The sequence below is a fragment of the Xyrauchen texanus genome, chromosome 3, assembly GCF_025860055.1.
Source record: "Xyrauchen texanus isolate HMW12.3.18 chromosome 3, RBS_HiC_50CHRs, whole genome shotgun sequence".
Lineage (NCBI taxonomy): Eukaryota > Metazoa > Chordata > Actinopteri > Cypriniformes > Catostomidae > Xyrauchen > Xyrauchen texanus.
The window spans coordinates 31726774-31846783 of NC_068278.1; the positions used below are offsets into that span (position 1 = coordinate 31726774).

The 120010-nt window shown below is 39.7% G+C and overlaps 5 protein-coding genes and 1 non-coding gene across 8 annotated transcripts in view; 2 read left to right on the forward strand and 4 right to left on the reverse strand.

The window, feature by feature from the left end:
- The first annotated feature begins 4003 nt into the window (after positions 1-4003).
- Positions 4004-7629, forward strand: zgc:158432 (uncharacterized protein LOC555281 homolog). Its single transcript, XM_052099367.1, has 9 exons — positions 4004-4124; positions 4303-4405; positions 4510-4677; positions 4894-4975; positions 5528-5604; positions 5681-5734; positions 6280-6342; positions 6670-6829; positions 7534-7629. The coding sequence occupies exons 1-9, from the start codon at positions 4097-4099 to the stop codon at positions 7627-7629; spliced, it is 831 nt and encodes a 276-aa protein (XP_051955327.1). The 5' UTR covers positions 4004-4096.
- A 5878-nt stretch (positions 7630-13507) lies between these two features.
- On the reverse strand, positions 13508-25990 carry LOC127631303 (immunoglobulin-binding protein 1-like). 2 transcript variants are annotated; one of them, XM_052109401.1, is made up of 6 exons: positions 25756-25990; positions 18590-18904; positions 16514-16709; positions 16343-16419; positions 16134-16243; positions 13508-14605 (listed from the first exon to the last, which is right to left on the reverse strand). In XM_052109401.1, exons 1-6 carry the CDS (start codon positions 25968-25970, stop codon positions 14460-14462), a joined length of 1059 nt encoding a protein of 352 aa, XP_051965361.1. In that variant the 5' UTR covers positions 25971-25990; the 3' UTR covers positions 13508-14459. The 2 variants fall into 2 exon arrangements, with proteins under 2 accessions (XP_051965361.1, XP_051965352.1); XM_052109392.1 differs by having other exon boundaries at positions 13508-14608.
- A 5745-nt stretch (positions 25991-31735) lies between these two features.
- On the reverse strand, positions 31736-36351 carry wnt11f2 (wnt 11, family member 2). Its single transcript, XM_052109412.1, has 5 exons — positions 36219-36351; positions 35612-35847; positions 35136-35413; positions 33464-33756; positions 31736-33175 (listed from the first exon to the last, which is right to left on the reverse strand). The coding sequence occupies exons 1-5, from the start codon at positions 36296-36298 to the stop codon at positions 33001-33003; spliced, it is 1062 nt and encodes a 353-aa protein (XP_051965372.1). The 5' UTR covers positions 36299-36351; the 3' UTR covers positions 31736-33000.
- Positions 36352-38264: 1913 nt separating this feature from the next.
- Positions 38265-38336, forward strand: trnap-agg (transfer RNA proline (anticodon AGG)). The gene has a single exon. It is a non-coding gene; the product is annotated as a tRNA-Pro (tRNA).
- Positions 38337-41960: 3624 nt separating this feature from the next.
- Positions 41961-98942, reverse strand: eda (ectodysplasin A). Its single transcript, XM_052109381.1, has 8 exons — positions 98541-98942; positions 59010-59073; positions 48671-48706; positions 47847-48023; positions 45563-45597; positions 45276-45327; positions 45002-45132; positions 41961-44862 (listed from the first exon to the last, which is right to left on the reverse strand). The coding sequence occupies exons 1-8, from the start codon at positions 98850-98852 to the stop codon at positions 44602-44604; spliced, it is 1068 nt and encodes a 355-aa protein (XP_051965341.1). The 5' UTR covers positions 98853-98942; the 3' UTR covers positions 41961-44601.
- A 13332-nt stretch (positions 98943-112274) lies between these two features.
- The window catches only part of nalf2 (NALCN channel auxiliary factor 2), an 8109-nt gene continuing 373 nt past the window's right edge, over positions 112275-120010 (reverse strand). Inside the window, exons 1-3 of one of the 2 annotated variants that reach the window (XM_052109359.1) lie at positions 119308-120010; positions 118997-119168; positions 112275-112914 (exon numbers count right to left, since the gene is read on the reverse strand). The exon at positions 119308-120010 is cut by the window's right edge and continues 373 nt beyond it. In XM_052109359.1, the coding sequence (XP_051965319.1) occupies positions 112607-112914; positions 118997-119168; positions 119308-120010 (1183 nt within the window). In that variant the 3' untranslated portion in view covers positions 112275-112606. Of the gene's footprint in view, positions 112915-118976; positions 119169-119307 lie in introns of both variants that reach the window. The other variant, XM_052109369.1, reaches the window with a different exon arrangement.

Here is a 120010-nt window from a genome sequence, read left to right on the forward strand (position 1 = left end):
TGGTCATAAATGTCAAGTTTATTTAAGAATGCGTTTAAATTCAATTTACTTTTTGAAGAAAGAAAGAGAGATAAAATGTCAATACCATTTTCTATAAAGTGTCATCCTATTCAGTGAATAAAATTAGTCCTGCAAATATTGTGAATTTGCACACTGTAGCCAGTGCAGGAGACATAATCTTTTGCAGATAATAACTGGCAGAAAAAGAAAAATCAGAGTTGGTGCTGTTTGTGATTGAGATGCTGACTCACAGCTGTATGAACCAAATATAATCAGGACATTTACAGGGTTCAGTTTCAGGTATTACTGTTTTTACGAGCACTACCGACCCTGATTTGATAAGCCCGTTTGACACCAAGAATAGTGAATAAAAGCAGACTTTTCTGCACATTTACGTTGAACGTTCTGTTTACATAATCAGTTTACAAAATAATATATTTTGTTGCCTAAGATGTGCCTATGTACGGACAAAATTTCTGTAATAACTATGATCTTTTTTTTTTTTTTTTTACATCTGTAGTTTTGACCGCACTCCACACAATTTAAGCATTTTAAATAAAAAAACATTTGATTGAAAAAGACTCGTTCGAATGCTCATGTAAACCGTGCGATCCATGTTTAGCAAAGCAGTGTAATAAAACAATCGCCAGAAAATCATGCATGACGCGCATGATGGCTGAATGCTGCTGCACTTGCCAAAGAACGCTGTTAAATGAAGTCTCTCTAGCAAATCTGTCCACTGTAGACCATCTTTGGGACGCTCCCAGGAGAATATTTCCAGTCATGCCAGTGCAGCTCCTCCTTTCTATTTGATTTTTAACATTACCACCAAAGATCATTTTTCAAATCTGCAGTAAAATCTGACAACGCTGGTATCGTAAATTGTGCTTCTTTACCTCAGGTTACCATAAAAATAAAATGCATGTCCTAGAGTTCATTGACAGGTGATGTCTGTGTCTAAAAGGTGATTGGCTCTTTTACCTGAATGAAGGGACTTCCTTTCAACCTCCGTTGATTTGGGTGCTAGAGCTTCTTGGTGGGGTGTTCCAATTTCTCCCATTCATTTTAATAGAAGTGGCCTGTCTCTGCTAAATACGCTCTGGTTAAACTCACGGTTGATTGCTGAGGCTCAATTTTGTTTTGCACAGAGAGCCCAATGATTTTTCAGATGGCGCTCTGACTGATAAAAAATCAGTCAGAGGGCCAGACATAGATGATTGGCAGGCCGGATTTGGCACACGGCCGCCAGTTGACTAGCCCTGTCCTGTTCAAAGGACAGATCTTTTGATGTGGGCACTCTAGGGAGCCTGAAAGTACTGCATGAATGGACCCTTCACTAATAGTCTTGTAAAGGTTTTCTTAATTTTGTTTGGAATTAACTTTAATGTGGCTGTTCCTTCTCGCAGTGCCCTTCAAACACCAGTTGTTTTTGTCATTGACACATAGGCCTATGGCAGAATTTGTTGTACGAGTATATGGGCTTTATGCCATTTCGAACTCAGCCACACACAAAAGCTGTGTCAGTGATCAAATGATGGGGAAAAGACCCCTTAATGCTATGTGTTGTATAAAACAAGCCCAAATGGGACTTGTGACAGAAATCAAGTCTTTTCAGCCTGTGTAAGGTGCATTTTGATTACCAAAAGGGGTGGGCAACTATTTTGGTAAAGGGGCCACGTCGGGCTTTTAGTAGTGCATAGGGGGCCACATTGTATTCCTTTTGAGACACAATGTTCTGCATTGTATTATTTGGTTTTTGTATCTTTTAAGCCCAGAAATAGTTGTGTGCTCAATTTTCTGAAGTGTATCTGGGACTATTCTGCAATTGCCTAAAATGTTGTATTGCTCTACAAAAGATACGTTTCTATCAGGCATTAAAAAAACTGAATAAAGGCTGAGCTTATAAATGTATTTTACCATCTCTACTTCCCTGTTAATGTATTATTCAATTTAACAATCTCTACATCAGGGGTCTGTTTTAATAAATACAAAAATTTAAATTTATAGAACTTTTAATGTTAACATTACCCGTTTACATGCCAAAAGAGGCATGATGCTGGTCTCCTCGATGGTTTGACTTTCAGCACACAACTGAATAACACAGGATGCATGACTATGATAAACAATTACTGCAAGAGTTAGATTAACATACAGGTCCGAAGGGATAAAAATACAAATACTTATTCGTCTCTGCTTGCTTTTGCTCACATGTCAATGATGCAGAGATCTACTTTTATAATTAATTTAATCACTGAGAAGGTTTACCTGCAAAGTAGCACCAAACATCACAAGCAGCCTCAAGAATGGACACAGAGTAGCCGTATAACACTTTTCCTTGAGCAGAATATTGCACTACAATTTGCTAAGTTTGTTCAAAGTGGAAAGCGAGAGACAGAAAAAGCGCACTCGCTTGGTTGCCAGATCGCACAAAATAAGTATAACACTAGGCGGAATATTTCCAATTTGCGCAAGTATAAATCTCAATCTGGGTGTGTTGCGTCTCTTATCTGGCAACCCTGAGCATATTAAACGCTTGTGGAGACGCGTTAGGTCCCAATTCAAGTTAACTGAAATATCCAGTGGGGAAAAACCTGGGGGCCTGATCCGGCTTGCGGGCCCGTATGTTGCCCATGTCTGCCGTATAATCACATCAAGTCTCATGTGGAGTTCAAAGGACTGCTTGATGCTGGCAATGACGCCCTGACGCGAATCATGAATGCTGTTGCAAAGCTGATAGCCACAATCTGTGGATGATTTGATTTTAAGAGATTTAATGCTCAATGCAACTAATATTCAATTAGTGAACCTCCCACTTACACTTATAATGTTTCTTGAATTGGTGCTCTTTTAGTGCATTTCCATAGCCTATCTTTATACTGTGGAAAGCTTTCTTTGGAGAATGTTAATAAAATACATTTTTTCGTATTATAGATCTCGTATAGGCCTAGGTGTAAATAAAGTGGCTTCGAAAAACTACTTTTGTTTTGTTCCCAATCATGTTGACTGTATCTGAGAACAATTTGTGTTGATATGACAAATCAAAAGTTAAAGCATTACAAAAAGCATTACAAAAATAATTTATAATTATTATTTTCTTTGCGCCATCTCCTGGTGGTCATATGTAACATTGTGTTTCTTGTGGATTATCTAATGATCTATGAACACAATCACCTTGTGTGTGGGCTCATTTGAAAGATAATCATCTCTAAATAATGGTATGTGATATTTAATGTTATGTTTATGTTTTCTTGAATTCGTAAGCGAAAACAGGTCATATAAGCAACACCAAAGTCATTGACGAAGACATATAATTGGCTAATACTCGCTATATTTTTTGTATGTGAGTAAAAAATAGGCTGGATGTTTTCTTTGAGAGCTTTCCAACAACAATGACACATGGCTATTTGATCCGTTTCATGTTTTTACTGATTGCAATAATACGTACAGTGCAATTTGTTTTATAAATTATCAACATGAGCACTTCTGATTTGTCTGCACAAAGCACTTGTTTAGTTTTGGTCATAATGCCTGCATGCATTGGACAGTAGAGCTTCTAAGCTTTCAAATGATACCTACTTTGTGTTGGTCAAGACTGTAGTTATTAATATTTTGATGACTGTTTTAGTCTTTCTCGCTGTCAGGCCCATCCATTATAGGGTTAAAGAACTGTGGCAAGTTCTCCAAGATGCTCGGAACAACTGATCTGCCAACAACATTAAAAAGACTCCCAGAGTGCCTTGGACGGTGCTGTTTTATAGTCAAATGGTGGTTACACCAAATATTGATTTTGTTTATATTTACTGCAGTTTGTAGAAAGTTAATTGATAAAAACTATCAATGGCATTATTTTTGAAAACACCCTTACTTTACAGAAATTTACACAAGTTTGTTTACACAACTTGCACAGTTCTGTTAACGCATGCTCTGGGTCTCACATGTCTTTTCTTCTGGGAGTGTATAAATCATAAAGACTTGTGGGGAGTTCCTATTTTGCAGTTCTCTCTGGTGAAGTTCAGGTGTGCATGTGTATAACCGGCAGTGTGAGTAAAGGATGAAGGTCTTACTGTATGTGTGTTTTATCTTATTTTTACCAAATATGGCGGCGACTGGACAGATGACAGAACGTAAGTGTATATGTGTGTGTTATTTATTATTGAGCACAATTATATTTTTTTTATAAACTAGGCTCAAAGATGTAAGAATGTGTGTTAATATGTATATCTAGTATAATAGTTTTACACTATTGTAAATAGTTTCATGAATTGAGTTAGTTACTGTAGTTTGTGTATGTGTGTTCTTTAGCTGACTGTACTAATGTGCAAGACTTTAAAGAATGTTCGGAAAAATGGACATGTGAGGAGTCAGTCAGCACATGTCATTGTTTCAACAGACAACCATACTGTCGGTAATCTGGCACCTTGTTGCTCACCTATGATATACTACAGCAAAAGAGTAGTTTAAATTCAGGTTTATTTCAATAATTATCCTTTTACTCTGTTCTCTGTGTAGATGCAACAATCGAGCAGGTGAGTTTTACATTGACGAAAAATGTTCTCAGAGATGGACACCAGTGACCTTTGCCCTGGTAGCGTCCCTGCCTGGTCTCACTCTGGCATTGTTGGTGGGGGTGACTGTCTACGCGATAATGCAGTCATCATCAACCAAGAGACATCTAGTGTGAGAATGTGAAACAAACCTTTAGAAATTGTTATAATGTAGTTTTTAAGGGCCATAATGTTTATATGGGAGTGTGGGAGGGACTTTTACATAGTTTAAATTTATGAGGGTGAGTAAAACAAATTACCTATAAGATCATACAATCCACTAAAGTCATAATTATGTGTTATGGCTAGCTTGTAATTCATTGTTTTTGTACATGTGTGACACGCTCAGTGAAGAAGTGAAGAAGCCCAAGGCAGCTGATCCTAAAAAGGAGGATTTATTCCCTGGAATTACATTTTCTTCTGACATGAACGTGGGTGAACATGTAAATGTGCATTTTGCCAGTTAAAATAGCCAATCATTAATTTCAATAAAACAAGAATGTGAAGTAGAGAGAACTGTTGCACTCAAATAGGACTCGTATAGCAAAAAAATATAATATCCAAAACCCACAACAGATGCTGTCCACACACTAAATGAAGGGCAGATCAAGAAGGTCTATCAAACGTCAGTGCAATGAAGAAAGCTATGGGCTGAAACATTTTCTTACTGGTCTGTTTTTAACACTTTTTCAATATGCAATTCTAAATTAAAAAAATATTTTTGATAGACCTTCTTGGTCTGCTCTTCATTTAGTGTGCGGACAGCATCTGTTGTGGATTTTTAATAAAACATGGCTGTTTTAATCATAATAAGAATCATGTATTTACCAAAATAAAAATAGTTTCTTGATAATAGTGTGCTATTATGAGGCAAAGTCTTAATGGTCTGCCAGGTATTAAAAATGCATATGGCATCATGTGATTATTGTTTAACTTTCATTTATACCACTTACTTATATACCTTCTATACCTTGCTTATAAAGGGCCGACCTCCTGCTAACACAAGACCTGTACAACAAGACCACGTTCCCATGACAACCATGCCCAACAACACCTATAGGTGAATTTGATCTGTTCTCCTCTGATTTTTATATTTTTATATATTTGATATGATTTTAATTTGATTGGTTCTGCAGCATGTCTAATGGGATGCATGATCCTCCTATGGGACACCCTGCTCGGCCATACAGGTATTTAATAATGCTGCATTAAAGATGCCAGAATGTTATCTCTATATTTCTATTTTAAAGCCTTTTTGGTTTAAAATTCAAATAGGTGTTTTTTCTTTACCATGAAATACAAATTGTTGTGAACTTTATTCACTTAATTAATAGTGTTGGAAGGTTTTTTGATATGTTTGCTGTTTTGGCATGCATTTTAATGTTTAAGTACTTCAATCACTCTTCAACACATCCAATAGTATGCATCCGTCTACTGAAAGAACTGCTGATGAGCCATACCGGTAAGTGGGCTGTCTGAAATGTAAAGAGGGTGTGAGAACAGTGGTACTGAAACTGACCTGGCAAACTATGACATTTATTTTATTCACAACACTTCTAAGTGACATTAACTAAAATTCTTCATTGGTGTTCACCATTGAATGAATGTCAAACTGTTTGCTAATCTGACAGGTCTATTTAGCAGATAATAAATTAGCATAAAACTAGAAGTGCTGAAAATATTTCTTCTTATGGAAAAAGTTTTTGAAGAATTAATTCTATGGTCATTTTGATAGTCACTGCAGCATGTCTAATGGGATGCGTGATCTTCCAATGGGAGGCCCTGCTCGGCCCTACAGGTAGTTAAATATGCTGCATACAAATAAATAATTAGGTCAAATTTTTAAAATTTGATTGTCCGCTGTGTGAAAACCTTAAGTCTGATCAGAAAAGACAAGGCATACTTTTCCAAAACAGTCGGAAGGTCTTTGCCGATGTAGCTTGAAAGCTCTAAGAGTAAAAGTCAGAAATGTTGGTCTTCGTAAGGAAAAAAAAAAAGTGAAAAGGAGAAATTTGACTTTACACACAGGAGCTAATATAATCATCTATTGTAAATGCTATAGTTGCTACTTGTACTCCTGGTATTTAATTATGTGTGTTTCTGTTATGGATCTGTGTTTAAGTAGCAATGCCGCAGGTCGGGGTCAAATTGTTAATAACCCTTATGCCAGAGATTCACCCAGCCGAAACCCCTATGATGACCACAATCCATCTCCAGACCCCCGCAATGATTACAGGCAACCTGCCCCTTCACACAGATATGATAACATGGTATGGTTCAACAATGTACCAAACATCAATTTCTGGAGTGAATAAGTAAACTTTATTTTAGGGGTGGGTAAAACATATATTTCCAGATGCATCGTGATCTTCATTTTAACAAGCTTGTTATCGATTCTTAAATCCCAAGATCGATCTTTTACTCTATGTGCAACCCTTCTCTACAATGAAAGGAATTCACTCGCATTTGCAACAAAATTTTGCGCTATGCAGCTAAAATTCATATATAATATCATATTTATTGATTAAAGACATTGATTTGTTCATTTATAAAAAGCTAAAATGTGACCAATCTAATGGAAATCTAATAAAAAATAATTAGTAGAAATTATATTTTCATATTGTACCTAGAAGGGAGAGAGTTTATTTCATATGTAAGAAAAATTAACATTATAAAATACACCCATATGAATCTAAATCTAATCGAATTGAGAGTTTGTGAATCTGACTCAAAATCAGGAAATCTGTATCAATGCCCAGCCCTACTTCGTGTATTCTTGAGGTGTTTATCTTGTCAGAGAGCACTGGGGATATTATGGTACAATATACAGCACATGACCAGTGTAGAAGCACATAGCTCTGATAAGGCTCAGTACACAAGCTTATTGTAGGTGATCAAAGGTCTTCTGAAAAAGGATTATGGAATTTATGCATACACAGGTGTGCGTCATAGTAACAGTTCATCATCATGCTCTTTATCTCTCTGACAGAACCAGCCTTATTCTTCAGCTCCACTCTATGAATCCTCTGACCATGGAAAGCCTCGCAGTGGATTTCCACGACCCCAATTAAACTTACAATACTAGAACTGTTCTTGAAGTGTTTTTCTCTCTCTCTCTCTCTCTCTCTCTCTCTCTCTCTCTCTCTTACATGTGCATATTGGGACTCACCGGATTTACATCTTTAATAGAGTATAATGTTTTTATGGCTCTTATTTTTAAAGTATCTGGTTATTGTCTGGTAGTAGGAAAGGCACACATTTTTGTCAGCAACTTGTGTTTATACAAGGTAGTATAAAACTAAATGCATTTACCATTTATATGATGATTTTGTTCAGTGTATCAACATGAGCTTAAAGGAACTAAATTGTTAACTGGATTTTCCTGAAGGCTGGACTCGTTTTGTAACCATAAATTTATTTTGTGTAAAAACCTTGATTTGTCAAAGGTCTGGATATAAGCGCTAAAAATGATTTTGTTGTTGTCCAGTTCACTAAAAGCATTTAAGAAATACCATTATTGTTTTTTTAAAAGATGTTCAGTACAATATTATAGAACAATAATTGGTTGATGATTACTGTGTGCTTTTGCTGAATGGACTGTTTACCTGAATTTTAAAGCTCATATGGACTGGCACTTTATCCGTCATCATTAAACATATAAAACTATAGTCCATTAGTGAAATTTCATACCTGCAGGTGGTAAGATTGTAATTAAAAACATGCATTTAAGATTTAAGGAGTAATTCTCTACCAAAAGTGATAATTCTCTCATCATTTACTCGCCTTTATCAGTATTCATCTTAGTTAACACTTTCATTGCAAGTAACATGTTACTTAAAAAAAACACCTTTCATACTGTGCATTTATTCATTTTAAAATAGTCACAGGCTATACTGTGTATTGAATTTTAATTGTTTAAGGTCTGGCCATAAACTCCTTCATAAGATGTATCTGAAAAATAAACATGATTTATAATCTTAACTTTAACACTTTAGGGCTATTGTTAACAAATTATGAAAACTGTGGAGGAACATTTTGATCTGCTAAAGCCCTCTCACAAAATAAACTCATATATGAAAACAATGGTATATAGATTGTTGTAGAATATGTTTACTTAATGCATTTAAATGGGGGCCTGGGTAACTCAGCAAGTACTGACGCTGACTACCACCAATGGAGTTGCAAGTTTGAATCCAGGGTGTGCTGAGTGACCAAACTGGCCCAGTTGCTAGGAAGGTCACATTGGGTAACCTCCTCGTGGTCATGATTAGTGGTTCTCGCTCTCAATGGGGCGCATGGTAAGTTGTGCGTGGATCGTGGAGTTCAATGGCATGAGCTCTGTGCACTTTGCTAGTTTTTAATACTATTTATGTTATAAACAAGTGAGATTCGATACACCCTGCTACATAACTGTTCTATGAAGTCAACATGTCAAAGAATTCAAAATCTTTAGGCTCTGTAGATATTAAAAGACACGTATGTGCTCAAGCTGATACCCCAGACACAGCCAAAGACCAGGGACTCAATTTGGATGGTACGGCAGGAGAAATTCAACACCAACAGTCCAGCATGTCTGTAATGCTGGCGAAGGTCGTGGCGGACTTGGATTATCTTGCTGTAATCCGTCAATTGATTACTGCGATGGAGGCGAAATTCACTGAGTTGGTTACAAGATTCGGGCATGGTGAGAAACGGATCTATTATCTGGTTCATCGGAGAGGGAATTAGATGCTAACCCGCTAGTGACCAAAGCAGATTTGGGAACAAGTATGGGAAAAGTTGGAAGAACTTGAGAATCATAATCGGTGAAACAATGTCCAAATTGTTGGAATTCCTGAGCATGAGGAGGGCCGAGATATTGTAAAATTCCTATACGAGCTCTTCCCGAGTCTGCTCGACATAACAGACCATAAGCTGGAAATTGGGCAAGCTCACAGGTTCAGAGATCCGCTGACGGAGACAGGCCACGATCAATTCTGGACAATTGTTTTAGGCGAGGAGTAAAGGAAGGGTTTCTTGGAAGAACCACAGCATTTTCTTGTTCCCAGACTTTGCGAATTTGACGAGAGAAACGTGATCGATTCAAGGAACGCAAGAAACTCTTACATCAATGGAAGGTCGCTTTTGCACCGATGTTGCCGGCCAAATTGAGAATCGATACTAAGGATGGCCCCAAAATATTTACATGCCCACGACAAGCAATGTTTTTCATAAAATCAACAGGTGCTGGATCCGCCTAGTGGCTGGAGTTTGTTTTGGGGAATAACACTCCTTCAGGACAGTTGTGGATGAATCTGCTCGTTATTTGTGCTTATGCCTGCTATTGGCTGGAGTTTGTTTAGTGAAGTATTTTTTGCAGGACATTGGAAGGATTAGGTCATCTGCTGCACTCATGAACAGCCAGCTCACTGAACATTTGTTTGACGGTCTGAGGGAACTGAATGACTTTTTATTAATTTTTTCTTCTTTGTGTGCTGTTCCGCTAGCGGCTGGAGTTTGTTTTGTGGAGGAACACGTTTACACATGTCTACATGTTTTTTTTGTGTTTGCTTTGCCTATTGACTGGAGTTTTTTTTTATAGATTATTTTCTGTTATGTAATTCTGTCTCACAAAATTTGTACAGAAGCACTGGACTTCAGCAATCTGATGGCACATTTGTCATGGGGGCTCTCATAGGCTCACATGGACTGTTTGAGTTTAGAGGGACAGACGCACGTTTTTCTTTTTTCTGTTTGTTTGGTTCGGGGGGAAGTTCGGGGTTTGACTGTTGCACCAATGTTAGAATGTGGTCTTTATCATTTTATTGACACACAATAAATGTTTTCTTATATCAATATGTCAACTGTTAATATGAGTGGATTTTCTCTCTCCATGTGGAATGTGAATGTTGGGACACCCCATAAAAAGAATGAAGGCTATTTCTTTTCTTAAACTTAAGTATAGATATAGTGTTTCTTCAAGAAATTCATCTTTCCCCACAGGAAGCTGAAAAACTTGTGAAGATACATTTTCTTTAGTGCTGGCTCAAGTAAGAGCAGGGGAGTCATTACATTGCTAAGTAAACATCAACAATTCAAATGTCTCAAACAGATTAAAAATAAATTAGGTAGTCATTATTGTTTTAGCAGAAATTCAGGGGCAACGGTTGATTTTGGCTAATATTTATGCATCTAATGCTGATGATCAGGGCTTTTGGGATGTTGCATGCCGCTGGCACCCCACATAATATAATATCAGGAGGAGGCTTTAATCTTTTGAGTCCTTGATCATAGTGAAGCAAAAGTGTGTAAGCCTCCCAGAGCAACATTGACGCTTCACAGGATGTGTAATAAATCTTGGTCTTACAGATATTTGAAGACTTTTAAACCCATATAGTAGGGACTATAATTTTTTTTCATCAGTCCATAAGATTTATTTTATTCTCAGATCACGCCCTGGGGAGATCTGAGACTTTTCAGCCAGGCGACTTCCAGTGGCCCAAACAGGGGATTAAGTATTTGGGTATTTTATTCCCAGGAACTTTGGTGATTTGGTTAGTTAATTTTGACCCTTTAATAAAAAGGTTTTTCAAGCAATGTGGGCAGATGGGCTTCATTACATTTATCTATGATTGGGAAGGTAAACGTTATTAAAATGAATTGTATTCCAAAATTCAAATACCTGCTACAGTCACTCCCTGTAGATGTCCCCCCTTTCTATCAAACTTATTTGAGAAGTTAAGTTACACCCCGTTATCTCGCATTTACCCTCGGTATGGACAAAAGTATGTCGAGAGAGTTTAATTTATATACATTATATGTATTTAAATGTTGCCTCGAGCATATGGCTTAAACCCAAATTATGTATTAATAAATCCCCTTTCTGCTGGCCAGAGTGGATTGTGAGGGGGTTTACTACACACGGTGAGTCGGTGACCTATATGAGTTTTGAGATCCTTTGAAAATCTGGTTCAACATTTTTGGGATTCCCAGATCTCAGTTCTTTCGATTTTTACAGCTACTACATCTGCTCTGTACTATTTTTGGGAGTAGCATACACCCACCTAAAGTGGCAGACACTCTGGAAGAGGTGATTACTGCTTTTGGAAAACGTCATGAGGCATCAGTGTATTACTCTGGGGGATGGAGCTTCAACTTCTCTCAAGAGATTATGGGAGAAAGATTTAAACTTGGTATAGGAGGAGGAGTTAGGATTCTAAAAAACATCAAGTCTGCATCTAGAGATGGAAGGGTGCGCTTTATGCAATACAACATTTTACATCGATTTTATTGGACCACCCCTAGATTGTATAGGCTTGGTCTTAAAGACACGCCCACCAGCTGGCAATGCCAATCAGAGGATGGAGACATAACCCATGACTTTTGGGGAGGTGTTAAGATCCAGGAGTTTTGGTTGAAGGTTCAAAGTATTGTATGTGTTGTATTGGGCACTCAGCTTCCATTTTGCCCCAGATTCTTTAGTTTGGTGATTCGGTGGTCATCGACGTTGAGAATAGACACATAAAGAGTTAACTAACCTAACTAGTGCCATGATTGCCAGACAGGTTCTTTTAAGTGTTTGGAGGTAGGCTGGTATGCTCTCATTTCATGGCATGAAACTCTACTCTCAAGTTTTGGAAAATCAAGCACACAACTTGGAAACAAAAGCAAAGAAAAATACAAGTGTACAAAAAAATGAAAATATGAGCAAAATGGTCAGCATTTAACAGTAATATAACCAAGAAAAAAACGATTATGTTTGCAATTCTGATTACTGTGCTTTATTTTTAATTTTTTGCAGCATATTTTAAATGTGTTTATATATTTTTTTTATTCATGCTTGTTATTTTTTTTTATCTGTGCTTATTTAATCTGCGTTTATTTTTTGATTCACGATTATTATGTTTGGATCCGTGACCGCAATACATTAAGCGGGATTTTGATCCCATAATTTACAGGTTCAGTTTCAGGTATTACTGTTTTTACGAGCACTACCGACCCTGATTTGATAAGACACACCAGTTTGACACCAAGAATAGTGAATAAAAACAAACTTTTCTGCATATTTATATTGAACGTTCAGTTTTCATACTCGATTTATATGTTGTAGATGTGCCTGCAAAGTCGCGTTTGTCATCCGATACCATGACCACAATTGGACATTTGAAGCTAAAATAATGAGTGGATTATACATGCTCTTTCAATCAGCAAGAGCGGAACATGGATGTTATGCATGTCCTAGAGTTGATTGACAGGTGATGTCTGTGTCTAAAAGGTGATTGGCTCTTTTACCTGAATGAAGGGACTTCCTTTCAACATCCGTTGATTTGGGTGCTAGAGCTTCTTGGTGGGGTGTTCCAATTTCTCCCATTCATTTTAATAGAAGTGACCTGTCTCTAATAAATACTCTCTGGTTAAACTCACGGTTGATTACTGTAAATGCTGAGTTCTGCATAGAGAGCCCAGATATTTCAGATGGCGAGGCAATCTTATCAAAAATCAGTTGGAGGGCCAGACAAAGATGATTGGCGTCCCAGTTGCCTAGCCCTGCTCTACAGTTCACAGAAAGCGTAAACGAGCATGAATGCACCAAGATTTGTGGATGCCAACATTTATAGTGAAAAATGACAAATTTTTGGTTAGTTTCTTATAGGGATGTGCACAAGTAATCAACTAATCAATTACTCATTCTAACTAGGTGACTATTAAAAACAATACTCAATATAGCATATTGATTTTCCTGTGCACATTTGTCTGCACTTGTACTAATACAAACTGGTCGTCTAATTTTTTCATATTGCATTCAGAAGACATTAAGACTTAAACCGCTCAAGTCCTATGAATTACCTTAATGTGCTTTTTAAAGTTTTGGACCCCATTTACCTACATTGTCAATATATAATTGTTTCGCAGAACAAAGAAAGTCAGACAGACAGCATAAGGGTAAGTAAATGATGAGAAAATGATCATTTTTAGGTGAACGATCTCTTTAAGATCAAATCTTATTCTTCAATTGAGCATTATTAGGTTAAAAAAAATTATAATTACACATTCAAGGAAATGTATATGTCCTGAGGACACATCAGGGACATATGTAGCATCAAGGCACAGTCAAGTGAACTGATGACCATTGGTTACTTTCCTTTAGGTTTACTCAGGAACTGGGGTTGACCTTACAAATATTTTTCACCAAAAAAAAAAAAAAAGAAAAGAAGAGACAAAAAGTAAAGAAGTTCCAGATGATAATATAATAAAAAGAAAATGCAGTCTAGACATTTAGTTTTTTCAGCCATTCTGAACCTCATTAACCAGTTTCAGGGTCCAAGCAAGTGCTGGTTTTGGTTCCAGCTGATCTTGCGGGACCTATCTCTGCTGGACCCTGAAACAGACATTGAGTCTTACAAGTATTTGCTAAGTTAGAAAACATGCAACCTAAACAAGCTGCAAATCAAACAGCACGTGATTGTAATTGTATGGGTGACACTGATCTTCTGAGTGGCTGATTCGGACACTAATAGCTAACAGTACTGACAGTATAAGGAAAACATCTTGTAGATAATCCATAAATACTGAAACTGGAATTCATTTACAGCAGAAATGTGGAACTCAAAACAATATTAATGAAAAGACAAACGTTTACAAATATAGGAAAGAATGAAGTATCGGGATGGAAAGAGATCGACACACCCACCTTTTTAAATTTTCTATCTCTATAGATGCTCCAGGGGGTTACGGACTAATTACAGCTCACCAAAGTTTAGGAATTAAATAGCCTATATAAAAGAATGTAAAATACGCAAACTCGGTTTAGAAAACAAAACGTAACCAAATTAACTAAACACAACATTGCCATTCTTTGTTGTGTCCATTTCACATATTGGCAGCATTCAGAGAGGTTTATTTGTGGTAATAGAAGGGTCGTGTGAGTTTGTGAATTCAGCCCATGTTCTTGCGGTTGCCATATCCTCTACGGTGTGTGTCCTTCCAATCATCCCAGTCACGTGCCTTCTGCAGCGCCTCTTTATCATCATTCTCTTCCTTCCACTCTCTTTCTGCTTTTTCATCCTCCTCTGCATTGCCATCTGCTGTGAGAGAAAGACAGAGCATTCGGACACTGTATTACTAGTTTCCATGAACTGGCTGTGTTGACATATTTCCTATTAAAACAGGAAGATGAGGCAGGACATATCAAAAGGCTTGCCCCTTTTTAAAATAAATAGCCAATACGCTTTAGTTACATCATAGCCATGAATCTGATCTGACTGTTACTAGCCTGTGAATTACAGATGGTATTAAGGGGAGGGACTATCTTATTCTAGAGAGCCTTTGATTTGAGACAAAGCAGTGAGTCATCATTGGATTATTATAAGAGAGAGACTGTACATTTTAAATTGATCTGTTAAAATTGAATTTTGTCAATGTTTAGGAGAACACTAATACATAAAAGGGCCTCAAAGCAAACAGACAGGGACTTGAAGAAATATTTCAGGTTCAATACAAGTAAAGCTCAATCGACAGCATTTGTGGCATATCGATTACAACAAAAATCTATTCTCGCCCCTCCTTTTCTTTAAAAAACAAAAATGGAGTGCACATTGAGGAACATACAATGGAAGTGAATGGGGACAATTTTTGGAGTGTTTAAAATTTTATAAAAGCACTTACATTAATTATTCTGTTAAAACTCATTAGTTTTTTGAGCTGTAAAGTTGTTTAAATCATCATTACATCATCATGGCAGTAAGTAAGGAAAATTGTCTATAACTTTACACAGAAAATTCAAGTATAACAATAAAATCTAGTTAAGAGGCATGTATTGTGGCTATACTTTTGAAACAGTGAGTCTTTTAACATTAACGGATCGACCCCATCCATTTCCATTGTAAGTGCCTCACTGTAAACCAGATTTTTGCCTTTTTTTTCAAAGAAAAGGAGGGATGAGTCAATTTATTTTTGTGGTAATCAATATTATGCTACAAATGCTGTTGATTGAGCTTAGCTTGTATTGAAAAGTTTCTTGTATGGAAACATTTCCTTTAAAGCCACAAATCTCCAAATTTGAATTACTTGGGTCTTCAAAATCAAGTGTTAAGCCCAAAGTCAGATACGAACACTGAGCGTATGCGTACAGGACGCGTGATTTTTCTAACCGAGCATCTTTGAACCTGAACAATGAGCATGTGCCTGAAGTTATGATGCCACTGTTGGGCCCTTGACCCTATCTGCTCCAGGGGTGCTGTATCATGGCTGATCCTGCACTCTGACCCAAGCTTAGCTGGATATTTACTGTATATATGCAAAACAATTTATGTATAATGTGTGACCAAAATAAAGGCTTCTATTCCATTCTAAAAGAGCAAGTCTGGTGTATTATAGCAGTCTTAGCGCACATATGCCAACCAGCTATGTATGTGCGCAGAGTTATATGGAGTGAACTTTGACAGGCTTGTGCTCAACTGTACGCCGACACTGAGCGTCCGTGTCAAATTGGAAGTATAACCAGAATTTTTGGAAGCATTAGGAATTGAAACCAAGTTAAAGTCTGCCAAAGATAAAGATTTATGTTATGCATGATTCATTTAAACTGTGTTTGTGTATGAGTGTAAGCACCTGCACTGCGCGGTACACCCTGATCAGGTAAACAGGCCTTCAGCCGGTGCTGCTCATACCAGTCATCCACAGTCATGGTGGCAAGGCTGGGATAGCCAGCACCAAACACTCTACAGTACACACAGAAGAAAACATGATACACAAAAACTCTACAAAAGCCAATATCAATATCATCTCCACAGACAGACACACTCGAAATGCATACATACTTTGCCTGCACAGCATCCTTAGTTAGGATAAAAGGCTTCATGGGTGGTCTTTTGGGTGGAGAAATCTGGGGCGCGCTCTACAGAATAAAAAAATTATAATTTCACAATGCCCTAACAGAACACGCTCATCTCTTAATGGCATTCAGGCACAGTCAGGTGGCAATCGCATACCTGCTTGAAAGCCTCCATCCGTTTCAGTATCTCTATTTCCTGGTTGATAGAGTTGATCTCCTCCACTGCTAGTGTGATCCATCTGCGCACATTCAGCAGGTAAAATTCTCTCACCACATCTTCATCGGCTGAGCCAGATTCCACCAGCCCTCTGATCTCACTCAACTTGGCCTCTGTCTCCTTACGCTGCTTAAAACTGGACACAACTTAGAGTAAATATGCCACACATAAACATTACACAAACATTAGCGTGACTGAAAGAAATGGAAAGCAACATACGTTCATAAATGAAACGGAAAGAAACATACATTCTGCAGTTATTAAGCACATCATGGGATGTCAAAAGTACCGGCACTTTGATACTAAAATGCCAAAAATGTGACGATACAAGTCTTTCACCAGATGAGTATTTATGAGCATGCTCTGTAAACAGTGTTCGTAGTAATGATGCTGCACGTATGAACCATTAAATGCATTTCTTGCAAGTTTAGCCAAGGTATTCATGTAAACAGTTGGTAATGTCTTAAGAGAATGAAGACAGGAAGAATTTGCTGGACCAAAAAATAAATTAAAAAAAGTGTAAATGAAGCCTAAAGGATAAAGTAAAAGGAATATCCTGATCTGTGTTTTCCATACAATGGCAGTTGATAGTTTGTCATGTTAAAGCTTATAAATGGGCCTAAAAGTTTCATTAAAGTAGTCCATGCTTCTTGTGTGTCATATTCCAAGTCTTCTGAAGGCACACATTTTGGTGAGAAACAATGCAAATTAAAGTAATTTTTTTTAGTCAAAACATTTACGTCTGTTGCACGTTCATGAGAGGCTCATTCACAGTGGCATGCGTGTTCATGCAAGAACTTGGGTTTCGAATGACATAAGGGTAAATAAATTAAGACAGAATTTTCATATTGGGGGGGAACTATTCCTTTAATTTATTTCTTTTTCTTTATTACTGACTGTTTACTGGAATAATTACTTGAAAACATTAGCCATATTTAACTAAGTGAGAAATGTGTGCTGAGTGAGCCAGCCAGGTCTCCTAAGCAACCAAATTTGCCGGTTGCTAGGGAGGTAGAGTCACATCGGGTAACCTCCTTGTGGTCGTGATTAGTGGTTCTCGATATCAATGGGGTGCATGGTAAGTTGTGCATGGATCGTGGAGAGTAGCATGAGCTTCCACATGCTGAGTCTCCACGGTGTCATGCACTACAAGCCACATGATATGATGCACGGATTGACAGTCTCAGAAGTGGAAGCTACGGAGATTTGTCCTCCACCACCCGGATTGAGATGAGTAACCGCGCCACCACGAGGACCTACTAAGTAGAGGGAATTGGGCATTCCAAATTGGAGGAAAATGGGATACAAAAAAAAATAAGTGAGAAATACTTGGGAAATAAAGGCTACATGCCTATTTTTTTTTTTACATTTAGCTCTTAATAACCTTGGGTCTTTAGAGACCCAGGACCTCATTCCATCCCTGTACCCATTTTTTGGAGCTGTGCTTACACCTCTTTAGTATTCCTCAATCTCTCTATTATAAATAGTTAATAACACACAAACAGAAAACAAAAACAGCAAAAAAAATTTTTTATAATGGTTTAAGTACCAGAAGTGTATAGGGTGCAACAATGGTGAATTATGTGTACATATGAATGTACACATACATAATATTCATGCTATTTGTTACTCAAGGTGGCACTGTTGTTTCAGTGATTGACTTACATTTCAAAGAAACAACATGGAAGTAAACTATAGCAAGTACAACACATGTACAGTATGATATGACTATTGTCATTTGGGTGTACTACTGAAATTACAGCTCAATATGAGTTTGACAGCCAGTTGTGTCTCATGAAATTTTAGTGTGAAAGTAATTAATACTGTTCTAGTTTAGTCCTGATTTGCTGCATTCTACTTTTGATATATGAAAAATAAAACATCAAAATATGTTTTATTTCATTATTTTGTTATTGTCTTGAAAATGAGTGTTTGGTGAAATTCCCATGCATTAGTGTTAATTTTATAATATTTATATTAACCAAATATTAAATAATCGATAGCAAACTAACCCACCTCTCAATTTTGGCTTGTCTTTGTGTTGCCATGGTGATAAGGTCTTGCTGTGATGTTGGCATTGGGACAACTGGATTTGTCTGATCCTCAGTGGGAGTATCTGCTATGTTCTCACTGGATCTGGGCAGCTGAAAACTGCACACTTCATATTCCTTGCACCTCTGCAGGAAGTCCATGAAGTAGGCACGGGCTGTATGCACATGTTCCAGTCTCTTGCTGGGATTCACCTGTTTCATAGTGAGAGCACCCAGCAGAGCTGGCAAGAGAAGGTACTTCACATCAGCTGTGGCCATTTCCTCCAGTGCCTCATTATGACTGCAGCAAAAAATGAGAGAAATCAATAAGAATTGCTTAAACTTTTGAAGGGATAGTTCACCCAAAAATGAAAATTCTCTCATAATTTACTCACCATCATGCCACGCCAGATGTGTATGAATTTCTCTGTTCTGCTGAACACAAATTACATTTTTTAGAAAAACAATTCAGCTCTGTTTCTCCATATAATGCAAGTAGCCGAATCTTTGAATGTGCAAAATGCACATAAGCACAGCATAAACGTAATCCATAAATCTCCAGTGGTTAAATCTATATCTTCAGAAGTGATATGATAGGTTTGGGTGAGAAAAAGATCAATATTAAATTATTTTGACCATAAATATCCACTTTCACATTCTTCTTGTAGAGGTTTGAAATATTGAGAAGTGCAATGGCTTACACTAATAACTATCTAACATTATTCCAAGCAATTAGTTCCATTTGCAGTGTCCATTGTAAGCTCAGCTACACAGTTCAATAAATCCACTTCAGAAACGTTGTTGTAATAAAAGCTGAAAATCTCCGGTTTTTATTCCTTGGTTTCCGATTTACAAAAGAAAATGTGAGCTGAATAATACAATTACTTTGATTGCTAATAAAATAAAAGAGTCTTAATAGAAATAGCTATAAGTTAACAGTTAGCAGTTAGCAGGTAAGAAAACCGTTCGCTTCCACAGCTCTCAATATCTGAGTCACATAATAATAAACAAGGTAATGTAGTCGGAGTTGGCCTGTCCTTAAAGAGGCAGTACACTGTTTTTACCAAATCTACAAGCACATGAATTATAGTATGCTTTTAACCTTTTAAGTATTATTTAACATTTTTAACCATTACATGAACTTCTAAATGAAATTATTTACCTGTTTAACATTAATTCTTATTCACATTACTATGAATTATACTTTGACCTCTACATACCCGGCCCCTAATTGCTGGCTATCTTAGAAGCAATTACAACTTTAAATGTCTTTATTTTGAGTAAAACTCAATAACAGTCCTTCTCATACTGCTTCCTGAAGTAAGCAGAGTTTAGTTATTGGCCTCTCAAGTTCATTCGTCTTTGTCTTGACTCGAACCTTACGGACCACTCCATGCTCGTCCTCCATAGCCTTAACGATTCTTCCCATTAGCCATGATCCCCTGGGGGCTGATTCGTCGACAACCAAGACTACATCTCCCGGGATGAAGTTCCGTGATGGATGGTTCCATTTCTGCCTCTTCTGGATTTGAGGCAGATACTCCTTGGTCCAACGTTTCCAGAATAGATCGCTCATATACTGGACTTGCCTCCATCTTTTACATGCATAAGTATCATCTTTATGGAAGAGTCCTGGTGGTAAGTTGGGGTTAGTCTTGAGCAGGAGTAAGTGCTGTGGGGTAAGAGCTTCCAAGTCATTAATATCATTGGAAGGCATGGTAATAGGCCTACTGTTCAGAATGGCTTCACATTCACAGAAGAACGTCTGAAGACCTTCCTCATCCAAGCTTTGTTCTCTCAGCGTAGCACCCATGATTTCCCTGATGGAGCGAATAATTCTCTCCCACACCCCTCCATGATGGGATCCGGATGGTGGATTGAATAACCATCTAATATCATGTTGGAGCAAGCTGTTCTCGATTTGTGAAGTATTCCACTCCTTTATTGCCTTTTTGAGCTCATGATCAGCTCCAACAAAGTTGGTCCCATTATCAGATCTCATCTCCTTCACCTGACCTCTTCTTGCAATGAAGCGACATCAGAGCTTGAATAAAGGAGTCTGTTTCCAATGATGTTGCCATTTCTATGTGGACCGCACGACATGCAAGGCAGGTAAATATAACCCCGTATCTTTTTACAGATGATCTTCCACGTTTAATGTGGAATGGTCCAAATAGATCCACTCCAGTTCTGGTGAAGGGTGGTTCATCTGGTATAACTCTGTTTCTTGGTAAGTTCGCCATCATTTGTGTGCCTGATGTCCCATGTAGCCTTCGACAGATAGTACACCGTGACAGCATTCTTCTGATTGACGAGGAAGAATCAATAATCCAGTACCTTTGACGTACATGAGACAAGATATGATTACATCCACTGTGTCCCAGTCGCTCATGTGAATCCTGGAGAATCAGATCAGCTACACGATGGTTCTTAGGCAGGACAATCGGGTGCTTGGCTTCAGCTGGCATGGATGCTCGACTGAGCCTCCCTCCAACACGAAGGATTCCTTCTTCAAGTTGTGGATTCAGTCTGAAGATTCGACTACTCTTCTTGATGGAGTCCTTTCTCTGAAGAGCAGTTATCTCTTCATGGAACATTCTTTGCTGACAATGGCTGATGATGTCCATCTCAGCTTGTCGCAGATTGTCTACGGTCAGGTAAGTCTGTTTGAGATTCTTTTTGTAGCTCAACATCTCCCTGTTCACACGTTGTTGATCACTGTACAATCCATTCATTTCCTTTCTCTTCCTTGACAGATTTACCAGGGTTCCCTTGAGTCGTGTGAGCCACGCCACAGCCTTCTTGAGGTGTATCCATGAAGAATAGTATTGAATTAGTTGTTGCATTGCATCAGTGCTTTCTTCTGCTGTTATAGCATTGACGAGTATGCCTTTCTTAACCTCAGGATCTTCAGCCGTAAGCTCTTCTAGGTGATCGTGCTTGTCTGGCCATTCCTTTTCAGGTTTACTGAGGAAGACAGGCCCTGCAATCCAAACTTCATTCTTCTTGAAGACACTCACCTTTTGTCCCCTAGAGGCGTAATCAGCAGGATTCAACTGAGTGTTGACGTAGCTCCATTGCTGCACTTTTGATGCTTGCAGGATTATGGCAATCTTGTTAGCCACAAATGTCTTAAATCTGATGTGCTCATTTGCTAAGTATTTAAGTACGGCAGTACTGTCCGTCCAAAACCTGGAATCTGACAGTGGCAACTGCAGTTCTTTCTTCAGCATGACATCCACTTTCACAGCTAAGGCAGCCGCCGTCAGCTCCATCCGCGGGATAGTTGGTGGTTTGAGGGGGGCAACCCTTGCCTTTCCCAAAACAAATGAGCAGAGTATTTGATTGCTACTGTTCTTCTGGACTAAGTAAGTAATAGTACCGTAGCCTGTTTCGCACGCGTCACAAAAGTGATGCAGCTGAGCTTGCACTGTTTTCCCAAACTCAGGTGACTTAAAGCACCGATCCACTCCAAAGTCAGTGAGCTGTTGAAGTTCTTCAGTCCACACTGTCCATTGTTGTGCGAAGTGTTCTGGCACAGTGTCATCCCAGCCTGATCTTAGTCTACACAGTTCTTGCAAGATGTTTCTAGCAGGCAGTATAACTGGTGACAACATTCCCAGTGGGTCATAAACTGAACTCATCAGTAGACAGGATACCTCTCCTGGTGAGAGGCTTCTGCTCTATGTGCACATGGAACTTGAACTGATCTGACCGGATACACCACTGTACTCCTAAAGCTCTCTTGATGGCGAGTGAATCCTGGTCAAGATCGAAATCTTTGACTTCTGTTGCCCGGTCCTCAAGTGGAATGCTTAACAACACATTTCGATTGTTCGTCGTCCATTTTGTCAATCTAAAACCTCCTGTTTGACAGATGGCCTTCAAGTCTTGAAATAGTCTGACTGCTTCTTGTTCAGTAGCAACTGATCTCAAACAATCGTCTACGTAGAAGTTATTTAAGACTGTATCCACTACTACTGCATCAAACATGTTTTTGTTGTCCTCAGCACACCTTCTCAACGCATAACTCGCGCAACTTGGTGAGGAGGTGGCTCCAAACAAGTGTACCTCCATTCTGTACTCTTGCAACTCTTTTGAGGTGTCGCCGTCCGGCCACCACAAAAACCTGAGGAGATCAGCATCTTCTGGTGGGACTTTGACCTGGTGGAACATCGATTCCACATCCGCCATGACTGCGATTACGCTCTTGACGGAATCTAGTCAAGACACCAACCAAACTGCTTGTCATGTCAGGCCCTTGCAGTAATTGTTCATTGAGTGTGGTTCCTTGATATGAAGCGCCACAGTCGAATACCACTCGCATTTTATGCTTCTTAGGGTGGTAGACACCGTGATGCGGAATAAACCACACCTTTCCATCACTCCATTTTAGTTCTTCATCTGGGACCTTTACAGCGTAGCCCTTCTTTATCACCTCATTCATGAAGCTGACATAGTCCTCTTTGAACGTCTGATTTCTCTGAAGCTTCTTTTTCAACCTTGAGCTGTAGTTCTTGCTCCTCTAAAGTCTGTCTTTTTCTCAATGTAGCTGACTTGGCTAACAGAGCAGCTCTCTCCAATTCAACCTTTAAGCGCTCAGCACGAGCAGACGATGTTACAGGAGTAACAGAAACAGACTTAGATTTTCTAGACTTACTGGATGTGACTGACACACTCTTCAGGATGTATCTGATCACTAACCTTGTTAGCCTCTTCTCTGCGTAGTATTGCATTCTGTATCCATGCATTCACTTCTTGCACATATTCTCTGTGCTCATTATTTCTTGGCTCAAACCAATCCGTTTGATCTGTGTTCAAATTCTCTACGCATTCAAGCTGGCAGAATATGTCCTTGACCTCAGCATTTATTTTACTGAATTCCTTTATCAGTGTTTCATACTTGACCAACAATTCCTTTGCTATACTTTCCACATTTGCATCATCGTCCATTAAAGCATACAATTCATTCTTTTTCACAGCAAGTTGTCCTAGTATAGCTCTTCTGGAACTTATTTTTGTCTGCAGACTATATTCCAATGCTTTAAGTGTCGGTTTAACCACTCGCTTTTCTTCAGTTAAGCTTACCATGGCTTCTGTTCCTGTCTCCATCGTGAATGCTTTTATAATCAGTCCGTTTTTTACAGATTTCACTTGCAACAGTCACGCAACAACAAATACGAACTCATTGAGGCCGTTAGTGATCCATTTAGCACCCACCAGCCTGGAGCACAGCGCGTGATCAGTCTAGTTGAGAACGTCAGTCCCTCGTTGAACTTTCATTCATGTTCCACTTTTTACAAACCTCTCCAAAGGCTAGTAGTCCACTGTCAAGCGGGTTTTCTTACTAATGTAGAGGTTTGAAATATTGAGAAGTGCAATGGCTTACACTAATAACTATCTAACATTATTCCAAGCAATTAGTTCCATTTGCAGTGTCCATTGTAAGCTCAGCTACACAGTTCAATAAATCCACTTCAGAAACGTTGTTGTAATAAAAGCTGAAAATCTCCGGTTTTTATTCCTTGGTTTCCGATTTACAAAAGAAAATGTGAGCTGAATAATACAATTACTTTGATTGCTAATAAAATAAAAGAGTCTTAATAGAAATAGCTATAAGTTAACAGTTAGCAGTTAGCAGGTAAGAAAACCGTTCGCTTCCACAGCTCTCAATATCTGAGTCACATAATAATAAACAAGGTAATGTAGTCGGAGTTGGCCTGTCCTTAAAGAGGCAGTACACTGTTTTTACCAAATCTACAAGCACATGAATTATAGTATGCTTTTAACCTTTTAAGTATTATTTAACATTTTTAACCATTACATGAACTTCTAAATGAAATTATTTACCTGTTTAACATTAATTCTTATTCACATTACTATGAATTATACTTTGACCTCTACACTTCTTTTGTTTTGGCGATTCGCATTCTTCATGCATATTGCCACCTAGTGGGTAGGGAGGAGAATTTATAGTAAACAATTATTTGTATATTGATCTGCTTCTCACCCACATCTATCAAAAACTTCGGAAAATATGGATTGAACTACTGGAGCCGCATGGCTTACTTTTATTATGCCTTTACTTGCTTTTTGGACCTTTGAAGTTTTGGCAACCACTTGCATTGTACAGAGCGGTGATATTCTTCTAAAAATGTTTGTTTGTTTGTGTTAGGAATGAGGTTGAGTAAATGATGAGAGATTTTTAATTTTGGGTGAACTAACCCTTTAAACTGGATGTGGTTTCATACTTAGCATGTGGCAAAAACAGTATAAAGTAACTATGTAACCCAAGAAATTAAGTACTTTGGGGATTTCTTTATTTTTATTACATTGCCATGAATTGTTGTAAGAAATGTAAGCGCAGTGTAGTTTTAGCGTGAAGTCTAGCAGTTGTATATCATTATACTAGGTAACCCCTATCCAATCACATGGCTTTATAAGTCTGCTCACAATCTATCACATTGCTTTTTCAGTGCACTAACAAGGCAACCTCCACCACCACCAGTTGAGTCCCATCCTGCACGGTGGTAGGCTCCTCGCCCCTGCTTCCTATCTCCGGCAGGATATGATGGTTCCGAGAACTACAATTTCGGACCGCCAGAAGGGGCTTACGCCAAAGAGAGACATTACATTTCTGTTTTATATTTATCAAATAAATGTCATCTTATTTCACTCAGTCCGCGGGTCTTCCTGGTAGAAGTGTATTTCATCCTCAAATGAAAGCCCAAAAATTCTCCCCAAAGTAAACAAACACACCACCACACAGATAGTGGGCGTGCCGGAGCTGAAACAGCAGACCTGGATTCCTAAAGTTCAGACGAAGATCTAAAAAACCTTTCTATGACACATTTGTATTGTAGATATAGATTACTGCAAGTGATGACAATGTTGAATCTGCAGGTGAACTGCACGTCCTAATGGAGTGACAGAGGAACTATGACTCATCATAACACTCCATAAACACACATGATCTAATGACACACCGTTAGAAGGAAATTACTAAACAGTGAACACCCAATCTACAGTACTGGCGATATAACGCAACAATATATAAAGTTCTCATTATAACCTGCGCGTCTCTCGCTTGCTTTGATGATTACAGTGAGAGAGTTTTAACTGCAGTGTAGGGACGGTGTGTTGTTGTCTAACCTGAACAGGTCCAGCTGACTGACCATCCTCGTCGCCTCCTCCAGCTGCATGATGCCACGTTTCACTTTCACCTGCACCGCGTTTGAGCTGCTCGGTTCATTCGTGCTGTCCACTTCTTCATACAGTTTCCATCCCTGGTCCAGTAAATCCGACAGTTTCGGAGCTTCTGAACCGCTGGGATTCTGTGTATAGTTACTGTCTTCAGCAGCCGCCATTTCTCAAAACGTTTTTTATGATCCAGGCCGGCTTCCGTCTGTTCCTGTTTTCTTGTATCCGTCCGGTCTGGACTTGCAGTTCTGGTGCTCCTCTCTAGGCGGCAGCAGAGATTTGTGGATCACTGCCCCACTGTCCTGCTTGGGATTTAAAGGCGATGTAATGTTTTCTGTGTTCAAATAATTTCACCTTTCCAAGCTTAATATGCATACAGAGACAACTATAAGCCTATTAACTATAGGTTAATTTAATCAAAAACTACACACGGTTTCTGTGGCGCTATGAAAATTGCTATGTTTGTTTTGAGAGACCTGCTTAGACCCGCCCCAACAATGTTACTCAGCCAATGGCATGAGTTAGGTGGCGGGATTATCTCTTTGTTTGACCAATGGCAGACGAGGGCGTATTCAGAAAGTTGTTAGAAAACAATGTTTATTTTTGTAATTCCATTTGGTAGTGCTAGAGGCGCAGGAATTACATACTTCAGCTATCATTTCATCATGGTAGTGTTGAGAGTTTGGGGGGCAAGTCAAAGGCGATTTACCTACAACTTAAACAATGAGCAAATACATATACTGACAGTGCACAGACAGACAGAGAGACAGACAGAGACAGATAGACAGACAGACAGATAGATAGACGGACGGACAGATGTACAAAATGTATTAATTAATTTGTTTTAACTACTACTAATACCCTTGTTATTACCAGTTTGTAACCTAAACAAATTTCCTTGTAAACCACCCAAACCTGCCCACACACACACACACACATACACACACACACACACTTTGTAGCTCGAACTGTGCAGCATGAATCTAGATGATTTTTTCACATTCAACAACACGCCCCAAACTCGGTGACGTCATATATGCCTACCTGTTACATCCTATTACATGACAGAATTATATTAGAATTAAAATTTAGGATCAAAGTCGAAAGAAACAGCTTATATTTTTCATTTTACAATTTTGGAGCACACAATTTACAAAGTTAAATATATTTATTTTGCAAAGTACTGAAAATCTGAACTTTAACTACAACTTTCACACAATTAAACACTAAAATGCATTTCACAATATTTAGTACCTATATTTAAAACCAGTAGTATAGTGACAAATAAAAAGGCATGTACATGTGGTTATTTTAACATTATACTGTTACCACTACCGACAACAATCAGTCTTATGAGACCAACCACAAAAACCGCTGCCACAAATGGATAGTACAAGGACCACAAGTGTAGTAAAAAACATGAATGCAACTTCTTGACTGCACAGAGGACCTCAAGTGTGCCAAATAAACTACAAAGCCATCAGATGTATAATAGAAATATATGAAAAAGAGAATCTATTTCCGATTCCTTTTCCTATATATTCCTTACCAACAGAAAGACGTTGCCTATAATTATTAATAAGAATTAGGAATCCAAACCAATAAACTCTGCATAATATCCTCTGAAGCAGTGTTTCATTAAAATATATCCAGTTTATTGTAAAGGTTGTATTGTATGGCACTTTTAACATAACATGTTAACATTTGGCTTCTAGTAGGTGAGGAGGGCAGACAGATATAGTAGCAGAGGTGGGAGGGGGCAGAGGGGGAGAAGAATTACCCACTGAAATGGCAGTTTCTCATTATTTCTAAAGCATGCACGAAGCACAGCAATAGCAGTTTAAACTTTTGTTTAATCTAAGTCAAAACTATTCAGACACAACTTCGAGACAATCGAGACTGTTCTATCGAGACATCTGGTCTCCTCAATGGCATACATACTATATGTCTAAATGTAAACAGTGTTGCAAGTTTACTAGAACATCATATGCTTGACACCCTGTATACACAACATAGTCTTTTTCATTTATCAAGATTGTCTCTGGGTTACGTTACACAGTACAATACTTACCCAAATCTATACTTCAGAATTTACACATTCTGTCAACATCACCATGCAAAAATATTCTTCACATTTTCAAAGTATGAAATGCAAGGACATTTAAAAAAACAAAAAACTTTCTCCCACATGAGGTCCCAGGCTCTCTCCGTTTACATTTTAGAAAGCTTTTGCACTTAGTATAAACACAGCTCTGTGACAACATTAGCATTCAATAGCCATTTGTCTCAGATTTGTTCTTGGTCACTGTATTTATAACTGTGCTGGATTGTTTGTGTTTGTGAGTGTGTAAGAGCAAGTGAGTGTGTTTGTCTGATAGTAAGAATTTTGCATTTATAAAAGAGTCTGTGTCTGTTTAACATGATCATTCATAATGTGCATAGGACAAAAACATCATGAAAAATAAACATTATAAAGTATCACAGACCAGGCTGGTTAAAAACTGAGCCTAAAATGTTCCCACCGGTCTGCGGAAACTCCTCCCACTAAATGCTAAACCTCTGTCATGATCAGCTGTTGAGAAACAATGACACATTAAAGCTGTTGCAGTGACATATGAGGCTGAAGCAAATGTGTTTATTCAGTCCATTGATCCCAATGCAGCTTTTTCTTAATCTTGTGCTTAACCACACAGATTGTCCTTCTACATTTCTGTCAGCAACTAAAGGCCATTCAGCAGGTGTGAGATCATGTGTGCTCTCTTTTGTGTGTGTTGAAGATACTATGTGTTTTTATTCACTTTAATGGGCGTTGAGGTAATTTCTTTTAAAAGGTCTTTTTGGCCACAAAAAGAAAATTCAACATATAACAACTGTCAGCCTAATTAATAACAGTGAACATAGACACACCACATTCAAATAAACACTAAAAGACCCCATGTGATCAAGAGAGAACTGAAATAATCACATGTGTATGAACATTTCTTACCAGTTGTCTTACATTGTTGCTTAGGCAGGACATGTCCCCACCACTTTTTGAAATAGCTTTCATAAGGTAAGTGTCTAATGCAGAAGAAACATCTCCAGTTCTGTGTGTGATATGATAAGTTGCGATCCTGTGGTGGAGTGTGTTAAGACGAATGCTAGAATCCAGAAGCGCAATCAAGTTATCAATTTATTTATGTGAAATATTTATTGGAGCACTTGAACTGGTCATCAAGAATGACTGTTTATTAAAACAGTAAAATAATATTATACATTACCAAACACCTTTAAAACAAAGTGACACCCATGTGATGTTACATATCACTTTAACTGTTTAGAGGTCTTTAAAGTTCTATTTTTGCCACACCAGGCTGTTTATTCTTCACATATTTGGAATAACTGATCTATTCTCAGTATGTGTGTGCAGCTATGTTGTTAGATTTACAGCCTTTTGTGTCCTTTCCTTTGTTATTGGAGCGACAACAATATGGGGGGCAGAACTGACAGGTGCCACACATGCCCTCAAATACATGGTCTAAGAACTGCTGTTAAGCATGTCCTGTTCAAAAGACTAAAGCATTCAAAAGCATTGCTGGTCACCAGTTTATGTTCTGTTATGGGTCCTGGTCCCCCAGCATGGGATGCTGGTGTCGCCACTAAGCTTTTAAAAAATATCTTAACCAGCTTCATCAGAAAGACCATGCTGGTCAACCAGCTTCATCAGAAAGACCATGCTGGTCAACCAGCTTCATCAGAAAGACCATGCTGGTCGACCAGCTTCACCAGCTGGGTTTTGCTGGTGAAGAGCATGAATATGCTGGTCCACCATCTAGACCAGTACTATCCAGCCAACAGTAGACCAGCATGAGAATTGCATGCTGGTTAAGATAGTGTTTTTAGTAGGGTGTCTGTAAGTAAATTTAATCAAATCACTGAAGTGTGTGTGTGTGTGGGTCACATTTTGCTCTAAGGACCAAATGCCCTTTTCAATGGTATTAGGAAAATACCTTAAGGGACTAAATAATGTTTTAAAATTTAAACCTGAAATAACCTACATTGTGGTGACCAGCCAACTGTCCCTACAAGGAAAACGGCTAAATAAACAAATTAGATGTCTTAATGAACATGTAAAAATGCAAGAGTACGATTTAGGGGTGGGTGATAGAAATCTAGAATCTCAGTATAAAAACAATGGAAAGGCCCTACCATGATAGAGAAACAAGCAAGTTCACACACACGTGTGTGTGTGTGTGCATGTTTAAGAGGTTTGGATGGAGTCTTTCAGCAGATATTTTTGGGATTCTCCTGCATCTGTTTCCACAAACAGTCACTCAGCAAACTGCTAAGCACCAATAAACTCTTCCTTGGACTGTGTGTGTAAATAATCATTGCGTGAGTGTGTGGTGTTATTCTCAGTAAACAATACACTGGACTTGGTTAAATGGAGCGCTGCATTCCACAGCGATTCACACCAGGTGCATAGTCAACAGAGAGGGAGAGAGAATAATCTAATCTTGGAAGAAACGATCAACATTATTAGTCAGAGATAGAAACTTTGTATTACACTGATTAGACACACAGCTGCAGTCTGACTCTGAATTTTTCTCTCCTTCATCCCTGACAGCCCAAGATTTTGCAGGGAAACTGATGATTCCAGGATGGTTTAACAAGCCCAATTGTTAAAAAAAAACCTCACTTGCCCTCTACACACAGTCTCTTGCTACATGGCTAATAAAGTTCTTGTGATCAAAATCTTCAAGAAGATTTGATTCTGATAATGTATTGTAATAGAAAGATATGGAGATAGAATTGTTTCTAATTCAAATACATATGGAAAAAAATTCACAAATAGAAAGTTGGTTCACAAATTAATTGAATGAGATCAACAAACTAATGAAAGGAGTTTCGCAAAAATGAAATTAATTCACAAATAATAAGAATGAGATTTACAAATATATGTTAGGAGTTAATATAAATAAAATTAGATCTGAAAATAAAAAAAGTATTTACAAATATATTTTTTAACTCACAAACACAACTCTGTCCAGCATTTATTTGTGAACCGCACGCATTTATTTGTGGATCACTTGCTGTGCATTTGTGGATGGCAGCTCAGATCTGAAAATTCTGAAACATTTCTTGCGCGATAGCTGTGGGCAATCCACAAATAGGTGGACTCCTCCCAGGTGCGAACTGGCCATAGGGAGAACAGGGTAGCTTTTCCCGGTGGGCCGGCCGCGAAATGGGGCCCAAACGGGCAGTGTTAAGCTGAAACAGGCTGCTGCGTTATATAGAACTTACTGGCCACTACTGTTTGAAAAAGTCAGCAAAATGGAGCCACAATATTGCTGAAGGGGCTGCGACCCCCAAACCAATTTACTGTCTTTTGCAGTTACATGCATAACAACTAATAATTTGTAACCAAAATAAATCATACCTAGAAGCCAACAGAATTGCTTTGAAGTATTAAAAAAAACAGACACTCTTTAAAACCTATTTACCTCATAATGCCTTGATTGAACTCAATACAAGATTTGTCAAATAATGACAAAATATATTTTGTCAAATGAGAAAAGTCATCATTTATACTCATATTCATGGTCTTCCAAACCCAAATGACTGACTTTCTTCTGTGGGAGGAACTCAAAAGGAGATACCAGGAATAATGATAGGCATCTACATTTTACAATATATTCTCATATTCCACAGAAGAAACTAAATAGTACAGGTAAAAAAAAAAAAAAGAAAAACACAAGGGTGAGTGTAATACAAAGTATTTTTGTAAATATTTTTATTTTATTTGCAAATCTCATTTTAATTATTTGTGATTTCATTTAATTTGTGCAAAACATTTATTTCATTACATTTATTTGTGAACCAACTTTCTATTTGTGAATCTCTTTTCATTTGTCACTGAATTAGAAACAATTCTATCTCCATAGTAATACCTCTGCTAATATTTTAGCAGTATTACTCACAATTCCTCTCTGTCAGTTGAAGTGTAGTTTATTTTTTATATCAACAAGCATCTTTAAAATATACAAAATACTTTACTTGTAAGATGTTAAGCAAAGCTAAACCCCCTCAGAGGGTCTGTGTGTGCTCCTTTGTCTTTTTGTTACAATGGCGAGATAAATATCAGACAAATCAAAGGACAAAGGGAACTGCAGAACAGGTTACCCCTCAATCTCTTTCTCCTGTAGCTGTTGTTGAATGGCGACAATCTGGGTTTTGAATCTCCCTATTGCACTGATATCCTGAAAATGTCTTTGATGTGAAAGAATGTTGATGAAAGACCAGAGAATGCACACACACGCTATAAAATGGTGATTTGGATGTTTAACATATTGAGTAATCAGCCAGTTCTGGCAAACATAAATCCTCTTGAACTGCTTTTGACTTACTTTAAGCAAAGCTGAATGATCCAGCCCTTCAATTATTGTTTCAAGAAAACATTTGCTTTCAGATATTAAATCAGTCTCGTTCTCTCCTCATTAAATAATTTTAATAAAATAAATACAACTTTTCTATTTTACATCAAATATACAACATACAATTTTCCCTGGGTTGAAAGGCAGGCCTTAATCTTTCTTTTCATGAATACAAAAAAACTGAGCTGATCAAGCAGTTCAGCAACAGCAGTTCTTAGACATTACTATAAGCATATTATCATCAATCCTTCATTATCAATACTGAGTCTAAAAAACTTTTGAAGTCAACCAAACTGTTTGATTTCCATCCCTCATAGCAGTGTAACCATAACATTTTTCAGACAAGAATTTGATTGTTTTATCTGACCATTAGATGTAAGAGGTGATTTAATATGTGTACATTATTAATGCAGCAAAGTAAGACTTTACCAGCAAGAAACTATCAGTTTTACCCTTCCCCCAGTCTCATTCTCTGTGCAGCAGTTGATGAGTTTTTGCTGCGATCAGCCAGTACTTATCACTGGTTTTCTGCGGGGTGCCTTTGGAGCCTCACTACGGGGTTCTTTATTTTACAGCCATTCATTAACTCTCTTTCAACGGGAGATTCTTCACCATCCCTTATTCCTTAACTCCAGCTCTTCTTTCGGCACTTAGAGAGGATCATCCACTCACTCATGGCTCAAAAAAGATCATACAAATTTGAGAGACCAGCATTGTACCATCTCTCTCTCCCTCTCTGTGATCTCCATCGCTTATTGATGGAGACTATGCATATACTAGTTTGTCACTTGCAGACATATCTTTCAACCGTACGGTGGCAGGTTTTGCAGGAGACGTAACAGCACCAGTGATATTTACACTGGCAGCGTTCCACCAGCACCTCTGTATAGGCATTATAGCCCCGCCCACAACACATGAGCCCACAGCTCTCACTGCCTGTCGCGGTTTTATTACACTGCCTGCAGATAGAAAGAGACATGCAAGGAATAATCAAACTTAATCTGAAAATAACTTGATCAGCAGTATTTGTGTTAGAGCATGAGTGACAGTGAATATTTGTGCATCTATGTGTGTGATAATGTTTAACCAACTCTATTCAAGTGTCTCTCTTTTCTTTCCTTTGTGCTCGCTCCCACCTGTCAGATTAGTGATAATCCCTTATTCATTATAGTGACTAATTGATTCCTCTCTCCCTCACACACCAAAGCAACTCATCACTAATCTATAATCCTGATTGATGATCTCACCTGTCTGTGGTTCCAAATGACCCCTGCTTTGCATTTTGGGAGCAGTAATCAGGTGAGCTGACAAGGTAGACAAGTTCATTTTCTCCGACCGGTCTCACATCCATCTCCCGGGGGACCAGCTGTCGGCGGGTACCTATCTGACGCGGAATGACCTTGGTGGCCGACAGGTATTTAGATTTGAGGTCTGTGGAGATAGGGTTGATGTCCTGAAGGCCCTTCCAGCAAGTCTTCACAGAGCAGGACCCAGAAACACCATGACATTTGCATTTAATCTCTAGAGCATCCATAAGCACCTACACAAAAGTAACAAAATAAACAGATAAAATCAGCAAACACACAAATTAATAAAATATTTGCACTCACTGAGCACTTTATTAGGAACACTATGGCCATAAAAAAGTGCCCAACGTTGTCATCTGTTGTTGTGGCCCATTCGCCTCAAATTGACGTGTAGCGCATTGTGAGATGCTCTTCTGCTCACTACAATTGTACAGAGTTGTTATCTGAGTTACTGTAGACTTTCTGTCAGCTCGAACCAGCCTGGACATTCTCCGTTGACCTCTCTCATCAACAAGGTGTTTCTGTCCACAGAACTGAAGCTCGCTGGATGTTTTTTGTTTTTGTTACCATTCTGAGTAAACTTGTGCATGAAAATCCCAGGAGATCAGCAGTTACAGAAATACTCAAACCAGCCCGTCTAGCACTAACAAACATTCCACGGTCAAAATCACTGAGATAAAAATGTTCCCCATTCTGATGGTTGATGTGAAAATTAACTGAAGCCCCTGACCCTTATCTGAATGATTTTATGCACTGTACTGCTGCCACATGGTTGGCTGATTAGATAATCACATGATTAAGTAGGTGTACAGGTGTTCCTAATAAAGTGCTCAGTGAGTGTATAAACAACGGTAGTCACTGAAAAATCTTTTGAAAATAGTTCCACATTTTTCCAGGTTGCAGTTTCCCTTTACGTGTAAAAGGTGTGTAATCAAACAGAAAATATGGTTAATTAAAATGGAATGAGTGCACATTGTATAATAAAGGCCGTTTTCCAGATGGCATTTTTGCACCCCTGAAGGGCACTTGATTGGTCTTTCCAAACTAGAGTAAAAAAAAAAAAATTTCAAGAAGGGCCCTTCCACAAGACTGTTAGGGAAGGGTACATGTATACAGTAATGCCATGCTCCCTTCAGAGTGCCCACATCAAGAGCTCTGTCCTTCGGAGTGAGTAGGGCATAGGGATGATCACTTTCAATCAGAAGTTGCCCAAAGTGTCAGACAGGGAGCTTTGACAGGGTTCCCACACCTCTTAACCATAACATTTCCTTAATTTTTCGATGATCTTCCCAGTCATTTGCAATTACTGGATAAAGATTTTTTTAAATCAGATTCAGACCAATTTGCAAATGAATCACAAAGTCCAATCTGTAAAGGGGTTCCATTAATTACCCGAAAGGAACTGACTAAAATAGGACATCGCTATGGCTGTGCGAACAAGTTATTACACACACGCTCTACATAAGAGCCAGATTTGATTAATTCCCATGAGTTATTACCAGATATTTACAGGTTTTCCATGACCGTGGGAACCCTGCTTTTGAACATGAAATTCTGTGAGGAGAAATGTCAGAAAAAGACAGAGAGAGTGTGGTAGAAAAATGTAGGCTACCTGTCTTCCCACTTCATTGTTGTGAAGCTGCATGAGTCTAAAGGCCTGTGGTCCAGAACGGTGGTTCCTCATGAGCGCGTCTGAGAAAGCGGAGCCCATCTGAATGCCATAATGGACATTATCTCCACAGCCACCCCAACGGAAATCTGGGGTTGCCTGCTCTGATGGCGCTGAAGCACAGGAACAGCTGGGGAGTTCTCCAGATGCACAGGCACGTGCTATGGCATGACTGACCACTGCAGCGGCTAGAGAGAACACAAATGCTGCCTCACGCGTCCCTACACAGAGACACCACTGTTAGAACACTCTGGAACTTTGGCAACCCAAGCTGATGTCATTCTAAAATCTGTCTAATGTTTAGAGATTCTACAGTCTAGAATATGGAAAAGCATGCATAATGAGCATGGTAATTCTTTCAACATGTACAATTAAAGACTAGACAATTAATAAAAGCGGTGCTTATATCTTTTATTCACCTCTTGCCAGGTCAGGAGTAAAGTGGGGGGCGCTCTCGATGGAGGAGCAGTTCCAACGCATGTCGCTGAAGGTTCCCTGGCACGCGCTCTTAGTGAGTTTGGCCGCGTGCACGATGCTGTGCATGAGCTCGAGGTTCCGTTTGCACAGCTGCTGCTGATCTGGCACGAGACCGTCCAAGAGTTTACAGTGAAGCGTTTGATTCCATCCGACCGAGCTCCCTTTTACCGTTAAACCGCTATAAAAACACACACGAGACTCATTGTGTAAGTTATTACACCATACGCATTGCTGTAAAAGGGTTAGACATCTATTTACTTATCTAAAACATGATTCTAACTTAATTTTAGATATTTTGACGTGACCTATTTTCAGTAGGTAACTTGAAAAAAGTCGAGTACTGAGACGAAAAGGGAATTATTGTGTTTGGTCCGTGGTCAGATAATATGGGTTTATGCACGTTTCAATCAAGGTGGTTGTCTTGACATATAAGACGAAAAAAAGTATTTCTAAAAGAGGTTGAATAAATTATATGAAACGTGTATAGAATATAGGATTAAGTAGGCATATCATTTGCCATGTTATGTTAATGAGTAAATATATACTTACAGCCATGATATTCCTTCGCATGGACACATTACGCGCAAGTATACCACGAAAAACAAAAGAAAATTCCTGTATTCTGTCATATCGCTCTTCTGCTGTTTAATAATCCTGACGAAGTCCAGTTGCTATGTATCTCACAGTAGCCAAGGTACAAACTGAACTGTTAAATAAACGCCCTCACAGAGATAAGCATGAGTATCTCTCTCTCTCTCATAGCTCAACTATGGGGCTCGACCCGCCCCTCTACGTGTGGGCGGTCACAAGATTCAAGAAGCGCGCGGTGATCTATTCTACGCGAGACCACTGCACTTTTTATTACAATAGACGACAACGAGCTTGAAAATGAACGTATATTGTCTGGTCATGACTCATGTCAGTTATCACAAACAGCACATTTTAAAACCTGTGTTGACTTTCTGGCCAGGTTTAGTGTAGCCTAGCCTTGTCAGTCAACCGTGTAAGTTTTTTTAATCAATTCTAAAGAGAGACTTATAATGGCTTGTTTGCTGTTAAAGTAATATTCATTGCAAGTTAAGCTCACTCGACAGCATTTGTAGCATAATGCTGATTACCACAAATATTTATTTAAATTCCTCCCCCCTGCAAAAAATGCGGTTACAGTGATGCACTTCCAATGGAAGTGTTTGGGGCCAATTTCTGAGGCCAATCTCACCCTCATGCCATCCCAAATGTGTATGGCTTTCTTTCTTCTGCAAAATGCAAATAAAGAATATTTGGAAGAATATCTCAGCTCTGTAGGTCCATACAATGCAAGTGAATGGTGGCCAGGCCTTTGACGCACATAAAGGCAGCATTAAAGTAACCCTTAGGACTCCACTGGTTTAATATAATTCTTCTGAAGTCATCCAATCTGTTTTGGATTAGAACAGACAAACCTATAGCTAATTTTTCCCTATAAATCTTCACTTTCAGAATGTGAAAGTGGAGATTTACAGTAAAAAAAAATATTTCAATATTGGTCTGTTTCACACCCAAAGCATTTAAAACACTGGAGTCGTGTGGATTACTTTTATGATGCATTTATGTGATTTTTGGAGCCTCAAAGTTCTGGTCACCATTCACTTGCATTGTATGGACCCACGAAGATGAGATTTTATTCATAAAAGTTTTGTTTGTGTTCTGCCGAGTAAAGAAAGTCATACATCTGGGATGGCACAAGGGTGAGTAAATGAGATCATTTTCATTTTTGGGTGAATTATCCATTTAAAGACAGAAATATAAAGCTTATATTTTTATAAAAGCACTTACATTAATTATTTAGTTAAAATTCATGTTTTAGGGTCGTTTTAGGGTTTGTTGACAGTACATCGTCAAAGTGGTTATAACTTTACACAGAAAAGGTTATTTCACACTAAAATCGTGCAAACACATATTGTTTACGTCTTGTGGCTTTACTTTTTAAATGGTGAGTATTGGCCCCATTCACTTCCAGTGTATGTGCCTCACTGGAACCCAGATGTTTGCTCTTTTTTAAAAGAGGGGCGAGTGGAAATTATTTTTGTGGTAATCAATATTATGGCACAAATGCTGCCAATTGAGCCAAACTTGTATTGAACCCGTAATATTCCTCTAACTACATATCTGCACAACCCAATAGGCAAAACGTGTTTTTTTAACCGGGTTGTAAAGGTTAATGCTAATAAAAGGCCAAGCTCAGCTTTTCAGGGTGTGTAACTTTCCACGAGGAAACAATTCGTATATTGTCTTTTTAAGACTTCTGTCTGAACGGGATCCCGTCAATTTACATTTAAATCGGGTTGATTAGGCTTTTCCCTGTAGATAAGCCACAGTTCTCGTTCCTCAAGCCTTACAAGCGCAAACATTTTAAAACAGCAGCAGCTCGTCACTGTAATCGAGCACAGCAGCATCTCGAGAGCATCACATTTCAATGAATTATAATTATATTCTAAACAAACAAAAAAGTTAAGCTTCTCAGTTATAGACTTGATTTCCAGCTCCGACTTGCGGACAACACAGTTTGATTGGCCTGACCATTTAAATACCCGTATTTTGCACAATGATTACATCGGCTCGTTGGTCTAGGGGTATGATTCTCGCTTAGGGTGCGAGAGGTCCCGGGTTCAAATCCCGGACGAGCCCTTACGTTTTTTCCTCAAACTAATAACCCCTTTAATTAATTGCTAATTAATTGTTCCTTACGTTTTTTCCTCAAACTAATAACCCCTTTAATTATTTGCTAATTAATTGTTGAAATCTATATGAAAGTCATACATTAAAAGCATACATTTTCGTAGTCAGTAGTTGCTTATTGAGCGGAACGCTACCTGCCGCACACCTGAATAGTGGCGCAGAGACAGACTTGCCGGTGCTAATCGCCCTAGTCTGATCAACACACAGGGTTGAATATTTTTAGGTTCTAGACCAGTCACTCGCAATCTGAGGCAGTCAGAAATAAAATAGCCCGGCCTCACCGTTGCATGTAGGTAGCCTAAACTCGTTCAATCCACAGAAAGGCGAAAACAGCTTCTCTTTGATTCGACTCCACTTTGCATACAGACTGCTGGAAAGTGTCAGGACATGCCAGCATCAAGAAACGATTTGTTATTGATATACAAATGGGCCATCAGTGGCCGAAACTGGAATTTAAATTGACGTGCATGCGTGAGTCGAGAGCATAAATTAGTCGAGAATAAGATCAAACAAACTTGTTCTCTTTTCTTTAAGGAAACCTGAATAATAAAATGCCCCACGAGGCTCCTAATCCGATCAACACATCCTGCCATAATCGGAGGGGTAATCAACATGCTTTATGAGCATTGTGTCCTGTAAAGAAGCGACGTTATCTTTAATGCAATGCAATTCGATGAGGTGAAAAAGGGGCTCAAGCAATTAATAATAATGGTTAAAGATATAGTTCTATTCTTTTTGTATTGTAGTTCCAGTAATCAAGTGACATGTTCATCATAGTGAAATGATTACAACACGCTTAGTGTAATGCTTATGATCATTGTGCCATTCAAGAGTGACTAGAACCTAGACAAAAACGTCAGAAGAATCAAAATCAGAATCAGATAAAGCTTTATTGCCAAGTTACGCATACAAGGAATTTGTTTTGGTGTTGTAGGTGGGTGTCACACAATCTCTAAATATATGAAACAATAATTAAAATATAAGCAATATAAATATGTCCACGCAGTATCAATTAAAAGTAAGTATAAAATAAAAGAGAGCAGAGTAGTACAGTGGAATGTAGAGCCAGAGGTGGAGTGTGGAGAGTGGATGGGAAGAAACTGTTCTTGTGGCAGTTCAGGAAGTTCACTTCATCTGTTTGATCTGACCTTTAGTTGACCTGCTGAGGTGAACTGAGACCGCCATCTCAATTATAGGACTGTATGGGTACACATTTGAAAATAAAGCACACAACCAAAAAAGCAAAGATTTCTGTTGGAGTGAGGCACTTACAAAGGATGTGAATGGGGCCAATACTCACCTTTTCAAAAGTATAGCCACAAGACAAACAATGTGTGTTAACATGATTTTAGTATTATAAAATTGCTTACTAACCATTAACTTGGTTGCCATGACTATGTAATGTCAACAGACCATAAAACGACTAAACAAATTGATGATTTAAACAACTTAACTGTTCAAATAATACATGAGATTTAACAGAAGAATTAATGAAAGTGCTTTTATAAAATTATAAGCTTCATATTTCTGTTTGAACCCTCCAAAAAGCTGCCACATTCACTTCCATTGTAAGTGCCTCACTGTAACCATGATTGTATCTTTTTTTTTTAAAAGAAAAATAATAATAATAATAATTTTTGTGGTCATCAATAATATGCCACAAACGCTGCATTTGAACTTAACTTGTATTGAACCCGGAATATTCTTTCAAACATGAGATAATGAATAATAACCTAAACCACTTTGCACAGTAATAAGCTGATGAGGGACCAACAACTTTTTTTTAAGACACAACCCTTAGGTTTGGTTTTAAATAGTTCCACATAGTTGTATAGAAAACATTATTAGAGAAAATGAACTTTCAAAACATTTTAAATGTACACTCTGTTGTTGCCAGAATAATGTTATTATGTAAAATGTAAACAACTTTACAGAACAACCTGTACATTTTACAGTTTAAAATGGTTGTAATTTACACGCTGGCACTGTAAAAGAAAATAATACAAAATTCTGTTAAATTTACAGTAAATCTTATTTTATGAACTTAATATTCGCTTTCTGAAACAGAAAAATCTGCATTTTACTTTATAAGGTATTTGTTAATCACCGTAGTAACTACAGAAGGGCACATGATGACATTAAGTTCATCAATAGTGGCTCTTCCAGAAGCAATGACACCAGCAGGATAACACATGTGAAAGTTAAATAATGCATCTAAAAAAATATATTTTTAATTTTTTACAACATTTTATTGTAAAAACTACTGTATTGTCTTTTAAAATATATTAAAATATTGTACTGTATATTTTTTAATCAATATTCATGAATCAATTAACATTTCTGTAGCATTTTTACAGTATTTTACTGTTAAAATTACAGACATTTTTTACAGTATACAAACTGTAATATAGAAAGTGCCTTTTCCTGCACAAAGATTATGGCGTAGATACACTTTGGAGGTTCAAATCATGGTGAAGCAAGGGCACTTATTCTTGGTGGTCAAACCACTGGAATGCGAAATACACCAATGAATCAAGTGACATATTAAAAACACAGGCTTCAGGCAGCAATACATGCAAAAAATAAGCAACTAATTATTGCAGGTCCTGAACAGTGTAAAATTGTCTGTTTTTTTGGTCCTGAGAAAATGTGGGGAATGTTTAAATATGATGCTGGATGTTAGATGTGAGATTTTAAAGATTAATTTGGATGAAAAAGTATTATTAAAACAATGCTGATTGTCTGTGCTTACACCTTATCAAACAGAAACATGCTTCCAGACAGTGACAGTAGTTCCATGTCCTGAGGTGTGAAGTGCGAATAAAAAAGTCTCACCTAGAAACCATTCTAGTATTATAATATAAATCTTATCTGTAACCAAATTCACCTGTTTAAAGCAGTCAGGGTGCTTGTGAGGGCTGTTCCTTTGATCTACGTTTCTTGCTCTTTGACTTAATTGTCCTGAGGTTTAAGATAAAAGCTTTGCACAGAGAGTGCATCCTGTCTTTTGCATTTGTGTGTGTAGAATGTCATCTGTAAGACAGAGGAATGTGGAAACAGAGTTGATGAAATCTTCATGTTTTTGAAAGGACATTCGGAGGCATTATTTGCCATTATTATGCCACTATGCAGACCACTTAACACTGAATACACACAGTCTAAAAGGAACTTTTGGTACAGAACATAAATGAAGCTGACATATATTTTGCTTTTAGAGATTTAGTGTTCGGTTTAAATGATTTGTTTGCTCCACTGATGTTCAATCGATTACACTCACAGTCTCTAGCTCTGATGAACAGCAGAAGTTTTGGCTTAATCAATACTGCATATTAGAAACAAGCAAGCAGATAATCATGATCACATTTGACTTGTGAAGAGACAAGAATCTGACAAGAAAGCTTTTCATTGACACTAGGTGGCACTCTCTCTCTCTCTATATATATATTTTGCTAAGTGTTCCCCTAAAGAAAAAAAAAAAAAAAAAAAACAATCTTTCAAAAACAGTTTAATATTGACATTTTTTTTTTTTTTACAAAAGAGCAAAATATCTTATATACATATGTACATTCCCTGTATAGTTTACAAATATACATTATCTTTGGTAAAACAGAACTACATATAGCATACAACTCGTGTACCAAAAACAAAACTAAAACAAGTTGTTGATGTTTAAGAGAAGACATTGAGAGATATAACCAACAAATCTGGGAGAACATAATCAGTAATTTATACCCCTTTCCTTTTCCTTTCCCCCTCATTTTTACATTTCCATGTGGAGACTTGAGGGAACATGCAGAGAAAACCTGAGGGCAGATTACCAGCACTCTTCAGAAAGTTCTAGATAATTCCCATTGTTTTTTTTTATTTATTTATTCCAAGACCTTTGAACATGCACAGTAATGTAGTTTGTTCTCACTGTGAGGATCTGAGGTCTCATCTATTATTGACAAAAGTACACTAACATAATTGTCTTTCTTTATAACTGATTCAGACTCACAATCCTAAACTGCCAGTCAGGTACTGGCAACTACCTGCAGGATCAATTCATGATTTATCTGTGGGTGTCAGATGGAGAGACAAAGACCATGTTACACTATTCTTTTTGTATGCAAATTGTATGTATGAAATGCAGTAAATAACAGAGCACTCTGAACTAAAAATACCAGTGTGATGAATGAACTGAAGTATTAATCAGATTCTCAAGACTCAAAATGATGTTCCGAATGGAATTCTATCTTACTACTCAACTGAATACTGAACAGTATATACTGTATACAAATATATATATATATATATATATATATCAGTATGTGAAATAGAAGGCTCTATGCATAGTAAGCTACGTTGTCACATGACCTCATCACGTAGCATGTTTAATTCTGTGAGCGGCATCCAGTTATCCAAGCTAAAACGGTTTTATTTTGCATTTTACAACAATGTGTGCATAAAAAGGTCTAAGCATTTTCAGATATATCAAATGAGTCAAGAAATATGTTAAAATTAGGACTGCTATTAATTCTGTCTGATCCAACACTTGGAAATAGTCAAGTTAAATGTCTTGCGTTGTACAGTATTCCACACAATATGCTCTGTTGGCAAATGTAGTCTGGCCAGTCATCTGAACACTATCCTAACCCTAATGCATAGAGAAAAGGTTTACACACACCACAGTACCGGTATACTATATACCGCAGCAATATTAGGGATGCTACTTTCTAGTATGCTTTTTCGAACACAGGCATCCAAATTTCTATGCGCTCGATTTGCTGCACTACTGACTCCTACTGGAGACACATGGTATTTTGCATTCGGTGAGATTAATCATTCTAAAAAGGAATTTTCCGGGTTCAGGAAAATCTCAACTCAATCGACAGCATTTGTGGCATAATGGCGATTAACACATTTTTTATTTAGACTTGTACCACCTTTAAAAAAGAAAAAGAGCATTATCTGGATTACACTGAGACACTTACAATGGAATGGATTAAATCATTAAATTCGTAAATGTTCAAAATATAGCCACGACGTAAACAATATGCATGTTAACATGATTTTAGTGTGATAAAATCGATTAGTAACCTTTTGTGTGTAAAGTTATAGCCAATTTTACAACTTTGTTCCATGATGGCGTAAACCCAAAAACGACAGTAAAAATTATTTAAACAACTTTAAAACGTAAACCTTTACATTTTAAACTGCCTTTAAATCCTCCAAAAATGGGCCCCATTTACTTCCATTGTAAGTGCCTCACTGTAAGCTAAATTTTTTCTTATTTTCTTTTCTTTTGTAATCAACATTATGCCACTAATGCTGTTGATTGAGTTTAACTTGAATTGAACCCGTAATATTCCTTCAAAGGGACATTAAACCATTATGAAGAATCATCCATTTCAGTGACTGAACTACTGCCATCATATACAAGTAAACACTTTTTCTCCTCCCAAAATGCATTGATTAAAGAACCAGCTAAAGAGAATAGATCCAATTTATTACATTGCAATCATGTTCAGAATTATATGAAAATAGATATTCTGCTTAATATACATTGCCATTATCAGTGCTTATTTAACAGAATAGTAAACAGATTCACTATTTTTGTAAGTGTGTGTGTGTGTGTGTGTATACTATAGAGACTATGTCTGTTTGCAGTTGAGCTACAGGTGAGCACTGGTACGTCAAGCACAAGAGTGTCTCACATAAAACACTCCCTCTTCATTGATCAGCTCTCAGTGGATCAAGTCACTGTATTTAATGTAGGCATTTGTTGCTGATAGGCATATTACATGCACACTCCACAGCAGCACTGAGGAACGATCCAATTCCTCTGTTCACAGACACCTGATCTGTGAAACTTGCTAGAACTGGTGATTTAATTTGTAAATAAACAGTGTAATTCCTTGTCTGTGGTGTTGGTCATGTTTGAGGATGGGTAGAGGGTTTCAGTTCCAAGAGAGTGTTTAACTAGTGAGTTCTTATTAGTGGTGAATGCTGTTCAGTGTTGGTGAAGAAACACAGACATATTTCCTCTTCAAGCCTGATTCACACTGCAGGCTGATGGGCTCAAGAGAGCACTGGTTTGGCAGAAATGTAGATGAGCCCATTAGTTAATAAATTGTCTTATTTGGCTCTAGTCTTTGTACGTCCATGGGGTGGGGCTAACGAGACATACTGGCTCAGACGAGTTCAGTGGTTTTGATCTAGCAAGCTGATTGGCTCAGGTGTGTCCTGCAGGCGGGGCATCCCCTAGGCGGATGCTACCAAGGAAGGTGGTGTGGTTGCTCATGGAGATTGAGGTGTCCTCGTATACCATACGGATGGAGATCCTCTGGCGCGCTCGCAACAAACACACCCCCGCTGTGTAGCAGGTGTTGAACTTGCGCTGACCAGTCTCAATACTACGCGTGCAGCGTAAGAATGGAGTCTTATCCACCATCACCTCATAACTTGCTATGTCTGTGAAATTCAGGTAATAAACCTGTTCCACAAACACACACAAAAGGAAAGTGGAATTATAGTTATTTATTCAGAATAAATATTTAGGCAAATTCTATCACCAGGCATTTGTACATATGTTTGTGTATAATGAGTAGAGTTAGTCCAGGGACTGTACTCACTTCTACCTGACTATAAATAAAGTATGTTCCATCCTGCAAGACTTCCAGCTCTCCAGAGCGTGAGTGCATTTTAAACACTCTCTGATGAATTGAGATCATTCTCCAATTCTTCAACACACCTTCTGACAAATCTCACAGACAGAAACCAGTAAATACTCAATTATCTGTTATGATACCAGCGACACACATAGACACAACAACAATAGACACTCTCATGCAAATGTGGCTGTGTGTGTGTGTGTGTGTGAGAGAGAGAACATTATTTAACTCTTACCTTCTTTCACTTGGATAGTGGTCTCCTGACCCTGAAGATGCACCACAGCTGGCTACAGAAACATATTACGTGTTTAAATCCACAAATTCACATTCTCTATACACTGTTGACACAAAGAAACGTTTAAACTTCTGTTCACAATAAAAGGTGCTATACTCCATTTTGCTCCTTATGGCAAAATGCTGTAGCTTATTCAAAGCATGTCTGCACATTCTTCTCTGTCTGATCTCCCAAAACAAATACAGAGAGATAATAACATAGAGAGATCAGCAGTGTGAAATACATACCTGTGTCTCTCTGTATTTGCCTTTATCTGCACCACCTGTTGACACATGGGGAAGTAGAAATGATGCATCTAATACGTTTGTAATTTAGCACAGGGGTTTTCAAGCTGTTTGATTCTGAGGACCCCCAAAATATAAATAAACAAAATATAAAGGCAGCTATATATTCTCATGTTTAAAGACATATTGTGCTCGATGTTGTTAGTGTAAAAAAAGTAGGGAGTGTGATATTGAAGACATATAGTTTTATACACTCACCTAAAGGATTATTAGGAACACCATACTAATACTGTGTTTGACCCCCTTTCGCCTTCAGAACTGCCTTAATTCTACGTGGCATTGATTCAACAAGGTGCTGAAAGCATTCTTTAGAAATGTTGGCCCATATAGATAGGATAGCATCTTGCAGTTGATGGAGATTTGTGGGATGCACATCCAGGGCACGAAGCTCCCGTTCCACCACATCCTCTATTGGGTTGAGATCTGGTGACTGTGGGGGCCATTTTAGTACAGTGAGCTCATTGTCATGTTCAAGAAACCAATTTGAAATGATTCAAGCTTTGTGACATGGTGCATTATCCTGCTGGAAGTAGCCATCAGAGGATGGGTACATGGTGGCCATAAAGGGATGGACATGGTCAGAAACAATGCTCAGGTAGGCCGTGGCATTTAAACTATGCCCAATTGGCACTAAGGGGCCTAAAGTGTGCCAAGAAAACATCCCCCACACCATTACACCACCACCACCAGCCTGCACAGTGGTAACAAGGCATGATGGATCCATGTTCTCATTCTGTTTACGCCAAATTCTGACTCTACCATCTGAATGTCTCAACAGGAATCGAGACTCATCAGACCAGACAACATTTTTCCAGTCTTCAACTGTCCAATTTTGGTGAGCTCTTGCAAATTGTAGCCTCTTTTTCCTATTTGTAGTGGAGATGAGTGGTACCCGGTGGGGTCTTCAGCTGTTGTAGCCCATCCGCCTGCGTGAAAATCCCAGTAACTGAGCAGATTGTGAAATCTGCACCAACAAACATGCCACGCTCAAAATTGCTTAAATCAACTTTCTTTCCCATTCTGACATTCAGTTTGGAGTTCAGGAGATTGTCTTGACCAGGACCACACCCCTAAATGCATTGAAGCAACTGCCATGTGATTGGTTGATTAGATAATTGCATTAATGAGAAATTGAACAGGTGTTCCTAATAATCCTTTAGGTGAGTGTATGTCTTCAATATCACACTCAAATAATTGGCTTTTATATTGTCAAAGTATTAAAGCCAACAGAAATGAATAATTATCTGGAAAATATGTGCGTTGTTTAAATTACAACCTTATTTTTTTCTATTATTAGAGTAATGTTAATTTATAAACCTGAAGAAAAATCATTTCAATTCAATTTACATTTTTTAGCAGTCTTAAGAAAGCAGAATAAAACATGAATAATATATATAGAACCAAAAAAGCAACGAGTGGAACTTGGGTATAAAGTCAGTATCTGCCGGTGCTCTTTGGAAAAGGGATAATCTATCTCATGAAAAAAGGATAGATCTAAGGCACTCAGACTTAAGTATAAAATTGAAGAAAGCCTTTATTAGAATCTTATAGCACCATGTGAGGTTCGGACGTGTGAACGGCGAGCTCTGCGCACTTTGCTAGTTTGAATACTTTTTGTGTCATAAACCGGTGAGATTCGATACACCCTGATGTGTCTTAACTGTTCTAGGAAGACAATATGTCAAAGAATTAGAGACATTAAAAAACACTTATGAGCGCAAGCTGAAGCCCCCGAGCAGCAGGCCATAAGTTCAGATGAGCTCTGATTTGAGCTCTGACAGTACCGATGATTCTCCATTCTCTGTTGATGTAAGCTGGTAGCAAGATCGGAAAGATTGGGAAATTAGCATCTTGGTGACCCACTGACCTGACTCAGTAAAACCTTTGACACTGACCCCACCTCAATCCCCTGTTGGCCTTCTTTGGCCCAAGGGTAATCGGTGGGCCAGGGCACTAGGCTGCTGGCCCAGAGGAAGCCCCGACGAGGCACGATGAAGTCCCAGAAGCAACTGGCCCTGTCACGCACTAGCACACCCACATTTGGCTCGATAGTGGAATTTACCCACTTTAAAACAATGTATAGTTTTGGGATTCAAATTTGTGTTCCTCTGTCATGTCTCTTTTGGAAATTAATGTTGCTCTGTTGATTCGCTATTTGTGTGAATAGACCTTTAGACTACCAGCTTGGTTTGACTGTGTGTAAAGGCAAGTAAGTGTCTTTGTTAACCTGCAGGCCCCTGTGGTCCAGGAGGCCCTTGTGGTCCAGGAGGCCCTGCTGGTCCAGGAGGGCCAGAGGGACCCATTGCGTTACTGCCTGGGATCCCCGGTATCCCTGGTATTCCGGGGGGGCCTTGTGGACCAGGTGGGCCTGGAGGTCCAGGAGAACCAGGGGGCCCTTTCTTGCCTTAAAATATAGAAAGCACGAGAGAGAGAGAGAGAGATGAGAGAGAGAGAGGGAGGAATATCAGTTTAACAGAAACTGAAGTATTAAAGTGGCAGAAACAATTAATGAGAAGAGAAAAAAAAACTAACCACTGCATGCTGTCATTAAATATTCATAATAAGTTAAAACTTCTCCAAAGGCATCTTTACACAGCTGAGTCAAGGCTGCTCTGTGCCCGTTTAAAATTATGTGTTAAGATGCAGTTGCACAAAAGCCAGACTAAATTATGCCTAGTCTGACCCACCTCAGCCAGAGTATCAAAGGCAATTCTGATGCTGCTTTGGTTCTGGGTAAATGAAATGAAGCATCAGAGCAGTTTTAATCTTGGTTGCTGAGCATTTATTTCATAATTAGTTTCACATTTAAAAGTATAATTTAATATATTAATTAGTTTCAGATTTCTATATATTCATAATTTTATATTTAAAACAATCTCATAAAATGTTTTATGCAATTGTAATTACTGTGTAAATGTATCTATGCCTGCTCTGAGCAGCATTAAGTAGTCTGTGTAAATACACCCAAATGTCACTTTAGATGGAAGTTCTGTGCCAGCTTTGCAGTTGAAAAATGGCTCAAGAAAATCAAGCATTAGTTTATGAAATTACCTTTTTTACGTTCTCCTTTCTTTTTTCCATTACTCTCTGAAAAAGGAAATAAGCAGCAGGAAGAGAGAGAAGTTAATTAAGAATATATCCTCTCAAATTTTCAACTTTTCATTTACGAAAAAAAAAAAAAAACTACTGCAAGTAAATGTTTCTCCTGAAATCTTGTTTCAAATTCCAGAAGTTATCATTTATTCAAAAAGACATTCTGTCAATATCCGTTTAGCTTTTTATAAACTAGGGCTGGGCGATATGATGATATATATGGCGACAATATAAAGTGTGAACTGATAGAGATATTGCTATATCGCGCTATGCAAATATCCATGTGCGACGTGTGGGCTTAACTATCAGTGGGCAGGGCTTCACGTGAGACCGAGAATTGAAGAAACATGGATCAGGTTTTCCCGTTCCCTTTACAAAAAGCTTCACTACGATGTTGCGCTGCTAAGCGCTACGGGGAACAGCTTTAGCTGTGAGCCGAGCTGAATAATGTGTGGAACACATCAATGAACATTGACTGGAATTTATAGCCTCAGCTGATGTAATCATTAGATGCACCTGAGGCCAGGCTATAAATGATACGTCACCAGGTGTCGTCAGAAACTCTTTTTTCAGAGCGATTCTGTTTCTGTGTGTTTCACAAACCCTGTCAAAACTTTCTTTCCTCTGTTAGAAGTTAGAATCAGTTAGGCAGTGTGCAGTGAATGTTGTTCTCTTCTGTTTAGAAAAAGAGAGAATGACTGAAAGCCGCAAACGGTGCGTGTTCCCCTCTTCTCGCTCTATAGCTGAAGAGGACACACATCAGTTTTTGCTCTGTTTGTTTGGGGGTAAGAGCACGCTGCTCTCGCGTTGCAGCAGGGCGGGTGCGAGCACTGCGATTTGCTTTAACAGGCAGAGTGCGTCGTGCTCGCCTCGCTTGCTTCCGGGAGTCAGCACTCACAAAAAAAAAAAAAAAAAGTTTGTGGGGCTCTTGCATGGATTTGGCTGAGGAGCAAGAGACGGGTTGATCCCTTTCTCTCATTCTCTCCCCAAACCCAGCTGGTCCTTCACACATGATCTCGTCGCTCCTTCGGATCATGAGGTGGATCGCGATTCTCTTCCCGCCTCCGAGCTTTCTGTCCGCGATAAAAAATCTACGGAGGAATTGCTCGATGTTGTTACTTGTGCGGTTGCCAGATTGGACTGGACTGGTGTTTCGGGTTGCAGAGGCTTCCATCAAAATTGGGTGTTTTCGCTGTTCCTGCATTTTATTCAGGACGCGAAACACCCGACAACCCCTCAACAGGAAGTGTTAAAATATAATACCCATCTCAGAGATCCTGGCAGCGTGGAAACTCCTGCCGGATATATTCTTTTCTGTAGTTCTTATAAGGGCGTCAGGATTTAATTCACTCGCCGTTTTCAACGGCGTGTTCTCACTACCGTAAACCGGATTTCTTTTTTTGTAAAAACAAAAGACTCAATCTCCTGGTTAAAGGGGCCATGGTATGTGTTCCCCTTCCAGAGAGAGAGTTAGGTTATTACACTAAATACTTCCCGTTACCCTTGGAGGATGAGGGGTGGCGTCTGGCTTAGATCTTAAAGCTTGAACTACCCGTGGGTGTTCAAGTCCAAGCTGATGCCTGTCAAGACGGTCGTGTCTCAAGCCCTACAACTCGTTTGGCTGGTCACCATCGATCTTATGACGCACTTCTATACTTCATTTAGAAGTTCTGCCACAACATGGAAAGTTCCTGAGGTTCACTTCCGGGGGCGAAGCCTTCCAGGGTCAGGTTCTTTCACCCAGCCTAGCCCTTTTTACCCGCACATTCACAATGCATGATGTAGCGCTGGCTCCTTGCGACTCCGGGGCATCTGCATTCTGAATTATGTAGACGACTGGCTGATCCTAGCGCAGTTCCAGGAACTGGCAGTTCAGCACAGGGACATAGTCTTAGCTCATCTGTTTCTCTGGGGTTGAGGCTCAACGCCAAGAAAAGCGTCCTCACTCCCACTCAGAAAACTGTCAATCAGGGCATCGTATGGAGTTCAATCACAATGCGGGCACAACTGTCTCCCGCTAGTATTGAGTCCATTCAGATCACCCTGAGCAAAGTCAGGCTAGGTCAAGGTTGCACTGTTATCAGTATCAACGATTTCCAGGTCTCAGGGCGAACGCGTCCACGGTGATCCCTCTGGACCTTCTGCTCATGAGACCGTTTTTGTTGTGGCCAAAAGCCAGGGGATTTCTTCCAAGCGCCAAAACCCCTAGGCTAAATAGGGTTACGTGCCTCAAGCTTCGTTCCCTTTCTATGTGGTTCAGACCCCGGTTTTCTGCCTTGGGTCCCACTCTAGGTGCGTCTTGTTGTCGCAGACTGCTAACGACAGACGCCTCCCTGACGGGCGGGGTAGCGGCCTTAAGTGGTCGTCCAGCTTAAGGGGATAGGAGGGTCATCAGCTCGGTTGTCACAGTCACTGTCTCGGGTTGATGGCTGTATTTCTGGCCCTGAAATACCTCCTCCTGAGGCTGCCATGTCTTGGTGCGGGTGGACAGTACAGCGGTAGCCTCTTACATAAATCATCAAGGAGACCCACGTTCTTGTCAGCTGTATTTCTGACACGTCGGATTCTCCTTAGGGCCCAGGGTAAGCTCCTGTCACTCAGGTCAGTTATATCCCTGGATGCCCGTATACGGGAGCAGATTTACGGTCCAGACAGAAAATACCAACGGGGTATTTAAGAACTCCACCCTAAGGTAGTAGTTGCCCAGAGTTTGCCAGCAAGGGTTTTTGCCTCTTACTGATAGCACTGCGCTGGCCGAACAGGGCTTGGTTCTCGGAGCTAATCTCTTCCCTCGACAGCTCGCCTTGGGCGATTCCAAACAGGAAGGATCTTCTATCTCAGGCACAGGGCAATATTTCATCCCTGCCCCGAATTGTGGAATCTTTCATGCTTGGCCCCTAAGGGTACCAACTGAGGGACACAGGGCTTTCTCCTGAGGTTATCGAGACCTTTTTTAAATGCCAGGCTTTTTCCACTTGGAACAAGTTTGGGTGAGATCTTAGGGCAGAAGAGGACCTCTTCGCCTCTATGAATAGCGCAATGTCTCCTCTACTTCTCCCTGAAATCACCCAGCCCCCTTGGGTCTGGACGTTAAGACACATACATGACCCAGAGTGCGTCTGTATGCATTTCTTTCCCCGGTTTCTCTGCTCCCAGGAGTCTTGGCCAATGTTCACCAGCAAGGGTCTTGCCTCCTACTTATGGCGCTGCGCTGGCCGAATAGGATATGGTTCTCGGAGTTATTATCTCTCCTCTACGGTTCGCCCCCTGGGGGGGGCTGATCGTGGTGGCGCATACATGGCACTAATGTGCCTGCATGCGTTTCCTTCTAATAAGTTCATATTACAGAACCAGCTAACTGCCAGTTTGCTTCAGTTTTGGAGTCTCTGTAGAAAGAACTGTCAGAGGGCACTTGCCTCACCACTGCCAGGTTCTATGTGGCCTCCACTTCGGTTTGCCACGCCTCGGTGGGCATCCTTGCTAGGACCTCTTCATAGGGTAAGACCCCCCCTTTTTTAAAAACCTCGAGTCAGCGTTTGGTAGACTTCTGACTCTCAAGATGGTTTTTCATATGGCAATTACGTCTCTAAGGAGACTTTGGTACCTACAGGCTCTGTCTCTTTTGGCGGCCTGTTTTGAGTTGCCCCAGGTAGGACCAAAAGCATTCTTTGCACCCTCACCCTGACTACCTGCCCAAGGTGCCTTTCTCGACCCTTGGCCAGTCATTCTCTAAGCCTTCTGCTCCCTGCCATTTGTAATGCCGGAGCAGCTAAAGACTACTCAGACTTTGTCCAGTCTGTGCCCTTCAGAATTATGTCCACCGCATTTGCTAGTGGCGTAAAGTCAGGGCAGCAGTTCTTCACTTTGAAGCAGTGACCGGGTTGTCACTTTGGGTGAGGGACCTTACTGCCCGGGCCTACGAGCCGTGCGGTCAAGCTTCGCCAGTAGGTTTTAGGGCGCACTCTACCAGAGGGCTCTCCTCCTCTAAAGCCTTGGCTAGAGGTCTCCCTCTGCAGCAAGTTTGTGGTGCGGCAGGTTGGTCCTCTCACGCACATTCATTAAACTTTTATAGTTTGGATGTTCTTGCCACTCTGGGCTCTTACGCCCTTGAGTTGACACCGAACAAGTTTGTGGTGCGGCAGGTTGGTACTCTCCGCACACATTAATCAAATTTTATGGTTTAGATGCTTTGCTACTCCGGACTCTTATGTCCTTGAGTCGACATCTCAGCCCATGCCTAAACAAGTTTGTGATGCGGCAGGCTGGTCCTCTCCGCTCACATTCATCAGTTTTTATGACAAGTTTGTGTTGCGATAGGGTTCTCTTCGCACACATTCATCGAACTTTATGGGTTAAATGCTTTGCTACTCCGGGCTCTTATGCCCTTGAGTCGACATCTCAGCTCATGCCTGAACAAGTTTGTGATGTGGCAGGCTGGTCCTCTCCGCACACATTCATCAAAATTGAATGGTTTAGATGTTTATGCTACTCCGGGCTCTTATGCCCTTGAGTCGACATCTGAAGCTCATGTCTGAGACCTCTCGCGTTTTTGTGAGCACACTGCACAACCGTAGGGGTCCGGACAGCCCCAAGTGTGGCGGCGTGGGTATTGCGTTCCCCGTAGCGCTTAGCAGCGCAACATCGTAGTGAAGCTTTTTGTAAAGGGAACATCTCGGGTTACATGTGTAACCCTTGTTCCCTGAAAAAAGCGGAACAAGATGTTGCGCTGCTTTGCCGCACTGGGACGTCCCAGGACTGCTCTTCAAAAAGAAGTATCTGACGACACCTGGTGACGTATCCATTTATAGCCTGGCCTCAGGTGCATCTAATGATTACATCAGTCGAGGCTATAAATTCCGGTCAATGTTCATTGACGTGTTCCACACATTATTCAGCTCGGCTCACAGCTAAAGCTGTTCCCCGTAGCGCTTAGCAGCGCAACATCTCGTTCCGCTTTTTTCAGGGAACAAGGGTTACACATGTAACCCGAGACGTTTTCTCTGTGGCAAAAGCATGAAATATTCTTCTCATCTGACACGCAATTTTTCACGTGACTGTTGGGAGTGCTGCCTCTGGAGCTCTGATGTGCAAGCAAGTCCAGCAGGCTTTCTGAAATTTCTGCTCCAGGACAGGAGAGCTCAAAGCAGGATCATACGCGATACTCAATCATTTTTGACCCAGGAAAACCCCAAATGGAGAAAGAAATCTACACAGAATGGGACGACTCTCAATCAGGTCAAAAAAGCTCCTCTCTTCTTCAGGAGTTTGTTATTAAATCAGGTGCGACATCTGTGGTTCGCACAAAGATAATCACTTGTAATACAAGCAATCTGTTTTACCACCTCAAAATGAAGCAGGCAAAAGATTATTATGAAAGCCAAAGGATGAACTCAGCAATAATTTGGTCATTTATTTATTTATTTTGAAGTGATATTTATTTTTTGTTGAATAAGTGTTTATTCGTTGGATATATATCTATTTTTTTACTTATGTTTTATTTTCTTTGTCACATTGTTTTGAGGCTAATAATAATACATATGAACAACATTTTAAACAGAAATGTGGCAAACTGTTGTATTTAGCATTTTGGTATGGTTGATTTTTGAAAACAAGTAGATTTTTATTTATTTACTTTGACATTGTTTGTTTTGTTTTAGAACAAGACAAACAAAGTATTTTAATTTATAAAAAAGTTTTAATTTATAAAGTATTTAATTTACTGACTGGAGTTCCAAAAATATAACATGATTATTTAATATATAAACCAATTTTTATTGATTTTTCGGAAAAGTTTCTTTATATACAATTATTCATATCGTGATATAAGATTTTGGTCATATCGGCCACCCCTATTTTGTATTATCTAAATAATCCACAGAAATAACAGCCAAATCCCAACCTATTGTGTATCAAAAGTGTAAAATCCTAAATTAAATAGCCCATTTAAAATCTCACTCTGAATGGTTTTATTAATCACAGGTTCAGTCAGGACAACTTCTGTCAAATTATTACCAACTAGAATACTGAATGAATACTTTATTGATTGTACACAATATAAGCATTTTTTGGTGTTGGCAGTAAGGTTCTGCTCTGGGAAAACTCCCCCCTCATCTATGCAGCCATGCATGGATGGAGTAGGGAGAGCAGTGAAAAAAAAAAACCCAGGGGAAACAGAACAGATCCAGCTGAAATGTTACAACCATTTTTTTTTAAACATTCTGAATTCAAAATTGTACAATCCTTCATTGCATAATAGACTGAATGAACATTTATTAGAACTTCAAATACTGTAAATCAAGTTGATGAATCAAAAACAAGGTGCAATAAAACATTGAAGACATGAATTCCTGCCAATCAATTGTAGCCTTAGAGCACATAACAACAGGACAGAAGTAGAGAAAAACTAAAAGGCAAAGCTGCCATGCAAGAGGTGGAGCCAGTCAATATTGAAACCATATTTCTCACCGAACATCCAGCTGCACACACATACTGCAATCTGTACATTCTCAAACTGCATGCATGAAGCTAAAAGGTACACAAAGCGCATTAGTTTTTGTATGTCTTTAAGTGTTCTGACCCATAATTTGGAAGAGAGACAATACATATTAGTGCAGAATGGACTAAAAATGTAATCCTGTTAAATTAGCAAATGTTATCATCTGTAAACACAGAAAGATGCACAGTTTGACAACTCGCAGTAATTCACCTAATATCCAAATGCATTCATGTTTAATAAATGAATTAATCCATAAAATCAACATCAACTACAATGTGTGTGTGGCACGTTGTTCAAAAGCTCACAGTGATGAGTGAGGTCTACGGTTTCAAACGCACACATTGAGCTGTATGCAATATCCTATATGTCTACATAACAGTATGTTAGGGATTTATCAGAGTCTATGAAACATCCATACACTCTGGATGTCTGGATCTGAATCAAACACACCGAGATTTACTGCTCAGCATATTACAGGCATTGTTTCCTTCATCCATCTGCAACACACCAGAGTGTGCTGCTCTACTTGTGTCTATGTTTATAAGATAATTTTATGCATACTTCAGTGCACAAGCTTTGCTCCCTGCACAAATAATCAGAAATATATGTGTCAGAAGCCTATCTTCAAATGGACAAGATTTTATGTAAGTACTTATTCTGATGTTTCTTTTAAAGACTTACTACTTGACCTACTTCACTGGCATATCTTTCAATTTATCCTAGAGGGGAGCTAACTATAGGTGTATTTGAGGAATCAGTTGGGTACCAATCAATCAGACATTTGGCTTTTTCAGAAACGGATTGTCTGGAGCAGTGCATGCTTATTCAGTACATGTGACACGTAATAAAAACAAGAGCAGATTTACAATACGGAGAATGGAGACTTCACCTACAAGTGGTGAGCCAGGTATGGGCAAGCTAACTTATCTCATCGCATCGATTGAAATTGCTCACTCACTGTCATCTGACTCACTTTATATTAAGTGTCTTTAACTACTATGTTGTTAAGCATTTCATAAAATGGACATACCTGTATTATGTACATATTTGTTGTTGCATTTTACTTACATTAAAAGTACCTGTATTTAATTACATCTGTAGTTACACTGTTAACATTAAACCCTAACCCAAAACCTAACCCTAATAGTTTTAGTTACTAATTTCAGTATCATATTACAGTATGCTGTCATTAGCAAAATTATATGAGATGTGACATTGTTGAGATGAAATCAATGACAATTTGGAAATAAAAAAATGGATATGGCCAAAGTGTCATAAACAGCAGAAGGATGTAATTTAAATAATATACAGTCACATGTGCTGCACACTACAGAATGAACAAGAGGTGCCGCTCAGCTCTGTCATCTGCTGCATGCATGCACACAAATGCAGCACACACTCACACAAACGCAGCACACACTCACACGTCACATGCACACAAAAATGGAGAACACACTACTGTGCTTAATTTTCATGCAGTGTTCAACTGGATGCGTGATATAACATTTTATATTCAAAAAGTAGCAATAATATTTAATTATATAATATTAAATGGTTGTTTTAATATTATTATTATCTGTAAGCAATTTCACAAATGCAAGTGTTTTAACAGCATGTTGTGATTCAGCCATAACAGCCTTCTGCAACAGGTAATCAGATTTTTTTCCATTAATTTTGTGAAGCTCTGTTGTGCAGCATTTTATAATGCTGCACAACAGCAGTTAAAACTTAAGCATTCAATTTGTTTTATATCTGTATGTATTGAGTCTAATAATGCATTGACAATGTACACTTAAGTTTGCATTGCCAATAAAGCTTGATCAGAATTTATTATGCCCATTTGATCCTATAATTAAATAAGTCCACTGGAAAACAGCAGAAGATTTTGCCCAACTTTTTATTACAACATGTCCACTGTTTATATGACATGTATACTTGTATCAAAGATTTATACCTGAAAAAATGTGTCTAACTGTATTTGCAAAAAAATAAAATAAATAATAATAATTTGTATACATATTTAAATAATTTAAATGTTGACCAACCAATTTCTTGAGACAAAGTATAAATATATTTATCATTATATTTTAATGTTTGTTATAAATGTGCCATGTACCACGATTAAATCACAGAAAACTGAACAATTTGTTTAAGTTATTTAAAAAAAAATATATAAGCAATAATTTATATTGCAAAATAGATGCTGGTAGGATAACTTGACGGCATTAGTAAGGTGAGTGGGTATTCAGCGGAGGGTCAGTTCCAGACCATGGAGAACACAGTGCCCTGATAAGAACCAGAGATTGCATTAACCAGATTTGTTTGATGGATCATACAAAAATGCTGTTTTGACTGATGGAAAAAAACAAGACAGACAACCATGTAGGAGGCCTGAAATGGAACGAATTCATCAGTTTTCATTTTAACCATATTTATTTGTCTTTATGTTCTCTCAGACCCTCATCCAAGGCCATGAGAAAGAGGCACCTTTTAAATGCAAGAATTATGCAAAAGTAAATAATGGTGGGAAAAAATTATATAATGACTATTATAATGATTATTTTAAGTACAACCTCTAAATGGAGTATGCATAACCGCAATAAAATTCTCAAAATCTACTGGTTGACACATTTCTACCAGTATATCGATTTAACGGGTATATTGTACAGCCATGAAGATTGGACCTTCCCCGTTTGAGCATGCTGCACAGCTTCTTATCCAGGCTCTTGTCATCTCTAAACTGGACTGCTGAAATGTTATTTTAGCACCATTAAACCTCATGTTTAGCATGTTTATCATGCACCATTAAACCTCTGCAGACATTCCCTAAGGTCGGTTTTTAAACTGATTGAGTTGTAAGCTGCATGTCAGACGAGGAGGGTTAACCACTTATACAGAATGTTAGCCTGTCACCATTTCTGTTACTGTATGGAAAAAAGATCCAATGAAAGTGATGTCTGAAGCTAACATTCTGACAAACATCTTTTGTTTTTCATCATAGAATAGAAAGTCATACGAATTAAGAATAACATGAGGGTGAGTAAATGGTGACAGAATTTTGGTCATTGGGTGAACAATATCTTGAAGGAACAAATACCCAATAAAACACCATCCCAGGGTAAAGTTACTCAACAAATTGCATCTACATTCAGTCTTTAACAATTGTTTATGTTTGTGTGGTATTCCTGTTCTTATTTCAGGAAATGTCAGTATTGTTACTGAAAATTCCACATCAGTCAACATTTATGTTTGAACGTGTGAGATTGAAAGTGTGTAAAATGCTTGTGTAGTATGTTTGTGCTTTGTCTGTGTTGTATTGGTATGTGGTTTGGCAAATCGCACACAAAGGTGCAAAAACTGACAGTAGAACTCACTGCACAGCCACAATCAAAGCCAAAAACACCTGCCAATCAAACCTCTGCCAAATGGAGCCAATAAGAGCAATAGAAAAAGGAGCAGGTAACCAAAGCTTTGTTGGCCAATAAGAGAGAGAGATGCAATATCAGTTTGTGAGAATCTACAAGAGTGGAAAGGTAGAGGGATTTCACGTATAAACTGCTGGTGAGCACAGCATAGCCCAATAATGAGTAAGAAGGAAGGAATGAAAGTTGGGGGGTGGGGTAGCATGATCAAATGAAGGAAATGCATCTCATCTGAACTCTAAACCACATCAAAGAGAATCGCTGGCAATCTCACAGGCCATATACTCACGAATATGTATATACACACACCGGCTTAATATTCTCTAAATTCTGTGAATATCAACACACACACACACACAAAATGTTTTTGTTTTTTTACCTGAACGTTTGGTACGATGAATGACTGTTTCCAGCTCTCTTGTATGTTCATCCCTCCATCTGCTCTGTGAGGATGAAGATTAAAATGAATACATAGTCATTTCAAAGCATTTTACATTTTGGTTGAGTTTGAGCCAAGACATGATCAATGAAACTAAACCACCTCTTTATAAATTGAATACCACCATGTAAACTGAACTCACTCACTCGAAAGACAACACTCTGAAGATAATGAAAAAGGCTGTGTGTGCGTGGATTGAGAAACCCTGTGGATTTACAGCAGTAAGACATTCCATTGGGATGACCCAGCGTACATTCACACACAAAAATCATTGCTTACATTTTTAATGAATTATTTAGCATGAAAATAATTGATATCAGTGTACCTGCATTTACTGTATCTCACAAACTAAACACATATAGAAACACACTTCAGATAAATATAGAGATTGAGAACAGAGCAATACTGCTGCAGGCCTAAAGGAATGCACGCGCACGCACACACTTACACAAAACACTGGAAAAGAAGACAAAGACACACTTGTTTTTTTTGCAGTGCAGGCAGACCTTGCATGCACAATGGCACTTACATTGGAAGTGAATGGGGTTAGTCCATAAACATTAAAATACACATAGTTACAAATGTGTATCTACAAGTTGTTAACATTATACATGTTAATGTGTTTTAAGTGTGATTACAGGGTTATCAGCATTATGCTGCCAAGGCAACAAAGTTGTAATATTAGATATCACTTTATACACATTAGATAAGCAAGCGATTTTATCACACATGCATATTGTTTACATCTTGTAGCTATACTTTTGAAACAGTGTGTATTTTTATGTTTATGGACTGGCCTTATTCACTTCCATTGAAAGTGCCTTACTTTAACTGCTATGTTTACTTTTATTTAAATTATTAAAAAATTTTTTTTGTGGTAATCAACATTATGCCACAAATACTGTCAATTGAGCTCAACTTGTTTTATACCCATAAAATTCCTATCTAGGCCTAACTATCAGGTCAGGATTCTTCAGGACAGCCGGGAGTTCCCAGGTATTTGTAATTGTAGAAAGTGAAAAGTTTAAAATAATTGAGAAAAAAGGCACAGGTGGTCAGTTTCTAAAGAGTGAAGCCCGCTGTGCTTCACACAAGAGTCATGTTACCAGGTCTAGGCTGGCATTGTTACTTATTGTAAATAAACAGAGGATTATTAAAAGAAGAGGAGTTTGAATTCACACACATGGAGCAGGGTTAGTAAGGTCATGCAGCTAAAGGATTGGGGGGGGGGGATCAAGTTATTTAGGTGATCATATAAACCCTGAAATTACCAATCTCAGCCCCAGTGTGTGTTGGGTATAATGTGTATCAGTGTAAAAAAAAAAAATCGATATGTGCGTGTGAAAGCCAGGTTGCGTTTGTTTACCGGTAAGATGACACTTTTAGATCTGTAAACACCTTGCTGTGTCAAACTACATTTTTTAATCCACAGTGTGTTAGAAATCTGACACTGCAGGCCTGTCTTCCTGCCAGAGGATGTTCCAGCTTTAGACATAATGTTCTTGCTCAGGGTGTGTGTGCGTGTGCCCTGAAAAAATTTCTCCAGACTTTCAGTGATCTGCTTATTTAAAATCACTAACAAAGTAAGCGAGGAGAACAAAGCCATTAATAAAAGGTAGAAATGACACACTAGCGACAGGGACAGAAGAAAATTTTAGTTGGTACACAATACAGGATTTCACGTTTTCCAACAAGGCTTTTTGACCAGTTTAACCAGCAAGACTTCCTTAGTTAAAAAGCATTACCAAAAGTGGGAGGCATTTAGAGAAACATTTAAAAATGAGAATGCTATATGTACAACCTTAACTAATGTGACATTAAAATGTGTTATCAATTACTTTGACTCATTCTATGAGTAGAATTCACATGAGGTCAGTAAAATAAGTTGTTTTAACCACTTAATGATGATTTAAATGTACAACACTAATACTACTGCAAAGATGGAAGTACAAAAGAGTGTTAATGTTCATAATACAGACAGAATGATGATAATAGAGGCAAACCTTACTTTGGGCAGATGTGTGAATGGCTTTCATTGCAGATATCACATGAGTAAATTGGCACTTGAGGGTATTTGAGCAGATTTATTCTTTTTATAGACTAACTAAACAAAAATGTTTTTTTGTTTTTTTAAATCACATGACATGATCTTGTATTTGGACATGTAGTAGGTGAATTTGCACCAGCTAGCTAATACAGTAACTCTGCACACCGGTGTTTTCATGTTGACTGATCTTAACTGACTCAACAACATCAACAAAGTAGGTGGAGCTCCAGGTCACACCTACCAATAACGTGGACTAATGGCAGTAAGGTGGTGTTCAGCAGCCAATATGAAGTTTTCCTAAAAGTTTGCCTGTTAAGAACCACCGAAACAAACTCAAACAGATTTTGTGGGAGTAGCGTGGTGCCATACGAGGTTTGGATGTGTGAATGGAGAGCTATGCACACTTTAATACTTTTTGTCTCATAAACTGGCGAGATTCGATACACCCTATTCCATAACTGTTCTATGAGGACAATATGTCAAAGAATTCAAAATCATCAGGCTCCGGAGATATTAAAAGACACTTACAAGCTCAAGCTGATACCCCTGACAAGGCCGCAGATCAGAGACTTAATTTGGCCATTGAGTTGAAAGATTCAACGTCAACTGACGAACTTGTTGGCAATGCTGACGAAGGTCGGTGCTGACTTGGGGGATCTTGCTGTAATATGTTGAGTTGGTTACAAGAGTGGGTTATCTGGAGTCATCGGAGAGGGTATTAGCTGCTAACATGCTAGACTTGACTTGGAGCGCTGGGAAAAGTTGGAAGACCTTGAGAAATGTAACTGGTGAAACAATGTCCGAATTGTTGGAATTCCTAAGGACAAAAAAAGGCAAGATGAAGTGAAAATCCTAGACAAGCTATTCCTGAGTCTGCTTGACATAACAGGCCACAAGCTGGAAATCGAGCGAGGTCCGGCTCAGAGATCCATTGACGGAGTAAGACACTGATCAATTCTGGCCAAATTTCTGAGATCATCCGATAAAGATCTTGTGTTATATGAGACGAGGAGAAAAGGAAGGCTTTCATGGAAGAACCACAGCATTTTCTTGTTCCCAGACTTTGCAAATTCAACAAGAGAGAAACGTGATCGATTCAAGGAATGCAAGAAACTCTTACATCAACAGAAGGTTGCTTTTGCACTGATGTTCCCAGCCAAATTGAGAGTAGATACTAAGGATGGTCGCAAAATATTTACATGCCCACAGCAAGCGATGTCCTTCATAAAGTCAATGGAATGAGTGGGTCATTGTGTGATGCCCTCGATGCAGCCGAGTGGGCCTGACTCACTGAATATTCTCTTGACTGTCCGAGAAAGAGGAGCGCCTTTTGGTGTTGGTTCTACCTAGAGGCTGGAGCTTGTTTTGTGGAGGAACACACCTTCGGGACAGTTAAGTGGATGAATCTACATGTTCTTTGTGTTTATTCCGCCTATTGGCTGGAGTTTATTTTATAGATTATTTCCTGACTTGAGCAATCCATTGGAAAAGTTGTCACGGGGACTATCGTAGGCATACATGGACTGTTTGAGTTTAGAGGGATGGACGCCAGTTGGCACTGTCGCACATTTTTTTTTTTTTGGTACGGGGTTTGATTGTTGCACTAATGCTTAAATGTGGTCTTTACAATTTTATTTTTGACACACAATCTATTTTTTTCCTCATATGTCAAATGTTAATATGAACGGACTGCCTCTCTCCACATGGAATGTGAATGGGTTGCAAATTCCCTCTCCGATGACTCCAGATAATCAATGTTTCTCAACATCTGCAACTCTTGTAACCACGCTCAGTGAATTTCACCTCCATGGAAGTGATCGATCAACGTATTACAGCAAGATCCTCCAAGTCTGCAACGACCTTTGTCATCAATTCACTGATTTCTTTCAGTTAACCATTCGAATTGAGTCCGAGTTATTAGACTCCAACCCCATTAGATCTAGCCTTGACTACAAAGAATTATCGATTCCTTTTCTAAATTCTCAAGATACAGAGTCAATTAGTCTAAATCTGAAGCTTTGGCTCTGACAGCGTACTGCCCAGTAATGGCGTTCCAGCCGTTGGGCGCCTTCCAGTGGCCCAAACAGGGCATTAAGTATTTGGGCAATGTATTCCCAGCAAATTTGTCTGTATTTTAATTTTAATTTTAATTTTGACCCCTTAATAAAAAAGGTTTTTGAACGATGTGGGCAGGTGGGCTTCATTACATTTATCTATGATTGGGAAGGTAAAGGTTATTAAAATGAATTGTATTCCAAAATTCAAATACCTGCTACAATCTCTCCCTGTAGATGTCCCGCTCTCTTATTGCAAGCAATCTGATAGCACAGCAAAGCCTTTCATTTGGAACGGTAAGCGTCCTAGATTACATTTTAATAAGTTACATAGGCTGATTGACAAAGGTGGGCTAGGCCTACCCAAGATTTTGTTTTATTATGTATTTGGTCTCAGACATTTGGCTCATTGGTCACTTCCACCTCAGAAAGCCCCTCCCTGGTTTTATAATGAACAGGACATACATGGCCTTATTTCGCCATTGCAAAGCCTTTCTATCAAACTAATCAGAGAAGTTACACCCTGTTATCTCGCATTTGCACTCGGTATGGACAAGTGTCCAGTGTTTATTTCAGACATTTATTTAAATGTTGCCTTAAGCATATGGCTGAACCCTAAATTATGTATTAATAAGTCCACTTTTTGCTGTTTTGAGTGTATTGTGACTTTGCGACCTATATGAGAGTGGAGTGTTGAGATCTTTTGAAAATTTGGCTCAACATTCAAAATAAAGCAGCAGATACTCTTGGAGAGGTGATTACTGCTTTTGGAAAAGGTCATGAGGCATCAGTGTATTACTCCCTGCTAATTCAGAGTCTGGGAGATGGAGCTTTAACTTCTATCAAGAGATTATGGGAGAAAGATTTAAACGTGGTATTGAAGGAGTATGGGTTAGGTTTCTAAAAATGTCAAGTCTGTATCTAGAGATGCAAGGGTTCACCTTATGCAGTTGAAGATTTTACACAGATTCTATTGGACCCCCACTAGATTGTATAGGCTTGGTCTTAAAGACACCCACCTGCTGGCAATGCCAATCAGAAAATGGAGACACAATCCATGTATTTTGGGGGTGTGTTAAGATCCAAGAATTTTGGTTGAAGGTTCAGAGTTTTAGATGTGACGTTTTGGACACACAAATTTCATTCTGCCCCAGACCTCTGTATTTTGGGCGATGGGGCGGTCATAAATTTGGGGGATAAACACCAAAACAAATTGGGTTCTGACCAGTATTATGATTGGCAGGTAAATTTAAGGGGATGGAAGTCAGATGGAGCACCCTAATTTCCGGAGTGGTGTGCGGAGATGGGGAGGGTGGCTGCCTTCAAGGAGAAGTCAAGCAGAAGGCTGGGGGTTCGGAATCTGTTTGATAGGAAGTGGGGCAATTACTTGTTTTTGGGGGACTCTCGGGGAGGGGCTGTGGAGAGAGATGTTTAATTTGAATATCTTTTCTTTTTTGTTTTTGGTGCATTCAATTTGTGACCACAGGGGTGTTTGTTGAGGGTCAAGATGGGGTTGGTGATTGGGGAGGGGTATTAGGGGGTTAAATGTTAATTCAATGTATATATGTTGTGTTTTTTATTTTTTATGTGTCTATAAATCAATACAAATGTTTATTGAAACCCCCCCAAAAAAACAAAAACAGATTTTGTTCTTAATTACATAACACCAGTTTATTCTTTGATTTTGTATGAAGTAAATTGGGGCCTTCAGCTGGTCCGCCAGCTAGACCAGCCCCAAACCAGTATAAACCTGCTAAGACCAGCATGCTGTTTAAGCTAATCTTTTTAGCAGGAATGTGTGTGTGTGTGTGTGTGTGTGCGCGCGCACACTTGCATGTGGATTCAGGCATTTCAAAGGTCATCAGATAGAGAAAGTTTCAAAGAATTGCCTGTAATGTTTCAGAAAAACAAGCCTAATGTAAACAGAAGGTAATGTGTATTAATGTGAAACACACATGCTTTCTCTTGTTGAGCTATATTTGTCTGTGTTTGTGTTGCGAGTATGTGCGTGTGGTCAGTCTGATTAAAAGAGTAGTTTTTCTCTGGCTGCCGGTGGAAAGAATGGAAAATGTCAAAATAAATATGAGTGGAATAGATGCTACTGTTAGCTCAGACCACACATGCACACAACTCCTTCAACACACAATGTCATACAATTCAAACACAAATCAATTCTACCTCAAACACCGCTTACTCTTTCTTAAAATATTGTTTCAGCGCAATGTATGTTAGAGGGTGTGAGTGTATATGTCCTCAGTGTCAACTGACAAACTGATCACAGACACATATTCATCATGTAAAACATGAGATTGTGAACACATAAACACTGCTAACAAGCATGAAGAAATGTACACACACGAACACACATTTGCAGACTGAGGGAGGAAAGAGAAGCAATTTTAGCTTGATGGAGCCTTTCACCAATCAGGTTGTGGGTGGTCTAAGGAAAGACAAATCTTTCCCTCTCCCTTTCGGTTACTTGCCTCCACCGGTTGTTTGAACTCCGTATGTGTATTAGTAAACCTCACTGTGCATCTCCAATGAGACTGTAATAAGACAGAAAGTTTGTAATGAACTTTAAGATGCACACATGGAGCAAGAGAGAGAGATGGAATTCTGTGTAAAGTTGTGGAAAGTTACCATGTGTATTTTAGGACAAGAGGCAGGTGAATTACTGCATCTCACCCTAGAGCCACGTTACAAAGTCTAGACTGCTGAGAACTCCTATTCAATGCTCAACACATATTTATCTGGCTATCTAAATGAGGACATACCTGGCAGACTTTTATTGTTTATATATAAAGCTTTTTATAATTACCACAGACTAATCATACTCAGTTTTGTCAGATTTAGCTTACTTCTGGGGACAATTTTGGTCTCTTTTCACATTGTATTATTTGGGTCCAAATCACATAATCAATGTGAACCTACCATGATTATTAGTGGCAGCTCTTTACAACTGTAGCTAGGTAATGACTCGGGAGGAGAGGACGCTGGCTTCACTTTGTGATTGAAGTATTTGTTCCCTCGGTTATACCACCAAAACCTTACGCATACAGAATGGCCCTTGAGTGTGTCTGCAACGGATGAATGGAAGAGAATGCTCTCCAAAGGCAATTTATTCAAGAACAGCAATGAGAAATTCATTATACTGCAATTAGTGTGAATGAGAACATGCAAAAAATGCAAATGATATGTAATCAATTGTGGTTTAGTTCCGGAAGTTGGGGCATATTGTGTATTATCCAAATAATTGCAATTTTGAGGATATATTTTCTGTTTTAGGGCTTTCACAATTAAATGTCCTATAAATTGTTATATTTCTTAATGTGCAATTGTGCTCCATGCACCTCTATTTTACATATTTAACTTAAAATATGTAAATAAAATAAAAAAGTAGGGATGTGTGATTTCCTTTTAAGGTTTTAAAATAATGTTTTAAATATCAAAATACGTCTCTCTTTTTGGTCACTTTTACATTTACACTGCTGTTTCTTGATTTTTTTTAAACATATAATATATATTTATATTATAAATACTGTCCTACTTCACTTTCACATATTTTAATTCTCTTTTATTAAACCCAACGTGCCCTTATTTCTCATGAACCACAACCTTTACAATATCTTTTTATCACTCCACAGAAATAGAGTAAGCGTGTGTTTTGTCCTCCGTGTCACTGCGTGTCATTAACACTGCGCACAGGAACATTTGCCATTACACGATTGTTTAAAGTGAAGCCAGAGCGATTTGCATTCACTTTCAAAGCTTAAGTTCATTACATTTTTCACGGGAGTTTGGTGGGAGCCTCTGCTGACAGCGCGTTTAATGCGTTTTTTTGTTTGTTCTGGTTGACATCTGTGGTGCGGCTCAGTGACACTCAGAGTTCAACTGAATGACATGCATTTGCATTTGTTAATGGCATTTATATATTCGCTTAAAATTCCCTTAATTGGTCATCAAAATGTTATTGAAATTTGAAGTGCACAATAATTGCGGTTATCTCAAATAACCGCGATCAGATGGTTATTTAATAATCGCGACAGACTTTGTCTCATCACACCATGCGTGAAACCCTCAAAGATCAAAAGGTCAAACACCACAAGTATCCAGATGTCTAGAAATAAATGACATTAAAATATTTCAATAAACGATCCACACATTGTACATATTACCTATAACATAAATGAAACACTGATGGGCAGAGATCTGATGACAGAATCTCCATGATACATCTTGAATGTTCTAGAAGAGGAAGGAAAATAATGTCAGAATGGATTAACATGTTTTATAGTTTGGCATATGACCCCAATCTCAGTGACAGACAAAGCACTCGCTTTGAGCAGATTGGCTCTGGCTCTTTTCATAGTTGTGAATGGCCGCAGTCCTCCTGGAACAATGAAGCTCAATTTGGAGTCATACAATTAAATTTCTAAGAGTTTCGGTCCTCTAGAGACATACAAACACACATACACACACAGACACTCGAACACAATGCATGCGTTTGAAAGTGAGAAAGTGCATAAGAGTGTAATCAAATAAAATTGGATATGAAGATGTTGATCTGTGGGCTGCTTTAACCTTCAATAATGGAGTGTATATCTGAGCTTCGTTTACAATCTGTCCAAATGCAGTCTCTTTTCCCTTGAGTTACACATTCATTATGTGTCACTTTTGCATACACACACTATTTATTCATGTCAAATGGAGAATCTGACAGACCGTTGTCACATAGCTTAAACAGGGCAGCGGTAGTTCAGTGGTTAATGATCTGAGCCTCTAGCTGAAAGATTGAAAGATATAATTCCAGGAAATTAGTTTGAGATCACAGCCAGCTCTGTCACTATTGTGCTCTTGTGCAAGCCACTTAATCCTGTGTTCCTCCAGGGGGACGGGTCTCTATGACTGGTCCACTATACTGTACATCACACAGAGTAAAAGATGATCACAACCATCATTAGACACTATTTTACAGCTATTTAAGCCAAGAGTTTAATAATAAAAATCAAATAGTTTATTAAGATTAGATATACTCACTGAGCACATTATTAGGAACACTATGGTCCTAATAAAGTGCCCAACATGGGCTTCTGCTGTTTTAGTTTTCTGCAATTTTCGACATGTGCATTCGGAGATGCTATTCTGCTCACTACAATTGTAAAGAGTGGTTATCTGAGTTAGTGTAACATTTTTGTCAGCTTAAACCAGTCTGGCCATTCTCTGTTGACTTCCGTCCGCAGAACTGCCGCTCACTGGATGTTTTTTTTTGGCACAATTCCAAGTAAATATCAGCAGTTACAGAAATACTGAAACCAGCCCATCTGGCACCAACAATTATGCCATGGTTTTCCCCATTCTGATGGTTGATATGAACATTAACTGAAGCTCCTGACCGTATCTGCATGATTTTATGCACTGCAACCACACACGATTGGCTGATTAGATAATCACATATAAGTAGATGTACAGGTGTTCCTAATAAAGTGCTCAGTGAGTGTATTTTAGCCATTTTTCTCTTTCTCATCAGGACAGATGAAAATCAAAGCAAACAGATCAAGGATGTTCTAAACAACACTCTAAATATTAGTGGAAAAAGGTTGTAAAGTATTTCAGGAGAGCTGGTGAAGAATATGAGGGTTTTAAGGGATTCTACTCTGCTGAAAAAGAGTAAAGACCAGCTTATAGACCAACTTGAATTTCCATTCTGGTCCAAGCTGCTTTTTTCTGGTTAAATTGTTCTCCAGCAAAAAAACATGGTTGACAAAAAGAGGCTTAATGCCAAAGTACACTTCGGTTTCTCAGGGTTGCCAACTCTCACGCATCTGGCGTGACACTCGCATTCAGCCTCAATCTCACGGTGAGGCTGAATGCGTGAGTGTCACGCCAGATGCGTAAGAGTTGGCAACCCTGGTTTCTGCGTGCCGGTACTTCAAGCACAGTGCGCGTGATGCAAATTTGGTTATCAGCAGTGCACATGGACTGTCCGCATGCAGCCTATCTTCTCTAAACTCTGGTTAAGCTAGTTAAGAAGCCTGGTAAGGACACCAGCATACCAGTATCCTATGCTGGCCTTTTCAAAGGGGTAGGTATGTTAGAAAGGTTTAAATTAAGTTATAGTTCTAAAAGCTTTAGAGAAAAGGCTCTGGTAGAGTTTGAGTAGCATAGGAAAAAGTTGTAGAAAATATTGTGTTAGATTGAGAAGGAGAAACCATCATAACAGTAAATGATGTCACTCCCTCAGTGGAGAGATCTTGTTACAGCTCTGCTTGCTTTGGCTAAAGAGCACATCAGAAATTAAATGTTCTCTGGCAAGAGTTATATTTTCTCAAACACATACACAAAGTGTGTTTCTGACCATACAACACTGACTGGCAAGTCAGAGTTGTGTTTGGCCTGTTTGGAATGTGGACTGGTGGTGTTTGGTACAACAAGCTTAACAGACCATTGCTTGGTTGACCAGATATTTTGGCTGTGCTGATCCAACAGCTAGAATATTACAAACCAACTTGCACCAGCATAGAAATCATGCTGGTCTAAGCTGGTCTTTTCAGCAGGAACACTGCATTAGTGGCAGTTTTGTAAAACACTCACACAAAAAAGAACAGCGCCAGACCTTGTGTGACAGTGGTCTCAACATGTTCTCACCTCATAAGCGGTGGTGAGTTTCTCCAGTTAGAGAGCAGTGTGACACGTGTGTGCGCACACACACACACGCACACACGCACACACACACGCACACATACGCACCAGACAGCTGGATGTGGGGCTTTTGGTCATACAGCTGGAGCCCATCTGGGACCAACTCTGGATGAGATGCGCGTACACATGCACACACAAGATGCAAAGCATGATGAACTCTAACTGGCCACTTTATCAATAGAAGCTTTTATTTTCCTCTTCTGTCTTAAATATCCTCATGTCACCTCATCCTCTCCCTCTCCTCTTCTCCTCTCTGCTACCTATAAATAAAAGTTTGACCTTCAGTGCATCTACAAATGCTCTTCCTCCAGGAGATAAGGTCTTATTATTATTCATATAAAATCACCAGATTTAATTTTAATAAACTTTTATTGATAGATTTCAAATCCAAATTATGAGCTAACCTTTATAGAAATCTGGAATAAAAAGTACAAAAATGGAAACAAAAAGACAACCTCCTGATGACCCAGTTACACTTCGGTCTGCACTCTGCAGTTTTCAGTGTTGAAGCTGATCAAAGCATGTGTTCCTGCTTTGATACTGCTGTTAGTGTTGGATTCATTTCCTTGTCTTTTCATCTATTATTGCTCCATTTCATGTTGCATCCAACGAGAGCAAAAAATGCATTATAATCACCATTCCAACATACAACCTTAATCTCCAACTGATTCAAGCCGGTCTCTGTAAATGTGTTATTGACTTGCTGATGATAGCATGGCACAAAAGATGTTGGGGAGATCCTATCAGATCGCACCACGGTACTGATTGCGAGAGGAACTCCTGAAGAAATCATGTACTGAACAGTCCTTCTCTAATTTTGCGATCTACTGATTGCAAGTATTTATCAAAAATATTTCATATTTCTGAGACACCTCTGATCATCGTTAAAAGGCCAATGGGAATTGGCAAGTGGTATTTACATGCCACTCCTCTGGACATGCGGGTATAAAGGAGGGGATGTGCATAACGTTCATTCAGATTTTCTCTTCGGAGCAGAGTGGTCGATGGTTCCGTGAGCTGAATTTCCCACAGCTTCCATTCTGCTGGAACCTTACACCACATTACAGCAGCTTTCTCCCCTCTCTGAACAGGTGCACTGCAGAGATCGCCCCTGGGTGCTTCGGCAGATCATTTATACCAAGTTTACACTACACGAGTTTAACTCGCCAACAAAAGCCTGAAATCATGGACAAATCGTGAGTGACGATCGCAATATATGAACTATCAAATATACTATTTCAGACATCGCCGATGTCAGCGAGATATCTAGAATGTTAAATATCTGGACCTGTCTGCAATTCCAAATCGTGCAGGGTGAAATATGTTTTGACTGACTACAACAGCAGCGTTGACCCACAGCCACTGAAAGAGCAAGAAACGGACACGGGAAGTTTCAGTGGGAGGAGTCCTGATGTACCTGAAACAGAACATCATCTAGCATGGCTGCGGTATCAAGAAAGTCTTATTGGACCAAAAGACATGGAGGAACAATTAGTGGAACATTGGCAGGAGCACAAGTGCCTACAACCGGGTGGAGAAAGAGAAGAATTGGAGAGAAATTGCCAATTCTCTTGGACAGTCAGCTAAGCAAATAGGTCGATTTTACAGCAGGAGGAATTTTTACATACTGTAACCAATAACATGTATGATTAAAAAACAAACATATATTCTGAAATGCATAACATATGATCATGCATTTGTTTTCGTATCTCGTATGTTCTGTTGACGTGTGTACTATGTTGTGCAATTTGGAGTCGTCAGGGATTCGTCAATAGTAAAATGTCTTGTAATGTGATCACCCCTGTCGCAGATTCGTCGTGTAATATGAAAATGTGTGGCAGTCACCCAGACCACAGTCCACCATTCCTTTTTGGCAGGTCCAGCGCGGTGGTGGTTTCCCCGTCCTGCACACAAAGCTGTGGCACAAATATGCTCAACCCCGGGCAGTTTCGACGGACCGTGGGGACAAAGCACCTCCTTCCCCCTCCTCAACCGATACACTGGTGAGTATCAGGAGTCAGGAAAGTGCTTTGATGTCTCTTGACTCAGCACCGCCACAGGGTTCAAGCCCCGTAAATGTGGCCTCCCTGACTCCACCCCGCCTCGAGGCCCCACCCGCCGGTACGTCCGACAAGATTGTCCCCTTGGTCCCCCTCGCCCAGAGCTTGGACGCGTGGCTTGCGCTCTCCAACACGTCACGTTGGCTGACCCCAGACCTTCCGACTCAGCAACGTGATTCAGTTTGCCAGGTGCCCGCCCAGGTTAAGCGACATCCACTTCAGTGATGTCGGTGAAGGGTGAGAACGCCGCCACCTCCGGCCAAAATGAAGAAGGGTTTTACAGCCCCTACTTCATTGTACCGGAAAAAGGTGGTGGGTTGCGGCCAATCTTGGACCTACGAGTACTGAACCGGGCTTTACACAGTCTCCCATTCAAGGAGCTGACGCAAAGGCACATTCTAGTGAGCGTTCGACATATTGGTTTGCGGCTGTAGACCTGAAGGATGCGTACTTACACGCCTCGATTTTACCTAGACACAGACCCTTCCTGCGGTTTGCATACGAGGGTTAGGCATACCAGTACAAAGTCCTCCTTTTCGGCCTGTCCTCGTCTCTCGCGTCTTCACGAAGGTTGCAGCGGCCCCCCTTGCCCCATTAAGGGAAGTGGGCATTCGCATTCTCAACCACCTCCATGACTGGCTAATCATAGCTTACTCTTGAGACGCATTGTGTGTGCCGCACAGGGACTCTCGCACCTCAGCCGGCTTGGGCTTTGGGTCAACTGGGAAAAGAGAAAGCTCCTCCCGATTCAGAGAATCTCTTCTCAGTCTGGCGTTGGACTCAGTCTCGATGACGACGTGCATCATGAACGAGCGCGCCCAGTCGGTGCTGACCTGTTTGAAGGCCTTCAGACAGAAGACGGAGGTAACCAGGATGATTTTTTCCACATACAAATGTAAACAAGAGAATAAGAAAGCAATATCATCTAATCAAGATTCATAAGTCACAGGCCAACTGATCAACACAACTGATCCAACACATGTGGGATTGACTGAAAATACAGATATACATATAAAAAAATGTTGGACCAGTTTTGGACTGTATACTATATAGTAAATATGAACGAATGTAAGCAAAGTAATGTCAAGTTCATGGGTGGGGAGCATGAAGTTCAACAGGATTTAAACTGCTGAGGAAATAATACACTGGACAGGGGCATAACTACAAGGGCAGAGTGGGCAGCTGCTCTAGGGCCTGGGGTGAGAGGAGCCCAAATCAATAGGTTTGTGTAAAAAATAAATCGATAATTAAATGTTTTTTACTTTTAAAAAAGCGTTTCCTAAGTGTGTCGGTGAGTTCGCGTGGAGAATTCAGAATCAGCGGTAATTTACAACAGAAGAACAAACATCACGTGAGAGTCCGGCCATTTTAAACAGCATCAGAGCACTAGATGGAATCTTTTTTTTAAATATCGACTTGTTTCTTACATAAACCCATCAATTTGCTTCAAAAGACATTCACTGATCGACTGGAGACGTATGGAATAATTGTATGCAGCCTAAATGTGACTTTTGGACTGTCAAAGTGCTGGCACCTGTGTACTTCTATTACAAGGACCTGAAAGAGCTCCATCTTGCTCTAAATCTTAATTTGTGTTCTGCTGAAGAAAGACAGTCATACACATCTGGGATGGTATAAGGATAAATTGGGTGAAGTATTCCTTTAAAACGAAATCACCAGATAGACTGTTAATATTAATGTATTTTAATCCAAACCATGAGCATACTTTTCATTATTGAGTTTAAATTTTGAGAAAATATACTGGAAATCACTATGCAGTGAAATAGCGCTGCTACATCCTAACAGATAAAATCAATATTATCGATAATGGAAATCATCGACAACTAATTTAATTGACGATTAGTTGGATATTTGCCGTAGGCACGGAGAAGCACAGTCAGTGATGGCATGGAGAAGCCCAGTCAGTGATGTCACTTCACAGCCAAGTGAAAGATTTATTGCATTATGAAATAGTGAAAAAGAACAGACAAGTTGAAGAGGAAAAAACACTACCCAAGATGTCCCCTGCACGAGAGCACTTTACTAAAACTTCAAAGAGGATCAAAATAAGCACACATTTATCTGAAGCGGTTGCTGGCTCAGATGCGTTGACAAAGTGCTTGTGCTGTTTGATGCACAAGAGTTGTTTCTCTCCAGCGCATCACTTACATTTTACTGCTATTTTCTATGTTTTATAATATAAACATGATATAAATTCAAAAAAAGCCACGTATTTCACAAAACTGTTTGTTCTTACCACAAGTGAGTCTCCGTTAAACTCTAATGAGCCAGCGAGCTCGCGCATCAGCATCAATCAAACCGATTGTAATGGAGAAAGGGAGTGATTAAACTGCCAACATCATACCACGATTTCAGTTTAAATGTAATCGATTGTGCAGCTTTCATGGATATCAGACTGAAGTCTCAGCAGTCAAGGTGTGCCAGTTTTCTTGCTCATGTAAGCGCATGTAATACAGTTAGCACCGGGATGAGTCTTGTCAACGCGAGAGTGAATTTGCACAGGGTTTACAGATTATTGTACAATACTGATACCTGTAATTTCAAATCTCATTAGTAAATTTCTCCTATGGCAAACATCATTTTACAATATTTTATTTGAAAAGAATAGTTTAGAAACATGTAATCTGTGAAAATACTATTTTAAAAACTATAATATTCAAATCCCTAAATTCATGTAATCAGTGACAGTGTACAAGCATTTGCATCTAACATAATTATGTATATTTCAGTTGGGCAGAATTACTATTTCAATTCTCGTGTCACTATTGCCCTCTGCTGGGCTGATTTTTTTGTCCCACTCCATGCCCTATGGATCATTTTACTCTTTAATGAGGAGCACTTTTTGTTAAGTTTTACAAAGGAACTGTTTCACATATGTCCTGAAAGTAATAATAATATAGAATCGTGAATTCAGTAATGTAAATCAAACCAAATCCTTATGTCCTTTATCATATCAGTATTCTAATAAAATACAGGAAATGCAATATAATTTTTTTATCTGATTAATCAATTAATTGTAAAAAAAATAATCGAAGATTAATCGATTATCAAAAAAATTGCTAGTTGCAGCCCTAGAGTGAAACTCAATTGAAAACTAAGGAGCAACTCACACACAGCTCAGTGGATTTTCACCATTGAACTAACAAGCAAGATTAACCATGCTAAAGGCAAAGGTCATTCAATTACCTTCAAACAAAACAACTCTTAATATGGACAACCCCCTTCTGAAGTGAATCACTGTGGTGTAAAAGACACATTTACACTCATGCATCAAATCCAGCCTGGGCAGGACATTGTTTCCCTTCTGAACAGACAAAACGCCAAATGCATTGAACAACAGCACTGAAAACTCCTTTCAGCGCTTTGATCAGCACCAAGTGGTCCAACTGTTATGATTCAGAAAAATGGATGAGAGAGACAGAGAGATAAAGTGAGTGAGAAAGAAATAAAGGAAAGTACTAATTGACACTAATTTTACTCAAATTATCGCGCGCGCGCGCACACACACACCTTTTTAACTATAAATCTGAACTGGAATGGTGGTGGCATAGTGGGCTAAAGCACATAACTATTAATCCACCACCATTGTGTCCTTGAGCAAGGCACTTAACTCCAGGTTGCTCTGGGGGGATTCTCCCTGTAATAAGTGCACTGTAAGTTGCTTTGGATAAAAGTGTCTGCCAAATGTAAATGTCAATAAATCTTGACATCAGCAGTCTCGCTGACAATCATGATTTCAAGCTTGATTACACTTCCTAGTGCCTCCTCTCGCTTCCTCTAGCGCTTTAATAAAACGAGTAAATAAAAACTAGTAAAATTTGTGTGTTCTTACCCCAAATCAATTGGATTGCTTCAGAAGACATGAATTAAACCACTGGAGTATTATGGATTACCTTTTTGCTGCCTTGTTGTACTTTTTGGACCTTCAAAGTTTTGGTCACCATTCACTTGTATTGTCTGGACTGACAGAGCCGAAATATTTTTCTAAAAATCCTTCTTTGTATTCTGCAGAAGAAAGTAAGTCAAACACATCTGGGATGGCATGAGGGTGAGTAAATTATGAGAGAATTTTAATTTTATAAGGAAGAATTATTTGGAAATAAGAAATGTATTTTTTTTTATTGCATTTAATGCCCTCAGCAGCCTGCTGTCAAATGACGAGATCATTTATCGTTCTGAGGCATATTTAACAAATCAGAAATAAATGAAATACAATTTGTGTAAAAGGCTTGTTTACAAAATGTTTTAGAGGCATAAATGTATCCAATAACTGATCCTAACTACATATTAAATAAAAATTCTACATAAAAAAATATATTAACATTTCATTAATTATTTTATAAAATTTCTCTGACTACAACAAAACTTAGATCTTTAACTATACATTTTCATATGAACAACCAGTCAATATCTGCGCTGCCTAAAGTATCTTCAAGTACAAGCTTTAAGCACAACATTACATCACTTGTAATGTTACGTAATAGTTTTTAAATAATTTAGAGCAGGACATTATGAAAGTCATTACTTGTCAGAAAGATTAATTAACTGCTCTGAAAACTGCACATTTTGGAACCGTTAATGGAACCGAAAGCCATGAAAATCATATGGTTCCAGTATTTTAAATAAAATTGTACTGGTTCTGAACAAGAACCTCTGTTCTCGGTTCCCAACCCTATAAATAACTAATGCAGTATCTTAGAATTCATCATTTTACATCCCATAACAAAAATGCATGCTGATTGCAAGACTTTTTAAAAGCCTATTTGTTAAAACTAGCCTTAAAGGGATAGTTCACCCAAAAATCTAAATTTCTCATACTCATGCCATCCCAGACGTGCATGACGTTCTTTTTCATGCTGAACACAAATAAAGATTTTTAGAAGAATATCTCAGCTCTGTTTATCCATACAATATAAGTGAAGGATGACCAGAAATCTGCAGGTCCAAAAGCAGCATGAAAGTAACCCATAAAACTGGATAATCTATGTCTTCAAAAGCAATATGATAAGTGTGGGTGAAAATCAATATTTAAGTCCTTTTTTACCATAAATCTCCATTTTTACTTTCACATATGAAATGACTTAAATATTCATCTGTTTCTCACCCACACCCATCATATCACTTTTTAATATATACATTAAACTGTATTCCTCTCCGGGAACCAGCACCTTATCGTGGTGGAGAGGTTTGTGTGCCCTTATGATCCTGAGGGTTGTGTTGTCTGGAGCCATGTGCTCCTGGTAGGGTCTCCCAAGGCAAAGTGGTCTCAGGTGAGGGGCCAGACTAAGAATGGTTCACAATGACTCATGAATAAAACGGCAAGAGGAGGAGTTACCCTGCCCGGAGGAAGCCCGGGGCCCCCGTCTGGAGCCAGGCCCAGATGGAGGGCTCGTCGGCGAGCGCCTGGTGGCCGGGCTTGTCACGGAGCCCGGCCGGGCACAGCCCGAAGAAGCGACGTGGAACCCCCCTCTATATCCCTTGGGCCCACCACCCATTGGAGGAACCGCAGGAGTCGGGTGCGCTGCCATATGGGCGGCAGTGAAGGCCGTGGGCCTCGACGGACCAGACCCGGGCAGAAAAGGCTTGCTCTGGGGACGTGGAATGTCACCTCACTGGAGGGGAAGGAGCCGGAACTAGTGAGGGAGGTGGAGCGTTACCAGTTGGATCTGGTGGGGCTTACATCGACGCACAGTTTTGGCTCTGGATCCGTACTCCTGGATAGGGGATGGACTCTATTCTTCTCTGGAGTTTCCCAGGGTGTGAGGCGACGGGCGGGTGTGGGGATACTCACAAGTCCCCGGCTGAGCGCCACTACGTTGGAGTTTACCCCGGTGGACGAGAGGGTCGCCTCCCTACGCCTACGGGTTGTGGGGGGGAAAACTCTGACTGTTGTCTGTGCATATGCACCGAACAGCAGTTCAGAGTATTCGGCCTTCTTGGAGACCCTGAATGGAGTCCTGAATAGGGCCCCGTTGGGGGACTCCATAGTGATGCTGGGTGACATCAACGCACACGTGGGAAATGACAGGGACACCTGGAAAGGCGTGATTGGGAGGAACGGCCTCCCTGATCTGAACTCAAGTGGATGTTTGTTATTAGACTTCTGTGCTAGTCATGGATTATCTATAACAAACACCATGTTCAAACATAAGGATGCTCATAAGTGTACGTGGTACCAGAGCACCCTAGGCCGAAGGTCGATGATCGATTTTGTAATCGTGTCATCGGATCTGAGGCCATATGTTTTGGACACTCGGGTAAAGAGAGGGGCAGAGCTGTCATCCGATCACCATCTGGTGGTGAGCTGGGTCAGGGGGTGGGGAAAGACTCTGGACAGACCTGGGAAGCCCAAGCGAGTAGTGCGGGTGAACTGGGAACGTTTGGAGGAGGTCCCTGTCCGCGAGATCTTCAACTCACACCTCCGGCGGAGTTTTTCAGGCATCCCTGCGGAGGTTGGGGACATTGAACCGGAGTGGGCGATGTTCAAAGCTTCCATTGCCCCCTGGCCCACTCCCTTGGGAGGTGTTCCAGGCAAGTCCAGCTGGGAGGAGGCCTTAGGGAAGACCAAGGACTAGGTGGAGAGATTACATCTCCACACTGGCCTGGGAACGCCTCGGGGTCCCCCAGTCAGAGTTGGTTAATGTGGCTCGGGATAGGGAAGTTTGGGGGCCCCCTGCTGGAGCAGCTGCCCCCGCGACCCGACTTCGGATAAGCGGTTGAAGATGGATGGATGGATGGATGGACATTAAACTGCTGGAGTCTTATGGATTACTTTTCTGGCCACCATTCACCTGCATTTAAAAAACCAACAGAGCGAAGGCTACATCTACATTAATCCGGATACATTTTCATTTCAAAATGCTCTGTCTACACTAACGTTTCCAAGCGTTTTCCAAAAGTTGCTAGACCACACTGAAACGTATGAAAACGCTTAAATCATGTCACTGCGCATGCGGAAAATCCCCATTGCATATACGGTCTGAAACGCAATTGTCCTCATGTTCCATCACCGGACACCAATTCCGAGTAAACTTCCCTTCACCTTTGAAGGAATGCAATGTGAAGGTTGTACAAAGTGACATTTATTTTTTAACAATGATATCAAAGTTAGTATCAGGCACAACAGCGCCGCTATAACACCAGCCGCCATCTTGATTGTTTTGGTTGGATAGATCACGTGACTTAAAATGCGTCATCGTTTTCCAAAGCATCCATTTTCACAGTCCACACAACGTGAAAATGGAGTTTTCAAATGTATTAAATTTGGAGTGCATTTTCAAAAACTCAGTTTTCACAGACAAAAACGCTGTCTCTTTTCAAAAGAAAATGTATTAGTGTCGACTAGGCCTAAGATTTTCTTCTAAAAATCTTTGTTTTTGTTCCGCAGAAGCCAAAGTCATACACATCTGGGATGTCATGAGGATAAGTAAATAATGAGAAGTTTAATTTTTGGATGAACTATCCCTTTAAAATAGTGGAATAAAAAAAAAAAAAATGGTCTCAGGTAGTGAGAATATTTAAAGACATTTTCGGTCTAAAACTAGCTAGACGTCCATAATTAAATGCAGGTTATAGTAGCTTTAGGGTTGGGGTTAGGTTTTAAACTAAGAAAAAATGCATTGCTGGAATATGAACAATATGTATTGATTTGAAACTGTGTTGGTTGGTTGACGTGTTGTACAAGCACACTCGTGAATATGGGTTGTCAATTCTCAATCAATATTTATGAAAAAGGCATTGAAGTAGCAGCCATGTCCCTATACTGCTATACGCAAAGCTAGTACTGTATCAGAAAACTCTGTGACTTCCCCTAAACTTCAGCAACCTCGTTACACCCTCACATGGATATTGCCAAATGAGTGCAGAATATCGTCTGGAGGTTGAAATTAGATCAGGCCATGACATTAGAGTGAGTTTTTGGATTCTCAGGAGGACTGTCTTGGTGAGGCCTTATTTATGAGTGAACACAGTAAAACATCAGATAATGATGTATTTGGTCCCAAATCAAATACAAAGTCTGAAGCAATGGTCTAAACATGATTCTAGCAATGGGTAAATTGGCAGCTTTACACATGTCCTCAAACTTGGTTTGTTTGCCCTGACGTCTATCATAGCTCACCCAAAAAAATATAATGAGAACCGAATCACATTTAATGCTGAAGTGGGTGTTATTTTCAGTGTTAAAATAATTTCCCAGCTTGATTTCCCTGAAATATGTAAGCACTGGAGGCTTTATCAAAACATTGCTCTGTTTGTTTGATCATCCTGACACAGCAATATTGGCTTAACGAATTAAACAAGTTTGAGGCAGGACTATCTGTTTGATGACCAATGGGAGACGGGATGGAGTGCAATATAAAATAGTAGCTATGTTTCCATCCAATTTGCGAATTTAATGTATGCAAAAAAAAATTATATCACAAAAACAAAGAGTGAATAAAGCCATGTTTTCATCCCTTGTTTTAAAAAGAACAAAATCATCACTACCGGAAAAAATTACCCACTGTGACACTTTTATTAATAAAGTACTTGCGGTATAGAGCACACAGACCAAACACCCTAGAAGAACTTTGTCTCATGTTTGGGAGTGACACCACGTCACACAGTTCTGGGAGCACTATGCGTGTGCATTCCTCCTTCCTTATGTCTTTGACATGCTAAACTATAATATACGTCAAAAGTGTCAAAACTGCTCTTCGGCAGTTCAAGTTTGTATTTGACTTATTTGCTCTGCAAACTCTATGCAGGCTTTGGCTTTTTAGACACCATTATTTCACGATGACCAGAGCAACATTTCAGATACGATGATTGGTCCTCTGGTTGGTCCATTTATGAATGAATCATTAATTAATCAGTCACATGCCTTTTTGTTTTTTTATGCACATCTTGTATTTCTAATAAATTCAATAAGAGTTTATTCTGTAAATGTGTTTCCATCATAGTTTCAGCACATTTCCTCTTACTGAATTAAAAAATAATGTCAACCTCAGGTGCGTTTTTATTTGCATCTTGGTGTTTCCATCCAGCAGTTTTATGCAATATCCCCAAATGTGCATAAAATACATGGATGTAAACCCAGCTACTTCAGCCTTAAGTGACAATTTAGGCTCATATTTTTCTTTCTTCTCAGCTACGGCACATAAGTTCTACAGTATATTTACAAGACGGCAAGTGTTACAAAAGAGCTTGCGTATGTGTGCAATTAAGCCCATTTTGACCCTATTAAACTTGATCTATTTCTGTCTGTCATCACTGTAGCTAAGCGACAACTGCAAAAACCTCCAGAACCATAGTTTAAGTGTGCATGCATATAAGTATTTGCCCTTTTAACTAAAACCAGACCCTGGGCTCCATTTGTTCTCTATCTCTTTCTCTCTCTGACACACACACTCAATCCAAGGGTCGTGTGTCTGGTGCCATAAGTGGTTTGTAAAGTGAGGCGTTTCCATTTGTCTGAAGAGTTTTGAGTGTTTGGAGGGATTAATACCAGCTGATGAACAGAATACAGCAGAAAAAGTGAACAGCTGCAGAGGGAGAGAGAGAGAGAGAGAGAGAGAGAGAAAATCAGGGACAGCTCAAAGAAGTCAATTCTGTCATCTGTTTGTCTTCACCCCTGAGCCTCATCTAAACTTCTCCGGGCACACAGTCTGTTTCTTTACTCACTGAATCAATAACACACCACCCCAAAATGACACACACATACACACTACTACAGAAGACATGACATACTTATTATACAGTAAATCTGGGTGGGAATATCTGGGTAGCGACTTGCGATACTATAATATTGTGATTGTAGTGTATTGCAAACTTTTACTCACTTGTTTCTAATTCATCTTCATTGGACAAACAGTGCTTTACGAAATGAGTACTAAACTGTCTGCTTTGCATTCTTGAAGAAAGTAAAGGCAAGTCAGTGTCAGTAAAGAAAATGATGCCAACATTTTTCAAGGTTCCAGCGTATTTATCATTACTCTAAAATCCTTGCAGTCCAGCTGTATGAAGGATCTGTATGGACATATACTTATATTCTTAGCCCGCTATGATTTTGCAGTTTAGTCAAACAGAAATAAGTGTTCGTCGGGTTCAATTCGTTTTTCCAAAAATATGAATGTGAAAAATCGAACTAAAATATAGATTTTTGGCATTAGAATATTGATACAGTATAGTTAAGTAACCCACCTCTAATTACATATGCACACAATTTTTAAAGACACATACTGCACACCAGTCTGCACAAATTACTTCAAGAGATTGGCACATACATTTTCACCCAAGTGTCCTAACATATAACATTAGACAGAGTCATCCGTAACTAATCCTGTGGCTTGGACTACATAAACACAGACTTATACACATACATCACAAATATTTATCCAGAGCATAAGATTAGAAACAAGAGATCACAGAGCCCCACGTAACTTCACAAATTTTTCAATTATTATCCAGTACATCTGAGCATATGTTCTGTTGTATGCAAACCATGACAGCTTCAAACAAAAGACTTAGCTCAACAAGCAAACTGAATACAGAATGCCCTCGACAACTTTAATCCCTCTTTCTCTCTCCTATTTTTGCTTTTCTCAATCATTCTCTCGTTATTTCTCTTGTCTGCTTATTTTTCTCCGTAGTCATCCTTCCTGTAAATTCTTTTTTTTTTCTCCATAATGTTTAATGTGCGAGTCACTAGGACTTGCTTTAAACTGGAGAAAATTAAACTTTGCGTAACACTAAAATATCCATATACAGTACATACACATAAATTATGCCTTTAAATGAATTCATAAATAATGACTATACTGTGCATTATTAGTACAGATGAACATGGCAGAGCAATATCTCCTGCGAGTATAAAATGTCTGTCGACTTCCAACTTTCATTTAAGCATTATTATAACTTACCATTTAAGTATTAACAATGATTTCAGAGTAGGGGGCCTGGGTAGCTCAGCAAGTAAAGATGCTGACTACCACAACTGGAGTCACAAGTTTGAATCCAGGGCATGCTGAGTGACTCCAGTCAGGCTTCCTAAGCAACCAATTGGCCCAGTTGCAAGGGTGGGTAGGGGTTAACCTCTTCGCCATAATGTGGTTCTCTCTCGTGGGGCATGTGGGGAGTTGTGCAAGGATGCCGCAGAGAATAGCGTGGGCCTCCACACGCACTACATCTTTGCAGTACTGCGCTCAACATGCCACATGATAAGCTGTGCGGATTGATGGTCTCAGACATGGAGGAAACTGAGATTCATCCTCTGCCACCTGGATTGAGGCAAGTCCCTAAGAGGATTTAAGAGCGCATTGGGAATTGGGCATTCCAAATTGGGGAGAAAAGGGTTGAAAAACAAAACAAAAAAACAATAACAATGATTTCACAGTAAGGGCTAATCTACCTACAAATTCATAACCATTTAAATCCTTAAATGTAAACATTTAAAATTTCCTAAATAGATTTTATAGCAGGCCCGTAGCGCATAACTGAAGACAGAGCACTAGCACAAACCGATGAACTGGTTCAATCTGTTCAACCAATGAACAGAACAGCAACAACCATTTGATTTGTCATTCCCCAAATTCAGCTGAATAGTCAAAGGTTTATAAAAGAAACAAACGCCGTTCTCCGTAGCTAAAGCTTTAAAAAGAAAGCGACTGATATTCCCATGCATAAAAGTATGTGCCAGCAGCAGAGTGTCTTTATTGATGAATATATACTTCAAGATTTAATTTGCTTTTCTGAGAACCTTTTTGAATTTGCCAGATTATTTCTGGTCCAAAAGACCCACCCATCAACATGCACGCATACACACAAACACAAGCTTTGGCTATCTTGATCATTCACAGATTCACACCATAATCAGTCTAGCTTTTTAGAACAATCTTTAAATTAACATGTGAGCTAATACCTTTAAAGAGAAATGTGTGCATACAATCACACACATGTTCCTGGAACGTGTTCAACATCTTGTTCAATGATGAGTCTCTGCTCCACCCTTACAATATATATATATTTTTTAATGCCAGACTTTAATGGCTTCATTAAAACACCTTAAAAAAACATTATTTTCTCTTGAGACATACTGGGACATGAGGGAACTCAGGGATAAAACCTTAATAAAGCTTTAAAGGTCTATATTGTATATTTTCCCAAGACATCCAACTTGAAAGCAGAGTGCCAAAAGGTATCAACACACCAACCAAACACAAAGAGGTATAAACTGAACAGTCAGAAACTCACTTAGAGTTGGTCACTTCGAGGAAGCAATTTTGCGCATTATAATCACATTATTCTGGCGTCATTGATACAGGTTTTTTTTTTTATGGCTGATGCCGATTTCCAGAGAGCAGGGTGGCCAATAGTCTGATACAATGCCAATGCTTATTTAGCACTATATTTACTCAATTTCACACAAAACTTTGTAAAAAAAACATCTTTCTTCTGATTTTTTTTTTATTCATCAAATTTTAGTAAATTTATTTGCACATGAAGAAATTGTATAACAGTACACACAGTAGTCCAGCAACAATGGATGTCGTGTCCACGTTAGCAATCAATTGTACATACAGTGCATAGTGTACATACTTGGCACACGTGAAGCACATTTACCTTGAAGTTGCACCAGAGAGTATTTAGCAGAGACGGGCCACTTCTATTAAAATGAATGGGAGAAATTAGAATGCCCAACTGCAGCCAACATTCAACAGATGTAGATAGGAAGTCCCACCTTACAGGTAAAAGATCCAATCACCTTTTAGAGATAGACGTCGCCTGTCAATCAAACACGCATGCACATTAGCTATAAAAGCTAGTAAAATTAAATTTTTTTGCATAATAGGAGGTAAAGAAGCACCATTTCTTGTACCAGTGTTGTCAGATTTTACTGCTGATTTTAATCTTTGATCATAATCTTGACCAACCGTTTTGGAGATTTCTGTCTTTCCCAATTCAAGTAGATAGGAGCTGCACTGTCACGACTGGAAATAGCCTCACTATGCGAGTAAGGGCAGCCGGTGGAGTATCTGGTGCCCCCCTAGGGAGTTGGTGCCCTACGAAGACTGCGTAGTAAGACAGCCTGATCATAATTACAAAACATTACAGATAATGAGAATGAACGTGATTGTGGGAGGTAGCCTACAGTAATAGCAACCACAAGCAAAGATTCATTGTGGAAATAAAAAGACTTGTGGCCTGAAAAATGACAAACTTCTGTATAGGCTGATAATATTTCACGCTTGCAAATTTCCTATGGATACTGCACAAACATGACATATATTTCTATAGTTGTATCTGCTGATTTGGATTAAAACATCCCATAAACGCTTTCGAGTCTAAAAATAAATGCTTGTTTGTCAGTTCCTTGTATTCTCCCATGCAGATTTTGTTTGGTCCACTGGAAACATTCCGTCTCTATTTAGTGCGCGTACTTGTTAAAAAATATTTAAAGTTCTTTATGCTTCTCTCTAATCAGTTGCGGACCCTGGTAGAGTATACGAGAGTGGCACGTGACCGCGCGCCCCCGCATAAAGACACGTGTTCCAATTCTGTATCACGCCGTGGTCCGATACAATAATTTATTTTAGTTTTGTAAGCTTTGTATTCATTTAATTCAGGGAATAATGCTATCATATTTGCAGATGGGTAACACTTTTCTCCAAGTGTTTTCAGCTTATTTATAAAAAAAAATTCTATTAAAAAGAAGAAAAAACACATTGAAAAAGCTTGAAGTAGAGTGATAATTGATCACAAATGTTGCGAGGAGCAGGTTTCTTTCCAAGTGAACTGGGATGCGAGAGAGCAGCGGATCATCTCATCTGGCCGTCCTAATAGCAGTCACACTATATGGCTGCGATGATCCATTTCTGACACTGCCAGAAATTCGTTGGAGGCTAAAGATCAACGCAAAGGGTATTAATCGGCCATCGATAAACGTGTCACACTGAACGTTGTAAGATTACAGATGTTGCCCTACAACGACAGAAATCCTTTAGGATTCTCGAAATTTTTCTCAGACGGCTGAATTGTGTCCAAAATCATACAGTGATTAAAGGGATAGTTCACCCAAAAATTTTAATTCTCTCATCATTTACTCACAAAAAAGCAAGTGGAATGCAGATCTCTATGGGTGAGAAACATATCAAAATGTAAGTCCTTTTCACTATAATGGTTTAATTCCGGTTGCTCTCCGATGCACGTCCATGAGGGGACACGATTCAACCTGCCTCTCACGTGACGCAAATTTGCTGGCATCTTCAAATAAAAGCAAAACCAATAAAGCTTGTGAACATTGTTCTCTTGTAAACTTTCGGTTGTATCGCGTCATTTCTCATGTGAACTGACACAAAATCGCTATAAGGTCACACGAGAGGCAGTGTCAACCGAGTCCACTCATGGACGAGCATCAGATGGCGAATGGAATCGAACAATTATTGTCAAAAGAACTTAAATATTTATCTGTTTTTCTCCCAAAGCGATCGTTTCGGTTTAGATATGGATTAATTTTACAATGATTGTCTTTGTTTTTGGAGCTTTACATTGCTGATCACAATCCACTTGAAATTTATGGACCTACAGAGATGAGACATTCTTCCTAAAATCGTTTGTGTTCAGCAGAAGAAAGTCATACACATCTGGGATGGCATGAGGTTGAGTAAATGATGAGAATTTTCATTTTTGGGTGAACAAAAATTAAGGATCTATTTCTACCTGATCTAATCGTTAAAAATGACTTTTGATGGTGTAAACTAAAGTAGTCAGGTTGATTTAGTCATATTAATAAGTTTGAATAATGGAGATTACCATAAAGATACCAGAAAAAAAAGTGTATGTTATCAAAGTCATTCTTGATTTTCAGATTCAAACTCAATTGGCAGTGACGTATGTCTTTGTGCAGGGTGTCCCATATAGAAACATAAGAGACAGTAATTCCCAGCATCCCTCAGATTACTCACTTCAAGTGCAATGCCCTTCGGAGTGATTAGGGCATAGTGATGTTCACTTTCAAATGGAATTCATCCTATGTCACTGTGGGCATTCCTAGTGGTCAGAAAGGCGAGCCGCAATCAAGTGGTTAGTATTTTATGTGAAGGACAGAGTATATGGTGATTCTGTTGAGTGCTTGGTGTCGAGGCTGGGCCGCACCTGTCTGCAATTTGGCACATACTCTTCTCCACCTGCTCTCTTGATTTATTCTCACTGGCTGGCTTTGTTCCCCCCTCCTCTGCTTTGCCTGGTGTAAAGGGCTCTATGTTGTGGCTTTTAAACAATTCCAATTAGAGACAAACCACAAACCACATGAAACAGAGAGCAAGAGATAGAGGCAGGGGTAGGAGAGAGAGAGAGAGAGAGAGAGAGACACACATCTGCTAAACAGCTTGACAGGCACTCAAATGAACATACAGCTCTTGGGTAGAAAAAAATGAAAGAGGTAGAGAAAGAGAGAGATAGATAAGTAGAAATTAATATGTGTATGTTTGAGTGTGTTTATGAAATCACTGTCAGTGCTTCAAAGTTAGTTTTTGATTGCACTGAATCCAAACCATTGATAAATCATCTAAATTTTTTTTCTTTTATTTTTTTAAAGCATCTTACAAGGTATGCATTTTTAACAGTCCATCCATTCCCTGAGACTCAAACCCACATCCTGGCATTGTTAAAGCACCAGTGGTGTAACATTCATGGTACACTACGAAGCACAATGTTATAGTAACTTGATGTTAAATATGTATTCAAATTAATATTCTTTTCATTAGGCCACAATGAAAATTAATACTTTATAATTACTGTAATTAATAAACTACTAAATACATAATACACAAACTGTTAAGCATTGTATACTATAAATAGTATGAGTGTAGTAATGTTCACGGTAACAAGTTACCTTGTATTACCATATATAGCCAACATAAAAATTAATGGTTATTTGTTTTATTTGTGTACTATAATGTGCTATTCGGTTTATAGTGAAATTGTCTTGTCTCCTCTCTCTCTCTCTCCCTCTAAAAGTCTTATTTTATATCACTAGGTCATCAGTTTGTATAGGTTCGAGGTGGAAAACATGTTTGTTGCAAATAAATAAATAAATAATAATAAAGATACTTGAAAAGTATCCATATCTTCAAATCCACCAACTTAAGAATAGAGTAGCATTCTCCATTTAGTGACCATCTTTAGCATTGACATGTTGGTCGTAGAATTTCTTCACCTCCTCTAGTGTATTAAATATGAAAGTTTCTTCCTTGTAGGTTACTCTCAAGTGAGCTGGGTAAAGCCGCTGAAATCATATGCCCTTCTGGAAAAACTAATGTTTAATGCCTTTGTATGAAGCACGTTTCCTTGACAGGGCAGCACTGAGATCTGGATAAATTCTGACTGTACTTTCCTTGTATTTCTTGCCCACGTCTTGCCCTTTGTAACACTTGCTCCTTGTCTTGAAATCGGAGGAAGCACACAATATAGGGGCGTGGATTATGGCCATTTGCCGACTTCTGTTCAGGTGATCTGTAAGTGTTGGTGGCTTGTCAAAGACCTCCGGGCCCATCATCTCTAGCAGCATTTCGGCAGCAAATGTGACAGGGTCTTGGCCAATTTCGCTACACTCCGGACATTCACAATCGGTTTTCAAAATCCTCAATGCGATCCAGAAGAGTCGAGTTCTGCTTTTATAGGGTTTTAATTGCATTTTCTACCCGACCTGGGATTTTGTTACAACCAAACGGCTTTGAAAACCATCTACAGTCTCTCACAATGCTTTGCAAAGGACCGATAGACTCCTGATTCAGAGCAGAAATATAATCTCTGATACTGATCCATGGTTTAGTTAGTTCAAACACCAGCAGGCCTTCAACACAGCCTGTTTGTTGGAGATAGAAGTTGTGGCCATGGCTGCTAGTTTGCTAGTGATGCTAGCGGTGGACCTCGTTGTCAGCGGAGCTGAAGCACAGGCTTGATTCTGCTTAGAATTGCTCATAATATAACAGTGATATTCTAGATTAATATAATTTACTTTATGTGCTGCATAAAACTTTTGATTTTAAAGGGAAGGTCAGGAGCCCTACTTCCTGATGCCTCACTCCAATCGCTATACCGAAATATATATATATATATATATATATATATATATATATATATAATATTATTATTTTCTAGATATTTACATTTAACAGGGATATACATTTACAGTGCAAATTATGGTTACTTCAGGGATGCTTGTGCATCAGCATTAGATGCTGGAAATGTCCTGCCCCTTAATGAAACTGAAAATATTATTGGTTAGTAAATATCCAATAACATCTGAAATGAACGTTCTGATTTGTGGATCAACTTAGTCAGTCTGTCTTGCCAGTGCCATCAGTTGAGCTCCCGTGTGCGTTTAGAGAGAATCTCTGTACACTTATCTCACATATAAAAATAAACAAACACATTTCACTCAACGGTGCTGTGGCATCGGGTTAGTAGATTGAAAAAGTTCTGGGTCAAAAGCCTACTTGCTGTTCTGGTGGCTATACGTATCATCACTTAATTTAGGTGGGCATATGCCGTATGCCTTAGACTACACTACTTGCTGGCACCATGTTCTACCCATTGAGAATTCTGTATCACATGGTCATGATTCCACTTGTACAACACTCACAGACTTTAAGAACAGCTTAAACCAGCCAAACAGTTCAGTGTAAGATCAGGGTTAGATGTCTTCACATTTTCAGATGTTCTTTAAACTGGGCTGGGGTGTAAATTATACCTGTAAATAAGAGTGTAAATTAGGGCTGATAATTATTTCTATTCCTTTTTTATTTCAAATGTACACATTCTGTGCCAAAAAAAGGTTTAAAATATAAATGTAAAAATATAAATTGCATGTGTTTTTTCACACAAGTATTTCTCCACAGTTGGAGTTTTTGTTAATACTATTACAGTTACTGTTCCTATAAAAAATATATATTTTCTAGAATTATATGTAGAATATCAATTATATACAGTTCAAAATGTAAAAGAGCACAGAAATAAAAGTGTATGTCACCGTCATCATTTTTATTTCCAGCCTATGATCTGCAGAGGGTGTGTGGAGTCTTTACAAACAGACCCCATACAGATGTGCATGTCCACACATACAGATCTGGGCAGGTTTAGATTGTGAGCATGTTATGACATATGGATTACATTATTGAGAGCAACATTTCATATGATTCTCAGAGGACCATCAAGAATATGCTGGTAATGACTCCAAAAACAACACAAACCTCTGCTCTCATCACAAACCACAGGGAGGTTCACATATCACAGACAACGAGATAGATTGTCCTGTTTAGTCAAGCCTCAAGTCATCTTCCTTTCTAATTTCTCTTTTTTTTTCCTCTACAACTCCAAATGGACCGAGGTTTCCCAAACAACACCCATGAAAATTATGTTTCCAAATTATCAAATATTCAACTAGCTATACTCAAATTAATTTGACATCCTTAATAAATCAAATGACACATTACAAACTTTTAATACTGAAACATCTAAACTGCCTTTGTTCAGAGGAGCAAATTCATCCGGAATGTCAGATTTTGAAATCTCACATAGTTCCTGTAGTATGGTTTGATAATAGGAGGCCTTGGCCTTAATCACACACATCAAGCATGACCTTTTGTCCTCTGGGTTTACAGTGACAGATTATTGTTTGGCCACAGACAATTAGATTTTTTCTGAAAAGCTTTCAGTCTGTGAACCCCCAGGTGAACCATACAGGTTTAAGATTAAACAGAGGGAATTCCATTCAGTGTAAAACAAACACACACACACACACACACACACACACACTCACATACACAAAGATGTCAAAACAAGGAAGCAAACCACCAGGAAACACAAACCATTGCTAAACGTTTAAACCACCCCACAGAGAGAAAATACAATATTAACAGATATAGACACACAAACACCACAACAGAGAGGCAGATCATTCCTCACAAAAGCCAAGCAAGACCAGAATAATGGCTGCTATTATACGCTCACTGTCAAACATACACACAAAGGGTCTAACAGACAAACTGACATGCATACACAAACAAACAAAAATACAAACATACACAAATATACAAAGCACACACACACCCACAAGGTTATTCAGGGATAGCAGTCCTGACTAGGGCAGCAACTAACGATTATTCGACTATTCTGCGATTATTGCAATGATTAATCATTACCTCATAACTGATTATTCAGCTTGTGAACCAACTTAAAAGGTTGTATTAAACGTACTTACTAACAATAAAGGGGACACAATCATCTTTTAAAAATACCTCTAAAATGCCGTTCAGTGAATTGAAGGGGAAAAAAATTCCCCACCTCCCGGGCGGAAAGAACACCCCTCCACGTTCACGGCGACTCCTGGGGACACTGCTCCATCCCTGGAGGCAGTCCTCCAGCCCCTGGCGGACGGAACGCCCCACCACGTTCTTGGGGAACAGAAGGGGTCTCCCCCGCCCCTGGTTGCGGTTCTCCCGCTCTTGGCAGTCGGCATCTAGCCCCTCCCCGCTCGCGGTCGGTCTCAGATCTATCTATCTATCTATGTGGGAAATGCTTACTCCGCAGCAGAACAAGCTGGATCAGCACTCCACAAAATGGCGGTGCTCCAGGGCAGAAATGAGTGATAAGGAAAAAGCCACTCTTTTGGATGCTCCAGTGTCTCCAGCCGACCTATTTGGCAGCTCTATGAATAGGTTTGCTGAGCGTTACATCGCGATTCAGCAGCAGTAACAGGCTATGAGACACTTTATGCCCACACAGAGTACATTACAGCCCGTTCACCCTCGCTCGGTTTCGTGCCAGCGTCCGACTAAAAGCCCCATACCAGCTGCCTCACAGGCACCTGCGTATCAGCACGCGCAGCGGAAAGCAGAGCCCGCGATTCACTCCGGGTCTGCTCCAAAAAAAAACTAAACACTGTTCCCATCTCCCCACTATTGTTTGTTGGCAAAGGAATATTGTTGTTCGCAATATTGTTCAAAATGTTGTTTCCGTGTCTTGCACTCAAATAAATGCAATAACAAATGCAATAAGTGCAAAAAAGAATAGAACATTCGTTGCAAATGCACGAGATGCTCACACACACTCAATAAAGAGCCACTTTTCCCTCTTCAAAGCACACACGTTATGCACAACCACTTTCCTATACTGAGCGTCACATCATATCATAGAGGGAGCAAACCAAATTGCCCTCTGAGCCCTAACAGATATTTCAGAAGGGGTGCAAAAATTATCGAACATGGTGTGGCAGGGCGAAGGGCGGGGCCGGGTTGTGATTCTACACACCCGGTCCCTTATCAGGCTAATCAAGCCTCCGAGAGGGATAAAGGCTGACTGCGGAGGATGGTGCGGGAGAGAAAGAGATTGTTTACGGACATGTCCGTCATGTGTATGTTTGTGTCTTCTGTTTAAGTTAATCATTAAAATATTATTTATATCGTCAAACCAGTTCTCACCTCCTCCTTTCCATGAAATACATTACACTGGTGCCGAAATCCGGAAAGGAGGAGGGATACGCCGTAGTAGAGTTCTCGCCACTACCGTCCACCCCAACAGAGCTGACCGCGAGGGGAGAAGGGGCTCCTAACCAACCGCCTGGAGCGGTCAGGGCTGCTGCCAGGGGCGGAGGAGTCCCCTACCAGCTGCTGAAATGCGGCGGGATCTGAGACAGACGACTGCGAGCGGGGAGGGGGTCGCTGCCGACCGCCAGGAGCAGGAGAACCGCTGGCAGGGGCGGGGGAGACCCCTTCTGTTCCCCAAGAACATGGTGGGGCATTCCGTCGGCCAGCTGTCGTCCGTTAGAGGGTGGAGGAGTGGCCGAGGAACAAGCTACGGCGTATCGGAGAATCGGGGGGGGACTACACGGTTACAGAAAGTACCCTCCCATTTTTATTATTTCTGATTCCCTCCCCTTGTCCCCTCCCTCATCCAGGTAGACGGGGATGACCTGCCGGCAGACGGGGCTTCGGGCACGCCCTACCCCAGGGAAAGAGGGGGGATGTACGTCATCCCGGGGGCTCCCATGCCTGAGAGAACGAGGGAGGAATGTGGCAGGGCGGAGGGCGGGCCGGGTCGTGATTCTACACACCCGGTCACTTATAGGGCTAATCAAGCCTCCGAGAGGGATAAAGGCCGACTGCGGAGGATTGTGTGGGAGAGAGAGATAGTTTACGGACATGTCCGACATGTGAGTTTATGTCTTTTGTTTCAGTTTATAATTCAAATATAATTTATATTGTCAAGCCGGTTCTCACCTCCTCCTTTCCATCAAATCTTATTCAAATCTTATACAAATCTTAAATATTATTATATTATCATATTAATAGAATTTCTAATTCTATTTCACATGACAGAAACCTTCATTTATTGATACAGAGTCCACTGAGCCATTTCCTCTTTTTTTAAAGTGGCAGGGCTTGTGTGAAAGGTCAGATGTCAGGGGTCAGCAAGTATCTGCACTGGGTTTCTTGTCCAAAGACAAAGTGAATGTGGTCAAAGAAGCAACAGATAACGTCAAAACCTGCAGCCTTTAAGCTCTGCATAAAGGGGAGTTAAGATGCATCCCATCCAAAAAAAACAACAACAACAGAACTGCAAAATGCATACTTCTGATTGTCAATCTATGCCCTGGTTTTGTGTTGTCTTTCACTTTATCTATCTATCTTTAATATCAATCACTCTTTCTGTCTTTAATAACTTTATCTATGTCTATCATCTATATATATCTATCCATCTGTTTTTTTATACCTAACAATCACTTTCTGTCTTTTAAATCTATCACTCTGTCTTTTATATCTATCTATCATATATATCAGTGTTTCTGTCTTTTATATCTACAGTATCTATTTATCTATTAATCATGCCGCTTTTATGTGTAATTTTAAAGCTTTTGTTCCCAAACTTACACACACATCTGGGTTGGCTGTTGTCTGGGACTCCTTAAATAGATCCAGCTGTTTAAAGTAAAGCCATTAAAGTCATGCAAACATTCTGTTTCTACAGCACACAGCTCTCTAACACCTGTTTGGCTGAGGTGAACCCGTTCTTAGATCCCTCATTAGTACACATACACACACACTTTTGTAATCAGACAGAGCAGTGCTCTGGGATATATGGCTAACACTATATCAGATCTAAGATGTTGATCAACAAGCAAATTCCTTACTGCTAACTCAAAGGACTCACACACTGAGTGTCTGTGAGAAACATGCATGTGTGTATTAGTTACAGTGGTAAATAGTTGAATAAAGAGTAATTAGAGTTTGGCTGACTCTGTCCATTAATGTAATATCCTGTCGCGGAGGAATCCCATACCTACAAAGGTTAATAAGGAATTGTGTGTGTGTATTAGAGAACTCACACTGTGATTTGGCCACCTGCCATAATGCCTGAGAGAGAGGACATTGAGGAGGAAAATATTCCCTTCTCTTTCCCATATTCTTACACACACACACACACACACACACACACACACACACACACACACACACTCTCTAACAAAGGAAGGGTCTGATCTACACTGTAACAGGTACGATCCTTACTGGAACACATACAGGGCTGATTAATACAGTAACAGAGATGGCTCTGATGTGTACTGTAATTAGAGGTGAACAGCATTTTTCCACAGCTGTTACTGATATTAAGTGCTACATGTGTAGACTTATACCATACACTGATACTTTCATTTAGTTAAAGAAAAGAAACTGTTTTATATATAGATTTTATATATACACTCACCTAAAGGATTATTAGGAACACCTGTTCAATTTCTCATTAATGCAATTATCTAATCAACCAATCACATGGCAGTTGCTTCAATGCATTTAGGGGTGTGGTCCTGGTCAAGACAATCTCCTGAACTCCAAACTGAATGTCAGAATGGGAAAGAAAGGTGATTTAAGCAATTTTGAGCATGGCATGGTTGTTGGTGCCAGACGGGCCGGTCTGAGTATTTCACAATCTGCTCAGTTACTGGGATTTTCACGCACAACCATTTCTAGGGTTTACAAAGAATGGTGTGAAAAGGGAAAAACATCCAGTATGTGGCAGTCCTGTGGGCGAAAATGCCTTGTTGATGCTAGAGGTCAGAGGATGGGCCGACTGATTCAAGCTGATAGAAGAGCAACTTTGCCTGAAATAACCACTCGTTACAACCGAGGTATGCAGCAAAGCATTTGTGAAGCCACAACATGCACAACCTTGAGGCGGATGGGCTACAACAGCAGAAGACCCCACCGGGTACCACTCATCTCCACTACAAATAGGAGAAAGAGGCTACAATTTGCAAGAGCTCACCAAAATTGGACAGTTGAAGACTGGAAAAATGTTGCCTGGTCTGATGAGTCTCGATTTCTGTTGAGACATTCAGATGGTAGTGTCAGAATTTGGCGTAAACAGAATGAGAACATGGATCCATCATGCCTTGTTACCACTGTGCAGGCTGGTGGTGGTGGTGTAATGGTGTGGGGGATGTTTTCTTGGCACACTTTAGGCCCCTTAGTGCCAATTGGGCATCATTTAAATGCCACGGCCTACCTGAGCATTGTTTCTGACCATGTCCATCCCTTTATGGCCACCATGTACCCATCCTCTGATGGCTACTTCCAGCAGGATAATGCACCATGTCACAAAGCTCGAATCATTTCAAATTGGTTTCTTGAACATGACAATGAGTTCACTGTACTAAAATGGCCCCCACAGTCACCAGATCTCAACCCAATAGAGCATCTTTGGGATGTGGTGGAACGGGAGCTTCATGCCCTGGATGTGCATCCCACAAATCTCCATCAACTGCAAGATGCTATCCTATCAATATGGGCCAACATTTCTAAAGAATGCTTTCAGCACCTTGTTGAATCAATGCCACGTAGAATTAAGGCAGTTCTGAAGGCGAAAGGGGGTCAAACACAGTATTAGTATGGTGTTCCTAATAATCCTTTAGGTGAGTGTACATTTTATATATAGCGGTTTTCACATAACAACAGAGTGGTCATATGACACACACACTCTTTCTGTGGTTTGCTTGCATGTCATATTTATGCTAATAGATTAACCACACTCACGCCTCCCTCCATCAATCAGAGTTGTCATGTTACATGCCTTCTAAAGATCTGACATGCATCAGTGCAATACTCACAAACACAAAAATATGCACGCACATGCACACAGTAACACGCAAGGACACTCCCCCCCACACACGCAAATGTCATGTACACACATACTTTTGCTCTGAGGCAAAAAATTTTATAAAAAAAACTTGATGATTGTGTTAAACCATGCACTAAACAATATCCAAAATAGTTTGCCAGATCAAAGCCCACAGGTTTGATCCTATGTGAGAGCCCTCCAAACTCTCATTGAGAAAGTTACTTAAAGGAATATTACATGTCCAATACAAGTTAAACTCAATCGACAGCATTTGTGGCATAATGTTGATTATCACAAAAAAAACAAAATATAATTTAGACTTGTCCGTCCTTTTCTTTGAAAGCAAAAAAATGCAAAAATCTAAGTTACATTGAGGTACTTACAATGGAAGTGAATGGTGCCATTTTAGGAGGGTTTATAGGTGAAAATGTAAAAGCTTATTATTTTATAAAGCACTTTAACTTCTGTTAAAACTCATGGATAATTTGAGCTTTAAAGTTGATTAAATCGTCATTTTAAGGTTTGTTGACATTACATTGTCATGGAAATTAAGTTTTAAATTTGGCTTTAACTTGACACAGAAAAGTTTAGTAAGTGATTTGATCACACTAGAAATCACACTAACACTCATATTGTTTATGTCTTGTGGCTATACTTTTGAAACAGCGAGTATTTTAATGTTTATGGATTGTCCCCATTCACTTCCATTGCAAGTCTCTCACTGTAACCATGCTTTTGCATTTTTTTAAGAAAAGGAGGGGCAAGTCAAAATAAATTGTGATAATCAACATCATGCCACAATTGATGTCTTAACTTGTATTAAACCTGACTATAGTGGAGGTTGCACCTGAAGCGTGTTTGTCTTGGATTTTATAATGACCATGAAAGTAAAAGGTGACTAAGGCAGTCATTCAACCCAACATCTCCTTTTGTGTTCTACAAGAAGAAAGTCATACGAGTTTGAAACAACATGAGATTAAGTCAATGATAACAGAACTTTCATGTTTGGGTGACCTTTCTGTTTAACTCCCTGTACAATCAGAGAGACATGCGAGGCTCATAAGAATGTCGTTCAAGCCACAACTCCACCCTTAACTATAAAATCTGATATTGGTTTATCAAGGAACATGTCCCACTGGGCAAAACCACAGCAAGCAAACTTGTTAACTAATATTGCCCTTTACACTAACTTTTACTGTACATTACAAGCATCCTCATAATTAAGTGTGGGCTGTGTCAATATCTGGTATTATTTGTACTACAGCACCCACACAAAAAAATCATGACAAAACTGGGAGAGCAACTGTATGTTGCTGGAGATATAAACAAACATAGTGCTTGATGTGTTCTAGTTTAAACCAAATAAGCTGCTTATTTAAGCAATAAGATGATTGATATATATAGCACCACGTATATAAATGTACATTAGATTTATTCCTTGGATTTATCTGTGTACCTATTTCTAAGTTTACAAAAGCAATTGACCTCCAGTGCTGCTAAAAACGCATCCCTGAGCTATGCCCTCTGCATCCAGCAGTAACGCGCTGCCCGCGGGGTGAACATCAGGAAACGCTGCGACGAGCATGGAGTTTTGCCAAAGGAATCAAACAAGAGTCCGGGCCAAACCGCAGCGACGGCTACATAAACAGCGACCTGTGCCGCCGACAGTAAAGTGCGTCTGATGAGGAGAGCTCGTAAAAAGGACAGATGTTGTTTAAACAGAACAAATGTCGCCCGCAGGTGAACGATTCACAGTTACGAGAAGCGCGTCACACCCGGGCTTTTGACGCACAACCTGACTGGGGTGAGAGAAAACTGAATAGGTGGTTGTCTTGACTTGGGTGCATGTGCCCTCGAGCAAGACCTCGTGCTGTTCTGGTAAAAATGTGTCAATTTCTAAGGGCCGTTCACACCGAACACGTCTTTGCGTCCGTCCGCATTTTCTTTTTTATTATTGTTTTCAATGTAAACATCCGCTAGACGGATTTCGTTGACCGTCGCGCCGCGTCTCGCGCAGATACCTGCGTTCTGTTATATCGTTGCGCTGCGTCTAGAACGCGTTGCGTCAACTAGTCGCTTTAGATAATGACAAATAATGAGTAATTTATTTATTTAGTATAACCTCTTAAAGTGATAATTAAATAAACTAAATGTTGTGACCCTTGGCATTTACTTAAAACTGACAATGTATCAGATACATCCGTCACAGTCTTAGAGATCTTTCTACCTACTTTCTGTCTCATTCACAGTCACTATTTAGAGGACGTGGACTCTAACAATAGGTCTCCAACAAGCAAACAATCAACTGGCCGGGGTGGGAAGACAATAAAAAGGGCGCCTTTGAAATTCTTAATACAATAACAGAAGTTGACGCACACTAAAAGTGTAGTTTTTAATTGTTTACTTGCTCTTTTATAGAACAACAGATAACTTAATTTACCAGTTCGCCTATTGTTGGGTTGTCGGTGTCCGGTAACCGGGGCTCTGGCGCTGTGGCTTCAAAGTGGGGCAATGTTGATGACATATCATCTTTGTTCTTCTGCGAAATCTCGCGTTTGAGCTCCGAGCGCAGGTCCAGGTAGCAGAAGAGCGTGATGAGGTGCAGAGATAGCGAGAGGATGAATAAACTCAGGAAGATTTTGCAGTTGTTACATTGGCTTTGGCACTCACACGCTGCCTGTGTGTGCTCTCTTCCCTCTAACTTCACCGGGTCGCGCTTCGGTACCATATCTGCGTGCAGGTCAGTCAGCATTGCTTCTGCACACAAAACTTCCTCGTCCTCTTGTCGACTGTTGTGTTCGGCTGGTCGCGGGGTAGACGCGCTTCTCTGCGGGATCACCTGGCTTCCTGACCTCGGACTGCGAGGATACTGGCTGATAACCTACTACGGCCAGTTCCAGAGACCAGCCCCCTAACAGCTGATTGGCTGCTGGTGCGACGTCATCTCATTGAAAATCCTCCCGCGGAAAAGTGGGCTTTTTTTTTTTTTTTAGAGCGCAAGGCACATACACACGCACACACACATAGGGGCGACTCGTCACAAATCATTGTAGTGGCAACAATTGCGTCTTACCTCTGAGAGGAAAAAATCTGCAAAACAATTAGCTGATGTCACGCGCGCCTTGGCTTAATTTTTTAAAGTTTGTAATTAGTTTAAAAAAATAGTTTAGATGTTTCTAGTTAGAATGCAGTCTTATAGTTATTCTAATCTATAGATCATGAGTGGAAAATGTTACACTCACTACAGTAGCCTATAGTTTATTATACCTGTTCGTGTGCAGAACTAAATGCTCTCTCTTTCTTTCTTTCTTTCTTCCTTTCTTTCTAAACTTTCCCTTGCCAAATAATGGTACATTAGGCGTACTCAGTGAGAGTTTGTGTGTGAAGTTCCACATCTTTAAAGTGTTAGAACAGAGGAATGGTAGTGTAATTGTGGCATATGTTGAGAATCAGAGCAGACTGAGTGTTAAAAGCAGGACAGGACTGCCAATCAAACGAAAAACATCAAATGACACACACTCACACAATCTCATACACATGAACTCAAACACACATGAGCACACACTGCCTTTCAAACAACATAACATTTTACACATACATGGACTCCAGCTACACACATTTATCATACTGTCAAGGACCAAAGCACACACACCATATTAATTAGATTCAAAATACACACAGTTATTTATTACATTGGCAAAAGTATTCTGCTATGTGCTGTTTTAGATGACTAACAGGTTTTTATGGAAACTACTAATCTGAAAACTCAGATAATATTTGGAAAATCATTTTTCTTTGTCTTTCTTACACACACGCACGCACGCACGTGCAAAGGTCATGCCTTTTTTGAAGATCCTTCATTCTCAGAAGCTCTGTTAGTCCTTTCAATGCAAGTGAATGGTGCAGAAATCTGTAGGTCCAAACAGCAAATAAAAGTAAAATCTGAAAGTGAAAATTAAGATTTGTAGTAAAAAGGATTTATATATTGATTTGTTGATATCACCCACACCTATCATTTCACTTCTGAAGATATGGATTTAACCACTAATGGCTTTTATGCTGCTTTTTCTGCTTTTTGGACCTTCAGATTTCTTGCCACCATTCACTTGAATTGACATGTTTCATGTAACGTAACGTATGCCCGCTCCACCATGTTTATGATCAAATTTAATTTACCTTCAGTGTACTGCACTGTAGGATGAGACACAAATCTGCTAAATTATTTTTCTATTTGTTTCTGCTGTTTAATTGAGCCAAACTGTAATTTTTCTTTCAATAAAGTTTGATCTTTTAAGTGACACAGCTACATTTTGCCAAAGTCAAGCAGCAATGAAGAAAGCAGGGATAAAACACTTGTGGATTTATTCAGACATGTCAGTTATCTGTACACAATTATATTTATAACATCATCAATTTGGATACAATTAAACTGGAAATGAACATAGGACGGTGTTATTAATAACACACAGACTATATAAAGGTATGCCATGTATCAAGACTTAGCTCTTATTCCAAAATGACACCAAGATTCCTGACTTCATTTTTAGTCTTTAGACCCCTGGTGTCAAGGTATTTCATATTTGTTGTAAAAAATGATGGATTCTGTTTTGTCTTTGTTTAACTGAAGTAAGTCATGGAACATCCAGCTGTTCATTTCATCAATGCACTAGCATAGAGTGTGTATGGGGCTGTAGACACTTGGCACAAGAGTTTGGTAGATCTAGGGGTATTTGTATAAATAGCTATAGTGATCAATTATGTTGTTCTGCAACATTTGGCCAAGAGTGACTGAACACAAGAGGCGCAAGGATTGAGCCCTGCAGAACGCCACATTTGGTATAGCTGGTGCAGTATAATAACCTGATTCTTCTTAACTGCTGTGGGAAATTTCACATACTCAGAAGAAATAGACTGCAGAGCAAACCAAGAGGGCTGATGGGTGCTTTCTTACTCTCCATATCTGATGCTATCTGTCTCTTCATTGCTTTCTCTCCCTCTGTTCTTGCTCTACTCACAGCTGTGCTCTGTGTACTGCAGACCCTCTGTGACCTCATAAAGCTGAGCCTCTTTAATATGGTTTTATATTAAATCGGTGATGCTTTTATTCCACTCCAGACTCTTTAATCTTAAATCACATAAATATTCACAGCTACACTGCTGCTGAATCCATTCAGCGCCACAAACACATACACACACACTGTAAAAAATTATTCCTGTCCTCAGCAAATGTGGCTCATTAAAACAAACAGATTTTAATTATAAAATTATGTTGTGCACATTATTTAATTTAAAACTGTTGTGACAAAATATATTGAGTTTATGGTTTACTTTTAATAACGAAGACACTCAACAAGTAATTTTGAGTAAAGTCAACATTAATCTGGAGATTAGTCAATTTAACACATTTTTCTAGGATCCAGGCAGATTACCATGTGATGCACAGATGCTGATTTTAATTCACTTTGAAGCGCGCAATTTGGGGCGGCCAATTTCGACGACCAGACCTCTTCTGTTGATCCATAGTGAAGGTAATTAAATATATATGTTATGTAAAATAAGTAGAGCTTCTCTTTATCAAATATTCTGAAGATACACGTTCCTGTTCTTTTAAACAAGTTTAGCTGGCAATTTACTACATGTCGAACATGTGCGTGCAGGCCGGGGTCTCCAACTCTTGTGAGAAGAAAATGTATTTTGTAACGTTGCTTTCATAAGATGCATGTTAAATAATGGTGATTGGAAACTTTTTTTTTGTCGGTGCGAAAACAGGATGGGGGTCCACAGTAGTTATATTTAGCCGTCCGACTCTGCGGGCGTGTAAGCTCCAATACATAACACAAAGAGCAGATTTGACAGAGTCAAGTGTGCTGGAGAGAGCAGAGCCGCCATCGCTTGTCTTGCTGAATACAAACATTGCCCCTCATTAACACGCAGAACAAATATATATACATCTCTGCTGCGATTCAAAACGAGGTGGGAATATCCGCCCATATCCAACATAAATTATGTTAATGAATTCAAGGCTTGTATATATGGATGAATTGATCAATTACAATAACATGCAATAAATAAATAGGATCATTTTTGATTTCATGCAACTTTAATCTCGCTCTCATTTGTATTTTATCAAAGGCATTTCTTGAATGAAAATTTAATAAAATCTTGGGACATCTGACTTCGATAGAGTCAAGGTAAGAACTTTTACTGTGATTTTTCAAGATGATGTAGCATACCTGTGTGTGCATATATTGAATATAGTGTGAATCATGACTCTTGAGTGATCTAGCCAGGCCGGCATTTCCCCAAAGCATAGTAAACCTAAGTAGATTGTTGAATCCATTTAACGATTTATGTTAGTTTTGCACCCCGGTCCCAAAAGCCATCGTTACTTAAAAGTATAGTCCACCTAGAACATATAAATCCATTTTGTCAATCCAAACTCATCTTTAGAAATTCAAATGAAGATATTTGAAAAAAGTTGTCATCCGTTTGTGTCCATACAATGAGGGTGAATGGTGACCAGCACTTTGATGCATGTGCATAAAGGCAGCATCTACGTAATCCGTGTGGTTTAATCCAAGTCTTCTGAAGCGATTCAATTTCTTTTGACAGTGTGCAAATAAAAACGTAATTTTTGTTATTTATTGCACGCATTGTGGATTAAACCAAACAAGTCACATAGATTATGTTGATGATGCCTTTATGTGCTTTCTGGAGCATCAAAGTGCTCGTCTACATTCACCTACACTCTATGGACACAAACGGCTGAGAATTTGTTCACAGAGCCATTCATAAGACATTATGATACCTAGCTTGAATTGCTATTCTACTTTCTGACTTGCATTTGTTTTGGTAAATTTGTTGTTGTGTTTTAAAATTAGTTGAGCCTGTTACATTTTGTTTGTGGTTTTGCCATTGTGTTTTCAAATTAGTTTTGTGTCTTCAAAAATTTGACTTAATAATTTGTTTTGTGTGTGAATGCAGAAGTGACTCTGCAAACAAAAAAACACAAAATTGGTATTTTGTTAATATTAATGTTACTTATTTATTTATGTTCAATGTTTTAAGAATTTTGGTTAGTACATGAAGGTGAACAAGTAGGACTATACATTAAATATCCAATTGTTTTGTTTCAGGACACTAATGGGGAAATAAACCAAGATGACCTTGCAGATCACACACCAGAGGGGGATCTCCAGATGGCAGTCCTTTTGAGGCATGAATAGTCTTGGAAGGTGTTCAAGTTCTTGCTGGATTGTCCAGTGTCCCTACTTGGCCTGATGTAATCTGTATACCTAAATTACCCCAAGCCACTGAGGTATACATTTGAATTCTTTCAGAAAATGAGGCTTGACAGTGCAAAACTATCTCCAAAGATTCTAATTTTAAAGAACAAGATGTTGAGCTAAATTTATGAAGCCATGTTGTCTTGTTGACATTGCAAACACATTTAAATGCCATAGAGCGATAACACAACTCACACATGCAAAAGTCAACACAAGCATACAACACCACAAATATTATATAAACAACATACTCAACTCTACACCACACTCAAACACACAATCACACAAGCATACAATGCCACAAAGATTACATAAACAACATACTCAACTCTATACCACATTCACACACACGCAAGCATACAACGCCACAAAGATTATATAAACAACATATTCAACTCTACACCGCATTCAAACACACAAGCATACAACGCCACAAAAATTATATAAACAACATACTCAACTCTACACCGCACTCACACATGCACACCAGAATACAACGCCACAAATATTAAAAAGCATGTTGATGCTTACTGTTGTTATTTGTGACAGAATGTTTACTGTTGTTCATCAATGTTTAATTTCAGTCACTATGCCTGTTTAATGGCAGAACACAGCATACACATTACACAACACACACACACACACACACACACACACACACACACACACGCACGCACGCACGCACGCACGCACACACACACACACACACACACCATTACACTATTAAAGCTGTAAATTGTTGAACAGAGGAAAATGTTTTAAGAGATGTTTTAATGAGTTGCATTTGTCAAAAAATAAAGAAATCCTTTAAAATTCACAAGTTGTCTGTTATTTCTTCTGCTCATTTTAATGTATAACTAATTTGAAGTAAATGATCAGTACCTAGGTATCTTTAGCTTCAAGAACTTAAAATTATTCATCTATACAATTTACATTTTATAATGGCATAAACAAGTCTTTTAGAAATAATGTCTCAGTTACTGTCATAACCTCTGTTCCCTGATGGAGGGTACGAGACGTTGTGTCAGTAGTGACACTAGGGGTCGCTCTTGAGAGCCCCAAAATACCTCAATTTTTGAGAAAAGGCCAATGAGAATTGGCAAGTGGAATTTGCATGCCACTACCCTGGACCTACGGGTATAAAAGGAGCTGGAATACCCACTTTCATTCAGGTTTTGCGCTGAGGAGCCGAGACAAGGCCCCGGCTATTTCAGCTGCTAGTACAGCGCTGTGGCAAGAGAGATACAACATCTTGTTCTCTCCATCAGGGAATGGAGGTTATGACAGTAACCGAGACATTGTGTCGATTTAGTGACACTAGGGGTCCCTATAGAAATACTCCACAACAGCTAAACCTGCGACATAACTAGCATGGGAGCAGTCCACGTTATATTTTCTCTTGAGCTCTGCCCAAGAGAGAAACGGGTCTGCCTACAGGTAGACCGTACCGTGGAAAATATATCACAGGGGGTTACCGGAGTAACCGTACCTGTGGAGCACCTGTCCCAGTACAGGGCATATTAGACCCCATAGTGGGTCCGGCTGCAAATTCCTCAGCCGAATTCGTGAGCCATAGGGCTAGGGTGGAAGGACATCCATGGTTCACGGGTTTGTGAACTCGCATTGGAGAAGAAGCGCATGCGATACACCTGACCTGCTGTTCTGTGTTACTGAACTTACCTGTTCATACCTGACAAAACACAGGACGAAACCGGCTCAACCGGGAGATTGTAAAATCTCGCAAAAGTATTGGGTGTTGCCCAGCCCGCAGCTCTGCAGATGTCTGCCAGAGAGGTGGCATTGGCCAGTGCCCACGAGGATGCCACACTCCTTGTAGAGTGCTTGTAGAGAACCCTTTCCTCATCTCGGCTGGAGGGACAGGCTCTATCACGCAGAAGGGTTCATGCCCTGCACTGAGGTGAAGCGGCATGAAGTGATGGGTTGGAAAGTGCTAGCCACGCGTCCAAGCTCCAGGCGAGGGGCATCAAGGGGATGATTGTGTCTGACATACCTAGGGGTGGTGCCTCGCAGCGGGGGAGCAGGCAATGCCACGTCGAGGAGCATTGCTTTGACCCGAGGCGGCTGCACTGAGGGGAACCTCAAAGCCCTTACCTACCTCCACGTACCAGGCATAGGGCGGGTTAGCAACTGAGGAGGAGGGGCTCTTGGGCTGTCCTCAAGACTCATCACAACCGGCTGGCCATGGTTGTAGGTGTGGCGCGGCAGGGCGCACTTGCGGGGAGGAAACAAAAGGAAACAAAGGACTTACCTTCCGGCCCTCCACCGGAGAATGGAGTGGTCTGGGTAGCAGCTCCGTAGTGGACATCTCACTCCCTGGGTCGTCCATCTCATGGGCGCTTAGGAGCCTTCCGGGTCCTCGTGCCAGGCCGTGAGGCGGGGGGCATCAGCTTCCTCCGAGGGGCTCTACGCTAGGGCCGAGAACTGGGCTCAGGCTGTGGCGGAGCCGCCTCCGCGTACAGGATCTTGAGCCGCTCCAGGGCGAGATGTGCTGTATAGCCTCCATCTGTTTCTTCACCAACGGGAACTGCTGGGCAAAGTCCTCAACAGTGTCGCCGAATAGGCCAATCTGGGAGATGGCCACGTTGAGAAAGCGAACATTGTCAGTGTCCCTCACCAAGGTGGACATCGCCTGCCCGAGTGCTCGCACTGTGACCTTCGTTGCCCAGAGGGCGAGGGCGGTCGCAAAGCACAGCTCTTGCAGCACGATCCTGCAGCACGATCAAGAACTCATCCTGTTCGCCAGGCCTGAAAGAGACGTTAAGCTGGCCATGAGGCCAGCTGGTCTCATCTCGGAACTCAGTGTGGGCAAACGAGTGTGCTGGGGAACAGGAGGTCCTCGGGGATTTACCTGGCGAGACTGCGCCCATTGAACTTCCCAAATCACCTCAAGCGCCAGCTGGGCCGGCCTCCGGTGGCTTTCCCCCAGAAGAAGGAAAGCCATGACCGCAACTTTGTCATGGTCATGTTCTCGCAATGAGAACCCGAACCATCCACGTATGCTGCCTCAGTGTGATCGCGGCCCAGACACGTGAGGCAGCGCCTGTGGCCGTCGGAGGCGGAGAGATAACGACCACATCCAGGAATCACACAAAGACAGAAAGGGATCTTTAAAAAGATGCATCTTTAAAAATAAGTTCACGTCAATGTGTTGCTCTAATAGAGGAAAATATACTATTTTAAGAAATGTATACTCTTTTAATAGGCTGTTGAGCACCCAATGGAGCGCCTAATTGTGTAGAAGGAGAGAAAGCCGCTGGAATGCACCGTATATCCTAAAGCATATGCTTCTTTCAGAGGTGAATGGAACAGCAGTGGGATTTAGCTCGCTGATACACAACTGCTCGGCTCCGAAGAAAAAATCTGAATGATAGTGGGCATTCCAGCTCCTTTTATACCTGTATGTCTGGGGGAGTGGCATGCAAATTCTACTCGTCAATTCTCATTGGCATTTTCTCACAGCGCTACCCCTAGTGTCACTACATCGACACAACGTCGAGTGAGTGACAGAATGGGAACTTAAAAAAGAACCTAAAAATAACCTAAATTAAATATTGTGTCACACCAACTAATACATTTAAGTAAAACCATTTTCTGGGAAACTCAAATATTTAAGCATTGCCAACTAAAGGTTTTTAGGTAATATTGCTTAAAATTCCATGTGAAACTCACTTTAAAAAATGCTTGCAAAAATGATGCACTATATCTTTAATACATCCAGCTAATTCTTTTTTTGAGTCTGTCTCTCTCACACTCCAACAATGTCCTCTAACAATTCAAGACGGATCTCTAAAAGCAGACATTACAAAATAATGTTATAAAAGTACTATTTCCATAGCTCAACACACCTAGAAAGTCTGGAACAAGTTCTAAACACACACGCATCTACACATACACACTTATGGACAAACAAGCACAAGAGCACGCACACAAAAATACTTGCCAAACAAATACACACACACTCGCAGACATGCACACACTGACACACAATGCACCAAACCCAAAAAATAAATGCTGCCAGGAATATGCAGGTATGGGTCGTAGGCCCTTGGACAGTTTAAATTAAATTATACAAATTAACTTAACAGAGAATCCAGCTCATATGAGCCTGGAGAGGCTAGAATCTGGGTGCTAAAAGTTTAAGAAAACAATAATTACACACTCGCACACAGATGTAGACATCTCGGGAAACAGAATGTTCTAAAGCTTTGTGTAACAATAGTAAATGATGATTTGTAGATTAAAGGAATATTTCATACAAAAATTTTAATTCTGTCATAATTGTCGTATTATGTAGAATACAAATGATCTCACGCGTCTTTGCAATACAATGGCTGTAAATAGTGCATTACTTTAAAATAAAAAAAAGCTTCACATGTTCAAACAAGAACTTGAACCACTGTCAACAAGCTTCTCTCAGTATAGTTCCCATGAACGTGCAATGGACGTCAATATTTTTGCTGAAAATTACTCAGTTTCTCAAATTGTCTCAAATATCTTTCTCAAAAGACTTGAAATATAATGCACAAGTCACATGGACTACTTTTATGATACTTGTGGGTCCTTTTTAAAATAATTTTCAAGGTTTGATACAAGTTAAGCACAATCGACAGCATCTGTATCATAATGTTGATAACAAATTATAATCATTTTGACTTGCCCTCCGTTTCTTAAAAAAAAAATACAAAATCTGGATTACAGTGAGGCATTTACAATGGAAATTAATGGGGCAAATCTGTAAACATTTAAATATTCACTTCAAAAGTATAGCCACAAGACGTAAATAATATGCGTGTTTACTTTCTAACCTTTTCTGTGTAAAGTTAAATCCAATTTTACAACTGAGTTGCCATGGCGATATAAGGGCATGTAATCCCACAAAACAACAATTTAAACAACTGTGTGATTATTGGAGGTACCCCCTCCCCACACCCCCCTTGAATATACGCCTCTGCATCCATTTGATACTACTGTTTATTAGTGTCTTTTGACCTTTTTTCAAACAAGTATTATTTTAACTACAGGCAGGCAACTAATATATCAGAGTGGGCTTTGCCTAACCAGAACTGATTTTTGATCAGCCTGCAAGATGCAAAACACCTATACGTGCAAACTCCCCATTCACTATGAGAAAACACTGACTCCTACTGGCCAAAACACTGTAGTATCATACAATCCACACGCAAAAAGGCCTATCACTGTGTAAATCACACACGAAAAACATGCACTCACTTAATTCAAATGAACGATATATATATATATATGGTTTATTGGGTTGCCACAGTACCAACTCAAAATCCATAGGCCTACATGGAGATCAGATGGCATCAGAAACAGAATCAGAGTGACTCAGTGCTCATGCAGATCATTGGACATAGGATAACATAAGAGTTCAGATCCTACAGCAGATATCTTAGAAAAAAGGCCAAAATCAGATCTCATTTAGAAACAAGCAGCATGTGAACAGATCCAGTGACTCAACACACACACTTTATCTCTCAGGCTTCAACACACTGCTCACATTCTCACAGAAATGTCCAGCTGCCCTTCTGTAATTTTTACCTGACATTCTACAAGCTGTGTGATACACACATGTGGAGGAAACAGCTGAAGAATTACTGTAATCTAATTACTTTTTAGTAGAATGTATTGTAATGCATTACATTTTAAATACTTGTAATCAGATTAAAGTTACTAAATTTCAATTAATTTACTTACTTTTAAGTACATTACTTGGGTTACACATATTACTTAAACAATATTTATGTAGAATAGAACATGAATTATACTTAAATCTACATCTGTTTTTCATGCATTTCTTTGTGTATGTGTATGGCTTGTGTGACAATGAACGAGGAAATATAAACATTATTTTGAATTTGTTGAGCGAAGAAACAAAAACATTTCTGTGAAGTGTTTTAAAAAGTAAATAAAAAGTAATTAGTATTGTGATTAATTTTTTGTTAAGTAATCAGTAAAGTCAGTAATCAGATTACAAATTTTAATTAATTACTTGAATTACAGGTAATTAATAATTCGATTTAATTACTTTTGAGTATTTTAGGCAACACTTTTTCTATCCCTATCAAAAGAAAGTGAAATTATCAATATTATTTTTATATATTATATTTTTTTGTTCGCTGATGTAACAGCTGTTTGGTGAAATGGTCTGAAAACACAGTTACAGTTTCTGTTACTACTATAGTTACTACATGAGTGTTCATGGTCTTAAAACTATCTCAAGATTTTCAGTAATTACAGTGCAATTAAGTGTATAAAACAATCAGTTTAAACTTTATTTTAGTTTCCTTGTTACAGTGTAATTACTAGCATGAGTACTAAGTTATATTAATTAACAACATGTACTTACTATAGGTTTATGGTTAGGGTTTGTTTTAGTTGCTTGTAATTATGCATAATTTACTGTTACTACTATAGTCATTACATGTAATATGTATAACAAGGCCACTGTGAAATAAAGTGTTACCAACAATCCATATGAAAGCATTAGGAATAGTTGAATAAGATTTAATTGGCCTTTAATTTATGCAATGCCATTGGATACCTTTGACATTAAATCACCATATTAAAATAAACATTTGCATACAAAATATCATCATATTGTGGATACCTCACCCTCAGAGTCGGACATGTCCACTGCACTCTTTATATCCTCTGTGTCTGCAGTCGTAGTACTATTCTAGGCAATCTATCTCCAATGCTCTTTCTTTACCTCCCTGACCTGCTTCATAGTCAGACAGTCAGAGCAGAAGAATTAAATACAGTAAATATCTCCACTTACTATGAAAGTGGATAACTGACCAGTATGCAAAGTACCCAAAAACCACCCTATCTGTTTGATGTAATTTTTTCAAACTTGTTTTCTTGTTGTTATTTGAGAGTTTGTACAGCCGTGGCCAAAAGTATTGGCAGTCAATTTTGTGTTTTGCAATGTTTGCTGCTTCAGTATTTGTAGATTATTTTTTCACATGTTTCTATGGCATACTGGAAAACAATGATAAGCTTTTCATAAGTTTTAAAGGCTTTTATTTGCAAAAACACTCAATTTATGCAAGAGTCAATATTTACAGTGTTTACTCTTGTTCTTCATAACCTCAGCCTTATTAGTGCTCGGAGTTGATCACAATTTGTGGGCTTCAATTTGTCCACTCGCCTTTTGAGGATTGACCACAGGTTGTCAATGGGATTAAGATCCGGGGAGTTGCCTGGCCACGCATCCAAAATTTCAATGTAATGATCTCCGAGCCACTTCATTATCACTCTTGCCTTGTGACATGGTGCTCTGTCATGCTGAAAAAGGCACGGATCATCACAAAATTGCTCCTTGATTGTTGGGAGAAGTTGCTCTTGCAGAACGTTTTAATACCATTCTTAATTCATGGCAGTGCTTTTGGCAGAATTGTGAGAGAGCCCTTGGATGAAAAACAACCCCACACATGGATGGGCTCAGGATGCTTCACTGTTGGCACAACACAGGACTCATGGTAGTGTTCACCTTTTCTTCTCAGGACTATCAAAATTCCAGATGTCACAAACAGTTGGAAGGGGGCTTCATCAGAGAAAATATCTTTGCACCAGTCTTCTGCTGTCCAATCCTTGTACCTCCTGCAGAATTTCAGTCTGTCCTTGATGTTTTTCTTGGAGAGAATTGGCTTTTGCTGCCCTTCTTGACACCAGGCCATTGTCCAAAAGTCTTCGCCTCACTGTGCGTGCAGATGCACTCACACAACCTGCTGCCAATATTGAGCAAGCTCTGCACTGTTGGTGACATGATTCCATAGCTGATTCCTCAGGAGGACACTCTGGGACGTCCTGAAGCCTTCTTCACTGCAGTTGAACCTCTCTCCTTGAAGTTCTAAATGATCCAGTAAATGGTTCGTTCAGGTGCAATATTCTTTGCATGTGAGGCTATTTTGATGCAAAGCGATGATGGCTGCACGTCTTTTTTTAGAGGTAATATTGCAAACTAGAACACAATGATTGGAAGCACTTCTTCCCTCCTTTTATAGCAAACAGTCTGATCTTATAATCCAATCAGAATGATAGAGTGAATTCACCTGACTAGTACTCATTCATACTTTCCCAAGTGCTGCTGATATGATTAGTGAAATGATGTTGGCTGGTCATTTTGTACCAGGACCAAAAAAACTGTGAAATTTGGGTTTTTGTTATAAAGTTATATTTTTGGGCCAATTAAGATTTTTTGGAATTATTTAAAATGCATCTAATAACTCTGCACAAGAATCTAGAAACAATGTGAATTAACACCACAACAACTGAAGCAGAAAAATGTGCAAAACACAAAATGTATGTCACTGCCAATACTTTTGGCCACGGCTGTAGACCCGTGACAATCCACATGGAGTAGGTTTGTAATGCTTCCGAAGTTTTCCCCACAATATTTTTCCAATTAATGTTTTGGAAGAAAAGCATCTGCTAAATTGTAACTATCAAAGCCCCCTAAACAGCCCCAAAACATCAAGACTTACATAAAATTAATGAGAGTGAGAGGCGTTAATATGTGTTGGCTAGAGCAGTGTGTGGAAGCCTTTAGAAAGAGAGTAAGAGGGTTGGTTACAGAACAACAGGCATAATACAGAAAATAATCCTGTCAAAAGAATTACAAAAAAGTTGAGAATGCCATCAGAAACTGCTCTTAATTCAGAATGTATAATTTCTGTATGTCCTATGTCAAATGTCCCGAGACACACAAACTAGCCTTAACTTTAGATTCTCATGACCACTAAAAAATACAGAAAGCTGGCTCAGTGAAAAAGTACACACACACACACACACACGCGCGCGCGCGCGCGCACACACACACACACACACACAAAAGTGTGTTGGTCAAAGAGTGTTGGTTTTATTAGAGAATTGTCCACACATTCTTTATACATTCATTTTTGTTTCCATGAATGTTGTCTAAAGTAAAACAAGATTGTCATTAATGAACTGTGTTTTAACATGTGGGGATTAGGCCTGACAAAACAACCAAACACTGAAAAACAGATAAAAACACACTCAAATAAACACACACAGGCTCAGATCAGGCCAGATATTCTAACCCTCAAAAAAGACAAGCACCGACACACTACAGCATTGGTGAGTCTTCCTGTGTTTCCCCAGGCATTTTGCAAATGATCATCTCATGAACAGCAGACAAAAACACTGTTACAGTTCCTTACTCCTCCCTCATAGGAACGTCTTCATGAGGTACTATGGTCTCCAAGGAGCCAGTGCTGCAATGCTGCAAAGTTGTTATAGAGATGACAGTTTGTATTAAGAAGAGAACAAGCACACACAGTTTTAATTTACTGCCATGGAGACGACTTGTACATGACACCGCTCCTGATGATAACCTCCTATGCAAAGAAAATGAGCCCGGGAGGTGTGTCAAAGCACATGCAGCCCCTACGACCGAGTCACACCCACTCCATCTGACATCACAGCAATCTGGACCCTGACTGGAAAAATACTCTTCTTCCAACCCTGATGAGGAGAAAGAGAAAAATTGGGTTTACCCAGACTACAAAAACACCACCAAAATTAACAAAAAATACCACATATTTGAAATGTTGGTGCAGAAAATGTCTTGTGGTGAATTGCTCAGTTTATGTAATCTGCTTAACATTTGATCTATTTCATAATTTTCTATTCTAGGTCAACCAATTTGTAACCATTTAGTGACCACAATTATGCCTGTACTATAATGGGGTGATGAACTCCATTATATGTCCTTTGTAGGCTTGAGCTCAAAACAAAGGGATGCTAGGCAACATGTTAAATAACAACTGATGTATTTCATAATTTTCTATTCTAGGTCTATCTAGATTTAGTGCTCCTACAGACACTGTAGTGGCCTGTAGCAGTCATAAATTTGTATTCATTGTATTAGAGGCAAGTGTTTTTGAAAACCTAAAAACACACTCAGCAAAACACTGAATGTGAAGAAAACAGCTCCAAAACTTTTAAAAGTGATTATATAAAAATCTATGGTAATGGTAGTCAGCAGAGATTTTTATCATCTAATGTAGCGATTGGCCAATTATTTCAAATATATTCTAGCAGAGCAGTTGTTTTATTACTCTATGATTTTTGTGCATTTTTTACAGCTACTTTTGTATTTGCTTTCGAATGAATTATAAATATTTTTTTGACAGCCATAATTGCTCAACTTTTAAATTAAAATATCTCATTTGAGGTATTTGACATAAAAGGATGGATAACACTTTATAATAAGGTTCTATTTAGGAATCATGAACTAACATTGAACAAATATATATTCAAAATATAAATAAATAAATTAAAAAATTTTCATCCTCTTAAATTTAACACTGCAGACTGATAGTTGCACCAGCGCATTTTGTTCATTGTTAGTTCATAGTCTATTAACTAATGTGTTAACACATATAACTTATGATTTTAAAAATGTATTACTATATGTTGAAACTTGGTGTTTCAACATGATGGTTAATGTTAAAGTATTATTCATTGTTAGTTCATGTTAAAGGTATAGTTCACCCAAAAATGAAAATTCTCTCATCATTTACTCACCCACATGCCATCCCAGATGTGTATTTTTAAAAGAATATCTCAGCTCTGTACAATGCAACTGAATGGTGAGCAGACCATTGAAGCTCCAAAAAGGAGATAAAGTCAGCATAGAAGTAATCCATTTGACCCCAGTGGCTTAATTAAAGTCTTCTGAAGTGATCCAGTTGGTATTGGGTGAGAACAGACCAAATGTATAGCACACCGGCCCTATAGCCTGGGAGGCTCGAGAGGCGGAGCCCTGGGTGGCTCGAGAGGCGGTGCCCTGGGTGGCTCGAGAGGCGGAGCCCTGGATGGCTCGGGAGGTGGAGCCCTGGGAGGCTCGGGAGGCGGAGCCCTGGAAGGCTCGGGAGGCGGAGCCCGGGGAGGCGGAGCCCGGGATGGCTCGGGAGGCGGAGCCCTGGGAGGCTCAGGATGCGCTGGCTCTGGGACGGTCGCGGCTACAGGCGCTGGCTCTGGGATGGTCGAGGCTACAGGCGCTGGCTCAGGGACGGTCGAGGCTACAGGCGCTGGCTCTGGGACGGTCAAGGCTACAGGCGCTGGCTCACTGATGGTCGGGGCTGCAGGGCAGGGTTGCAGGCACTGGCTCACTGACGGTCGGGGCTGCAGGCACTGGCTCACTGACTGTCGAGGCTACAGGCGCTAGCTCTGGGACGGTCGAGGCTACAGGCGCTGGCTCTGGGATGGTCGAGGCTACAGGGGCTGGCTCTGGGACGTTTAAGGCTACAGGCACTGGCTCACTGACGGTCGGGGCTGCAGGCACTGGCTCGCTGACGGTAGGGGCTACTGGCGCTGATTTGTTCGCAGAACATTGAAGGCAGAGTCATGGGAGGTTCTGGGGACGGAGCCATGGAAGGCGGAGGCTGGAGAGCAGAAGCCTTTCCTCTGCTGACAACGCTGGGTCGCTGACAGTGGCAGGCGTGGGCTCTGGCTCGCTGACCGTAGCAGGCGTGGGCTCTGGCTCGCTCGGCTTTCCTCTCCTCCTCCGGGCGGACGAAGCTGGCAGCGCTGGCTCGTTGGCCGAGGCAGGCATGGGCTCGCTGGCAGGCGGGGCAGGCATGAAGGGACGAGCCATGGAAGACTGGGGGGTGACTACTGTGGGAGGAGAGGCAGGGTCCTCCTCAACGATGCCCACAGTGAACGGCGAGCCGCAAACCAGCAGAGTCTCCTCCACGAATTCAAGGAGTGTCCAGCGGCGCGTCGCCGGTGGTAGCCACTCCTTGAGCGAACTGTTCAGGTTAGCCCTGAAGAAGACCACAAGGGAAGTCCGCTACAAATCGCGAATGTGGCCCTCCACAGGACGGTCCTCTTGCATGAGGCTGAGCAGTCGACAGTTCGCTTGAAGAACCGCTAGATCCATATTTGGTTGATCGTTCTGTAACGTAAGCAGGAGGAGGCAGACGAGGAGTGCGGATCTAAATGCGGGTTTTATTGATCAATAGTGGAAACAAATCAGACAGGAACAAAGGAAACATCCACGATGGGAAAATGAAACCAAAACATGAAAACATCAAGGGAACACGAACAGGGTGAACAGGGCAAAACATCAACATCAACATCCAACATCCACAAACAACGATCGACCAGGACTGGAGGAACAGCAGGGTTTAAATACACAGACACGATAATGACAAAATGACATGCAGGTGAGAACAATAACAAAGTGCTGGCAGTGATGAGGGCCGGGAATCATGGGAATTGTAGTTTGTGACGGTGACAAGAGAAACATGGGGCAGACAACCGGGGATCGTGACATTAAGCAGGGCTCGTGTTGTGCTCGCTGTGGCACCGCGTGAGAGAGATCTCTCTCTCTCTCTGACTGCGAATAGCTAAATTGCATCACAGACAAATGGGTCCGTATTTTTATACATAGAAATGCTGGCGAGATAAAATAACTTTCTCTTTATAGCAATAATAAATGTATATTCTTAATTTCTCCAGTACCGACAGCAGAACCGATAACGTCCGAGCTTACCAAAGCCAGTCCTTCAATAGCCTATAGTGCGTTGGTATCTTTTTTATTACTTATTTCTCTGCATTGAGTGACAACCCTCTCAAATGTAAGACACACAAACAGAACAAATAAAAGTCTCAGATTCACTGTCTGTAATTGCAAAATTCTTGCTTACTTATTGTGACATGATAGCAACCCTTCTGCTGTGATAATGCAACTTCAACTACGCTATCAATATCCAAAGTAGCCGAACATCATGTCGCCTATCGCGTTTGTCGCGTTTTTTCTTGAAGTTGGCAGTAACATATCAAAAGTTTTTAATTATACAGGTGAAACTCGAAAAATTAGAATATCGTGCAAAAGTTCATTAATTTCAGTAATTCAACTTAAAAGGTGAAACTAATATATTATATAGACTCATTACAAGCAAAGTAAGATATTTCAAGCCTTTATTTGATATCATTTTGATGATTATGGCTTACAGCTTATGAAAACCCCAAATTCAGAATCTCAGAAAAATAGAATATTACATGAAATCAATAAAAAAAGGATTTTAAATACAGAAATGTCGGCCCTCTGAAAAGTATAATCATGCATATGTACTCAGTACTTGGTTTGGGCCCCTTTTGCATTAATTACTGCCTCAATGCGGCGTGGCATGGATGTTATCAGCCTGTGGCACTGCTGAGGTGTTATGGAAGACCAAGATGCTTCAATAGCGGCCTTCAGCTCTTCTGCATTGTTTGGTCTCATGTCTCTCATCTTTCTCTTGGCAATGCCCCATAGATTCTCTATGGGGTTCAGGTCAAGCGAGTTTGCTGGCCAATCAAGCACAGTAATACCATGGTCATTGAACCAGGTTTTGGTACTTTTGGCAGTGTGGGCAGGCCAAGTCCTGCTGGAAAATGAAGTCAGCATCTCCATAAAGCTTGTCTGCTGAAGGAAGCATGAAGTGCTCTAAAATGTCCCGGTAGACGGCTGCGTTGACTCTGGACTTAATAAAGCACAGTGGACCAACACCATCCGATGACATGGCTCCCCAAACCAACACAGACTGTGGAAACTTCACACTGGACTTCAAGCATCTTGGATTGTGTGCCTCTCCATTCTTCCTCCAGACTCTGGGACCTTGGTTTCCAAATGAGATGCAAAATTTGCTCTCATCAGAAAAGAGGACTTTGGACCACTGAGCAACAGACCAGTTCTTTTTTCTTTAGCCCAGGTAAGACGTTTGACATTTGAAGCCCATGTCCAGGACCCGTCTGTGTGTGGTGGCTCTTGATGCAGTAACTCCAGCCTCAGTCCACTCCTTGTGAAGCTCCCCACACATTTGAATGGCCTTTTCCTGACAATCCTCTCCAGGCTACGGTCATCCCTGCTGCTTGTGCACCTTTTTCTTCCACACTTTTCCCTTCCACTTAACTTTCTATTAATGTGCTTTGATACAGCACTTTGAGAACATCCAACTTCTTTTGCAATTACCTTTTGAGGCTTTCCCTCCTTGTGGAGGGTGTCAATGATGGTTTTCTGCACAACTGTCAGGTCAGCAGTCTTCCCCATGATTATGAATTCAACTGAACCAGCCTGAGAGACCATTTAAAGGCTCAGGAACCCTTTGCAGGTGTTTAGCTGATTAGAGTGTGACACTTTGAGCCTACAATACTGAACCTTTTCACAATATTCTAATTTTCTGAGATTCTGAATTTGGGGTTTTCATAAGCTGTAAGACATAATCATCAAAATTATATCAAATAAAGGCTTGAAATATCTTACTTTGCTTGTAATGAGTCTATATAATATATTAGTTTCACCTTTTAAGTTGAATTACTGAAATTAATGAACTTTTGCACGATATTCAAATTTTTCGAGTTTCACCTATACATATAGGAGTTATAAAAATTTAATCCTTACGGTATTCTCCAAGGAACTCCTATCTCCTTCCTTAGGCACTGGATGAGGTCTGCTCACTCTGCTGGAGTGCGTCAAACATGTGTTCCACAACAACACTAGGCTGTCCACAGATGCGCCTGCCTAATAATCGGCTTGATATACTTGGATATTGGCCGATGCCGATTATGTAAAAAAAGTATTACCGATAATCGGTCGAACTCTACTTCTGTGTGCTGAATAAACGGATTTTGTGAGGAAACAGTTAATCACTTAATGATCTGACCGTATGTCTGCTAATCTTCAACATGTTTTACACAATACAATCCTTTTGGAGTGAACTATTCGAGGAGTTTCCAATGATAAAATTGCGGTTTTATAAGAGAAGTCACAAATGATTTTGCGACAGGTAAGTGTCAGTTTATGGCTCTCCCCATTCTTTTGTATGGTATACGCAACCGTGACTTACTGATGTAACAAGCTAGTTGTATGACCTGTCCTATGCTAATAGTGCAAACGTTGTTTCCTCTGTATAGAAGATCTCTGATGCTAGATGCGCTTTAGGCATTGTAATATAGCTTGAAATCATGATCACCAGTGAGGCTGCTGGATCGCTTCAGAAGACACCACAACCACTGGTGTCTTATGGAATATGTTTCTGCTGACTTTATCTGCTTTTTGGAGCTTCAAAGAACTAATAACCATTCACTTGCATTGTATGGACATATAGAGCTGAGATATTCTTCTAAAAATATTTTTTTGTGTTCAGCAGAAGAAAGAAAGTTATACGCATCTGGGTGAGTAAATGTGAGATTTTTCATTTTTGGGTAAACTATCCCTTTAACAAGTTTCTGACACTGCTATTCTACCTGTGCCTGGCAGTCTTACTACTAACGGAGCGAACAAAACAAAGTTATTCTTGTGTTCTGTTGTTAATTATACTGATACTATGTGCAAAATCTCCTGTGGTGAGTCTAAGCAGGTAACTGAAATACTCTAGGTCAAACACCAGAAAGAGTGATCAATGAAGTAGGCTATCACTATTGTGCCCTCTAACAAGCACTTACTGTAATTCCTTTTTGATCAAAGGTAACCAGCATATTACATAGACATTTATAAAAGTGTGTGATAAATATCTAATAACCTGTGCCTGTGTTACCTGTGTTGACTGAAGTTTACCTGCACAGAGAAAGCTGGGCAGGCCGGCATACAGCAGGCGGTCGTTGTCAGGAAGGATGTATGGGCAGTTGGCTGTGACCTCACCACAGTAGTGCTTGCACGGGAGCCACCTTACACATTGCCGCTGGGGAACCGGAAAATATTCAGCACAAAGCCAGGCTTTATACACTGCCTGCAGCACATACAGACAAGCATGATCTTATTCACATGTATTCTGTATATAACACCAAAGCAATAACACACAGGCAGCAATGCGTAACACATCTTTATACATTAAAGTGCGTATGGGATAGAAAAGGAGAAATTCTCACCTGACACAGGCGAGTGTGCGCTCGCACGGAGTAGTCATCCGCCATATATTTGCGCGTAAGGATGTTAAACTCCTCATATTTTTCCTGAGCGTGTTGGTCGAGCCGAATGTAAGCGTGAACACAAGCGCTGCACACATCCCCGTCCTCCGGTCCGCCGCTGAACAGGTCACGAACGACACGGGCCAGGTTGCAGTTCATCCCGTCCGGACTGGTCATGCTCTCCAGCAGGTCCGCTATTGTCAACGCGTCACAAAATGGCAAGCTAAAATTCCGGAAGTACTCTAAAAACGCATGTGGCGACATTGTAGGCATCAGCACAGAATAGGAGGAGCCCATCGAACCGCTCTTCTGCCGGTAAAGCGTAGAGCACGCGGACTCCAGCGGCGCGCGGCGCGGTGCGTCAGCCTGTACGCACTCCGGCCCGTTTTCTGTCAGATTGTTTAAAAGAACCCCACATTCCTCATCGCGTAGGCCCTCTTGGGCGTAATGACTCGCGTTGTTCCACGTCCTCCGGTGAGTCCGGTCTCTGGAGCGGAGCTTGCCTCCCGCACAGAGCCAGAGGTGATCGAATAGTAGCGCCGTGAAAAAGAGCAGGGATGCGAGGCTCACGCGCCATCTCTGCGCCTTCTCCGGCTCCGCGCACGGTTTGTCGATCGGTTCGGTCACGCAGCAGATTTCTAACTGGGCGTTTATTTTCCTTCCA

What these genes read in the sequence shown, in the direction of transcription:
- wnt11f2 (XM_052109412.1), bottom strand. Translation starts at nt 36,298, where the DNA reads ATGACAGAATACAGGAATTTTCTTTTGTTTTTCGTGGTATACTTGCGC. An exon ending in TACTCCTGACCTGGCAAGAG is followed by an intron (nt 35,414 to 35,611) that starts GTGAATAAAAGA and finishes GTCTCTGTGTAG; the next exon opens with GGACGCGTGAGGCAGCATTT. An exon ending in TCATTTGGAACCACAGACAG is followed by an intron (nt 33,176 to 33,463) that starts GTGAGATCATCA and finishes TTCTATCTGCAG; the next exon opens with GCAGTGTAATAAAACCGCGA.
- LOC127631303 (XM_052109392.1), bottom strand. Translation starts at nt 25,970, where the DNA reads ATGGCGGCTGCTGAAGACAGTAACTATACACAGAATCCCAGCGGTTCA. An exon ending in GGATGGAGGCTTTCAAGCAG is followed by an intron (nt 16,420 to 16,513) that starts GTATGCGATTGC and finishes TTTATTCTGTAG; the next exon opens with AGCGCGCCCCAGATTTCTCC. An exon ending in AAGGATGCTGTGCAGGCAAA is followed by an intron (nt 16,244 to 16,342) that starts GTATGTATGCAT and finishes TGTGTACTGTAG; the next exon opens with AGTGTTTGGTGCTGGCTATC.
- zgc:158432 (XM_052099367.1), top strand. Translation starts at nt 4,097, where the DNA reads ATGGCGGCGACTGGACAGATGACAGAAC. An exon ending in GACTGGACAGATGACAGAAC is followed by an intron (nt 4,125 to 4,302) that starts GTAAGTGTATAT and finishes TGTGTTCTTTAG; the next exon opens with CTGACTGTACTAATGTGCAA. An exon ending in GGCCCTGCTCGGCCCTACAG is followed by an intron (nt 6,343 to 6,669) that starts GTAGTTAAATAT and finishes GTGTTTAAGTAG; the next exon opens with CAATGCCGCAGGTCGGGGTC.
- eda (XM_052109381.1), bottom strand. Translation starts at nt 98,852, where the DNA reads ATGCTGACTGACCTGCACGCAGATATGGTACCGAAGCGCGACCCGGTG. An exon ending in ACCCAACAATAGGCGAACTG is followed by an intron (nt 59,074 to 98,540) that starts GTAAATTAAGTT and finishes TCATCCTCACAG; the next exon opens with AGCAGATGGAGGGATGAACA. An exon ending in GCAAATACAGAGAGACACAG is followed by an intron (nt 45,328 to 45,562) that starts GTATGTATTTCA and finishes ATGTTTCTGTAG; the next exon opens with CCAGCTGTGGTGCATCTTCA.